Genomic DNA, 144179 nt, shown 5'->3' with positions numbered 1-144179 from the left:
GCATGTGTCTGTGTATCTGTGTCTGTCAGTCTGTCTGTCTGTATTCTTCTCTCATGAAAATGCTCCAATTTCAGTTTTCTTCGAATTCAGGAGATATTCTGGACTTAGGTCCCTCTCAGGGGAACAAGCTCTGCATGGAATAAGAAGGGATTTGAAGGGAAAGTGATCACCCATTCTGAGTGCTAAGAGTCTGGTTTACGATTGGAGCTTGTTCCACGGCCCTGTAAGAATCACTATGGCCCAGCTTTGCTCTCTTATGATAAATGAAAGTGCAGTAAGATAGTCTGCCCAACTGTCCACTGTTCTCTGCTTTGTGGAGGTCACCAACTTTCCCATAAATTAAAAGAGTTTGTCTGCTCTGCGCCGCTGTGAAATTTATAATGATACACTCACCAAAGCCAAAATACACAGGAGATAAAGCTTCTTCAGTCAGATCCCTTTAGAGCCCGGAGTCGCCTGTATTTGTTATTCTAACAGTAGCTGGAGGGACAGCGACATTAATTATTGAACTGAAGGTAGATGAATACATTCTTCATGTGTGTTCAAAAGCACCCGGGGAGCAAAGTCACAATCCAGAATCCCTTCTGAGCATAGGCACCTGCTTCCCAAGCTGCTTTCGCTGTCCTTAAAGAAGCACCCGGTGCTAATAAAGACTCTCTTTTCTAACTAGCAACTTGACTTGAAAGAGAATAGAAAAAACCCACATGCTGTCTGACTTTCTCTACTGAGGCAGTTATCCGTCATTAACTATCCGCACAAACTATCTCTGTGCCTACCACAGCCACATTCAGAGGAGCCCAGCTCCTTCTCCAAGACATTACAGAAAAATTCCCTTTTGTTCTCTCCCCAGCAAATCAGCACTTATGTGGCGTTTCTCCCTGTCTCGTGTGGAAAACTCTGAAGACGGTGGGATCAGAAGTGAAGAAGATATTGCTGCCACGAGTGGAGCTTCAGAGTACAACTTCAATCTCTCTTCCCGGGGAAGAGCGGGGCTTAAAGAATTTAGATGAGAGATGGCAAAATTCCACGAGCTGTATAATCATTCAAGCCCTGAGAAAACAGGCTCAAATTTTAAATGACGCGATTTAGAATTTTATGACATAATACTTAGGAAAATTGGAAAGCTTATCAACAAAGTAATCGAGTGTGCTTTATCTTAAGTGAGGAGATTTTGGGGTGGAATAAAGAGAGACTCAGCCTTTCAAGGGCTGTTTCACCGGCCTGCTTCGTGCTTTTTTTTTTCTTCACTGGTTTTATCTCACATAGATTCCATTCATGTTTCAAATTAAATTATCTTAATACTCTCTGCCTCCTTGACTCAAATGCATTTTATTTCTAAATCACCACAGACAGTGAATAATCCCTAATATTTGCATCAGGAGTTAAGAAGTAGCGAGCCACCTCTTGCTACATTATGAAGAAGGTCACCGTCACCCCCATCGTTTCCTCATTCTTCCTCCTGGTCCCTCTCCAACTTTTTCTACTATTACAAATCTCTGTTTTCTTTGTCCTCACCTTGATTTTATGACCAGTATATATTACTGATGGCAGCTTCAGATGATGTTGTCCAAATTCTGCCGAAGGGAGCATTATTATATCCTTGGCATACCAATAGGACTTAATTGGAGGGGGTAAAAGGGCTTCCGTGGTCAAATAGATTTCAAGATACCTGTGAAAAATATTATAATGTAGTTAATGCACATGATGCCTTAGTAGGAGAAAACTAGAGCCGATGAAATGTCTCCAATTGATGTACCTTACCCCACCACACTGTGCAATGGCCCACCAATGCTTACCCTACCACACTGTGCACTGGCCCAAGACTTTGAGTTCAATAGAAAGGCATTTGGGGATAATCCATGGAAGAGAGAAGAAAAGTATGCTAAATGCCAAGGGCCTTTGTCTTTGAGGCTTATCCAACTCCTCAAAATACTGACGCTGGCCCTGTGGCCATGCACCCAGGAGGCCCTAACTCAAACTCTTCTCTTCATTCTATTTAGGTGTAAGTTAAGTTGACCTAGAGAAAAATGGTGACTCAGGCCAGGCTGAAGCAGATGAAGTGACATGTATTTAAGGCTGCCTAGGTTACATAGTGAATTCCAGCACTACCTGGGCTACAGTTTTTGTCTATTTTTTAATACTAAAGAACAAAAATGGGCAATAGTTGGATCAAAAAATACAACTGTTCTGAACAGAATGTGGTCTAGAGCAAACACAGACGTGGTAGATTTTAATTTTAGATTAATTGTTTGACTTTGCTCTGAATACACCTCGGTGCTATCTTTCTGTATTAAAAATTAATTTTATTCAATATAATTTAATGAATTCAAGAATCATTTGTTTAATGGTTCCCATATGCCAAGAATTATGCAAGAAACTCAATAAATATTTGATGATATTATTAAGTATGATAATGCTATTTAATGATCTAAACTATTTTATGGGTTCAGTACAAACATTTTATTAAAAGCAAACCAAAACAGACTTTGCTAACCCAACACCTAAGACAAATGCACTGTGGAGGGATGAACTGAGATGAGACTTTTCTGTTTTAGTTTATTCTCATTAAAGAGCTAACTTCTTTCTTAGGTACTTATCTTCTCGTTTGCCTATATTGGAGTCTTTAAATATTTATTCACATATAATTTTTCTTCTCTAATGACCAAAATGTCCATCAAGAAATTGATTCTGACCCACATAGAAGACAACCCTATCCAAATATTGCATGCTTTAAAGACTGGCCGGGTTCTTTCAGACTAGAAAAGTTCCTCCTCCGTCCTGAAGGGCACATGTAAAATATGAACAAAATATTTCTGAGTATTTTACCATAGGCCTGTTCAGAGGTGGACAGTGCCCATCATCCTTAATAAATTACCACTTGTGTACATTAATGATATATGGAAGTTGAGACAGTCGCCACCTTAATTCCCGAAGGGTGCCAGTAACCTCCCTGTGCGTATGCGTGGTGCTCTGCTCAACAACAACAGCATTCCCTTTATCTTCAGACTGGAAAGCACAGCCTTGTGTGGTACACGTGAAATAAGAATGGAACTCATATAAAATACACCGGCAAATCAACAGTAATGAATTGAAACGCACAGGTAAGACGCACCCTTACACTTCGGGCTGTTATTATATAAATTGCTCTTAAAACCAAGTTTTAAAAAATGCTATGGAAGGATAGAATTTCCTTCAAGAATGTTATGAGAGGATTAAATTGTTTGGAAGATTTGGTCTGTTACTATACTTCTATTGGTAAATACACCGAGTAGTTTCCGGAACCTCTACTGCCAATTCTGTGGTGAAGGACTTGGTAAGTTAGCTGCTATTAAATTTCAACTGCATCGTGTTCATCCGATTGTATCTGCAAGATACTCTACTAAGTTATGCATATGCCAGCTGTGTGAGATGGTATGGGAACATCACAAGGGACACACTATTGTGACAAACACGTTTGATTCAATTTTTATAACCAGAAAGTGTCACCTCGGTCACTAATGCTTTGAAGCAAAAAAAAAAAAAAAAAAAAAAAAAAAAAAAAAAAAAAAGTGTATTTCATCCACAGAACCCTGTATTCCTTAAACATTATAATTAATCCTCAGAGCAGACGAGCCACCACAGGGTGGTCTGGGACTGGGTGCTCTTCTGCTGCCAGGGGAAAAGCTCTCAGACACAGGGGCCAGAATCAGAGGCTTACATCTCAGAAAAACCCAAAATTCTACTGGAAGCCATAAAACTCTTAAACACACTCGAGCCTTCTAGTCAAAGAAATCCCAGGGCACACTTGGATTTAGTTTCAAGGGGGGAAAAAACTGTGCCCCTGAGAGAGATGTAATATAAATTCTCACACATGGGATGCTGCTATCCTGTTAAATAAAACCAAGAAACATTGGTTACGGTCGTCACAGCACATGTCATAAAGAACAAATCAGCAAGGGGCACTATCTCAACCTATGCTCCTGTGTGGTTCTTAATTTGGAATCTTCTCTCCGTAACAGTCATTTAATTTTAAATGTATTATCCCCCATCACGTATCAGCCAATGAGGAGGAAGTCTCCCTTGCAGTTTGTCCAGCCTGTGGAAGGACCATATTGTTTTTATGACAACCACAAAGTGAGAAGCAATAAAAGGTAGGTCAACATATTTCCTGATTGCTCAAAGGCAACTGGCTTTGGGAAGAAATGCTTCTAAGGTTGGGCTGTAATAACAGTTGTATTTTCTCTTTACTCACTGTTGAAGGGAAAGATGCCCTGTACAGCTGTATGACACAAACGGGATACAGAGCTAGAAAGGGCAAAAGCTTGCTATGCCTTCAAAGAGCTCATAATTAGGACATTCTGGTTTCATAGTTTAATCTGAATCCTAATTGTTTTAAGTATTTATATGTTTGATGGTTTTATTTATCGATATAATGACTATTCCTATTTTGTGACGATGTAACCTTTTTAGATTTATTTCTATTTATTTAACATTATGTGTAGATGTATGTGTCTGTACGTGGGTATGGGCTGGGAATGCAGGTGTCTGTGGAGGTCAGAGACACAGGGTCTCCTGGAACTGGAGTCACAGGAGGTTGTGAGCTGCCTGGCACTTGTGTTGGAAACTGAATTTGGTCCTCTGGAAGGGTGATGAGAGCTCTTTACTGTCAAGCCATCTCTCCAACCCAAAGGATGTAATAGTAATTGTTAGCGACAGTGAGTCTGGAGTTATACTCATTGCACTGAGTGTATGTATATCATTTATTCTTGCATTGTTTCACTAAGAAAATGCACTGAATAGTTATTATGCATTGTCCAGTGTATCACCTGTGACAGACAGTTACCAAAACAGTTAGTTATCAGCAACTCCAAAGGGTGGCAATAACCATTCAACATACTCAAGCAATTATTTAATAGCACTTAATACATGATGTGCATTTGAAGCATTTATCTGGTTATTCCTTATCAACAAAAACTCAGGAGTTAGATATCAAGGCAATAACCTGAATGATCAGAGAAGTACTGATGAAGCAACCGGTGACTTCCTCTCTCTCACCTTCCTAGATCTAAAGGATTGAAAGTCTTTCTAAATCCCACCGTACTGCTTCCTGTGTCTCTCTATATGTCCTCTGTCCTCCAAGACCTCTAAGGCTAATTTTAATCAGCTCCACCCTCTGATACAAAACAAACTATTGGCAGTCTCAGGAGTGTCAGAGTGCAAGTGAAATATCCCACAATGTGCACTAGGTTGTTTTCCGGGCATATAGTGATACACAACACAAAGATCTTCGTTATGGGAAGGATGCTTGAATCTCTCCAAAATTCCTATGTAGAAATCAAAGCCAGTAAGATGATGGTGAGGTGAGGTCCTTGGGCAGTAGTTAGCTCAGGGAAAGGGCCCTTGTGAATGTGGTTGGCCTTAAAAATAGGTCCAGGACTGAAGTCGTGACTCATTGACAAAACGTCTAGCATGCAGGAATCCCTGAGTTTGATTCTTAGCACCATATGCTTATCATCTGAGCACTCCAGAGAATGGAAGCAGGAGGATAAGAAATTCAAGGTTTTAAATGACTTCATAGTTTGAGGCCAGCCTAGGCTACAGAAAATCCCACATCAAACAAATAAAAAGAGGTCCAAAGGAATAAGAGCAAGAGAAGAAGCTTCTGGTCAATGAGCTAAAAGTTCATCACCACACTCTACCTTGATCTTGAAACTTCCAGTCTCCATGATCATGATCAATACATTTCTATTCTTTTTTTAAGATTTATTTACTATGTACACAGTGTTTCACCTTCATATATGTCTGCACACCAGAAGAGGGCATCTCATTATAGATGGCCGTGAGCTACCCTTTGGTTGCTGGGAATTAAATCTGAGACCTCTGGGAGAGCAGCCAGTACTCTTAACCTCTGAGTCATCTCTCCAGTCCAAAACATGTCTATTCTTTACAAGTCACACAGTCTAAGGCATTTTATTAAAGCAACCTGATGGCTTAGTCCTCCATGTAATAGTACTGATGGTCTACTGAAGAGACAATGAACATGTAAATCAGTAATTAAGACGAGATAGATGTGGAGTGGACAGAGAAGTTCCTTCTGTGGGATGACTTCCAAGCTAAAACTTATAAAATTATAAAATAAGGCTTTGTCTGCCAGAGAAGTTATATCCCTGACACAGAATAAAACACACTTGAAAACCATACTGCAATACCCAAGAGAGTGTAGTCAAAGAATCGATAGTAAGATGCAGTGATGGAGAATATTATACAGAAGTCTGGGGGTGACTGATGAATCTGTTTACCCAGTCAATTTGATTGAGAAGCCTAGGACATTAATAAAGCATACTTCTGGAATGTCTGGGAAGGTGCCATATGAGTCAGCAGACTGAAGATAAGGATCTCCTAGCAAAAGCAAATGGCACCATTGGATAGGCTTCTGGGTTCAGACAAAATAAGAAACTAAGCAAAGAAAGGAGGAAGTCCACCCACATGCACAAGCTCAGCTCTTCTTCAGCAGGCACAAGCACCAACACCAGGATTCAGCTTCCTATGCCTTTGTATGCAGGCACAGAGGGACCTCTCTGAAGGCATCCATGCTTTTTTATTCTCTTGCTCTGGCTTCCTGCTTTCCTTTCTCTGCCTTACCACTACATACTGTACAAATCTACAGCCTTTAAATGACCATATGGGAGGATTTTTATAATGATCTTGTAAGACTAATAATTTCATTCATATATATGTATGTGTGTGTACAATCTTATAGTTATAAAATATATAAATGTGTGTGTATATCTTTACCATGTGTTTTCTAGGTGAGTAACACATAAGGTGGGGCATCCTTTACTACTGCAAGAATCTTGGGTATTTTCAGTAAGAAAAAATAGAAGTCATTCTAAGATCAAAAACACTAATGACAGCTCATGCTGGAGAGGATGTGGAGTAAGGGGAACACTCCTTCACTGCTGGTGGAAGTGCAAACTTGCACAGTCGTTTTGGAGATCCATATGTTGGTTTCTTGGAAAATTGGGGATCAATCTACTTCAAGACCCAGCTATACAAATTTTGGGGATATGCCCAAAGGATACACAATCATACCGCAAAGATGCTCAACTATTTTCATAGCAGCATTATTCGTAATAGTTATAACCTAGATGCAGAGCTCCACAGACAAACATTGTGCTGAGCTCCTAGATTCTTGTGGAAGGAAGGGGGAAGAGATTGTAGTAGCCAGGAGCTCATGATGAGGGAACCCACAAAGACAGCTGACCTGAGCTCACGGGAGTTCCTGGATGCTGGACCAACAGTCAGGGACTCTACATGGGTCCCACCTAGGCCCTCTGCATGTAACAATAGTGTAGCTTGGTCTTTTAGTAAGGCTTCTAACAGTGAGAGCAGCATCTATCCCTGGCGTTTAGCTGGCTTTTGGTAATCTGTTCCCCATGTTGGATTACCTCATGGGTATTCCATTGGTAAAAGGAGGTGCTCGGTCCTGCCCCAATTCGATGCACCATGCTTTGTGCAAGCCCATGGGAGGTTTGCCCTTTTGTGGATAGAGATGAAGGAGGAGTGGATGGGAAGAAGGTCGATGGAAAAGATGAGGGGACCAGAAAAGAGGAGGGTTGGCATGTAAAATAGATGAAAAACAATGCTATTTAAATAAAATTTAGAAGAAAAAATAAATTTAAAAAATTAGAAGTCATTGAAATTTTGTTTCAACAGAGAACTAATACAATTTAACTTGTATTTAAAGATTTTTCTCTAAATATATGTAACAATGATTAATGGAAAATAGGCCATGAATTTGAAAGAAAGCAAGGACAGGTATATGGGAGGGCTTGTAGGGAGAACAGAGAAGGGGGATATGAGACAATTATATTATAACCTTGAAAAATAATATATAAATAAATATAGAAAGGAAGAAACAAGAATATGAGAATCCTTCTGCGGCTGAAACCCAGGCACGAATGCCAGAGTTGGAAGTGAGCACTCACCCACTGATCCTGTGGGAATGGAGGGGAAACTGAGGCCTCTGTAAACGATGCTTGTCCTTTCACACAAGGATCGCCATTGCCTAGTCAATATAACCTTTGTTGGCTTATTGAGAGAATCCCATAATTGGCCTACTTTCTTTTATTACAACTTCTTATACAACCAATATCCCTCTCTTCCGGCAGCAAAACACTTGATGAAAGTTAAATTCCCATCTGCCACCTATGACAGTTAGTCCGGTTAAACTTGATCAGATTTGAATCCTCTAGGAAAACCATCTGGGTGTGTCTGCCAGGGTCATTCCAGGGAGGCTTAGCAGAGAGAAGAGGCACCCAAAATGTCAGCAGCACTACCTCGTGGACAAGGTCCTGAACTGAATAAAAAGGAAAAACAGGAGAATGAAGAATCTGTGAGTGCAGAGGGATCAGCCACCTCAGTTCTGCAGCTCCGCCTTCCCTGCCACAACCCCCAACTGTGAGCCAGAAGAAGCTTGTCCTTCCTTAAATTGATTCCTGTCAAGGATTTGATCACAAGTGGCAGAAAATAGCTAATATGCCATCCTTTAAGCCCCTCAATGTCTCCCCACAGCTGAGAAAATACATACAAAGTCCTGAGCATCATGCATGAGGTACACAACTGTGACTTTGTCCTCTTCTCTAACACACACCTTATAGACATCAGACCTCAGCCAAGTTTGCAGAGCATTTCATAATGCCCAGAATATTCTGGCTTCTACATCCCCTCCCACAAGCTCAAACACGTCATCCAAATCTTAGATATTGCCTTTTGATGTCCTTTCTGATCCTTCTATACAAATCTTCTCTCTCTATTATGATCTTATTATAACAATTTACATATTTCATAATTTAATTTTAGTTCGCACCTATACAACTCTCACCTTTCGCTTCAGGACTAGTCAGCAGTAACCTTTACTATCAGCTTAGAACTACCCAGAAGGACAGGACTGAAGAGGGACGACAATGGCTCCTATGCTTCAGGTTTATCTAAACCATGTGTGTCAGATCACCACATGGAACTGTAGAAGTAGCTTTGAAAGTAAGAGCTGGCGAAATCCTTCCCTTACAAGTTTGAAGATCTGAATTAGATCCTGATAATCCACATTAAAAAAGAAATCCAGGTTGATGGCATAAACTTGTAATTCCAGTACTGCAGAGACAGAAAAGAGGCTCCCCAAGGACCACTGACCAACAAGCTTATCGAATTTGGTTAGTTATAGACCCATGAATGACCTTGTCTCAGAGAAAATGGAAGGTACCCAAGAAACAACACATAAGGTTGACTTCTGGTCTACATACACACACACACTCATGTGGGCACCAAATTTCTAAGAAGCTTAATCAATAGGTGTCAACATTGTAAACTTTTGCCATATCAGGCAACTGTTAGCTTATTGGCATTCTTCTCTGCGTAGTAGATGAATGGCTTGACTATCTCAAGGAGGTCATGTTATTCTCAAATTCAGGTCAATAAAATTAGTGTTGTTTTCCCTCCGAGAAACATTTCCTGCTTGCAACCTAAGACCTCTAAGTCATTGAATCCAAACACGCCATGACAAAGCAGAGTCTTATATGTGGGTTGCAAGGACACAGACAGAAGAGTCACTCCCGGTTTGATGAGTGTGCGCATGCCTGACTTTCTTGCACCTTGAATAGGGTTCCTCGCCATTCTAAGATGCGAAAATCCTGTAACCTTTGACCACAGGTGAGCCTCTTCAGGTCTGGTGAGGCTTCTGAAACGTTTGAGTTCTTTCTTTCTTTTCCTTCCTTCTTTCCTTCCTTCCTTCTTTCTTTCTTTCTTTCTTCCTTTCTTTCTTTCTGCGTCTGTTTCTCAGGTTTAACTGCATGAAGTCATGAGTGTCACAGTCCAGCATCGCGTTCTGCAGCGTGAGGGGTATAGGTGTTCAGGGATTCGATTATTAATAAAAGCTGGTGATTCTTAACATTTTCAACCAAAATTTAACATTAGCTTTCCATATCCTAAAAAAACATCATTTTGAGATTTTGATAGGAATTAAAATGATTCTGAAGATTGCTTGGGGAAGCCTAGCAATTTTAGCAATAGTAAGCCTACAACCCTATCAAGAGACACCTTCCCACTTGATATGACCTTTATTTTTTAATCTCAGCAATGTTTTGTAGTTTTCAATGTGAAAATCTTACCCAGTCCAAGATAAATATGTTCTGAAGCATTTTATTCTTTTCAATTATTTTGTAAATTGAATGGTTTCCCTTAGGATGATTCATTGCCTGTTACTAATGTGCAGAAACACAACGGATTTTTGTATGTTCGCCTTGTTTCCTGGAACTTTGCTAACAATGGTTATTTATTCTAGTAGCCCTTCTATAGTTGATGGAGTGTATGTTATATTTTTATTTATTTTCTTTCTAATTTAATTGTCTTTTACTTCTTTCTCTTGTTCAACTATATGACTAAATCACTAGCAAGATATCAAATAGTGGTAGCAACAGTAGCCATTCTTTTCTTGGTTTTGGTGTAAATATTTTTCACAGATTGTTAAAAATGATCCCTACTTGTATTTTAATGCTGTTTCTCATTATATTTCTTGTTATTATTTTTAGTTTTGATACTGACATATAAAACCACAACTGGCTTTTTTATTTGTCCTATACTCTGATATTGTATCCATTTAAATTGGTATTTTAATGTCTTCTAATTTTTTATTTTGTAAGCATAAGATTTTGATTACTTTTTAAAAATTAATATGCTGGCTATATCCCATAGTGAAATCATAGAAAAACAAGTGATTTGCCATGTTTCTGTTTTCCAAATGAGAAAATATTCTCCATTAAGCATTGTGTTAGTAATGGATTTTTATGGGTTGTTTTTACCAACTTGAAGAAGTCTTTTTATAGTTTCTAAGTTGCTAAAGTCACTATTGTGATGGTGAAATTATATCAAAGTCTTTTCTACTATCTTTTGAGATAATCATGTGTCTTTTCTCCCTTGCTCTGTTAATCTGATCAGTTGTATCAATGGCTTAAAATATTGAACTGGTGTTGCTTTGCTTAGACAAACTCTGCTTGGCCGTGGTTTACTGTCATTTGCTACATTGCTCCAATCTGTTTGCCTTTATTTTGCTGAGAATTTTTCCACCTGTTTGTGGGGTATCTTTACTGTTAATTTCATTTTTATCATCTATATTTCAAGTTTTCATAAGAACAGGAGATTGGTAATATCACAGAGAAATGGAGGAGATACTTCTATTTTCTGAAAGAGTTAACATAGTGCTATTTTGATTTGGGTTTTGTTGTTTTTGTTATTTTTTTTTAAACCCAGTCTTTGGTGGACTTTTCCTAAAGTCATTTAAGCTGTGAGTTTTCTTTCCGGACAACTGAGACTTGTTTTATTTACTATAATATTATCTGTATTAATTAGTGTTCCATTTGTGCTTGGAGAGAGGGTGCTGTCTGTTAAAGGTGGGGTAGCGGTCAATAAACTCCATTTAAGTAAAACCAACTAAAGCCTTCTATGCCCTTATTGATTTTACTGTTCTAGTCACTATAAAGGTACATGCTGAAGCTATCTAATATGATTTGAAATTTTCCCAATTTTTTTTCAGTTCTGTCATTTTTTTTGCTTCATATCTTTTGAAGCTTTGAAATTTGAAAAAAAAAAAAACAAAAAGCATTGTACAAATTCTTTGTGGATATTTTATTATTATGAAACACTATCCCCCTGTATCTCCACAGATATCTGCACTCTGTCTGTCTTCCCTGGTACTACACAGAGACTTCTACTTTGTGATACTAACTTGTGCATCGTGTGATTCACTCTTCAGACAGAGATATTTTGTTTTTTCTCTCCTTTCTGACAAATGTTTTTACTTGACTGCTTACACCAATTGGTGGAAGAGTGTCATTATCATAACTGGTTTTCAGTGTACCACCTTGCTATGTCCTTCACACTTACCTGATATGACATGAGCTTTTCTTTGCTAGTCTTTGGCTCTGAGGCTGGTGGGTAGCTTTTCAGTTTTTAGTATCATCTAAAACTGTTGTGAGCTCTCTTTTGCTCTGCTCTCTTGCTTGCCTTCCTTCCTCCTCTCCTTCACTCCGTCCCTTTCTCTTCCGTTCTTGCTCACTGCAGGGGATTGTACGGTATGCATCTTTATCCTGTCGTAGCTGACCATGGAATGATATCGTGCCGTGTCACACATGAAGTCAATCCTCATCCGCCAGGTTCTTACTTTTAAAACACTTTGTACTAAGTAAAATCTCACAGTTTAACTTTTTATTGATTCTTTGTGGATTTTACCTCATGAATCTCGATCCTATCCATTTCCCCATCCCTTGGAATCTACCTTCAGCCCTTCCACCAACCCCCAAAAATAAAAATTTTAAACAAAAACAATAGACAAACAAATTCTCAGCATGGAAGCTGTAGTGTGGCACAGAGAACTGCACAGTAAACCCTTAGTCCATACATACATCTTTTCTTTAAGTATTAATTGCAGTGAGTCATTGGCCTCGTTAGAGCCTTTTGGCTTCTGCCACCCCCCTAGATCCAGGGCCCTCACTGGGATTCCTCTTGGATATTCCGTTGTTGCCTTGTGTAATGGAGACCCCGCAGCTTTGAGTCTGCAGGCCTAGCCCCTTTGCACGTCCCAGCAGTTCATAGATGAGGTGGGTGATGGGGAGGGTTAGCTCACAGTCCTGGTTCTGGGCCTGGGTGGTATCTGGGTTGGCCAGTCTTCAAGCTCTCCCTCATCCCCACCACCAAGGCAAGCTCTCCAGCACTGCCCCCAGCTAGCTCACCCAGTGTAGCAGACAGCCAGGACCCCGACCAGTTCTCCTGCTCTCGCACCCTCTGGACCAGGCCACCCACATATACACACCATCAAGGCCTGCTCTCCAAAGTGCTGCGGTTGGTAAGGGGCAGGCCCAGCTCTCCCACTCTCGGGCCCACAACGCCAGATTCTCTATCTGCCGCAGGTGGCAAGGGGGGGGCATCTTTCCCTCACCCATGCCACCAAATGGAAGATGGGGGGGGGGGTCCACCAGTTCTCCTATTCTCACACCCTCAGGGCTGACTTATCTGTGTCTAGTTTATTTGTTGCTTTATGCATTTCTTTAACCCAAAATAATTTAAAAGCAACAACATTGTGTTTGTTTTATAAAGAATACCCTTTCCTCTCTTTTTGTATTGTTGACCTACTTGTTATAGCAAAAATTCTCGTCTAAAAATAATTCTCATTTGTCTCTAGAGTTAATAGAAATAATCTGTGGGGCTGGAGAAAAGACTCCGCAGTTAAAAAAGCTCTGGCTACTCCTTCAGAGGACCCGGGTTCAACTCCCAGCACCCACACGTGTTGTGTGATGTTTTACTCTTTGGGCTTTTTGAGGGACCCAGCTCCCAACTAAATTACACACAGAGGCTTATTCTTAGTTATGAACTCCTGGCCTTAGCTTGGATTGTTTCTTGCCAGCATTTCTTAAATTATCCCAACTACCTTTTGCCTCTGGGTTTTTATCTTTATACTTCTTTTCCCCCCTTATCTTTCTATTACCTTTTTAAACGTTTTCCCCCATGGCTTGCTGTGTAGCTGGGTGGCCGGCCCCTGATGTCCTCCTCTCCTTGTTCTCTTGCTCCTCTTTTTCCTCAGCTCTCCTTCTACTTATTCTCTGTGCCTGCCAGCTCTGCCTATCCTTGCTCCTGCCTTGCTGTTGGCCATTTACCTCTTTATTAGACCATTAGGTGTTTTAGACAGGCAAAGAACCACAGCTTTAGAGAGTTAAACAAATGCAGCATAAACAGAAGTAACACACCTTAAAATAATATTCCCCAACACACATGGCAGTTCACAACTGTCTGTGACTCTAGTTCCAGAGAATCTGACGCCTTCTCTGTCCTGTGTGGGTACCAGGCCTGCATGTAGCACACCAAAATGCGTGCAGAAAAATACTTGCACACATAAATTAAACATAAATATGTTTGTGATAGGAACTTCTGCACTGCCTGCCCCGCGCCGTCCGGCCCCCTTCATTGAGTTCATCAGTCGTTGCGGAAGCCACCAGCATGTCTGAAAAACTGCCCTACAAAGTCGCGGACATTGGACTGGCTGCCTGGGGACGAAAGGCCCTGGACATAGCCGAGAACGAGATGCCCGGTTTGATGCGCATGCGGGAGATGTACTCTGCGTCCAAGCCACTGAAGGGTGCCCGCATCGCTGGCTGCCTGCACATGACTGTGGAGACTGCAGTCCTCATCAAGACTCTCGTGGCCCTGGGTGCTGAGGTGCGGTGGTCCAGCTGCAACATCTTTTCCACTCAGGACCACGCAGCAGCTGCCATTGCCAAGGCCGGCATTCCAGTGTTTGCCTGGAAGGGTGAGACAGATGAAGAGTACCTGTGGTGCATTGAGCAGACGCTGCACTTCAAAGATGGCCCCCTCAACATGATTCTGGACGATGGAGGCGACCTCACCAACCTCATCCACACCAAATACCCACAGCTTCTGTCAGGCATCAGAGGCATCTCTGAGGAGACCACGACTGGGGTCCACAACCTCTACAAGATGATGGCCAATGGGATACTGAAGGGGCCTGCCATCAATGTCAATAATTCTGTCACCAAGAGCAAGTTTGACAACCTCTATGGCTGCCGGGAGTCCCTCATAGATGGCATCAAACGGGCCACAGATGTGATGATTGCGGGCAAGGTGGCAGTGGTAGCAGGCTATGGTGACGTGGGCAAGGGCTGTGCCCAGGCCCTGAGGGGTTTTGGGGCCCGAGTCATCATCACCGAGATTGACCCCATCAATGCACTGCAAGCTGCCATGGAGGGCTATGAGGTGACCACCATGGACGAGGCCTGTAAGGAGGGCAACATCTTTGTCACCACCACAGGCTGTGTTGACATCATCCTTGGCCGGCACTTTGAGCAGATGAAGGATGATGCCATTGTGTCTAACATTGGACACTTTGATGTGGAGATCGATGTGAAGTGGCTCAATGAGAATGCTGTGGAGAAGGTGAACATCAAGCCCCAGGTGGACCACTATTGGCTGAAGAATGGGCGCCGAATCATCCTGCTGGCTGAAGGCCGACTGATCAACCTGGGGTGTGCCATGGGCCATCCCAGCTTCGTGATGAGCAGCTCCTTCACAAACCAGGTGATGGCACAGATTGAGCTGTGGACCCACCCAGATAAATACCCCATTGGGGTTCACTTCTTGCCTAAGAAGCTGGATGAGGCAGTGGCCGAAGCCCACTTGGGCAAGCTGAATGTGAAGCTGACCAAGCTGACTGAGAAGCAGGCCCAGTATCTGGGCATGCCCACTGATGGCCCCTTCAAGCCTGATCACTACTGTTACTGAGAGCCAGGACTGCCCTTCACCTTCCAGCTGCCATCCTTGTTCCAGGCCCTATCTCTTTCCCAAGAACACATGTCACCAACTTCGCAGTTGCTTCATCAATGTTTGTCCACTGGGGCTGGGTACTCTGTCTTTGGCCTCTGTTGTGTCCTTCATATGGTTCCAGGTGTGGAAAGGGGAACTGAGAGTCTCCAGTCAGGAGCCATCTGCAGGGGACATGAGCCTTGGAAGCCCTGAGGGTGGATGTGGCTAGTGGTGGTCACGAGCCCACGCACTTTACCATCCAGGGTCTCACTTGGTCTTTAGAGCTGTGTGGTTGGTTTCTCAGCCCAGGACCGGAGAAGGAGCTCTACCAGAGAATGGGAACCACTGGAGCTGGAAGGTTCCTCAGAGCTTGACTTATTTACCATTGGGCCGTCTCTTTAAATCTCAGAATACTGAGGTTGGTACTTTTGGTCCCCATTTCACAGGGGTTAGAATTAAGAGATAATTAACCAAGAAGGGACAGGTGACAGCTAGAGGTTAAAAGGGGCTGGAAAAAGCAAATACGCTAAGGTCTGTCACTGTTTGGTTACTGATGGTGCCTATCACAAGTCGGGGTCACAAAGAGATTAATTTGGATTATAGTGTTTAGAATGTTAATAAATGAAGGTGGATTAAATAAAATTTCTGGTTCCAAAAAAAAAAAAAAAGAACTTCTGCACTGAGAAACTTGATTCTCCTTTCCATAGTTTAGAAATGTTGCTCCCTATGTTTCTGGCCTGTCCTTCTTCTCACGAGAAGTGACAGGTCACTCCTAGGTTTGTTTCCTCACCTCACCTGATAGCATAACGTAGACATTTATAAGATTTTCCTTTAACCTGGCTTTTCAAAAATGTGATTATAATGTTCCTTAAAAGTAATATTCTTTAATGTTTTGCTTTATGCTTGCTAAATTTCTTGTTTATGTAGTTTTATCAGTATCATCTAACACAAAATAATTTGGATTATAATTTCTTTAAATATTTTCTGCCCACTTCCTGAAATCCAATTCAATATTTTATACTCTTATATTGTCTCACAAATAACTAAGTTTCTACTTTTTTCTGTCTGAATTCATATCTGTCTTAGTTGCTTTTCTATTGCTGTGACAAAACACCATCATCAAAGTCACTTATATAAGGAAGAATTTATGGGAGCTTACAGTTTCAGGGGGACAGAGTCCAGGACCATTGTGGCAGGAAGCATGGCAGCAGGCAGGCAGGCATTGCAATGGAGCAGTACTTGAGAGCTCACATCCTGAGATGATAACCACGAGGCAGAGAGCGTTTTAAACTCAAAGCCCATCCCCTACAGTGACACACATTCTCCAACAAGGCCACACCTTTTAATCCTTCTCAAACAGTTCCACCATCTGGGGACCAAATATTCAAATATATGAGCCAATGAGAGTCATTCTCATTCAAACCACTACAATATTTATTTATCTATTTATATTTTTTGGGTTGTGATTATTTTTACCTGTGCATTCTCTGGCTCTGTGTGTGTGTGTGTGTGTGTGTGTGTGTGTGTGTGTGTGTGTGTGTGTGTGTTTCAAGACAGGGCTTCTCAGTAACTATGGATCCTGTCCTGGAATTCACTCTGTAGACTAGGCTGGCCTTGAACTCAGAGAGATCTGCCTGCCTCTGCCTCCTGAGTGCTGTGATTAAAGGCATGCGCCACCATTGCCCAACACTGTTTCTGATTTCTTTTTAATTCTACACCGTCTTGTCCCTTCAGGCCACAGTTTATCCCTAGAATTGTTGTTATTTCATAGCTTCGATTTCTCTTATAATAATGTCTGTTTCCCCTTTAGTCCCTGGAAAGAACTCTAGTGGTTGTTTGAACATTCTTGTCAGAAACTTAATTCTCTCTGCTACTTCGAGATAAGTTTCTACTGTTTTCCTGTCCCCGATGCGCTGGTCCTTCATGGGACTGGCAATTTTTACTGAATGCCAAACATGATTACTAGGTAGTCCAGAATCTGGATGCTTTGATTCTCTTTAAAGACTGTTGGGTCCTGTTTTCTCGAGATGTTTTCATATCAATCTGATCATTTTAATCCCTGTTTTTAAGATGAATCCTTTGACTGTTAGAAAAAGTCTCTCCACTGTCATTTTTCAAAACACAATCTATTATACCCTGTGTGAGCTCTACAGATTCTGCCACTCAGAACTTTCTACTGGTTTCTCACTGCCTGACTTAACGGAGTCTCACGCTATGAAGAACAACTCAGTATTCAAGCAAAGACCTGTGAAAATCCCTGCATAGAATTCTGGATCTCTGTCTCCATCTAATTCCCTTTTCTAGGTTAGTGCTTCAAATTTCTACCTGCGTCGATCTACTGAACTTTGATAACTGCATCCTCAGCCTCATGAACCTTCTGTCTTGTACTGGGAGTTTTCTGCCGCAACCTGATCCATAATCTCTCTCCAAGCAGAAAGTGAAAAGAAAGGTCTTCTTGTCTTCTTCCTTCACTGACTTGATGCTTGGGCATGTGGAACCACTACTGGCATCAAACCCTCTTTCAGGCCATATTTGGCCAGAAAAGCAGAGTCAAGATGTTTCAAATTGGCATGAAATAAATACACACCAGTAGATTACTTTGGAACCATTCGAAATACTAAAAAATGAATAGCTGGGATATTCACTGACAGATCTCATCTGTGAGATGGCTACAAAGTTGTAGGAACTGCAGAAATAACAAAAATTAAAATGTAAGTGACTCTACCACAAAGACAAGTTCTTCAAAGGACAAAAAAAGAAAGTCCGAGGTTCCTGCTGTGATAAAACACCATGAAACACCATGAGAATAAAAAAGAAAAGAAAAAAGTTTTATTTCACCTTGTAGATCCTCATCCAGGGAAGAAGGAACTAACTGCTGCCAAGGTCAGGGAGAAACATTGGTTACTGGCTTACTGTGGCTTACTGTTCATGGTTTCCTCAGCCTTTCTTACACCGCCCAGAACTGCCTGCCCAGAAGTGGCACTGCACACAGAGCTTGGTGCTCCCATGTTAATCAACAATCAAGAAACGTCCTACAGATTTGCTACAGGCCAATCCTACAGAAGCATTTAGTTGATTAAGATTCCTTCTGACAATAAAAAAAAAAAATGATTCTGTCTTCCTGGGCCGAGCTTTGGGAGTCCTGCTGAAAAAAGGGAGATGGTATAGTATGAGCCGGGGGGGGGGGGGGGGGGAAGGTCATGACAGGGAAACCCATAGAGACAGCTGACCTGAGCTCATGGGAGTTCATGGAGTCTACACCAACAGTTAGGGAGCCTGCATGGGACCAACCTATGCCCCTCTGCATGTGTGTAACAGTTGTATAGCTGGGTCTCTTTGTAAGGCTGCTTGCAATAAGATAAAGACCTGTCTCTGTGATTTATCTGTCTTTGGGGATCCGGTTCCCCATGCTGGATTACTTTGTCCAGCCTTGATGCAGGGAGAAGAGCTCCATCCTGCCTCAAGTTGATGAGCCATGCTTTGTTCAAGTCCATGGGAGGCCTGCACCTTTCTGAATAGAGGAGCGAGTGGAGGGGAAAGAGATAGGAGGGGGAATGACAGGAGGAGGGGAGGGAGAAGAAACTGTGGTTGAGATATAAAATAAATTTTAAAAAGTTAATAAAATAAGAATAATAAATTTTAAAAAGAAAAGAAAGAAGGCTTGGGGAAGAGTGGAGGAGGCTAAATTTAGTTTCAAGTATCTGAATGAATTCACATCCCCACTGGGACCCTGAGTAGAATTTTGCTTATATACATAACTTGATGGAAAAGAGATATTCTGTCTGGTGGACAACCAGAATTTGACTTTGTATCTTATTAAATTATCACCTTTTGCTTTCTTCCATAAGCTTCCTGAAGTGATGACAATGGCTAACTCATAGATTGCTTCTTAGATGCTGATGACACTTCTTCCCATGTATGTTTCGTGGACTGCTGATTCTTCTTAGGATGCTGGTATTGGCACAAGGCCATACAAGCACATGACAGTGACCACCACTCACAGATCATGAAGGCAGTGGTTCTCTGGAACTACATCTGCCTCCTTTGACAACATTCGCTAAGGTTCAGCTCACTGCTCTCCTGCAGGAAGTTTCCCTACTTCCAGAAGTCTCTGTAGTTTTCTATCCACTAAGATGACAGTAACTGAAGGCTCTCTTGCCAACAACTTTGTATCTGCGACACTCAAAGCCATCTATTTTATAGAATATGCATAGTTTTGAATTATGATCCAAGTCTTCCAGTGAAGTCTGGGATACCGACCTATAATCAAACTTGGTAAAATTCCTGTTGATAAAATAAAAGTGGGAATTATCTGTAAGAAAGAAAGAAAGAAAGAAAGAAAGAAAGAAAGAAAGAAAGAAAGAAAGAAAGAAAGAAAGAAAGAAAGAGAAAACAAAAAGATTCTCCCCAGATGACCCTAGCTTATATCAAGTTGACATAAAAATTAGCCAGTACATATATATAGGCTTTTTTTGTATATTTTATTTAAATTACATGTATTGTGGGAAGAAGCATATACACACGAGTGCAGATGCCAACAGAGGCCCAATGGCCAGTCTGGAGCTTCAGGAGGTTGTGAGCTGTCTGATGTGGGTGCTGAGAACTGGATTTGAGGCCTCTGCAAGAGCAGTATGCACCATTAAGCCTGAATCATCCCTCTAGGCTCTAGAATTTTCTATTTCACATAGACCTGTAAGATGGGAGCCCTTTCACAGTTATTCTTTTAACACTATAGGATCAAAACTGGTAATTTAAATGACAATAAACTAAACTGTATGTGTCAAGATTACAGCCATGGTTTATTTAAGGTGTTGTAACCATTCTAAATATTTGCTAAACTCACTCTAAGTATAATTTTTATCAAACATAAATATATAACTCCCCTATAAAATATATTCTGTGCACTATTGAAACATAGTCATTTAAAATAAGAATTAGTAGTTGGTATTTTATTCCTCTTAATTCATAAAAATGTTCTACACACACAAGCCTACTTTTTGAAGCAACAGAGTATAGTGTTGTGGGATTCCCCTCTGTATGCTGTGAATATGTTTTATTACCATGGGTTAATAAAAAAAAGCTGCTTTGGCCTATAGCAGGACAGAACAAAGCCAGGCAGGAAATAAGAACAGAGAGAAAGAGAGAGAGAGTAGGCAGAGTCAAAGAGACATCATGTAGCCACCAAAGGAGGAAAATGTGGCCGGAACCTTACTGATAGGCCACAGTCTCATGGTGATACACAGGAATTAATAAATTTGGGTTAATTTAAGATGTAAGAGTTACTTAATAAGAATCTTGAGCTAATAGGCCAAGCAGTGTTGTAATTAATATAGTTTCTGTGTGATTATTTGGATCTGGGTGCCCAGGAAAGATAAGATCAGTCTCCATCTGCAATGGAGTTGCAGCTAAAATCCTCAGCTACTTACTTTTGCATTAACACCGTTAGCTGTTATCAGATCCTCATGGGAAACCAGAGGATTGCTTCTAATTATGGGCAGTAAGAATTACAATGTATGCAAATGACATATGTATATGACAAATTCAGACAAATATTGGTGCGTTTTTATGGCATTACTGGTTTAATTTATATAATCGTCGGAACATAAAATCTGCTGTGATACCAATGAATGACTCTTACCTAAAGTCATTAATCACATACCCACCATTCCCCTGGGCACCACTTAGGAATACAAAGCTTAATGTCAGGGACTCTGTAATCTTAGCAAAATAATAAATATTGAAAATAAAACCAGGCAAGGGTTTATGAGCATCAGTTTCTGGGCACATTTTATCTTCTGGCATGTCAAGGTTTATGTTTTCTCCCCAGCCCTTTCCTTCCTTTCCTTTCTTCTGCAGGCGTTGGTTTGGGCACGGCTTATCTGAATGCTATCTATCTTCTCCGAGTGTCTGTCTTCACAGGGCAGGTCACAGGCGATGGGATGATTTCGATAAGTTCCACCATATCAAGGATAATGCTAAAGTGCATAAAAGGGAAAAAAGATGAAAATAAGGAAGGAGTCATATTTCAGTCACTTTAAGTCTTTCTGTTTCCTTGACTTCCCAGCTAACTGGCCTGAGAACTATAAATAGCAATCTTCTCCAGTTTCTAGTTCTTTCCTACGTTCCCCAGCCCAACCTGTTCTCTGAGATTACTCAGTCCAACAGACTGAAGCTTCTGAAACACAGGCCAGCAGTCCCTACTCATTTCAAAATCGTGTGCAAGTGGAATGGTCACTATCAGTTGGCTCTGAATCATTTTATTTCCTTTCCATTCAATGCAGAATCGAGATCGGAGCACTGGGTGCTTGCTTTACAAGCATGGAGATCTAAGCTCAACCTCCAGAACTCATATTCTTAAAAAGTTAGGGGTGGAGACTCACACGTGTAACTCCAGATCTGTGGACTGATGGACAGCCAGTCTAGCCAAGCAGGTGAGCACAGAGACCCTTCTTCAAAAACAAGGGGGACTGAGGGAGACTCACAAAGTTAATCTCTGACCTCAACATCACACACTTGGGAACACACATACAACATTCACATACCCCAAAAGAGAGAGACAGAGACAGAGAGACAAATACAGGGAGACACACAGAGAGAGACAGAAAGGCAGAGACAGAGAGAGAGATGGAGAGAGAGAGAGAGAGAGAGAGAGAGAGAGAGAGAGAGAGAGAGAGAGAGAGAGAGAGAGAGAGAGAGAGAGAGAGAGAGAGAGAGAGGAGAGAGGAGAGATTGTATCTGACCTTGTGTGATGATGCCACAGATTCCAGGGCAGCAGGAGTATCCTCGTGGTTAATAAAGTATACACAGAATACTGGAATGACTTCCTACCACACTCAGTGTCCCTTGTGTTCCCTTCTACCTCCAGCCTGGACAGTATCCTGAAGATGCAGCTATCAACCTCCAGACAGAATTTCTTTTGTTCTATACACAAAGAATGACAAAGTAGACTCAAGTACTGTATAGTGTTTATGTTATTTGCAGCCAATAGAAGCAGTATCTCTATTTATAGATCTTACAAGGACGACTTCCCTTGGAGTCTTTGCCATGGAAGTGAGCTGGTCCATTTCCGTGGTGATGATGGTTTGCATAATTGTCAAATTAAAATGGGTTCGTTACATAATATTCCTGATAAAGTACCACTCAAGGTTTATGGTAAGAACAAAGCCTTTGTGATGATTGAGTACAGGAAGAAGAACACCTCTAAAAGAGATAAAATCATTACCATTAAGCCGTGCCTCATCAGAAGAAGGATGCCGCCAGTTAAGTCATAGTTCATGGTTCGAATTACAGCAGCAGGGTTAGGGAAGGGTGGCAGATTAATACTGGACTAGCCGACTGGCTTTTCAATGCACCTCAATACGCCTACAAATGCGGCTTTGCTTTTTTATGGAAACCGAGTGCAAGCTCAGTAGCATCAGGACTCAAACACCAGAGCACCCAAGCAATTTTGACACACACCAGAACACATTCTGTGGTTCAGAAGAAAACATTAGTCTGGCTTCCTCAGAATGTGCCAACATTCCCATACCTTATTTACTTCTTCTCGTGAGGATAGAAAAAAAATTATACTGAGTGAGAAAAGGGAGTACTAAAATGGGAATCGTGACACTCATCTGATACTCACAAATCAATATTTGTTCAAAATCTTCCCACGATCGCACTGCATATGAATCAGGCAATGCCAGAATTGCTACAGTCTGGCAAAGAGTTAGGGTATGGTATCGCAGCCCAAGCTTCTGGACGAGTCTCACTCCCCCACCTCTTCACCAAGGGGCATCCCTGACTTGCAGGCCAGGATGAGCTGACATCCATGAGTTCTACGACCTCGAACGGTTGTGCCATGGACACTGCTTACGCTCCCATCTGCCTTCTCCCTGACAGGCTGTTTCAATTAGGAAGACATTATAAAAGAGCTGTTGTTGTACAGGGAGAGACTGCCTACACAGGGTATCCATCCGCACCAAAATAAACATCGTATTGTTAATTGCAGCTGACATGCAGTTGGCAAAAACATTTCAAGTTATTTGTATTACTAACAGCCGTCTGAGACCTTATTTTATCTCCTAAATCTGCTGCAGCTTTCTGAATGAATTTTCGCTGTCACATTTAAGGAAACAATTAGAAGTACAAACGAGGAATTCCCTACAGTCCCACTAGTCTGGTGGATCTGAAGGCTGCTAAACAAGCCTGGGAAGCATGCGAAAGAATCAGATACTTTCTCCCGCCTCCTCTTCTGCACAAAGACAAAACGAATCCAGGAGAGGAGCGATGCATCCAGCTCCTCTGAAATACCCACTTCCAGAAACATCGTGTAACATTAAAAATTAATCTTTCACCTTTTGATGTTCTGGAACTTTCTGTGTTTATTTAATGAGGCTGTTCTTTTAAGTTCGACGGTGACTGGGGTTTTTGAGGGGTGAAAACACTATAATACATATTTTGTATTCTAGCCAACATGACCCATTCCTCTTACAACATTATTATAGACACTTAAATTATATGTATGAAAAGCATATATATATATATATATATATATATATATATATATATATACTATTAATTGTTCTTGGATGGCAGGGCCTGTTTATAAATACACTCTGGGTAAATGAAAAAAATGAGAGTGAAATAAACAGCGCTAGTCCAAAGCATAACAGAGAATCGAATCAGGGAGGGTAGACAGGCATATAAATAACAATAATATAAGCAGAAATTGGTGTGTCATAAGAGAAGTAAAAATGGAACCAAGAGGTGTCTAGGAAGGAGACTTCTGGGGCACAGCCACACCTGGTAGAGGGCACGGAGTGGGATGAGGAAAGCAGACAAAGAGAGAGAAAGAACTGGGACCCAGGAGAATATCATCTGTCACAGAAGCTGAGGTCATGAAATGATAATGTTTATCTAAGTTACAATCAAATGGATGCGCTGTGAGAATGCCTCTGGCTGGTAAGTGGGAAGTCTATGTTTGTGCTGGCTCATTTTATGTCAACTTGACACAAGCGAGGGCCACTGGAGAGGAGGGAACCTCAGTTGAGAAAACAACTCTGTAAGATCTGGCTGTAAATAGGCCTATAGGGTAAGTAGTACCCCCTGCATGGTCTCTGTGTCAGTTCCTGACTCCAGGTTTCTTCCCTGTCTGAATTCCTGTCCTGCCTTCCTTCAATGATGGGAACAGTGATATGGAAGCCTAAGCTAAGCAAACCCTTTCCTCCTTATCTTTCTTTTGGTTATGGTTTTTCATCTCAGAAATTGTAATCCTAACTAAGATAGCACTCCTTGGGTGCAATGAAAATTGAAGTATATCCAAAATGGAATGGGCACAACTGAGGCTAGTTTCCGAGATCTCAGGACACTGAAGCTCTATTTGGGATCGAATGATGACAGAATGTATAGTATCACTACTGTATCTAACAGAGGCTGGAGCTGTGGTCTGGAAGAAGCTTTTGTGTTAATATGGACAGTGGGTGACCGTGGACTGTGCCCTGTGCCCGGTGCAATGTGCAGACCATTCTGAAATCTGCACTGAGATCCTCCTCTGAGCCAATCCTGTGGAAACCTTAACATGTGTTTTCCAAAGAAAGGAACTGTGCAAATCAATCAAGCAATCAGATCTAAGTTAGTTCTTTCTGCCTTTAGCTCACATGCTCTTATGAGTCTTCAGAGTTTTTGGCTTCGAAGACATGGAATCAGAGTCCATCGACACGTGAACAGATAAAGAAAAAGTAGTATACATACACAACAGACTTTTGTCCCGCTGTTAAAAACAATAAAATGTATGTAATTAGAGATTACCATGCTAGGTAGGTGATATAAGTCAGGCCCCAAAAGAGAAAACATGACTTGTTTTCTCTAACACCCAGGACTATTGGAGATGCAGAGGGGACTAGCTGGGGAAGGGGTGTCAGAAGCAGAAGAGGACAATATGAAATGAACATGGTCAAAGCACTTGACAACCTAAACAAAAAGTACTATTCAGAAACCCATTGCTTTGTACAAGGAACACACACTAATTTAAAGAAGAGTTCCTGGGGCTGGAGGGATAGCTCAGCAGTTAAGAACATTTGTTGCTCTTTCAGAGGACCTGTGTTTGGTTCCCAGAACATCCATGGCAACGTACCATCTATAACTCCTCTTTCAGTTCTCTCTTCAGACTTACAAGGGCACCAGGCACATATGCAACAAGTGTACATACACGCAGGCAAGGTGTTTATGTATCTATAACAAAATAAATCAATCTTTAACATAAAAGACCTCCTGACATCTGCATATCTGCACCTACAAGTAACAATTTTCTCAAGTGTTCCCATCATTTTCCAGTAAATAGCAAAGATAGCGAACAAGATTTTTCACAAAAAGAGAACATGAATAAATAAGCAAATCATGCAGAATCAGAATTTTCTAAGTAAAAATATATGTACAGATGCATATGTGCTTGCATGTTTATTAAACTCAAGGTCCATTCAACTTCCTTAAACACTTGACAAGACCAGTTTTCTGTGATATTCTTGCTAACAGGCTCTCAGATGCATTAAGTGTTCACGAAGTACACAGAAGCTGTATTTTATCGTGCAGCCCTAATTGAGCTGTCTAGGTTAAAGAAGCCGAATGTTACAGAAATGTTTATTATACAGGCTCATTCAATCTGAAATTGGAGAGGAAGATTTCTGCAGCTTCGGGTGTAATTTATCTCCGCGAAAGGCAACAAAAAAGGCCTTTTATCACCCTCCCATTCCAGTGAATTATGTTTATGAGGCCCTCCCACTGCTCTGTGTCTGGTTTCATGCCAATATAAAGAGGAGTTGGGTCCCTATCCTTCCTACTTGACTCTCATTATCTTCTCCGCTTCATATTTCCCATCAAGACATCCGCCTCAGGGCTCAGGATGCAGCCACACAGATAGAGTGCTTACCTGGAGTGCAGGGTACCCTGGATCTGATCCCGAGTAGTACACAATGAACAATCCAAGCTTGGAGATGCATGCCTGTAATTCAGCACTCAGGAGGGAGAAGCGAGATGAGAAGTCTTCCTTAGCTGAGCGACAAAGCTGAGGCCATCCTGTACTACGTGAGACCTTGTCATAAAAACTAGAAAGGGAAGGGTCATTGTCTTCTCCACTCTTGCCTTACAGTTACAGTCATTTACACACACTCTTGCTTGGAGCTACTACTAATGTATGCAAGAAAAGAGGGCGCTCTGTAAGACATGCAGGGGGCCATTTATTTCAAATAGTTTTGCTTCTGTTAAATTGCTAATGGACACTTGGGTGATTTTTTTCTTGTTTTTATTGTTATTTTTATTATTGCTGCTGTTATTTCCTTCCCCTCATCTCCCTTTTGCTGAATTGAAAGCTTCCTCCTTGGATTCTTTGGATTCTAGAGTCAGTGTGAATGTGGTACCTATAAAATTAAGTATATCCATAGGAAGCATGAGAAAATTAATTGAGGAGCTGTTTTTTTATTTTGTTCTTTATGAAAAGATCAAAACCTGTTCAGAGGGATCAAGCAGCTTATTAGCCTCCTGTTAACAAGTGATATGTAGTTTATAGGGCTATTTTCAAAGTCTTTGTTTCTCTTACAATTTACTAAGCAGAAGGACTGCATGATTTCATTTTAAATACTCTGGCTTCATATAGCTAACATCTATGAAATCACTTCCAACAAGTATTTAATATAATTCATAATGTTAAAAATATAGTAAAAAGCAAAACAAAGCTTCCCAGAAAGAAAAGCAGAGCTGGCCTATGCATGTGTGAGCACTGAGCTCTTAATTCAGTCTACACAGCAGGACTTGTTTAGCTATTTTCCCACAACTCTTCTGAAAATGACACCCAGAAAAAAAATTCCTGCCTTCAGAGAACTTACAGTCCAGCCAGACAAAACCAACTCCATTAAAAACAAAGAATAGACTATAAAAAGGAAACACACACCCACTTGAATAAGATTAGCTTTAAAAATTAGTGTAAATCCTAAGAAGGTAGAATGCAAAACTCCAGACAGAGTTTGGCCTGCGCCCCAGCATCACCCCTCTTCACCCTGTCCCTCACCAACCTTTCTCAGTTGTTTCTCTCTGTCAACACTGCAGGACAGAGCACTGATTTGGGTTGAGATCCCAGGAGTTTAGCAAGCTTAAAAGATAGACGTGATTCCACGCCATTTAACAGAAAGGATTTCTAAGGCACAACAGAAGAAAGGAGCTCTAGAAGCTATCAACAGCATCACCAAAGCCATGACTCAAAGCTGTGGGCTATGATCTCTGAAGCTCTTTCTACAACACCTTGCTTCAGAAGAAAATTCTAGATGAAGACAATGCAGTCAAGCCCACACATGGCTACTGACACAGCAAACTATATCACCTTTAACAAAAGTGAATCATTACCAAATAGTTTATTTCCTTTACATATTTTAAATTACAAAAGTAAAAATCAATACAAAATACAAGCATAAATTTAAAATACTTCTTTTCCCAAAACAGTCAAATGGAGCACTGGAGTTCCTAGATGCTGCATAGACCTGACCAGTAGCTGTGGAGAGGACTGTTGGTTGAGAAGTTCTGGTTGCTCACTGTGTACACCTGCAGTTGATGTGGAATTCCCCTCTGTATGCTATGAATACCACTGGTTAATAAAGAAGCTGCTTTGGGCCTATTGCAGTGCAGAATTAAGCAAGGTGGGAATTCCAAGCATATAGAGGAGGAAAGAAGGCAGAGTTAGAAAAAAGCCATGTAGCTGCAGCAGGAGACAGATGCCAAATGCTGGATAGAACCTTACTGATCCACAAACAAATGCTGGATAGAACCTTACTGATCCACAACCACGTGGTGATATATAGATTAACATAAATTGGTTAATTTAAGATATAAGAGCTAGAAAATAAGAAGCATGAGCTAATAGACAAAGCAGTGTTATAACTGTATAGTTTCTGTGTGATTATTTCAGGTCTGGTTGGCTGGGAATGAACAAGCAGCCTCCACTTACAGATTGTCACACCAATGTGGGTCTGACTACATCTACTTAAACCTAGAGAAAGGTTGGAAAGGGATTCTAGTCACGAAAGAGCAGAGTTAAGCATGGCTTCTTGGTAGTGGCCTCTTTTTTTTTTTCTCAGATGGGCTGTGTTTGCTGGCAGCAAGCAGGGGCATCATGGCTCCTTAAAGGACTCTTTAAAGGATCTCTTAAAGAGAGGTCTTTCTGATTCAGAATTATCAGCAAACAAAAATGTGCAGCTTCAAAATGGTGGCTTCCTGGTTTATGTTAGTTGCAAGAACAGCTCTGGCTCTTTCAGGATGCCAAGCACTTAAATGGGGTTTATGAGCAGCTTGTTAGAAACTGCTTGATAGTATGACATAGACCTGCTGCAACCCTGGAGCTGGAGCAGCATGCATGGCTATCAGAGGCAGTGAACATGTCTTGCTCTGTTGGACTGGGCAGAGCCACTTAGCATTTTAAAAAAAAAGTGCTCCTGGTCAAAAAAATTACAGAGGCATGCAATAAAGACAAATCCAGACATAAAAGACCTCTAAACAAGTCACAGTGTTGAATAAACGTACATAGGCAGATGAGTCTCATTGTTATGAGAGAGAGGAAAAAGAATACAGACAGTTATAAAAGGAAGTAAATGGCTTTAAAAAATAAAACAAAGTCTTTGTGGAGACAGCATATAGACAGTCATAGATTAAAGGAGTACAGAAAAATAAGCCACATAAGGAGGGAAAATACACAGAAAGTCTAGATTATGTATGTTATTGTGTTTTCTTTAAATTTTTTGACTGTGAATAAGTTAAGTACAGAGAAACATTTCATTGTAAAGACTGCTAAGTTAAACCAACATAAATATTTTAAAGGTATCTTGACTTCAAATTTTAGGTCTAAGGATATGTTGCTGTAGAAAAGAAGTTTTGCTTTTGTTTCCACAGAAGATGAGGATCTGAAGATTTCTTCCAGGCTAATGTGGTTCAATAGAAAAAGACCCTTAAAAGGTCTCCATAAACCTCTAAAATTACTTCATTCAACAAAACAGAAAGCAGTTTGAAGAGAACTATGCTCAAATTCCCAAATATTGTTTATAAAGGTTTATTTACATTTAAATGGAGGTATGCTATAGAGATGGATACTTTGCATTGGTATGGATGTTGGTCTATTGATATAAATTTAAGGTCAATTTTGTTATATGTATATTTCTGCTCTTGATTAATGTATTGTGTTTGTGCAACTCATTTAAAATATAATGTATTATTAAGAAATATAGGTTAATAGATAATCATCTGTAATAGTCAAGTTTGTAGTCATGTTAGTTAGGTTTTCTAGATATATATATATAGAGAGAGAGATTTCAGTTAGGTATTCTTCAAACCTTTCAAAGAATAACAGAATATGGCATTTAAAATGTTTTAAGAACTTAGGACTTCTCATAACAATGAGACTCATCTGCTCCTGGCAGCACCAGTCTACTTCAAGAGGGTGATGGGCATCAAAGAGGCTCCTTATGGAGTTGGTTATCCATTTGGGCAAGAAACTGCTCTTGCCTGGACTGCTTGATGGTATGCTGTATGATCTGGACATGCAGGATCCACAGAACAATGACTACTGAAGTTGACTAAAGATGAGACAGTCCTTCAGGGTTCCTGCTTCATGAAAGAGTCTGCCAGACATTATGCAGGACACAGAAGAAAATGACTGACAAACTGCTAATATAGGTGGAACTGTCTTTGAAATTTCCTGCTTCATGGAAAAGTCTGCTGGATATTATAAGCCTGTAGGCTGAATATGGATGCCCCAATGTTACAGAAGAACTTTATGTGACTGTCCAGGCAGCAAGATGCCTCTGTCAATTCTAGAGTTTTGGAAGTTGCCTACAATGCACTTCCTATTTACTTAGGCAATAAGTAAAAGACCTCCTGGGCTCTTTGATGGAGTTGAAGAATAGTTTGAGTTTTCCTTAGTTACGACAAAGATAAAGTAGATATAAATATTGTAACTGTAATTCTTGGTTGATAACTGTTTTGTTGTGTGTAATCCTGCTATGTTGAAGTTAAAAACTTCCTTTTTATTTAAACAGAAAATTGGAGGTGATGTGGGATTCCCTCTTCTTTGCTGTGAATACCACTGGCTAATAAATAAGCTGCTTTAGGCATATTGCAGCACAGAATATCACAAGGCAGGAATTCCAAGTAGATAGAGGAGGGAAAAAGGCAGAGTCAGAGAAAAGCAACATAGCTGTCAGAGGAGACAGATGCTGGATGCTGGACAGAACCTTATTGGTAGGCCACAACCATGTGGCACTAAACAGATTAACAGAAATTGATTAATTTAATATATAAGTGCTAGTCAATAAGAAGCATGAGCTAATAGACCAAGCATTGTTGTAATAATACAGTTTCTGTGTGATTATTTCATGTCTGGGCTGCCAGGAATGAACAAGCAGTTTCAGACTACATGTTGCTTTATCACTTGCTTTGCTTCTCACCCCAAAGAGCTTCTAAGACCCATGCTCATCACTCTTATCAGAGTATTGGGCCTTTTCAGTCTCTCCATCTGGCCTCTATGGAAGACTGGTTTTCCTGAGGGTGTAATGGCACTGCTAGCAGCAATTCCAGCTCAACATGATATTTCCATTCAATAGAAAGAAAGCTGCTCCTTCTTCCCAGAAGCCCCAACTGGTACAGTTAGTATGGGCCTGTTCATCTTTGAGACAATCCTTTACAAAGTCATGGATGCTCAGCACCTGTCTCTGACCACTCATCCAAGGAAGTTGGTGGTTTGGTGAACAGGTGTCCACTATGAAATCTGCCAAAGCCCAATCCCACTAACACCATTAACAAAACTTGCCCTCACCTCTTTCCCGCTGTAGACCAGATGATAGTTTTACCACTCAGTCAACAGACTGGCTTCTTCTCCACTTATTTTATACTCTATTGTAGACATAAAGGTGTGACCTGGCACCCTTGGGCAGCCTTTGCTCCAATCCTGTTTACCTGTGGCTAGACTCTGTATTTCATCTGCCTACCTCATAACTACTCCCAAATTCCAATTCTGAAAGGACTAATAGTGAGTGATTTCAAATTGAATTATATATTCACAGAATGAAAGGGAAAGTTTCACCTCATACACCTCATGCCACATAGCAAGCCCTTCTAGATCATTCCAGCCACCTGCTGCCGCTGGCTCTACAAGCTCTTTGCCAGACAGCTGGTTAGCATTTTGCATGCCAGGCTACTCATTTTAAGGGTCTCATTTCCTGTCTGGTCTTTTAAGGCATTAGACAGCCTCAGCAGGCATCTTCCTGGAGGCTGGCCTTTATGTCAACTTCCATCCTTGTTTGTGATCCATAAGGGGAGCTGCCTAGACTATTTCCTCAGTTAAAATTTAGAGCATATAAACTTCTTCCTTGTTTGTGCTGGGCCCTTCTGCCTTAGTCCTAAGTAATAATAAACATAACAAGAATGATTATAATGCTTGTCCCCAAAGCCTTTATTGCATAGCTAACTGCTTCTTTAAATGTCCCTGTTCCTCACAAAATTTTCTCTTTGCATTCATCATCTTCTCCCATAGCAAAGCACAGGGAAAATACTTGTCTTCTGATACATCTGTGCACATCTTCTCTTCCATGTTCTAGGAACATACTGAATTTGTCTGTGAACAAGCCGAACCCATAACCACCCCCTCAAAAAATATTCAAATCTGGGTTAAAGACTCTACAAGGCTGAATGACAGATTAGAAGTTCTGTCATTGAACAGAGCTGAAATGTTGGAGGTCCTGAGCCAAATTATCTTGCATTTTCTTGGCCCTGTTCCTAGCCATTCATTGTCTTTGCCCTGTTCCTAGCCATCATTGCCTACCTCTACCTCTCTATCTGACCTGACATCCCTCCTCATGATCATTAGGTAAACCCTACCCAAAGGCTAAAAAGTCATCATCTGAGGTCTATAGCAGGGATTTCCCCTACCCTGGGGTAACCCACCTACTTGAAGGTTCTGCCTATTATTAGAAAAGAACCTTGATTTTTGATATTTTGGCGCTGTAATTATGAAAATCCTGCCATGTTGGGATATGGTATTTGAAGCAAGCTAAACCCACATCCTTTAGTCACATTCACTAACAGAATAAAATATCTCTGGTTCCCTTTAAGGTGAGAGTTTCTTTTGCATCCAGATATGCAATGTCCCATATTTTTTTCAATTAATGGGGACAGAAGAGAAAGGAATTATAGGTGTGGTAGAACTGCTAACAAGACCTTTGTGTTCCCAGCGTGTCTCGCATCTGTTCTGAGTCTCAGCCCTTGGAGCTGTTCATTGAATATCTACTCTAGGTCTGGGGTCAAATGCACCAAAGTGTGGCTCATTTTAACTGGATTAACTGCCAGAAGCACCTCCTGTAACCTCAACCTAATAAACCCTTGGCCAGTTTTGCTAAGCTTTGAGAAAGCAGGCCTAATGTAAAAGCTTAGGAAGCATCTCTAGGTAGCTACTGATAAAACACTGCTTACAAAGATGATAAATACCATTTATTGAGTGCTTACTGTACCTGACTGTTTTAAGCATTTTGCATATATTACCTAGTTGAGTTACAGTGCTTCTAAATTTACTTTCATATGAGACAGGTATGGGTTTTCTTGTTGCCGTCTGAAGTAACTGAAGTAAATCTAAAGCAAATACTTGTTCAAGACACTAACTAGAACAAGATGAAATCCAGCTCTAAATAGCTCTGGTCCTACTGTTCTGCTTGCAGACTCATTCTTCAAACCCTTGTCACCACTAAATTCACTTCAAGCTATGCGTTTCAGTTCTGCCCAGCAGGTAGCTAGATGTAAGCTGCTGCCTTTCCCTGGGGAGGAGCAACTAAAAAAGGCTCTAAACTCCCACCTGCAAGATCAAGATGTGGGACTCAGCTGGATCTACCTGAGCTGACACCCTAGGCTCCTGGATGGCTCTCCTCTGGGATCTATCATGAAGCTAGCACTCCACAACTATAACTCTGGCTCTGTCACATGCACAACATGACTAGGCCTTCTGTGTCACCTCAGTGACAGGCTGTTCTTTGAACTAAACAGAAAACTCCTAGAGTTGGACAGTTCACTCCAGAGGATGCCAGAACTCCAAAGCAAGTCCAAGAGACATAAGGAATACACACATCCCTCAGTTGTCAAAGATTGACACCTGGTCATGAGCTAAAATCATAGACCTTAAAAGAAACTGAGGTGAGGAGACTGGGATATGGATACAAAAAAAAATAAAATAAATAATATAGAGGGTTCAAGTGGTGAGAATTTGAAATAGAGAGGGCCAACAATTCACTGAAGTTGAACTGTGATAAGCCAACAAGTAGGCAAACAGACAAGCAGACAAAGCGGCAGGCAGCAGACAGGAGATAGACAGGCAGACAGATAAGAAACAGGCAGATTAGCAAACCTGCAGAAAGGCAGGCAGACAGGAGGGCAGTCGGGCAGACAGGAGAGCAGGCAGTTAGTCACACCGGCATCCAGAAGGACTGAGCATCAAAGGGCAGGCAGAAGCAGTGAGGTAGGAATTAAGCAGACACAAGGAAGACAGAAGTTCACAGCTCCTGGAGAGTCAGACAAATACAAGGTCAGGAATCAAGCAGGCAGGCCAATAACAGGAAGGCGTGACTATCAGAAAGCAAAGGAAAGCAGATGGCGAAAACCCTGGACAGGCAGTGAAAGGCCAGGGGTTTTGCAAAGATGCAGAGAGAGGGCAACATGGGCAAGAAAACAGATTGGTCCTCATGGAAAAATGGATGGCATATTTGTGCCTCTTTATGCACAAAACCAGCAGAAGCTGATACCGATTCCAACAACGTAACCCACTTGACATTGAATCCTAAAGTTTCTTGGGCAGTGCTATTAAGCATTCTACCGGCCTTTTCCTGGAAGTCTTTCAACACAAATTAGGAACAAAGAATTAAATGTAAATCATGAAAATATAGAGGGACTAACAGATACCCACAGTCATGCTTAGTTCAACTTGGAAAGAAGTTTTTCTAAAGATGACACAAATCTATAAGAAAAAATAATAGTGCAAATCCAAAATTTTACACAGAAAATTTAAACATAATATAGCAAAAATAAAGCTGAAAAGCAAACTTTCAAAGGGTCTGAGAAGATGACTTCATTAGCAGAGTGGTTAACACACACAAATGTGCAGCCACATAAAACACCAATCCCAGGGATGGGCTCATGGGATGGGAAGATGCCCTGAGCCATGTGGCCAGCCAGTGTAGCATAATCGGAGATCTCCCAAATCACGAAGGAAAACAAGGTGGACATCGTCTGAGGAATGACACCTAAGGCTGGCTACATGAACACGCACCTGCATGCACACAAGCAAAATCTCAAATGCACCACAGGTCACAAAGGAATGTACAGAATGTTTTGATAAATAAACTACAAGAGCTGCACACTGTATGCACTACAGTGAAGAGACAAAGGGCTAAGGAAGAAATGCTTGTAGGAATTCTGCCAGTCTCAGACAAGCCGAGTGGGGTCTCACCAATAACCAGGAGGACTTAGACTAAACAGGGAGATAAAGTCTTTCCTTTCCAAACTGACAACCTTGGAAAACTGCCTCATCAGTATTTGCTGAAAATGGGAAGAAGTGAAGACTCATCATCGTTGGATTAAAGTATAAAGTAGTATAAAATTTTACAGGGATCTAGTCATATGAATTACAGCTTGAAATGGGCATACACTTCCCCTGGGATGTAGCATAGCAAAAACATTGAACAAGTTTTTAAAATTAAACACTATAGACTTACTAATAAAGCTGAAAAACAAATAATAAATAATAAATAGTCCATCCATGAGGATTAGGTTATATAAATCACACTTCTCCTGGCCAATAAAAACTTTAATGGAAGGAAAGACATTTCTTACACTTTTGTTACTTGCTTGTAGTAATTTCAAATTACCAAGAACAGCAAGGTAAATTGTGATGATGGTGATTATAATGAACAGCGAGCAGGAGATAAGTGAACGGCGGATCTCTGACGGATGTCGCAGGTGTCTGCCTTCTCATCACATTCCTTGAGAATGCAGATGGCTGACTTTCCCCTCACAGCTCTGCTCTTTCCAGATCTTCCCAGGCCGTGGGACAGTTTCTTCCCTGTGTTTACTTTCTTACCAAAGACTCCCTTTGCAGCTCCGCTCTGTCCCTTCATTAAAAATTCAGAACCCACACCACGCTTCCACTTTGACTGACTGGCTGATTTTTTTTCTTCCTGTTCCATGTTTGGCAGGCATTTAATAGTAATTAAAGATTTCTCTAATATGTACATCGGGCTCTGATAATCAAGAAGGAGTCACTTTGATTGATAGTCACTGTCATGGAAACAGGACAACAGGTCCCCTCTTCACAAGTTTCCAGGAGGAGAAATTTAGTATATGAAATATTTTAAATAAAGGTCCGGACATATTTAACCTCAAAGGAGAGTTATTTAAAAGGCCAATGGGAGGTTTTGTTGTCTGGTAACTATATCAAAGTGAAGCCAGAAGCCAGATGCCAAGTCCCTGACGTCTACAAAACCTTTGAGGTTCCCTTTCTCCTACTCATTAGCTGGACGTCTTCAGCGGTTCGAGGGATCAACTAGAAATCTATAGCAATAGAGCTGGCGCCGAGGCCATCCTGGTAGGGGAGAAATTAAGACAGGAAGTGAATCCTGTGGGCTTGGAAATAATGAGGAGAAATGGTGAAACCAACCACGGTGGGTAGAGAGCATGCACAGCTGAAGAGTCTCCATGGGTCACCATTGGAAAACACATTATTTCCGTATATATTCTCTTGATTTAGTGCCTGGTGCCTGAGGTCTGTGGTACCACTAAAGCTAATAAATCATCGCCCTGGATGACAGGCTGAGCACCTGTGTTTTATCAGGCAGCGGGAAACCTGGTAAATTACCCAGAGAAGCAACTTGTGACCACGCCGCCGAGCTGTGAGAACCGGTCGAAGCCTCAGTCCATTAAGTCCCTTTCGTTTTATTTGCAGGTGCATTAAAAGGCATAGGGGGGCACAGCAAAGGAGGAGCCCGGCCTTTTGATTAGTATTTAATGAGAATGACACGGGGCTGACGGAGCAGATTCTTAATGGTCTTCAGATGGAATATGTCCACAATGGGAACCCACACGCTTCTGCCTGCCCACTGGCTATGCCACAATTTAGCTTCAGGAAGGCAACAGGACGGCTTCAAGGGAGAAGACTTGTGACAGGCACAGACGAGGCCTTGTTTTGTACTTCTGAGCAGTGAGTTTTATGTTATAGAGAAAGTCCATTTATGTATTCACTTGTCATGTCACATTTTTCTAAATGCTCATGAGTGCGTGTGTGTGCACATGTGTGCGTGTGTGTGTGTGTGTGTGTGTGTGTGTGTGTGTGTGTGTTTATGCAGAAGTCAGAAGTCAACCTCTGGTGTCATCTCCAGGAGCTGCCCACCTTAGTTTTTGAGACTAGGTCTCTCCACTGGATCTGGGAATCACTAAATAGCACAGACTAGCTAGCCAACAAGCCTGAGGGATTCCCCTGCCTCGGCCTCATCAGCTGTGCAATATTATAACTGTGCTACTGCATCTATACTTTTACTGTGGTGCTGGAGATCATATTCAGGTCCTCGTGTTTGTGTGGCAAACACTTTACTGACTGAGACATTGAGCCAGCCCTCTCAAAACTTTTGATCTTATAATTTACTCTCCAACACACTAGCTCCGTCAAAATGTGCAAAAATCAGGTATATTATTTTCTTCCAAAAATGTACAGAATAAAATATCTATTCTTAGCCACCATATTTTCATTCAAACCCCTCCCGTGATTTTATGCCTCCATATTCTTGAGATTCCTCTAGAGTCAGAATTGAAGGAAACAAGATTGGGAGATGAGTTAGTACAACTCACTTCGTGGGTTGCCTATCATAAGACACATATCAACTAAACACCAAGAGTGCTTTCCTCCGAGTACTTCCTGGTTTTCAGTTTCCTGTCCATCATAGAAGGCACCTAATGTCAAAATGACATTTAGCTTTGTGGAACCACATTCTTGATTACCTCAGGCATTACTTCCTTGCTTGCTGTGATCCAGGGCCTGGCAGGAAGTTACTTGGGGGGAAAGGGCTTATTTGGGCTCATGGTTTGAAGAGATACAGTCCATCGTAGAAGGGAAGGCAACAGATGTGTGAGCCACATGGTGCGTACAATCAAGAGGCAGAAAGGGGATAGAAAGGAGGATCAAAACTCAACCCTTGCCCCTACTGACCCACCTCCTGCAGCAAGGCTACCCCTGGTAAAGGTTCCTTAAGTTTCCTAAACAGTGCCACCAACTCAGGACCAAGTGTTAAAACCCATGAACTGTGGAGACCATCTCACATACAAACTACATCATCTAGAAAACATTTATCTGCATGGAATACATGCAGTGCTATTCTGAGGTCATGCTTCTTAACATAAGAAGATGTTAAATACACCTGCAGGTTTCCAAATGGAAAACCACCATCCCAGATTGCAAAATGACAACCTTTGGAAGTGAGGGGAAAGGGAGGTGTGACTATGTCTTCACTTGGAATAGCTAGATGTCCATAATTCAGCAAAAAGCAACAGATATCTCTTGCCTTTCATTGCTATGGAAATTGTGAGTAGGACAGGGAGAGAGATAAGCAGAGTTTCCCTGCCTGCTGAGTATGAGGAGGGTTTCTCAGGCATGACATAAAAAGAGCCCCACTTTGTGCTTCTGTGTAAGTGGCTGTTCAGCCAGTTCTCAGTCACTCTGGGAGAAGGCCTGCCATAGTCTGGGTAATTGTCACTCTGTGCCTCCTCCATACTCTATCATCGTCTCCTCACATGCTGTCTGCTATTTCTGGCTGTGCCATCACTGGGGTGACAGAAAGAAGCATCACCCATCAGCAGCCTCCTCTCTGTGGGCTGTGCCCATGGCAGTGCAAACACAGTTGCCAGAGGAAGCACTCCATCAGCCTCCACCTCTCGAAGCTGTCATTCCAAGATGATGGATCTACAAAGGGATTTCGGAGCTTTATAAGCAAATAATGGGGCCTCCAAAGCACGCATTAACTGAGCAAACAATGCACCTTAATTCAGCCTGTGCTAGTGCATACACAGAAGCCTAGTGCTTGTTTGTCTAGGATAATGAAAGAGCATCTGAAGACATCCCCCACCCAACACACACACACACACGGGCATCTCAGCACACAGGCAAAACACATAGCTTCATTCCAACTTTTAATTTCCTTTTCTAGGAAGGAAAGTGATGGGAGAGTCATCACTTCGATTGACTTAGTTATCTCGCTGAATCTGGCAAGCGGAGGTGTAACCCAGAATAGACACTCTTATCTCTTTCATTGAGTATTCCTAATGACCCTCAGTATTTTCTACCAAATTTCTTCCTTATTGAATGTGGTTAATAAAACATAGAGAAAGATAGTCAGGCCTGGGGATATATGAAAAGCAATGAAGCACGCGTCTTGTAAAACTGTGAAATTGTGAAATCTGAGAGCTGGAAATCAGAGTAATCGTGTATTTCAATCCCTGACTATCCAAAGAACACATCCTCACTTCATGGCATAATGAATCCAGAAGAACAGCAACAGAATTCCCCCCTCTAGATTTTCACATCCCAAAGAACCTTTTCTTTCAGTAGAGTATTCCCAAAGACAATTTATATGGTACATCCAAATCAGGCATGTTCTAGAAGTCTTTTTTAAAGGAATAACAAGGGAGTTGGGTGATCGACATATATTTTCCTGAGGGAATTTGAGTTCAATTATTTGTTAAAATCTGTAATTGGAACTGAAAGGCAAAGGCAACAAGATTAGAAAGGAAAATTCCAGATGTCCTTATTTGTAAGTTTACTAATTATGAAGATAAAAAAATCATAGTCTACAGAATACCTACTAGAACTCATAAACAAATTGCATAAAGTCGGCATATAAAGAGTTATCTATACATACTAGCAAAACATGGAGGCAGTAAGTTTAAAATCCATACTGTGTAGTATAGTACCAAAAGTCAAGAGAGTGTAGTATTGAATAATTATGGGCAAATACATAATGGGAATAGTATAGTCTTCAAATTAGACACATATGTGTATAGTTGGCATTTTAAACACAGGCTCAGGGTGAATCAATGAAGAAAGACTTGCCAACCAACAGTTTTGGAGTAACTTAAAACACATGAAAGAAGATTGGCTTCTCCTTCAACCACTGCATAAAACTGATTCAAAATGAATTATAGATGCATGCATGTGCTTACAGCTAAAACTCTTAAGATTTTAAAACCTAAAAATGAATGCTTTCATTAGCTGAAGCAAGAAACTATTCCCTAAGAAACAAAATAGTGCTACTTATAAAATAGTAATTACATCAAAATAAAATTTGTTAGAAAAAAAGCACAAAAAAATTTAAAAGTTCCTAATTTTTGCCTGGCAATCTTGTCTACCTGGGGGTGGGGTGGGGTAGGGGTAAGGGGAGAAGGGTAGAGAGAAGGGAGAAGGGGAGGATGGGGAGAGCTTGGGGAAATGGGATGGCTGGGATGGAGGAAGGGTGAATATGGGAGCAGGGAAGTAGATATCTTAATTAAGGGAGCCATTTTAGGGTCGGCAAGAGACTTAACTCTAGAAGGGTTCCCAGGTGTCCAAGGAGATGTCCCCAGCTTGTTCCTTGGGCAGCGGAGGAGAGGGTGCCTGAACTGGCCCTATCCTATAGCCACACTGATGAATATCTTGCGTATCACCATAGAACCTTCATCTGGCGATGGATGGAGATAGAGAAGAGACCCACACTGAGCTCTTAAGGTCTAAATGAGGAGCAAAAGGAGGGAGAACATGAGCAAGGAAGTCAGGACCACAAGGGGTGTACCCACCCACTGAGACCGATCCAATTAGATCGGTGGGGCTGATCTAATGGGAGCTCATCAAGGCCAGCTGGGCTGGGACTGATGGAGCATGTGATCAAACGGGACTCTTTGAATGTGGCTGACAATGAGGGTTGCCAAGGACAATGGCACTGGGTTTTGATTCTACTGCATGTACTGGCTTTGTGGGAGCCCAGCCTGTTTGGATGCTCACCTTCCTAGACCTGGATGGAGCGGGGAGGACCTTGGACTGCCCACAGGGCAGGGAACCCTGACTGTTCTTTGGACTGGAGAAAGAAGGGGAGGGGGAGGAGGAGGAGGGAAATGGGAGGAGGTGGACATTTTTAATAAAAAGAAGAAACAATTAAAAAGCCAGACACATCCTGGGAGACAATTTCGCAATGGTCGAATGTCACAAGTGGTTCTTCATATCTCACTGTCAATGAGCTCTATGATTAAAAGTTGACTCAATTTAGAAAGGAAAGAGCTTGAATGCTTATTTCACAAGGAAAACATGGTTCATGAGCAAAGGCAAGGATCTTCAACTCTGCGAGCCACTGGAACCACAGAGTAAACTCAGCATGAGATATGACCGTGAATACCCTGGGTAATGGAGGAAATCGTCTCTAGTTGTTGAAATGCTGGACAATTTTGTCCAAACTCACTGACCTGTAAAGAGCTGTGGATTTTACTATACACAAATCTTATTCTTCTGCTTAGCACCTTCCCATACTCAGCTCTTTCCCTACCAGGTTCTTCCACCCCTACCTCTTGACCCTCCAACAGGCACAGCTCTCTGCCCCCCCCAGCTCCTCCCCTTCACAGTCCCCCCCCCTGCCATGCTCCTCCCCTACTCAAACCCTACATAGTTCCTCCCTATCTGAAATTATGTCTTTTAGATCCTTAGCTTTTGTTCCCACGTTTTTCAAAATCATAGAAATAGTGTCTTGAAAAAGTTCAGTAAAGACAAGGACCGTAACAGTATAATGCATTTTGCTTTGTTCGTGGTAATGAATCTATTTTACTTCAATTATCATTTAACCTAGAGAGGAATCTGACACAACCAGGTAGGTACATTTTTAATATAAAACATATGAGTGTTTTCTCTGTAAAATGCCAGCATATACACACACACACACACACACACTGGAGGTGGCATGGCAATTAAGGGTGTAATTGCTGTAATTACTGATGGAATTACTCATATTCCTCTATGCTACTTCTTCTAATTATCTTGGTGTAATGGAAATGTGTGTTTTTGCATAGAACAGGATGTGGCCGTCATTTGGCTGCCTGCCTGGGATGATGCACAGTGTCTGTCCCTTGGATGAACAGAGAGCATAGAGGTCACCACTTGTTTGCAGGAAGAAGAGGTTTCTGGAACACAACGAGCAATTTAAATGCATGTCATGAGCATCCTGTAGAAGCTCACAGATGGGTTTCATTGGAGGAATTATAACAGTGGGGGAGACATTATCTTAGAAGGAGCCCAATATGTGTATGGTCTTCAGATCTTAATGAGTATGACGTGGAGAAATATACAGAGGCTTCACACTGTTGGGCCATTCTTATGTTAGTCTCTCACAGACGCCAGGTTCAAACAGCACTGTGTTTCCTGTTTCCTTACACCTTTTTATCCCCAGAATGAGGTATTTAAGAAACTGCTATTTTAAGAATAATGAGAATTGCAGAAATCTGAGGTCTCCCTCCATCTCTCCCTTTTTCTTATTCTCTTCATCTCCTGGATATTTCAAATAATTTTAAAACTTAATTGGCTAAATATGCTATCTGTCTATCTACCTATCTATCTATATATATATATATATATACCTATTTCTTGGATGACTGGACAGAAATTAAATAGGTAAACTAATTAAAGGTTATAAAATCACTTAGGCTGTATTCCAGGTATTTGTCTGGGTTTAAAAAGTACTTTCTAAACCCAGATGCTACTGAGTGTCACAAACCAAAAAAAAAAAAAAAAAAAAAAAAAGAAGATAGGTTTTGTATTATCAGTACATAGAATTATAGGGAATGAAGTGACAAAGTTGGGAGAATTCTCTTGATTTAACCCAAGGGTTCCTCAGAGCTATTGTCAGGATATCCATATCCCAGTCCCAGAACATTCTCACAAGCACCTACAACTCTACTTGCAGGGAATCTGAGATCTGATTCTAGACTCTGCCGGCATCTACACCAGAGAGAGAGAGAGAGAGAGAGAGAGAGAGAGAGAGAGAGAGAGAGATCTGTGTCTAGATGAATCTGACAAGTCAAACAATAAACCGTTTTTTATTTTATGTTATGTATTTTAAATGCCTTAGACATTTAAATGGCAGACCATCCTGTTGGTTTGTTCATCGATCAGGCTGCTTGTCATATTAGATGACAAAGTTAACTTCCAGTGTACACTGATCATCCTTGCAATTTTACAAAGAAGTGTAAACAAATCTTGTCACAAGACTAAGGTGCAAGGCATATCAAATCTTTTTATTTCTATGAACCCACTTACTCACTCAGAACACATTTATAGAGTATATATCCATGTGCCAGACTCCGTGTCAAAGACAAAGGGGTGATTAAAATAAGTTTTGCAAAATGGGCATGGTTGTAAACACCAATAACCCCAGCACTTGAGAGGCAGAAGTAGAAAGATTAGATGCTTAAGGTTCAACTTAGCTACACTGTGTGTGTAAAAGAGTTAAAGGAAAACCTAGGGCCCCTGAGACCCTACCTCAACAACAGCAGCAATCAATCATGAATAAAGCCAAATAAAAAAAAAAACAGCTGGCTTTTATGACGAGCTAGGAATCAATAATAAATCTGGACATTATACATGGTAAATGATAGGATATTAGACAATATTGTGTTCCAGGGGAATACATGAAGTGAAAGGGGTCTGACTAACTGGACGTGTGGAGCTATTATCTTTAGGGATAGGTTGGTCAGGAAATCCCTTCACTGAACCTTTAAATTGAGATGAGAAGAAAGTAGTTAGCCACGCAGAAAGCTGAAGGCAGAACACACCACGTGGAAGAGAAGGTGAATTCAAATGCCCTGGAGGTAGAAGCAAGAAAACTGATATCACGAAAGCTGAGTGACAAGTCTGGAAGTGTGGGTGACAAGACCAGAGGAGCTAGTTGTCAGATGTGTAGGTTGCAACTGAGATAGTGGCCTTTTCTCTTTGTAAAACAGGAAGGCGCTGAGCTAGTGTGGAGAGAGGGTCTGGGATGAACAGTCAGGTTGGCTGCTACATTGAGAGCATAGAGAACGAAGAGGGAACCATTCCAAAAAGCTACCGCAGTAATTCAGACCTGATGACAATTTGCATGAGACATTATCCACGGGGCAGCGAGGACTGCCCAGATTCTGAAGGGGTGGGAGGTTAATCTGAGTTTGAGGGCTTAACAAGTAGGAGTGGCCAGGCTTGCTATGGGAAGGACTACAGGGGGGAAGTGGTCTGAGGGGAAGGTCAGGAGTCTAATTTTGCCCATGTTTAGCTTGCCATGCCTGTTATCCAGTGAGGACATCCAGAAGACATTCAGTGTACTTGGCGTCTTCAGTTGCAGGCTGCCCCCTTGCCTGGCTGGCAGAGAGTCCAGTCTCAATCACCACCAAGGTGGCTTACCTCTTCACTGGGCCTCATTTTGATTTCAGAAAGGTGGAAATGGACCGGGCCCTCAGTCCATGCTGACTCCGAACATTGCAGTTGCTGATTTTCCTTCATGTTTCAATCAAGCACTGGTCCTCCCACCTTGAGAGCCCTGAACTGTCCATAGAGAGATACCTGCGGCCTTCAGACTACGGTACAGGTTTCCGGTCATTGGAGGAATACGCTCAGAACACCATATTCAAGATTGTTTACTGTTTTACTTCTCTTAATTATTTAACTCATTTATGTCGCATTTCTTAAAATGTGAGACAAATACAAACTCTTCCACAAAGGAATATTGTTGAATATTAAATTTGTTAGCATTCATAAAGAACCCAAAAGAATGCCTGATGCCTGGCAACTTTACAGAAAAGCATAGCTATCACTGAGATAAGAGCCTGCAGCAACTCCCATCCAAGAGATGCTAAGGGGGGGGGGGGTGGGTGGGGACACAAACTTCCAAACTGCTCCTAATTCCAAGCATGTTCAATATTTCTTTCCCTGTCACCCCGAGACTTGATCACTTTCCCTTCCCACGACAAAACTCTCTCACCTATACCCCTCTCAAAGACACTGAAGCCAACACCCTCCACGCGTGTAGAGGATTCAGCTCTCCTGTCTTCTCTCTTAAAACATTTCCAAGGGGGAAAGAACATGGAAAAAGAAAAGCAATGGGGATCTTTATCTTTCAAGTACCATATCCTTTTAAAGTCTGAATATGTCCATGCTTAAGTGTATCTATCTCACTATTCTATTTGAGTTATTTGTTTGTTTCTTGTGGTTTTGGGGTTCTGTGTGTGTGTGTGTGTGTGTGTGTGTGTGTGTGTGCGCGCGCGCGTGAGAGTTTGGTTTTAGTTTGGTTTGGTTTGCATTGGGTTGGTTTTGGTTTTTCAAAGCAGGGTTTCTCTGTGTAGTTTGGGATCCTGCCCTGGAACTCGCTTCGTAGACCAGACTGACCTAGAACTCAGAGATGCGTTTGCCTCTGCCTCCTGAGTGCTGGAATTAAAGACGTGTGCCACCACCACCTGGCCCTGTTTGAGTGTGCAAGTCTGTCATTACATCACAATAGATGTAATTACATTACTCCACAAGGATGTTTCCCTAGTATCTACAGAAGCCCTCGCCCAGCCACAAAGCATCTTAGAGTTAAATAATAGCATCTAAAAAAAGAACCAGATTTGGAAGCTGAATGGAAGCCTTTCTCCCAGTGATCCTTTCCCTTAGCCCAAGTTCCCTCCCACAAGTGAACAGATAGAAATGACTGGCGTTTAGCTTCACAATTATCAGAATGTAATCCAACAGTTCAGAATTTCCATATTATATAATACACAATAATGTTCCTGGGGATACTTGCAGTTTAAAAAAAAAAAAAGCTCTCATGCAACAAAAATGCATTATTCTAGCTGGACAATCTAACCAGAAATAGTAATTTTATCAATTCATTTTATTGAACTAGTGTCTGAAAAAGTAAGGAAAGCAGTTACTTTCCTCAGCTCAATTTGGGATTGAAACATTTACCCATCATCCATAGGGGTTGGAAACTTTCACCCATCATCCACAGGGCTCTTCCCTCTCATCTTTTTTTTTTCAAGTAGGCAAGACGTTCTATCCTTTTTTTTTTTTTTTTTTTTTTTTTTTGGTTTTTNTCGAGACAGGGTTTCTCTGTAGCTTTGGAGCCTGTCCTGGAACTCCCTTTGTAGACCAGGCTGGCCTCGAACTCACAGAGCTCCGCCTGCCTCTGCCTCCCAAGTGCTGGGATTAAAGGCGTGCGCCACCACCGCCTGGCTTCTTTCCTCTCATCTTAAAAGCACATTTTACTTCAAAAACACTCTCAAGAGATAGTTACACATTTTATCTGAAAAAAAAAAAATAACAGTGGATCTTTAAATTAAAAAGTCTTTCGTTTAGCTCCTTCCAAAGCAGAATTTCTTATAGGACCCACGCAACTAGTGACATATTTTGGTCTTATATGAGCTTTCACTGATCCCAGGCAACAGCACTTGACCAACAAGTTCAGCATTGAAACCAACAGTTGCAATTCAGTACAACGAAATTCTCTCTTTTTCAGTTTAATAACATTTCTGCCCAAATTCCAAAGCAATGGGGTCCCTGTTATTCTGGGAACAATGCTCATTACTCATGTCTTCTGGGGTATTATTGGATGTATACTTTGGAATAAAGAGGGCTTTTACAATGTCTAACATGATGTCCTTTGCAATCTGTTATTAGGCTGTGTATTGCCTTGCCAGTTAATCATCCCATTATAGATTCGAAAAATCTGACAACCCAGAGGGATTGAAATGCAGTGTGCTACGAGATTAGAAATAGCTATCCGAAAATGAAGGAAGGATAACAAATGCTATGGATGGATCCATAAAATGAAGGCCTCGCAAGATTTTCGTTCTGAAGATCTCGCAGTACTTCCACCAGAAAAGAAATTAGAACGGCACACAAACACCAACAGGAGAAGCTTCGGGGGGTGGGGGTGGAAAACAAAAGCCGCAGGGCGAACAGGACTCTTTGGAAGCTACCCAATGTAATTAAAAACCAAATTAATACATACATCAGCTCCCTTTCTACCTGCCCTGTCACTGGGAGCAGAAGAGGCTGATGCATTTCAGTAGAGCGGTTCCCAGAAAGGCACAGCCCCATTAATCTTGTGTATGCGGTGTGGCCAGTGAGCCGGCTTCTGCGTACTCTGCTGCCATCTCCAGGAAGGTCTGACAGATGACGAGAGCAGCCCAGCCTGCAGGCTTATTACAGCTTTGGAATCTTCAAAGGTATGATAAGAACAGAAAATCCAGCTTCGGAGATTAAAAAAAAAGAAGAAGAAGAATCCTGAACTCTTTGCAGCCATTTATTACTGATTTGAAAATAAGAAGTTCATTAACAAAATGCCAAAATCAGAAGAAACCCCATGGAAATAAACCTTCTAATTTCCACAGAGTTAAACATAATCGAAAAATAGTTTGGTACAATGTCTGATGTCTGCAACAATCCAAAGCATTTGTGGTGGGTTGATCTTCATTGGTGAGCTTAGAAAACTATAAATCCAAACCCTCTTTGTGAACAGGTTTTCTATAGGGAGATGGGAACGCACTAAAATTCCATTTGGTAGTGACTATACATGTGCAGAATGAAAAGGCTAAAGGGAGGCAGAAATCTGTGTTTTCTGTAAAACTGGAGGAGTTCTGAGACCTTTAAGTTTTCTAAGCTTCTTTCTGTAAGGTGGCTGCTGCTGAAACAGGCCCCCTGGATCTCATATTTAGAAGGAAAAATGCTCTTTACAGCCAGCTTGGGATACTTCTTAACCATGAGCAAGTGCCTGGAAGTTCAATGGCATGAATTTTAAGATGCAGTTCCCTTTGTTAAAGTACAGGAAAAAAAAAAAAAAAAAAAAACAAAGATTTGGGGAAGAAAGAATGATGGCTTTGATTATATGTTTGATTTGAAAAATACACATTTTGGTGGCTGCACAACTCATTTTTGTGCAGATAATATTCAATATATGAATGTTGTATTCCTATATTTAATATAAATCCTCAATGATAAGTACTCCAAAAAATGCATTCACAATACACAATACAAGAGAATAAGCCCTCAAATATTGCGATAGCTGGTTTTAAATGCCAACCTGATGATTTTTTAGATCAAGTTGCCCTGTGGCATGATTGTGGGTTATTGACTTGATTATTAACTGGTATAGTGAGACCAATCCATTGTGCATAGCACCGTTCCTTGGGCCCAGGGTCCTGAATTGTATAGAACAAGAGGAAACTAGATGGGAATAAGGTAAACATCATTTATGCACTTGTTTCCCTCAGCTCTTGACTGTAAAAAGTCAATGCTAAGTTCCTGTTTTGGCTTCCCCTCAATAATAGACTGGAACCTAAAATTGTAAGTCAAAGAAACCCTCCCTCCTTCAAAGTTTTTTTTTTTTTTTTGCTGTTCTTATCAAAACAACAGAAATGCAACTAAAACATATATTTCCAAGGGATTCTTAACATAAAATATATATATATAGCCTATGTTCAAAATCTCAACTCTTATCAACCTTTCCAGTGGACTGTAGTGGCGTCAAACCAGAACAATCTCTGGGCTCTATGACCACAGCTGTAGTCTTTGAGACCTCAAATAAGAGTGGTATAAATTGATGATTATAACTTCCCTAATCTTGCCATTACAAAAACAGGTTGCCATAAAGCTAAGATTGAACTCAAATTTACTTCATACAGTGGTCTACTCTAGCCAGTAGGAAAATTACCCATTCTTAAATTTCACGCTACTTTTCTTTCCGTTTTCCATTTTCGTAACAGCAGGCCAAAGGCATGGATAAGCCAGTTCTCACTGCCAATTAGTCAAAAATATGAGGCCCGTAGCTGTCATCCAGAAAACACTCCTTCCAGAACTCTGCCAGCTGCATGGACTTCCTGAAGTAAAGCCCTGTTGAATGAGGGAGGAAAGGGGCCACTCCCAGCCTTACTGATAATAAACCTACATCTCAATACACACATGGCATAAGAAAGGGCAGGTCCTCAAGCTATGTTCCACTTTGTTACAGGCAGGAAATTAATATGTTAATGTCAGAACCCAAGAAAAGCCTGTCTTCCACTGCACCGGCACCACAGCAGAGTCCATGTCCGAAGCTGAGAAGTGCTTTTCCCTTAAGCATTCTCTGATGGGCCCCCCTTGTTATCTGCCCAGTAAAGGAAAATGGAGATTTCTAAGATTCACAACATAAATACTTATAGAATCTTCCAGTATTCTCCTCAAAAAAAAAAAGTGTTCATGTGTACTTGACATCCAATCAGGAAAATAGTTTTCATTAATTAAACATCTTCCTGAATATTTCCTTCCTTTGAGTGTTATCACATATGTCTGTTTGTGATATCAATTTCATAGACCCATTAGAGCAGTAAATGAAGAACTTATAAAGGTGCTATATCAATTTTCACTTGGTCGAATATGACTTCTCCCTGGACTTCTCAGACTGTCAAGGTCACCTGATGTCTAATCATCTACAAACACAACACATACACAGATTTAGACCAATAATGCTGTAGATACTTAGCGTAAAAGTCTCATTTCTTACGGGGACTAGCTGCAGCCACGGAAACCTGGCCCTAACCAGTGTTTCCATGAGATAGGCTTGTGGAGGGGGACTGCAGGAGTCAGGAGACACCAGACAAGTGGGAAAGCAAGACGCTGTATAAGGCAAGATGGGAACAGAGGTTGCAATGGACTCCAGGAGTGATACAGTGACTAGTGTCTCTAAGCAGATCAAGGAGAGGATGACACCCCCAAGGGCCAGCACCTTTCCATCCCCCTCCTCCACAGCCCCTGCTGCGGACTGAATCTGTTATCTTAAGCATCTAAGGCAGTGGCTGAGGTTTGCTAAGAGATATCTGAAGAGAAAGAGATAGAGTGAGCAGCCCCCACTGCGTAATCTTCAACCGTCCCACTAATGGCCTCCAGTCCTTTAGAATATATTTTGTTTTTAAACTGTCCAGGATTCCATCCCAACTCTCCCGTTGACTTATTGGAACCTCAGGCATCTCTGATCGTAACCTTCAGTCTCTGTCTTGATTCATAAAATAACTGAGTGACCTTTTCTATGCCTGTGGCACTTGGTGCTTATTTCCCGGTGATTTTTATCATGTTTGAATTATGGTTTTCTCTAAAATTTCTTACCTTTAGCTTTTTGAAAATAGACTTTTCTATACACTTTGTTTTTACCTACAGCCAGAACCCTTCCTACCTGAGCTTCATCTTTGAAAGCAATTACAATCACGATGAAAGACTAGGGGTTAGGGCAGGAGAGCCCCTTCCTGGCCTGGGCAAGGCCCTGAGTTCAATCATCACACCACAAAGAAAAGGAGAGTCAGGGGAGGAAGGAATGAAGGAGGTAGGGATGGAGGGAAGGAAAGGGGGAGGGAGGTTGGGAGGAAGGGAGGGAGAGGGAGGGAGGAAGAGCAAAAGAATGAACACTTACTTTGACCCTCACAGCCCACCAAATATATTCAGATTAATTAAGTAGGCATTAATACTGGGTTACTCAAGCGTTGAAGCTATTTTTATGCCAAACTATTAGCAGAAAATCTTGGCTGTCTAGCATACCAAATAGAGCACAGACACAGTTATGAGTATGCTGTAAGCCAAACCTACTATGTAAGATAAAACAGCCTTTTTAAAAATGGTCTGTGGTAGACCTTAATGGAAGTTTGGAGGCTAGCATGTGGCCTTAAACATAAATGTGAACGTGGAAATATTGTCTATAACACGGCAAGTACACCCATACTATGGAAGAATTTTTTTATGTCAATTTTCCAAAAATTAAATCATTTCTCTTGTTCTCATGATAACTGGATTTATAATGTTGTTGAACTAAGGCCAAGTTACAGTGCAGAAACTTTGTTCTCCTGCTGATCAGGGAGGTGAAGCAAATGCTACAAAGGACTGCAGAGTTCTGTGATGCTCTTGGACAGTCTAGTTAAGGACAAAACTGTGACCTGATGCATTGTTTCCCCTGACAACCTATTGAGGCTGAGCCTGCAACTCTTTGAAGTGATTCAGGCTCTTGAACTCTGACCTCAGTCGCATCAATGCCTAGAGATGAGCACCACCCTGCTGCCACCTTCACAGTGAACCAATTGGTCTACGATGGTCCAGTCTGCTCTTATGAAACAGGCAATACTATGAAGTTCATATGGAAGAACCAATGTGAGATCAATATCATTATTTGGGAGAAGTAAGATAATAACATCATACCCACCTGATAATTAAATTATTAAATCTCATCAATCAAATTAATATAATATTGGTGTAGGAATAGCCAGTAGATAAATGAAAGAGAATGAAGAATCCAAACACAGATCTAAAATACATGATAACTTAAACTACAAATATTGTCAGGTGTATTTCTAAAACCTGTAGGCATATTTTTAGAATATACTTAAAGGTGGGAAAAACCTTAAGCAATAGAAGAGCATAGGAGCCATGAAGAAAATAACTATAATTGTTTTCTATAACAAAAGAAAACAACTCTTCTTAGTTCCAAATCCCATAAAGTCAACCAACAAATATGTTATGTAAGAAGTATGTATAAAACTCATTCTTTCCAGGACAGGCTTCAAGGCTACACAGAGAAACCCTTGTCTCAAAAAAACAAACAAAAACAAAACAAAAAAGCAACAACTCAACAACCACTCATTCTTACTACACAAAATCTTTCCATTGACCAATAAAGAATCAGTCTTATGATCAAAATGGTCAGAAATAAATAAAAGGGCAATTTAGTCAAGAAAATGCAAAAATTCAAAACATAAGAAGAATACTAAGTGAAGTAACCATTTTAACGCATACGTTTTGCAAATGCCTAAGACAAGTAAACCAAAATAAGTCCTAACTCTTTATGGTCAGCACCACCCAACACTAGCAAAGCTGTGGAGTTCAAGGCAGACTCACGCTGCATGTGAGGAACTAAGAGATCTCGGCTATGGATCTATGCTAACCTCTCCTCGTGCCATATTTAGGGGACATTTCAGAAAAGGGGGCAGGAAGAACGTATGAGCAGGCAGATGGGGAAGAGGGTTGTGAAACGCTGACTTCTTAGCAGGCCTTGGCTATTGCACACACTGATTCACAGCAGCTCTGGTTACCTGGACAAAATCAAGAAAGCTGAATTCCCAGCATGGATGAGCAACAAGCCCACCACTGGTGTAGGAGTTATTGCCCTTGATGTGACTGAGGAGGGGAGACTCAGTCTCCTTTGGGGACATGGTATTTGTTGATTTGCCTGTGCACTTCTGAGTGGCTCCACAACCATGTACACAAGGGCAGAAAAATGGACTCAGTGGGGGGGGGGGGTTATTAATAGTATATAACTAGAGAGAGAGAGAGAGAGAGAGAGAGAGAGAGAGAGAGAGAGAGAGAGGAGGGCCTGATGTTGGAAGAAAGACAGAGTCAGTGAGCACTAGAGGAAGTTACAGGGAGGAGCTGGTGGATGGATATCACCAAATTGTATCGTATAAATATGAAACTTCCAAAGAACAAATAAAAATTTTTTTTAAAAGAAACAGTCCTACCATTTGACTCTTTATTTTTAAATATATTTTAATTTTTAATGAATGGAAAGATGTAACCCAGAGAAAGAGGTAAAGTATGGTTCCTATACTTTGCGTAGCTATTGCATTAATCAGAAGCTGTTGGGAGCAGTTGGGACCCCAGATCCTGAATTTCTTGTTCTCCCCTGATCTGAGTGCCTACAGCTGCTCTGAGCACAAGACCTCCAGGAGTTCCTGATGGCAGGAGAGTGGTTTCCGGTGGGTTTGGCTGGGGCGTGGCTATCTCTATATAAACTGCCTGCCCCTGAACACAATAAAGGGGGCATTCTTGGGGAATTCAAGGATGACCCATGTCGCTGTCTCTCTGTCTGTGTATTTTAATCTGCAGCCCCCCTTGCCCGAAGCTCGCGAATTGGGTGCCAGGGCACAGAGCGCAGACACGGGGGCACGGTGCACAGCAAGAAGCTCTGGAGTTCTAGTCTTTGAATTCTTGTCTAGATTTCCTAAGAGATGCTATAAATAAGCTGAAGATTCTGTAATCATTGTTGGTTGCTTTTGTTTGGTCAAAAGTGAGAAACCAGCACTCTAACACCCCTATATCCAAAGAGTCTGGAATGTAATATAGAGTTGGAAGTGTCACCCCAGCCCCTGGCCTGGGAGATGCCTTGATCCGGACTCCAACTCCCAGCCTTCCAAGCGCTGACCCCTCCTCAGAAAGGGTCAGGACCACTCCCACAGGCTATTTAGGCTCACACCAGAAAAATGAACACATGGTTTCAGGTTTTATGTGTGCTCTCCCTCTGTGTCTTCCCTGGCTATGCTCCTTCCTGTCTACCCAAGAGCACTGCATTCATTACACGTGGGCATTTTTATTTGGCCTAATCTGGTCTAACTGGAGTTCTTTTGCGTCGGTGGAGAGACTCTTCTTAAGATTTTTCTTAACAGCCTTGAGAGACTCAATATGTGCAAGAGGCTTTCTAAGGATGCTTTATCTCGCCATTATTGGAACTGTGGGAGTTACTTTTTTCTGTTTATATTAATTCTTCTATTCCTTTTTATAACACATAGAGAAACTCTGAGCCTAATATAGTATTCAATAGCTCTAGATAACGTATCCTGGCAGATATTTTTAAAGATGTACTTATTTTTATTTTGTGTATATGTGTGTGCGCCTGCATGAATTTACATGCAGCATGTGCACCCAGGAGAAAAAAGGAAGGGGGAGGCGTTAGACGTCCTGGAGCTGGAGTTCCTAGTGGCTATGAGTCACCGTGTGGGTGCTGAGAACCGGTGCTGAGAACCGAACCTAGACCATCTGCATGAAAGACAAATTTCTTAGCCAGCGAACCTTTTTTCCAGCCTCAACTGATTTTATTCTGGAACTCCTAAATCTGAATTATGACTTGTGGGGTGTATTTTCTATATAAATGTGAAACTCTACTATGTAGGATTTCAAAGACCATGAATCAGAATCAGAAAATTTTATAAAGATATGCTATAGTCCAAATGCCTCCCCATATAGGTGTGTTTTGAAATTTGAATCTTCAGTGAAACAGAGCAAGCAGGTCTAGCCCAGTGCAGGCGGATTGCTCCTTGAGAGCAGGGTGAATCATTAATACTACTGTTGTTAAATAAGCTCACTATCGTGAGTATACAAAAAGGGAAATATTGGACACATACTCACACCTTTGCCTCTTATACTTTTGCTTTTCACTATGGTGTGACTCCCCAAGAAAGCCCATGGCAGCTTCTGGCCCCTTAATCTCACAGTTCCTAGCCTCTAGAACTATCAAAAATAAATTTATTCTTTATAAATTACTGCTTCGATATTTTATTATAGTGAATGTTCAAAAACAGAACTATAACCAACCTAATAAGTATTATTATAATTCCCGATATTTAAGAGATCTTGGTGGGGGGGGAGAATTCCAATGTCTAGAATTTTCAGGCATATTTAATCCATTCCATCCATAGACCGTGATCAGGATCCAACATGAATAAACTCTAACAGCCCTAGCCATGTTTATCACCACCTCCCAGACTCCATACCCTCCTTTCTTCCTTAGTACTACCTACTTTGACATTGACACGGAATTTCCCCGTGACCTTGCTTCACTTCCCCACATTTTCCAATCTGCTCAATCGATATGATTTATCTCACATTCCTTAGCCAACCCTCTTGTACGGGCAAAGTATGTCAGTGTGGGTGGGAAGTTGAAGCAATCTGTAATATTTATTAAGTTGCTTCGGAAATCAAAATAGTAAAATTGTATTTATTTCTTCATAATGACTTTCAGTTTAATGTCTCTGTGTTTTACCTACCCAAGACTGCTACAGCTTGCCTCTCACCCGCTTACAATGTGTTACTGAGAGGATTTCCAAAGGTACTGTTTTACACGTTACTGTTTTATCCCATGAATTCACTAAGCTGCCTTTTAGTTATCTTCCATTTTATTGCCAAGTTTGATGACACAATATCTTTTGAATTATATCACAAATGGCTTCTTCAAAGAGAACTATTAAATTTGAAAAAAATTCACAATTTTCCTCCCCTAGAGAATAACTTCTGATAAAAAAATGGATGTTTGTATTCCATTTTGCATTCTTATTATAATCTTGGCGCCGAGTCATTATAATAAAGAAAACGAAAACGTCTGTTCTTTTTCTAACAAATTTCCTAAAATTTCATTTCACACACACAAAGCAACTTGAACAAGGCAGCAGAGCACTGTGATTCCCTTTGCTAATAACAGCGTAGGAAACAGATATATGAACTCCCTTTGGCAGGTGTGCTCTTCGTCCTCATGATCCACGGGCTTTGTCTTCAAAGCAAAGCGCCATGCAAGATAATTTATAGCTGGAGCTGCTTGCTTAGACACGCTGTGTGTTGTTCTCTGTGCCCCCAATGGCTTAACGCATTGAGACGGCCCCTGCCTCTCTCACTTCAGTATTCTCTGCTAAAGTAACATTAAAATTTCATACTTGAATCTTATCCTCATGCATCACTTACCTCCAGTTATGTATTCTTACAGGTGTTTACACGGAACAACTATTAGGATAATCCTATTTATTTATTCAAATACACATTTGAGCCATACTCCAAACACTCTCACCAAGGCAAACAGAATCAGTCCACTTATTCAGCAAACATTTACCTACCACGTGCAGAAGATCCCGATAAAACAAAGCCTGTCCTTGTTGAACTTATGAGCGAGAGTGTAGGAAAAAGCCAGTAACCCAATAAGCAACTGTGCAAGACACTCAACGGAGACCAGGGCGGCAAAGACACCGGAGGATAAAGGGTGGCGGCCACCAGACTGGGGGGGAAACAGGAGGTTACTATTTATGTAGTTGTGCTGTCTGCTAGATATAGATCGGCCCTTAAAGGCGGGCAGATTTATATCCGCCCAGATAACTGACCTAAGGACTGCTTTCTAACTCCAGCTGAGATCTCTCTTCCCGTCTCTAGGATGATGTGGCAAGTGGGTGACTCCTTTGTCTCACAGGCTGGTGACCTCAGCACAGCAGATGGGACAGTCGTCGTCTAACTTCCTGGTGCCTGCTTTAGCTATCAGAGAGCCACTGGTGTATAGAGGACCGCTCCTCTTAGAAATTCAGCTTTGAATACGGTGTTCTGAGAAGTCGGGTCAAGTCAGGACTCTGGAGTTCAGCGAGACTGTGCATGGAATCACAGATTGACACTCCTCGCTGGGGGCATGAACAGTTCTTTCTTTTCCCTTTGAAGGAACACCAAGGACTTTTTTCCTTTTCTATGAAAACCCAAGGAAAAATTAGAGCAGAGGGCAAAAAGTAAATAAGAAAGCCAAGAGGAAGCTGCGGCACTTCTTTCTCAGGATCGCCGGAGCTGCCTCTAGAATTAAACTGCTAATGTATGTTACTGGATTCAGAGACATTTCCATCTCCTACACATTATTCTGTGATCAGGTAACTAATGATTAGCCAAAATCTATGGCTGCACATTCATTCCCATCTGCTTTAAAACAAAACCTGCTACTGGACAGCCAATAGTGGACTTGGCCCTAGGAAGGGCCACGCGGTTCTGCTCCTAGACTTACTCAGTTGCCTGTAGTTCTCTGTGTGGGGTTGAGGCCTCATGGGCACTTCTTCATCCATCTTGGTGTGTCCACTGGTGTCAACTTTGTTCAGCTTACATTTGGGCAGCCTTCTCTGAAAACACACAAACAAGGAACATTTTAAGTACTCAACTGGTTATATTTAGGAATATATGTGTTTATATAAATAAAATATGCATGAAACAACACTTAAGAAAAAGAGGTCACGAATTTGAAAGTAAATGAGGAGGAGTATTTGTCTTCATTCCTGTCTTTGAATGTTATGGTTTTTTGATAGAATCGTCTGTTTCTAAACCTAAGTTGGGGACTCTGAAGTCAGTCTGCTCTGACATTCAGTGCAGCAGCTCAGAAAATGTGAGGATTATGGGACGTGAGTTCCTCTTATGGTTGGACTGCAGAAGGTCCAGTGAGCATGAAGGAGTCATTTCAAATGTAGTCTGTGTGACAATCATCACTTTGGGTAGTTATTGTTTCCAAGCCTGGAAAAGATTCTGAGGCTTGCCCTGGAACCCGGCAAGTCTTCCGGCTCCCATAGTCCATCAGCCTTCTCTGCTTTCCGCCCAGGAGAAATAATTTGGGAGAAATATTTACTCTGAGCTTTTCTAGAACAGAACTACAAAGTGATCAGCTAGAACAGGGAGAATTTAAAAGTCTGAGGATTAAAGAGTTTGTTAATTTCAGGGAGAATGAATATTGTGAATAACTAAAAACTTTTCTTAATAAAAGCTGGCTTTGGAGTCACAGAAGCGTTAGAATGAAAATTACTATTCTCTCCTTTCTGGTTCCTTCTTGTATGATAAATTATAGTTAGGTTTGCTGCACTGGACCATTTCCATATTTTAAAGATGTTTTCTGATAGCCATTGTTATATAAAAACCAGCTTATTAAATGGCCTCTTAACTATTCCTTCTCCCTCGTCCTCTCCCTTCATGTCTCTTCCCCTCCCTCCCTTACTATCTCCCTTCATCCCTTTGTCTTTCACCCTTCCTTTTTCCTCTATCTTATTCTCTTCACCGTGTATGTGGATGTGTAGCATCCACCACGAGTCAGTGACATACAGCGATAGTGATGCTCACTCGTGCCAAGGAGCCATTCTGCTATTGTATAGTTTGTCTCTGCAGAAAAAAGGTTTGTTTTTTAAGAGAAACAGAGGCTGGTTCCCATGGTAGACTGTTCACTATGGGAAGCTGCTTTCCCATATTTAGCTCCATGCTCCACTAAAATACGACGTCACGGGAAAGGTTCCATGGAGCTTGGTCCACATTACAGTGCCTCTGAACTGCTGGGAGGACTTCCTTTGGCTCTTGGTTGATGCCCTGAGAACAGTGAGCAAATGTAGAGTAGAGAGTACGTCAAATGTTTGCTGTTTCTGGCAAACTTGCCGATTTGGATGTAATTATCAGTCCTTGCCACCGGAATTCAATCTCTGGAGCATAGATGATAGAATTGACCCCCTCAAGTTGTCCTTTGCTTTTCATATGCACACCATGGCATGAGCTTTATTCCCCAGCATACATGTGTACATGTGTGCGTATGCATGCACACACAAATAAATAAATAAATAAATAAATGTAAAAAGATGATAGATTTTTTTAAAGTATTAGTTATTAGTGCATTGAGAAAGACAGACATTGTAGCTGTGTGGTAGCAGTCATGGTTTCTTCATTTCTTTGCACACCCAGCTCCTTCAAAACAGCGCCTAGAAGCTGATGAGCAATGAAGAGGGTAACATAGCATCAGGTTGCTCTTTTCTTCTTCAAGAGGGGAGAAGGGAAATGCAGACTTGTTAAGCATCTCAGAAAACAATCTGGCTACCCAGAAGCTCTGTGCCATGGGCTACTCTGGCTCCCAGACACTTAATCCCATCTATTTCCTTGAACACTACCTGTAAGCCTTTTTCTGAAGGAAGGATATACCCCCAGACTGGAAACGTCAGGGCTCCAATTGTCGACAGATTCAGACGTTAACAGGTTGAGATCAAAATTCCAGACGAGTGTTTGCCTATTCTTCCTCTCTTAAAACCTATATGAACAGAACCCAGGAAGACTCTTGAGATTATAAAATATGTGGTCTTAAAATTTTCATGCATTTCCAAAAGCTTTTTTAAAAAACCTAAGATGTTTCTAAACCACTGGAGGATCTAGTTCCATTTATATGCTCATTTTTAACAAAACCACTTGAAGCTTGTCCTCTCTAGAAATTTACTTCTGAATCACAGGCCAAGCTCATGCCATCAGGGGCTCACTGCTGTATGAAGCCAACAAGTGTATTTCAAAGCTCAAAATACGCATTAGAGAAATAGTATTAATAATTACTAATATTTGGCCCTATCAGGGTCAAGGATAGCACTATAGATAGCACATTTGAATATATATCTGCTCCTACAACTGATGTCAATATACTCACCAGCGATTATTCACTTCAAAATGGCTCTGCCATCAATATCCGTCTGCTTAGTTACTAGAATTGTCAATACACTCTTTACCTCACACGTTCTTAAGTGACGGGTTTTACACTTCCAGTTTGTTTGTTAATTTTATCGATTTAAGTTCCTTCTTAGATCCAATTCCTATGTCTTCAAAAGAATATTAGCCCAGACTTTGTGACGAAGAGGCAGTAAGTAGCTTAACATGGTCATCATCAGGTCAATCTATATTGTCCAAAGAAAATAGAGGGATAGAAAAATATCAAGCTGTGTTTTCCACTAGACTCAATTTATATCTGACCCGTTTCCACTGAAAATTTCAAACTTAGCTAATATTTTCTTTCCATGTACAAAGAATGGACCTATCACTTAACAGATGCTTATGAAGACCTACTCTGTACTTTCTCCTGCATATTAGAGACAAGAAAATAAATAAGAATTTAGGCATTCAACAAGACATATAGCAAAGTACCATCCGGTAGGACGTGGTGGGTGCTCATGCCCAAGTACATATTTCTATATTCTTAGATATCTAATAACACTTCAAACAACATAATGAAAACTGAACCATCAAACATGCATTTTCTGTTTCTAATTCCCCCAGTTCTTCAATCCTCCATATGTACTGTTAACTACACAGAAAAGCTAACTAGTCTCACGCTGCTGCCTTTCCCTACTCTAAGCCATTACTATCTCCCTCCTCAGTTATCACAATTTATCTACCTCTGCCAGTTTAATCTGTTTCAGTCTATTCCCCCCCACACACAGATAGATTTCATCAAATGCAAAGTAAAACATTAAGTAATCTATTTTTTGCTTTCTTAGAATAAGATTCCTAATTTCCCTACCTGTGCTAAAAAGAACTTGAGTGACTGGCTCTTGACCTTATCCCCATTTCATTCTCCTCTACCTAAATGGGGCCTCCTCCAGTCCATCAGTATACCTACCACTCTAGATCTTTGGCAAGAGGTGTTTCTTCTATGTGGAGTACGCATCTTAGTTTTTGGTCTAAATATAGTAAACCTCATCTGGGAAGTATTTCCAAATATCCCAAAGTAAGTCAGAATCTCCTCTTACAAGTCTTTCTAGTCCCTGCTATATCCCTCATTATAACACTGACAGACTCTTCTGAAATTCCCCCTAAATGTAATCATTTACCAGGAAACTATGCTCTCTATTAACACAAAGAGTAACCATTTATTTTTCCCATAATACTGCCAGCGTACACTACACACGACACAAATTACATATTCTGTAGGTATCTCTTGAGTGTTTACATCAATAGAATAATGTAAGAGTTTTAAGGGAAGGTATAAACTTAGTTAGGTTGATACAAAAGTCTATAGCAATGGAAAGTTTTGACCAAGATGGGACAGTCAAACAATGGACGAGGAATGAAAAGAACACACTGAAAGACACATACATGGTAAAGTTACTAACTGATTATTCAAGCAAAGTGCATAGGTATAGTTAAGAATGATTCCCAGTTGCAAATCAAGTTATGTCAATAAAAGAGGACCTCACCAAAAAAAAAAATAGCCCATCAAGTTGTGTATAGGTAAAACTACAACAAGCCTGTAGAAGAATAATGATATTAGTTTGCATGCATTTACTTTGAGTGTACAATGGGAGAACCAACTGCTGAATGAGAGCTTCCATCTGGAAGTGAACCTCTAACTAAAAGTAGTCACAAAGTTAGAAGCAGTGGTTGGAGTGGCAGGAATGGATAAGCTTGTGAGTAAGCACATGGAAGGAAAGGAAAGCGCAGTGCAGGTGACGGCTACCCATAAAGCACTGGCTTTAAAGATCAGGCTGAAGAACAAAACCCTTAGTATTTCTACTCAAAATGGCAAATTGAATATATATATATATATACATTCTGCCCCTTTATAAATCATGCTATGATAAAAATCACAAGTATTTTTATTTGAAGGATGTTGTTGTAGGCTGCTTGTTTGTTTCCTGGCCACCCAGACTCCCAAAATAATCACACAGAAATCATATGATTTCCAATTCTGTTTAGCCAATAGCTTAAGCATATTTCTGGCTAACTCATATCTTAAATTAGCCCATCTCCCTTAATCTGTGTATTGTCATGAGGCTATGGCTTACAGGGTGAAGTTCTGGCATCTGTGCCTGGCGCGGGCTACATGGCTTCTCACCAACTCCGCCTTCTTTCTCCCAGCATTCAGCATAGTTTTCCCCACCTAGTTCTATTCTGCCCTGTGCAGGCCCAAGACAGTCCTTTATTAACCAATAACATTCACAGAATACAGAGGGGAATCTCACATCAGAAGGAGACTCAGAATAGACAATACAATAGCAAGATAAGAGAAGAAAGTAGCACATATTTGGGAAGGTAGAAAGTGTCTGAACAAACATAACTTGCTGAGGGAGAGGACAACCCCACTTCAATATCTTATCCAATACTGAAGATAACAAAGAACCACACCAACGTACGTGCCATAGTTCCAAGTGGCTCAGGAAGAGCTGAAGACGGCCTGCACTTGGGCTTGGATAAAGCTCCACAAACTTTCATTTAAATTTGACTGCCCATCTATTTTTTGCTATTTTTATTTATTTTTCTTTTTATATTTTTATCATATTTCCCCTCCCCAGATCTCTCCCCCTCTTTCTAACAAAAAAAGGATAATCAAAACAACAGCAAAAAATTCCAATAAGAGAAAAAATACACACACACACACACACCACAAATGGAGTTGTGTCGTTGGCCAACTACTCCTGCCTGGACATGGAGCCTGCCCCGAAGTGTATTTAATACACCCAATGACACTCCATTAGAGAAAAATAATTTTCTATTTGCCAGCAAGTATTAATTGCAAATAACTTCTTAGTTATGAGTGGGACACTGTGTCCTCTTCCCCCTCTCAGCGATGGAACCGTCTTGAACCTGTATAGTTTGCACATGCTGCCACAGTCTCTGTCACTGCATATGTGTATCAGTCTTGTTGTATCTGAAAGACACTGTCCTTGGAGTCATCTGGCTCTTAGACTACTTCACTCGCACTTCCATGGGAGTCACTGAGCCTTAAGGAAAGCGGTTTTCACATTTAGGACTGCATGCTCTGACGGCTTCCACTCTGCACATTACGCAGCTGTGCGTCTCTACGTAGTCTACGTCTACTGCAGGAAGACGCTCCTCTGATGAGGACTGAGTGAGACACTGATCTACCCCGTCTACTGCAGGAAGACGCTCCTCTGATGAGGACTGGGTGAGACACTCATCTACGAGTACAGTCATACGTCACTAGGAGTCATTTAAGTGCTATGTTCCTTTAGTAGAATAATGTATTTAGTAGAATAATGTATTCGGCTTTCCCTGAGACTCACGATCAATCTAGTCTCAGGTTCTTGGCCACTTTCAGGCATGGGTTCTAGCTCATGGAGTGGGCCTTAACCTAATCAGTAAGTGGTTTGTTACTGCCATACGTTTTGCCACTGCTGCACCAGTCTGTCTTGTGAGAAGATCCGTATTGTAGGTTTTAGGGTTATAGCTTGGTGAAATTGATGATTGCCTTTCTCTTTTGGTAGCATGAAGGGTACCTTCCAGCACCAAGAATGCTAGTCACTACAGGGGAAGTTCTAGCTGGGCACCAGCTTGACTTCTCCACATTCAATGAGATAAGTAAGTGATGTCTTCAGCAATGTGGCCTTACTATCAAGTTATAGAGAGTAATAAATGTATAGGGAAGCAGTGCAGACGGGAGCAAGCTGAGATGTCCCCAAAAACTAGTTTATTGGTTAAGAGCATCGGGTGCTCTTCCAACGGATCCAGGTTTGTAGCGAGCTGCATGGAATCACACCTGATGGAGATGTATAATCAACTCCTGAGATGGCTAAGGCCTGACCTATGCTATGATCACTCAGTGATTATCAGCTGCCTGCATATGCGTAAACCTATGGGCAGTGCCCACCTGGCAGTTCGGTGTTGGCAGCCCATGCCTACTTAAGGGATGGGAGAGGTTTGCCCAGAGAGAGAGGAGGGAGAGAGGGGAAGAGAGATACAATTGTTAAAAAAGGTCCTGGAATAAACTGCAGTGAGAAGAGCTCCGGTGGTCGCGTCATTCCTTGCTGGTCGAGGGGGTAGCCGTGACACAGGTTCAATTCTCAGCACCCACATGTTGACTCCCAACCATCTGCCACTCAAGATCCAGGGAATCTGACACCCTCTTTTGCCCTCCTTGGGCACCAGACATACACATGAAACACAGACATACATGCAGGAAAAACACCCATACACAAAAAAATAAAAATGATTAAATCTTTTGAAAATGATTTATGGGGTGATATTAATATACACAATTTGTTGGAATGATATTAATAATGATCATGTGATAAATTTAAACCCAAAGAGGGGTTTAAATTTATTTTTAAGAAGGTTCAGCGAAGAACAAAAATAAACCAAATAAATGACATGTTTCTTTGTTATAAAAGGAAAAACAATACAGAAAAAGTAACATGTAGCTTTCTACCTTGGCTTTTTAACCTACCCAGTGACCACTGTGAAATCTCTGGATATTCATTTGTTCAATTTCAAAATATAACTCCATTGAGAAGATGTCAGTAATACATATGTATATGTAATGAATACATAAACTATAAATGCATATATGTAAATGTGTGTGTACATGAATAAATACATGGCAGAGAGGTGCAGAAAGGAGCACTATAGCTTTATCCTGTAGTGGGACATTAAGAGATGGCAACTGAAACAGAACAACCAAATTCAGCACTGTGAACGTTTTATTAGGAGCATCAATTTAATAGTTAAATATCAGGTGAGAGTTCACTCCTTGAGCAGAAGAAAATGGGAAGAGTGTCTGTAGACTGATGTTTCCGCAGTGGTCTTAAAAGAGTATTTCAGTTCTTTAAATAAAGTGCATGTACAATTGTCACTTAAATAAAGTCTTCAAAAATTTTCCAAAAAAAAAAAAAAAAGATGGGAATGAGGCAAAAAGTACCAAGAGATGATTGGAGTCAAGAGGTAAACCAGAGCTAATGGTGGGATTGAGTGACAGATTGCTGCTGATAATGGCCTGGGGGAATACCTCAAGATGTTCAAATTAAGTTTTCAATGCTATGCCCTCGTATTTGAAAGCTACCATTTTTTAGAGCAAGACAACCTTTCTTTTCTAAACTCCCTCTTTTAATGTAAAGTGTTTTAAATAATTTGTGAAATGCTCTGTCAGTGTTTTGTGCTCGCTGGAAAAGGAGATCTCTTTCTGGCCTGCTGTTATACTCAGTCCCAACACATTCGGCAGAGGATGTATTACTTATTAAAGAAGACGGCATTCCCTGAGAGTTCTCAGGAATTACAAACAATTACAGAAAAGAGAAGCGTTTCCATTACCAAAGGGACAGTCATGATGGAATCTGCTATTGAATATGCCAGCGAGATCACCGAGTTTAGGGAGCAAGCAGTGTTTTAACCTTCATTCTGGCTGATAGGAGATGATGCAGTATTCCATTATCCACGATGACAAATGATTTATTGGGATACTTTCTTTCTTCCAAACTGTTTTAAACCATTGTTTTTTTTTCCCCAATGGCACTGATTTTTCATCTTAGTGTATGGGACCATAAGCATTTGAGAAAAAAAAATCAGCTATGAGATACTGTCACTTGGTTCATCCTGCATCCCAGACTCACAAATCGCAGTTTCGGTGCTGCATGCCAGAACAGCTTTTACTTAGGCATATTTTAAAATGGTCTGAGTCGAAAAGTAACCAGAGGCTAAGGAAACTCATTTCTGCGATAATACTTCCTCCAAAGTCTGCTTTCTAAGATATTGTTTTAGGAGAGACGACTGTGAGGGAGTGTGATATTTTTTGCCAAAAGAGAAAAATCATCTTAAAATAGGATTCCCCAGAAGCGAGAGACGGAAGGAACTGATTAAAGGCTAGGAACGGTGATGATTGCACGTGGGGCCGTTTCGCAGGCCTGAAGTCCAGTGTGCATTGCCCTGCCCTCCAGAGAGGTCAGACAGATCAGAAAACCATCAGACAGATTTTCTAAGGTCCAAAATAAGAAAAATAAAATCTCCTGTCAGGCATGTTGCTAGACACCATTAATATCAAAACTCGGGAAGTAGAGGCAAGTGAATCTCAGTGACTGAAAGCCAGGCTGAATTCCAGACCAGCCGAGGGTACATAGAATGACTTTGTGTCAGAGACAGACAGACAGACAGAGATTCCTGAGATTCCAGTGGTAGGGTTCACACTTTTCATCACTGTTACAGTGGCAAAGAGTCATTAAGTTTTCAGGTATGGGCTGCTGAGCAGAAGCAGAATGCCAAGTCCAATGGTGCTGTGAGCACCAGGATCTTTTTGACAAATTGGGCAGGTGTCATAGTTAATGACGCATCATCTATGCTCTGTGGCTGTATGAAAGCAGAGCTGTGAAACAGTAAAGACCCACACTGGTGCGTTCTCCACTGTCAGTCATCTTTTGCAATTTGTCACTTGTTGGAATTTAAAGTTGTATGCGCATGAAATGGAGAAAACTGAAATGAAAATGTATTTTTAAAGATAACAAGTACTGCGGCTTCAGTTGCCTTTTATGTCAAATTTTATAATCTAGCAAAAGGGAAGCCTAACGTATTGCCATCAAAACTCTAGATTAGGGAACAAAAGCATTAGCTTCTGAGCTATCTATGCAAGTGGACAGGAGTAAATTATTTGGTCACTGTGAACTGGGCTTTATCAATGTCAAAAAGCATTCTAAGAAACTAGGGAACTCTAAATCTAAACTCTAACCAAAAACTTTTACTTTTTTATTTGCAATGGTCACAATCGCCATGTCATATTAATCTTAGATTTTCTCTGCCGCCATTTTCAAGTTGTCATGTTTAAAGGGGATGGGAGTAAAGTTAACCAAGAGTAAGGATTATAAAGAATCCTTTGGAAATATATGTATTAGCTAATTTAAAATACATAACTTTATAAGCAATTTGAACACTGGGACTCTGGCTGAGTGAACAATGCTTCCTCCAGAAGCACTTTTGGAAATATATATATTAGCTAATTTAAAATACATAACTTTATAAACAATTTGAACACTGGGACTCTGGTTGAGTGAACAATGCTTCCTCCAGAAGCACAGAAAACAATCTCAGGGCCACGCATGGGTTTTCTCTATAAATCCCTAAATAACAGAGCTTTTTTCTTTGTTGCCCAATTTAACTAGACAGTAAGATCTTAATACTGAAGATACAACACATTCCGGTTAAAGGACATAGAGAAATCAAGTTGAAACTGACTGAAACCATCCTTCTGAACTCTCATAGTGTTTGAAGTTGCTACATTGTCATCCGTTCAAGCTTGAATGCTACAATACTGACTTGCCAGGAAAGATACACACAGATATGAAGCTGCCCAAGCACAAATAAAAGACAGTCAAAATAAACAACTTTTGTGTTTGGCATTAATGTGTTGTGGAGATCCTACACCTTTGGGTCTGCAGCTCAGGTCCCTTCACATGCTCCGACAGATCCTAGGGGCAGGTCAAATCAGAACCCTGGGTCTTAGCCTGGGCAGCTATAGGGTTGTTCTGCCAGATGAGAAATGAGGACAGCCGAACTGTGCTCATGATTTCAGGGGTGGCTCACCCGCACCTCTGCTAATGGGCTTGATCTGTTGTGCTGCCTTGGCAGAGCGCAGGGCCTGCTCTCTCAAGTGCTGCAGCTGATAACTATAATGGATAGCTCTTCCACTCTTATGACCAGAGGGTCCGCTCTCCTACCTCCCCAGGCATTGGTGAACAAGTGGAGGGCTTCTTTTCTCAGTCCACGCTGCCACAAGTAGATGAGAAATGGAGCAGCTCTCCCATGTTCACATCTTGGAGCCCGGCACACCCATACCTTCACTAACAGAGTTGGCTCTGTTGTGCCACCCTGTCGAGGTGCAGGGCCTGCTCTCCGGAGGCTCACCCATGCCACGGCAGCACAATGGGGCAACCCTGTTAGTGCAGGTGTGGGTGAACCAGCCCCGAAACTGTGAGCATGGGAGAGTTGCCCCCATTTCTCATCTCTCTTGGGGTGGTATGGGTGGGGGAAAGAAGCCCTCTTTCTACCCATCAATGCCTGAAGCAGATGGGAGAGTTGGACTTGGGGGTCCTAAGAATGGGAGCGCTGTTCCTGACTCCCACCAGCTGGAACACTCAGGAACATTTTCTTTGTCTTTTCTTTGAGAGCTTATATTTGAAATAATGACACCATCTGTGTTTATTTAAAACTCCCATCGTGAATTGCACATTTTATTTTGAAATTCAGTGTATATTTATTGACTTGTTAAATTCTAAAAGCGCTTCATGAGGCATAAGATTACAAACAATGTTTTTATATTCAAGACTAACGCAACAGTTTAAAACCTCAATGAAGCAATAACAGTACGGGATATAGTAAGAATGTCGAAAGTTGTTTATAAAGAGATTAGAGTCATATCTGTGGTGAAAGGAAACTATTTCATAAAGAGAACAGTCATTTAAAGAAGGCTTATGGTACTATATGGCTTTGCATGTTAGACTTGAGGAACCACAAATATGGCTTTGTGGACAGGATGTAGTAGAAGATCAGACATAGAAAAACAAATTGTGCATTGAAAATATTTTTTACTACATTTCATTTATTTATCATTTATTATTTATTTTTGTATGTGTGTGAGCCCATATATGTTAGCACATGTATAGATGCCAGAGAACAACCTGTAGGAATTGGTTCTCTCCTTCCATGTCTGTAGTGGGAGGCCCAGCGCTCATCCAAAAAAAGATATGTATCTAAACTTAGTTATTTAGTGTGTAGAATTCCTTTCCAAGCCCTCTCAGGTTTTATGTGGATTTAGCTAGCACACGTTGGCGGGCCAATTTGTAGTGGGAAGCCGTTTGTTTGTTTCCCGACTGCCCAGACTCCTGAAATAACCACACAGAAATTGTATGAATTAAATCACTGCTTGGCCTATTAGCTCTAACTTCTTATTGGATAGTTCTTACATATTAAATTAACCCATTTCTACTATTTTATATTTTACCATGAGGCTTGTGGCCTACTGGCAAAGTTCCAGCATGTCTGTCTCTGGTGGCAGCTCCATGGCTTCTCCTCACTCTGCCTTCTTTCTCCCAACATTCAATTTTCTTTTCCCCACCTTGCTGTAGGAAGTCTTACAGCTTGTGGTTACCAGGCCCACTAGGGCGTGGCCTCATACTATATATGCTGATGTAGAGCATGCATCTGCTCTCTTTCCGGATGCTGGATTCAGTTTCTGTTCTCCGTTCAAGCAGAGGATTCTGATTTGTGAGCCTACCCCTAAATAAATAACCATCTATTTCTCAATTCTGAACTAATGTGGGATTTCTTTTAAGCGTTTTTCTTCACCACCTAGCTATACTCTACCCAGCATCAAATGTGTAGTGGAGACCAGGGACCTCGAACCAGATCAATGACACATTGCAACAAATACTTGAAAGTATACATGTAAGGACAGAGATGTATACGGCATGACTTGTTGGGTTGCAGTGCAGCTTCCAAGATTTTTAATTCCTTTCCTTCTTTGTTTTAATTTTTTTCTCATTTTATTTTCTTCATTTTTTTTCTCCTGAATTTTGCTTTATCTGAGGCGGGGGACAGGGGCAGAGGTCACATGTGAAGGAATGGGGAATGAATGTGATCAAGATACATGACATGAAAAGCACATACAAACATAAATAAATTTTATTAATAAAAATAAGGTCATAAAGTTGGTTGGGTACGGTGTATGGGTATATCTGGGAGGAAATGAGGGGAATGAAAATCATCAAAATACAACATATAAAACTCTCAAAGGCATAATAAAAACAAAAATTTAGCAACACAGAATTTTTTCAGGATTCCTGCAAAAAAATGCAAAATTAGATTAATTGTCTTCCAAAATGTCATCTATCTCTTATATGCTATTACTCTTAATAACTGCACATACATGCTTTTTGCTTTTCGGTCAGGGTTCATCTTGTTCATAGTGGTAATGAGACATCACCATTACCAGGAAGGTAACCTTATCAAGCACTGGTAAGATGTAGTACAATAGGATGGCCCACTTCATATGTTATTGCAAACTGTGAAGTAAAAACGGGGAGGGGACCAGAGCCCTAGAAACAGGAACTGTTCCCTTTACAGTGTCTGTCCAGTGCCCCTGGTTGATACAGCTCAGCATTGTGAATACTAGGAAAAGAATGCCTACAGGATCCAATTCTATCAGTAGAGAGCCTACAATGAAGAGTGGATTTGAATCCAAACACAATGTGAATGTGTGTGTGTGTGTGTGTGTGTGTGTGTGTGTGTGTGTGTGTTGTGTGTAAGAGGTGGGGAGGGAGGGATGGACAGAAGGAGGAAGAGAAAGAAGACAGAGTCACTAAGACATTCCTGATAACTTCAGTTTAGGATCAGCTTTCCTAAAAATACTGATCATAATATAAAAGAAAGGAATAAAATTGGTTTTTGAATGTTATGTGATTTTTTTAAAGACCAAAATATCAGTTTGTTAACTATAATTTCCATCCCTTAAATTTTAGTGTAGTGGCTATATATTCCATAATTTTGAGGTTACAGAATTTACTTAATCTTTTCACATCTGTCTAGCTCTCCGATTTAATAAATACCAGGAGCTTCTTATAAGGGTGGGGAAAGACAGCTTTGTGAATTAAAACTAAACAGCGTTTAGTGTTTAGCATATTACAATACAATGAATAACAGATTTGGACCTCTAGGAATTATGTCACTATGCAAACATCATATGCTAACATTAATCATGTTCCTCGATGAACAGAATAAAGATCTAGTTTCCACTTTTATTTAGCTGGGCTTCACAGTTCGCCTATTAAAAAAATTCTCTTGCTACATTTAACAAATATAAATATTTCTTATCCAGTCATGCAGTATAGCATATATGCAGTATTCTGAAGTCACAGGCTTTTTATTTAGAGTGTCACTGAACCCTGTCTCTCACACGTGTGGGACGCAGCTTTGGACAGCTTCCTCAAGGCCTCTCTTAATTTCAACATGCATAATACAAGGATTGAATTCTTGTCTCACGGGAGTGTGTGTGTGTGTGTGTGTGTGTGTGTGTGGTGAGCTTATATAAGCAAAGCACTTACAGCTTTACTGTGAGCATAAGAAGTGCTCAATAAATATTCATTATCATTTCTCCTACCTGCTGCATATAATTGAGAATAAATGTCAAAAACTTGATTGATTGTGGTGGCTGATTATGTTAAGAAGAAACAACTAATTTCTTCTAAAAGTCTCTAATCACTACATCAGAGGATAGAGACATAAATCTAAAGTGAATTCTCTCTCCAGAACCATTTACCTGTTTTTTTTTTTTTATCAAAGCGGGAACAAACTTATTTTGTATACCTATTCTAACACTTTTTCAGAGAATCGCAAATTGATTTATCTCTGTCACTCGAGGTTTTAATCTATCAATATGAAACAAGTTATTTGATTTAATTTGTGTATTTCTTCACCTCAATTATGCTCAGAAAAATCTGTTTAAGTCTTGGAATAAAGTTGTTAGCCTTCTGATTTTAAGGCTTGTTAATTTTCTGTCTCAAATCACATGTAGGTACGCTAAGAAAGGAATGCCCAAAATGGAACTTTAAAGGATGATCTGGCCTTGAGACATGTAATAGAGCGGATATGGACTAGAACTTTTTTTTTTGCAGCTTTAATACATTCATGTACCAGAAAGTTTAATTCATAATCATTTAATAAAGTGAACATGTGTAGTTTTAAATGGCATTAAGAAAGAATCAGGCCATTAAAAGTTAAAACCCTACTTGCATTAAATATGTTTTTTTAAAAAAAATAATCCCAAGAATATTGTACTGAGGTCTAGGCTCTGGAGCAGGCGCTGTGCGAGTTAATGGAAGTAATGAAGCTTTCGTGTGAAATGATGCGGTGTCACAACTCATTTGCATCCCACTTAAAGTGTAATTAAGTTTCCCTGACAGCGTGGCTTATGTCTGGGAGAACAGACCTGGATGCTAGATTAATCCAGAGGCCCTTAGTTAATAACGTTCAGCAAAGAAAACTTGATACACTTTCATTTAAAGTTCCCAAATTCCTGCTACGGAAGTGTGTGACAAGCAGCCTACAGAGAACCTTAGGAAACTGGTGGCCACCGTCCAATCGCTAAGATATCTGAAAATTTAGCTTTGATGAATCAGGACGTAAGAAAGTGCTATTTTCTCTCCAGCCAAGAAAATGGATGATCTGCGGGGGGAATGGGGGGGGGGGCTGGTTTCACATTTAAATTTTTTCTGTACCATCTTTCTAAATTATAGCATGCTTTCACATTTAAATTTGAATTGTTGGCAATTTTAAAATTTATAACCTAGCTAACTTTCCATAGTAAGTGCTCAGAAGTTGTGTAATTCATGTTTTATCCATTCTTTCAGGACTTATGTACTTCATATACGTTTTTACCTGCAGTTGAAATATCAATAAATTTTCATGTGCTCCTCTTATCATTGTTTATTTGTTCTGCTAAGAGTATTTACTTTTTGCTATTTAAAAAGGTCTCCAATATCCTTAGCCAGTGGGGAAATACAAATTAACAGTACTTTAAGATTTCCTTCATTTAGTCAAGATGGCTAGCATCTAGAAAACACGGGCTAGAAAATGCTGGGAGGGTGTGGAGGAAGAAGAACCTTTATGCACTGCAGGAGGTGGAGTGGGAGGGGGGAGTATGACCTGGTGCAGCCACCATGCAAGTCATACGCAGATTTCTCAGAAACCTCATGGCACAGCTACACTGCTTTTGGGAGTTACTTGCACAGCCACGATTACTAGAGCTAGCTGTTCTACGCACAGTAGCTTGGAAAAGGAACCAGCCCAGATGTTCATCCATAGACAAGTGCAAGAAGATATGTACAAAACAAGCAAAAAAAAAAAAAGAAGATATGTACATAGACAAAATTTTTATTCAGCCATAAAGGAAAATGAAATAATGGCACGGGCAGGGAAAAGGGTAAAACTCGAGTTTTGTTAGAAAAAAGTAAACCAGGCTCAGAACAAGAAAGATTGCTTGTTTCTTCTCATATGCAGATCCTAGATTTTAATTTTTATATATGTGTACTTGTATGTATGAGGACTTACAAACCATAAAACCTACATAGACCCAGGAGAGAGTAAAAAGATACCTCCGCGGGAGGAAAAGAGTGTGAGCAAGAGAAAGAGACAGTAAAAGTTGGTCAGAGAGGGGGGAAAGTCATGTGATGTGAAAGGAAGGGGATCTATTGGAAGAAGACCTTGGAAGGGAGGCAAATAGGGAAGAAAAGGGGCAGGACCAACAAATATGTATGAAAATTCTGTAATGAAACCCACACGCTAACTTTTACAAAGTTTAGTTTTTATTTATTTATTTGGTTGGTTGGTTCTGGTTTTTCAAGACAGGGTTCCTTTGTAGCATTGGCGCCTGTCTTGGAACTAGCTCTTGTAGACCAGGCTGGTCTCAAACTCACAGATGTCAGCCTTCCTCTGCCTCAGTAGTGCTGGGATTAAAGGCATGCACCATCACTGCCCGCTAAATTTAAAATTTTTAAATGACCAAAATTATTTACTTTTTACAGTCCACAAACTAACTGTGGTGCTATCAAAGCAAGTTTTAACTAAAGAAATACTCAATTTGTAAACGATATAAACTATTTTCACCACAATAGAGAAGAGGGAGTGAGGTTCTGGTATTCGGGCAAATCCTCCTCCGGCAGGACACAGGAAGTTCGGCGCCACAGTGGTGCACGGCTATGCATTCCTTATACTGCTCTCTCAGCACAGCCCAAGGTGAGAAGAAACCCCCGGTAAACTGACCGCCTCCAAAGGGACCCCAGTGGCCCAGCGTTTAAGATGGTTCCTCAGAGGGCTCAAAGTTTGCCGGTGTGGAACAAAGAAGAGAGCCTTCAGAAAACAAGCCTGAACCTTACGAATGCCTAACACAGTTAGGCTTAATAGATTGACCTTCGACTCTTAAACCAAAATTGTTCAACATATTTCCAGTTCAGCTAACATTTATTCCAACAGATGAGCTACGTACAGTAGCTGCCAAGAAAGTCGTCTCATTTGGAAATTAGATAATATTCTGGCGTGTAGCACCGACGAGAACTGTGATGTTCAACTCCATGTGTTTGCATAGCCCCGCGACATCACCTAAGGCAAAATTTACACAGGCTCTTCTTTCTAGACGAGGTCTCAGCCTGTGCAAGAGATCCCTGGGGTTTTATGCTCCGTTCTAGTTTTCTAAAGGACTGTTTCTGATATGGAAAACTTGCTAAGAAGGCATGCTAATGGGGAAACGGGCACCTTAGCAAGCATTTTCTCTGCTCAAAGAACCGTAATGTACTAAAACACCGAGAAAGGTATATTCGATGAGTGACTGGTTGTACTGCCTTGTGTCTTAATTACAGAGGTAGCAGACAAGCCTTTTTCTTTAGCCATCCAATTGGGGCCAAAATGCAGTGAGAAAGGGCATTCTATTCTGCCAGCCTTTGTTCCTCAGCTGAAGCCCAAGTTCTCAGAAGAGAAGGATCTTGGAGCTGTGATCTGACCGCTTCAGTGATCTCCCATATCCGCCACTTTGGAGCAAAGGGCTTAAGCTACTCAAGGTGACGGCTTGCAGCCACACTGAGAATAAAATTCAATGTAAAGTGTTCAGTACACACTGTGTCTCTATGTCTTCATAAATACAAAAAAATTGGAGAAAATACTTTGTACATATGCTTTAATTTCTTTAAGAATACATATATATGTTGTATAGTTTTAAAGTACAGCACTGTTATATTTCATTAATATGCAATTTTCTTATATAAAGTATATAGGACTCACTACAGCAATCCACTCAATGAGAAACCATTTTTTAACTGCTAATTAATGATTATAATTCCACATATAGAATTTATATGATATCTCATGTGCTTTTAACTCAAAACACACCCAAAATACATATAAGCAGTTCATTGTATTTGCACTTGGTACTGTGTCAAGATGGTCGAAATGGAAGGTGCACCAAGTAATTACCAAACCCTCTTCGGTCCCATTGGTAATTTCCACTTTTGTGAGTTTCACCACAAAACATAATATCAATCCACACCAAATACTATATACCAAGTGTAATAGATTAATAAAAATGCTGCAGGATCCCCCGTGGCGGCAGGCAGCAGAAACACTGCAGGTCCCAAAGTGGTGGCAACAGGACATGTGCTGGCAGGCAGTGAACCCTGAGAGCAGCCGGTCCCAAGCAGGGATGGCTGCAGGTCCTGAGCGGTGGCTGGTCCTGGGCAGGGAGGCCTGCAGTGTCAGGCAAGAGACAGAGACATGGATAGGCACACCATGCCGAGGGAGGTTGGATATTTATTAAGTGAGTTATGGAAGGGAAGGGGGAGTAGGAGAAGAGGAGAGAGAGGGGGGAGGGAGGGAAGAAAGACAGAGGGAAAGGGAAGAGAGAGGCAGAAGGGGGAGGGGGAGAAGTGGGGAGAGGCAGAAGGGGGAGGGGGAGAAGTGGGGAGAGGCAGAAGGGGGAGGGGGAGAAGTGGGGAGAGGCAGAAGCTGCCTCTTCGAGAGGAAGATGGAAAAGAGAGGGAACTCAGGCTAGACGCTGAAGATCAGCCTGCCTCAGCAGACAGGGGAGGGAGTGGGCGTGGCTTGTCTCTTAAAGGGACGGAACAGATCATTACACCAAGTACTTCCATCTGTACTGAACTGGTGAAGCTGCGCTGTCCCTGCTGCTGACACTGCGGGCTGAAGCATCCCCAACACTGTGCATAAGAACAAGCAGTGAGCATGCACCATTGCACTGAGTCCCTAGTGAACACAAATCAGCTGGTGTCTTCACTGACCTCTAAGACAAATCTGTTGAAGACTTACTATGAATAATTCTATTACATCAAAAATCTTTCTTTAAGGAGTTGAATAGAAATTTGGGGTTGTTGTTGTTGTTGTTACAGTTTGTCTGTTTGTCTGCTTTTAGAAAAGCATTTTTAATTTACCTGAGGTATTTCTGAAGTTTCTGTAAGCTGAATTTTCATCACAGCCAAAGAAGTTCATTATTCAAAGAGTAGCTCTTCAATGCTCCCTCTGAAGCATCATCTCTATCATCAGTTGCTTGGATAAAATCACAACAGTTTTCCAACAATCAGCATAAGACCCAAGGTAGGTTTCAAGTGACCATGTTGGGTGACTCACTAGTGTCTGTTAGCTACAACTCCAGGAGATATGGTCCCCTCTTCTGGGCAAAGGGGACAAATGTACTCACATGCACATACCCACAGGCAGACCATACATACATACATACATACATACATACATATATACAAACATAATATAAAAATATACATACATATAAAACTTTTTAATTAGAACAAATCCAGTTTTTTAGAAAAAAATGATTAAATATTAACTAAATTAATAAAACATGCTGAAAAGAAGAACATTTAATTAGAGGAACAGTTTCAAAAGAGCAAAGGCCTTTATGGGTTTTTGTTTGTTTGTTTGTTTGTTTGTTTGTTTTGGACTTTTCGAGACAGGGTTTCTCCATAGCTTTTGGTTCCTGTCCTGGAACTAGCTCTTGTAGACCAGGCTGGCCTCGAACTCACAAAGATCCGCCTACCTCTGCCTCCCGAGTGCTGGGATTAAAGGCGTGCGCCACCACCACCCGGCAAGGCCTTTATGTTTGAGTTTCTATTCTCTGTCACTATACCGTCAGGTACATTGGAAGTACTTAATAAATGCTTGAAAATGAACAAATGAATGAATAACGCATTTCATTAACTTTGTTTCAAAAAATTGATTTTATTGATGAGCACATTTATTTATTTATTAAAGATTTCTGTCTCTTCCCCACCGCCGCCTCCCCTTTCCCTCCCCCTCCCCCAATCAAGTCCCCCTCCCTCGTCAGCCCAAAGAGCAATCAGGGTTCCCTGCCCTGTGGGAAGTCCAAGGACCACCCACCTCCATCCAGGTCTAGTAAGGTGAGCATCCACGAAACCAATAGGTACAGTAGGATCAAAAACCCATTGCCATTGTTCTTGAGGTCTCAGTAGTCCTCATTGTCCGCTATGTTCAGTGAGACCGGATTTAACCCAGGCTTTTTCAGACCCAGGCCAGCTGGCCTTGGTGAGTTCCCGATAGAACATTCCCATTGTCTCAGTGTATGGGTGCACCCCTCGCGGTCCTGAGTTCCTTGCTTGTGGATGAGCACATTTTTTATCTAGCAACATGTGACTTAACAGTAACAATTGCTTGCACATAGCTTTTTCACATGTTGACACTTTGATCCAAGTTTGAATGTTCTACAGATACCACAGTTGGTAACATCAAACCACTTTAAGGCTTCAGAAAATCTCTTCGTTCTGACTCTAGAGTGGACACGGCTGTTAAATTTCACTTTATCGCTGTTACTTCCACCACTGGCCATGGTATTTTTATGTAATTAGCACCACTTCACAATATTCATGGTCCGCAGTTTTCTTTATTTCCACCTTTCACCAAGTAGAAATTCAAATTATAAAAGTTAATAGAGCCATAAAAATATAGTACCAAATTTCTGTTAATGACAGGACGAGTGCCACTGATTTAGGACAGCTGCTCTCTAAGTGGGGTATTCAGTGCCCAATAACTGTTACAGCAAGAGGCCAAGGTAGGTGCCTGTTATTGGCTTGTTGTTGGCGACTCCTGCCCTGTAGGACTCTGATTCCCAGCAGCAGTTTCCCTGAAGACCCAAGTCCGCACAGCTGCTTCTGTATGCAGAGACTGCTGCACCGGTTTCTTCCTGGAATAGATTTCTCACAAACAAGGATAATCCTTTATTTGAGGTTTAGTCACTTGAATTCCTCTCCGTATTCTTCACTGTCAGGCTTTGCCATTTTATTTATTCTTGCTAGAATGCACTTACTATTGTAGTTATGACACTTTTCACTCTAAGCCCCCTTTTTCAAGGCCTTAGAGGAGGAGAAGAAAGGTCTTTAGCTAGAAATTTCTCATCCTTGTTGACAGCTTGGAAATGATTTATTTTAGAGGAGAGCAGAGGTGAGAGGAGTAGAAAGGAAGATCATTTATTCCAGCATTTCTGAGAACTTAGTTATCAGTCAATCGCAGGCTTATTGATAAATGAAATGTGCTGCCTTTCAACTTCCAGTTCTAATTGCAAAAATAAGCGTTAATCTATAGTTAAGAAATACATTAAATGTTTTGAAGTCTTATGGACTAAAAACACTGAAAAATATTCTCGTGGCTAAAATAAATTTAATTTTTTTTCTCCTATATTACCACAGTAAAATTGATTACTATAATACAATGAAAACATGCTTTGATTTAAATGTTTACAAATGCTTAATATTTAAATATAAATGTAATATATAAATATGTACCTAAATACAAATCAATATATATTTACTGTCTGAGAATTTTTTCAGATGTTTTTTAATACTAGTTTCATTCACACTTGTAAGAATTAATTAAAACCTGTCATTCTTCAAGTCCTCTACTTCACCGTCTCCATTTTAATCCATTGCTTTCCAGATCTTTCTCTCCACAAGAGTACCAGCCTAATTCTAGACCCACAACCTGTGAGTCCTCTTAGTGCGTGAGCCACACATCCTGGGGAAGTCAGTTCTCTGTCCCTGCTCTTTCCCCCACCTGCTGCCACCTTCAAACACATGTGCATAGGGTAAGACCTGTGACCACGAACCCTCTTCATCTGCAAACATTCCTTTCCTGCACTAGCTAAGGACATATGGTTTCAGAGTCATCTTTCCTTGGTCCAATTAAACAGCCCACGCACAAGTTTTACCTGACCTTGCTGAGGTTATGCATCTCCTGCACTGGCCATTCTAAGTAAGGCCAGATTATCACATCAGATACAACCAAAGAAAGGAGTTCACATGCCCAGGTTAAATTGCAAAAATAAAAGAAACACGAATGGTCAAAACAGCATGTCACTCATCAAAACAACTAGTCCTATAGAAGTACTCGCTAAAATCCTAGGAAACAGAATTTAAAAAATAATCATAAGTTTTATCCTTAAGGAATTTAAAGAAGACATAAATAAACATTTATTGAACACCAAGAAAATAAAAATAAGCACTTGAGTGATATTCAAGAAAATACAAGTATACAAAATAATGAAAATAATTCAGGATGTGAAAACTGAATTGAAAAGAGATTGGAATGTTAGAGAGTACTCAATCTGAAATAAAGATGGAATTGACAAACCCAACAGCCCAAGTAGAAAACAAAGAGGAATTACAAGTGGAATTACAAGTCTTATAGTGGAATGAGACAAGCAGAAGATAGAATATCAGAATTCAAACATAAAGAAGAGAATCTGGACAAAACAAAAAAAAAGGAAAAGAAAAAGCTTAAAGCACAGGAAAGGAACATACAGGGAATGTAGAACATCACCAAAAGACCAAATGTTTGAATTATGGGCATAAAAGATGTAAAAGAATCTAAGATCAATGGCATAGACCAAATCTTTAGCAAAATCATAGAAGAAAACTTCCCTAAACTAGGGAAGGACATAGCCATACAGATACAAGAAGCACATAAAACCCCAACTAAACAAGACCAAAAGACAAACATCCTATGTGGGTTTTTCATAATCAAAACACTAAATATGAAGAACAAATAAAAATATTGAAAGCTACAAGAGAACAAACACATATAAAGGAAAAGCCATCAGAATAATACCTGATTTCTCAATGGAAACTCTAAAAGAACATGACTCCCAATCTAGATTACTGTACCCAGAAAAATTATCTGCCATAGTTGAAGGAAAAAGATAATTTTCCATGGCCTAAGCTTGTTCTATGGAGCCAGTACTCTTAACACCAAACCAGGTAAATACAAAACAACAAAAATAAACTACAAATTGATATTCCTGATAAACATAAATGCAAAGATCTCCAATAAAATACTAGCAAGCTGAATACAAGAATATATCAAGAAAATCATCCACCATAATCAAATTGGCTTCATCCTGGAAATACAGGATATATACATTAGTATAATAAATCATATAAACTTAAAGACAAAAATCAAATAATCATCTCAATAGATGCAAAAGAAATTTTGACAAAATCCAACATGATTTCAAGATAAAAGTCCTAAAGAGAGTAGTACTGGAGGGAACATATCTCACCATAATAAAGGCTACATAAGACAAACCCACAGCCAACATTATCCTAAATAGAGAAAAACCTAAAGCAATCCCATTAAAATATGAAAAATAACCAAAGAGCTGTCCACCATTGCCATTCCTTTTCAATATTGTATTGGAAACACCAGCCAGAGTAAGAAGGTAAAAGAAGAAATTTAATGGGAGAGAAATTGGAAAAGAAGTCAAATTATTACTATTTGAGGATGTTATAGTTATACATAAGAGACCCTAAAAGTCCCACCAGAAAACTAGAAGCAACCCACAATTTCAGCCAAGTGACAGGATTAAAAATCAACTTTTAAAAATCAGTAGCCTTTTTATATACCAAGCAAAAACACCCTACCAATAATAGACACCCTGAGAAAGAGACATGGGCACACTCCAATTTACAATATCATAAAAGACAAAATATCTTGGAATACACCTAAGGAGATGAAAGACATCTACATTGAAAATTCAGATCTCTGAGAGGAGATTGAGAAAGACAGTAGATCTAAGGAGGACACACGGTTTCCTTGTGATAGGGAAATACAATAGCTTTATGGGTGAACTTGTAGCAAGGGGGAACAGGAACAGGTCTGGCCACCTCTTGTCACCAAACAAAGCTTCTAATACCAGGACTGGGTTACATCCAATCGTATTGTTGGCCAAAAGGGTCCCATGGAAATCGCCAAACAGCCTAGGTAGTTGCCAAGATAAGTTGCTCTCTGCAAATGGACAGCAAGGGTCCACTGCTGAGGACAACACCCACACAACCCATTGAACATAGAGAAAGTTGATGCCTACATAGAAACTATACCCCTATCTTCTAATATTCTGGTGTTTTGGGGACATGAAGGTACTCTGAAAGCTACCGAAAGAGAAATGTGAATTCTAACACAACCACAAAACCTTTCATCTACAATGGTGTCCTGTCTGCAAAATATACTAAGGTAACTGTGGCACAAAGCTTCTGGGAGTAACCAACCAATGTCTGATTTGACTTAAGTCCTACTCCACTAGATGGAACCCATTCCCAATACTGCTAGGGTAACCAAGAGCCAGAGACCAGAGAAACCAAAGACTTAGAGTAAAAACAAATACTGTGGGTCTAAAAAAAGGTAACAATAAATGATTCCTAATGATATTCTGCCATATTCATAGATCAGTGCCTCATTCAGCTATTATCAGAGAAAGCTTCCTCCTGTAGCAGAGGGAGACAAACAAGGAGACACACAAAAAAAGTATTATGCAGAGAGAGACCTTGGAACTCACAATTCTAAATGGCTTGTCTCTATCAAATCCCTCTCCTCAGAGTTCAGGGAACCTTTGGAAGATAATGTAGAAAGAATGTAAGAGCCAGCATGTATAGAGGACACCAGGAGAACAAGGCCCTCTATGAACCAAGCAAGGCTCATATGAACTCACAGAGACTAACACAGCAAGCACAGAGCCTCGCCCTGTATGGATCTGTGCCAGGTCCTCTGCATGTGTATTATAGCTTTCGGTTTAGTGGGTTTTTTTTTTTTTATGGGACTCCTGAACATATGAATGAGTGGATCTCTGTTTATAATACCTTCTCTTCGGTTCTTTTCCTTTTGTTGGTTTTGCTTGTTCAACTTCGATGGGTTGCTTTTTGTTTTATCCTATTATATTTTACTTTGTTTTTTAAATCGAATATTTTCAAAGGTTAATTAGAGGTAAGCTACATATAGGTATATTTTGTCAGGAAATTTCAAAAGGAGTTCAACATACTCAAATTGGCTTAAGCTCTTATGTAAAGATGGTCCTGGGCCAGCCTCTCATCAGCTGGAATTGGAACTTTCTTCATTATTGTTCCAGGAAGCATAGGAAAGTGCAAAAGAAGAAACTATATCATCATCACAGCAACACCACTTATCTCAGAGCAGCAAGATGGCGCAGTAAGCAAGCTGCCTGCCACCAATCCTGAGTGTGATCCCCATTAATCACACTATGGACGGAGAGTTGTCCTCTGCCTTTCATACACCCACCATGGCACACATGTGCACACACACAAATACATAGAAACTGTAAATATTAAGAACAAAATCACATTACTGGATATAAGAGGAAAATGTCAGTACAGCCTGACTCACAACATTGAAATCTACTATACTCAACTGAAAAAAACAACTGAGAACATAAAATTATTGCTTGCCACGGTTGTAAAATATATATAGTGTTATGCTTAGTCAAAATTTATGCTTACTGTATGTGGAACACAGTAGGACCATCAGACAAGTATATTATTTGAAACCCAAGTCTCAGTCGTATTTTAAGAAATAACTACTATGTAGAACATGCAGTTGGCTGCTCCCAGGTCCTAAGTGAAAACACACGCATGAGCTATTCAGAATCTACAAATAAATAAAGATGAAAAGGTCAACATTGGCCTTTCCCCCGCGCTGTTACTAAGTCTTTGAAATAAGCTCAGGAAATATATGCAGGTGGCTTTTTGATTAATTTGATGGGGGTGCATCTATGGAACCAATTTACAAGTGATTTTCAGGCAACCTGGCATTACTGAAATAAACGGTGCTATTACTATGATTTATGCTAGTATTCCAAACACAAATGATAAAGTGAAATTTACAGTCCTTAATTACCACCGTGAAGTATTGGGAGGGAGAGAAAGGAGCAAAGATTGGCAATTTGCAAACTTGTCAGTGAGGCAAGATGCAAAAATCTATTCTTTCTTTTTTTAAAAAAAAAAAAGGTATTGTGTTAATTGCCCTGACTATATTGTTATCAATTCATTGAAGGGCAAAAGGGAGTACAAAACCTGAAACAAATGATCGTAACTTCACCTTGAAGTGGAGCTTAAGGAAACACCTAAAAAAAAATGTAGCCTGCATTTACCAAAAAGCAAGGAGGTAACAAATACAACACTGCTCATTATTTTGTGCCACAAACGAGACTGAGTTTGCTCTTCCAACCCTTCCTTTCTAGGCCATTTCCTAAATGCATTACAACAGAGTGTGGGAAAGCAAATTGGTTTTCTCTTGTCCCGTTCGTATGTGATTAGCGCCTACAGTCTGTTGAGCTCTTCATTGACATTTACAGAGATACTGTTAGCCTTGTGATGCTAACAGAGCTGTACAGTAGATAACTCACCCTGAGAACAGAATCTCAAATGCTGTTGTTTTCAAAAGGCTGAGGATAATGTGAATGCTTCTGCTGCCTGGGTCCATGAACCCTTCCTTTCTCCATCTTCCCACAATCCCTGCTTGTGTGGTCCACTTTCCATCACTCCACTGAAATACCTAAGATAACCAAGGAGCCGAGAAGAGAAGCTTATTTTGATTCATTGTTTCAGGTGTTTCAGTCTTTGGACAGCTGTCTAGTGTTCTGTGTCTTGTCCAACAGCAAGGGAGAACACCACAGCAGAGAGTGAGCTGGAGAACGAAACTGCCTGGTTGCAGGCAGACACAGAGTAGGAGCTAAGATTCTAAAATTGAAAATCATACTCCACAAATGTTAAGCTTCCTTCCTGTAGGGCAGTATTTCTCAACCTGCGGGTTGAGACCCCTTTGGGAGTCAAGCAACCCTTTCAAAGGGATTGTATATCCTGCCTATCATATACAGTTATGAAGCAGCAATGAAAATAATTTTATGGTTGGGGATTACTACCACAAGAGGAACTGTATTAAAGGGTCATAGCATCAGGAAGTTGAGAACCACTGCTCCGGGGGCCTCATCTGAAAGGTCCACACTATCCTGATAGTTTGGCAAAGAGGGAATCAGTCATTAGGACATGGCATTTTAGGTCTATCCAAACTACTGCTTCATAGTAGAACTCCAAAAAGTGGTGTAGCTTGGCAATTGATTGGATACAACAGACAAGAGAGATGGAAGACTCAAAGACGACAGAAGTTTCTTGTTTGTCTGATTTAGAAAATAACACTGTAGTTTTAGGAAGTTAACACCAAGCTTTCAAGCAACTTTCAAGAAGTTACCACCAAAATCTGAAAATTGATTCACTTCTGAAAATTAAATTTTAATGGCTGATAGGAGACCCAGACAACCGCATCTAGTACATATCACTAACTATGTGAAAGTTGAATTTCTAGATAGCTTGGGTCCAGAGAGGTAGATTTGGGGAAACTATGAATAGAAATAAAGGTTAAAGACGTGGGTTAGAATAAAACAGGCATAGTTAAGGTGAAAAGAACAATGTTCAAAGCACAAAATCCTTTTTAATGTTATGTTTAATTTACCAAAAGAAATGAATGGAATCAAGTACCAAATTAAATCCTTTAAAATGTTGAGAAAGAAATTGCCATCACATATGTGTATAATCTATCTTAGTAATCTATGATTTTCCACTTAGAATTGTTTCTCTCATAACTGGGTGTGGGGAGCCAGCTTGATTTGAGCACAGTCATCGGGAGCTAATGTGGAGCTTTATGAATGGATGCTGGTGCCATCAGCATCAGAGATGTGTCTGGTATCTTTGGTATTATTACAGATAGAGAGTAAGCAGAAACGTCCCCGCTAGGATCCAGTCCCACCCAGCAGCCTTCTGACCCGGCTCATGGGGATGCCCTAGCTTTGCCGTCACCCATGACCATGACCATACCTCTCCCAGTGCAATAGTAGATCTGTCTGGCTTCATTTGTCTTGCAGAATCTTGTGACGAGTTCTCATACACACTGAAATTGTGTTTTCCACACACTGGGATATAAGGTGAAAAAAATGCAGAGATAAGCCCTTTATGGAGTTTATATCTTTGTATGTAAAACTTCCATAATCCTGATCGATTCTTATTTTAGCTTTACTTTGTACTCAGAAAATCTTAAGAGCATGTGAGCATTCTACAGCCAAGTAGGTTCTTCATGTCTACTTCCCACCAACTCAGGCTTCATTACTACTCCATAAAGCATATTTTGCGTGATTTTTCTCCATTTAAATAATTTCCTTCTAAGATTATCTATGGTGATTTAGTTTCACATCTCTGATGATCTCATTTCTAATTTGGAAGTTTCACCCTTTTCCAACCCTCTGTGTGACCTGTATTGTGACAGTATCCCCTAAATGCTTATGCGTTTTCCTCTGTATATTTTCATTGTCATTCTTAAAACACACCACAGGTATTTGAAATGTTGTTTCTTGTCCCTTATAAGTGTTTTCATCAATATTTAATATTAGCTGCCATTGGAAGGCTTCCTTGATGTATTAAAGATTATACTAAGTGCCTGACATTCGTTGCATCATTTTATCCTCTCTGAAAACCTCTGAATTGAGTAGTTCTGTTTTCCCTAATTCAGTTAAGGACACTGAATATGGGGAGCGTGGGTCTTATTCCAAAACCATACAGAAATTAACCATTAGAGCTTGTAGTTAGTGGTGAGTTCAACGTTCATCATAATTATTGTGGAAAATCTATTATGATTGTTATAGATGTACTTTAAAAGTTTACCTATTGTTAACCAATATATTTCCATTATTTAAACACTATGCAAAACAAATCCTCATTAGTGAGAGCAGGCATCAATTTGTCAATGCCAGTTCTAATTGAAAAAGATAAAATTCAGACTTATTTTTCTCCTTCTTCCATCATCACCTCACACTTTTATCAATCACGATCCCATTTCCCAAAAGACCCAGGCACTGTTTTAATATCTCTCTACCATCCCCTCTGTTGTTTTTCTACCATAATTACTCTAAACTCACCTTTATTGACAGACAATGATAAATGTGCATAAGATCAGCACACTTTGAAAATAATCATTAATTTTCATTATTCACATATTCTGGAGTTGACTTTTGTACATATATTGTTCATCAATTTTAATGTATTTTGACTCCAAAATATTAATATGCAAACACTAGCTACATTAAAGTTAGACTATATCATTATCTTTGTAAGTATATATTAATTTATGCACTGGTTATATTAAAGTCAGCATATGCATATATAAGCATATATACATATAATATCAGAGAACTTAGTGTCAGTTAATATTTCTTCTTATTTTAATATATAAATAGAAATACATACACGCGCATACATTTTAACAATACTAAACAAGCAGTGTATATTATACATTGCTCTCAGGTAATGCAATGCTTATATTCTCTACTACATTCCTTTCATCACTTTTCATAACTGAAACATTGATTTCATTTATATTTTCTCAAACACTATAACAAATGGGCTTGTGATTATGTTTGAAATAAAACTGAAAACATCACCACAGCCTGTATATTGTATCTTCTCTGGAAGTCACTGTCCAATATGTTAGCCACTAGCTTTAGCTGGCTATTTGAAATGAATTAATTAAAATAAGTAAAGTTCAAATTCAGTTTATCAGTTATACTAGTCCCATTTCAACTATCTAAAGTCCATTTATGACTAATGACTAGCATTTTATAGAGAGCACACACAGAACATTTTCCATTGTCATGGAAATTCTACCGGGCAATACTGATTTAGGAATTCAATCTCCTAAAGACAACCCCTAAGTCAATCTTTAGGATTTCCCCTTAAGATTATTTTCTTCTTCTAACCCTTGCTCTTTCATTATGCTCAATATTTAGGTTTTATTAATTTTCTACAGTCTACCGCTTTGCCATAATAGTACTGGGAATACTTTGCGCTACAAGATTGATAATGTCAGTGCTCACAGATTTAAAGTCTGCTGTGAGTTCCCTTAAAGCAATAGATGTTGAGCACCTTCTCTGTCATTCCCTAGCCTCCTAAATATAAAATATATTTTATAAAGTATAAAATATAAAGAAAGGCATTTCTTCAAACTCTCTAGGGGAGAGTGCAACCACTATGAATCACAGTGATAAAAGCCATGTGGTACTTGTTGAGAATTTTGTTTCTAGAGTTGGAAAGGAACTTAGTGGTGTATTACTTTTTAAGAACAAGTTATGATTTTAGCTCAAAAAAATTTGTATTTCTACCACTGTCCACAACTTTATACTCTGAGCTTGTTTCTTTCCTTGAATTTCTTTTTTTTTAATATTCTGAAGCCACTGAGACCCATGTATGAATGGTAAATTAGGGGATTTATAGCCATGGAACATAGATGATAACTGGCCAAGATGAATGAAGGCTCTATATTGTATGAATATTTTCTCCGAACTGAAACATTTTCACCCAGAGGCTCAGCAGGTTCACATATTAGTCATCATCTTACTGAAATCAATGAGACTCAGGAAACTCACAATACCCATGAGTCCTCACCCTCTCCTTACAGTTCTATAGGCATTATGCAGTGCCCTGTGTTGAGGAGACCTTCAGTGGTATAGCTAGCTGCCTTCCAGTTGTGCAGGGAACTCCAGTGATACATCTTTGGTTAGTCATCATTTAGGCTGATGTGGATCTTTAAGTGAGGCAACTGAATGAGTCCCTAATACCCAATACTTCTGAAAGCAATCCAGCTATATGCTAATGCAATCAATGCTAATGAACTCATTGTTTGTTCAACTCTGGTTGCATAAAATTGATTCTTTGATCTGTCTTGCCCTTCCAATTTGAGTTGACTAGAAACTGATTCCCTGGTAAAAGTCATATAATATAACACCGTAATCTGGGCTTTGTAGGCATAGAATCTGGACTGAGATATCTATATACTTAAAGAGACTAAAGCCAAGGTTTAATTAATATACATCTTTTAGAAATTCTATTTATTCTATTGTACTTCACTTTCCTAGTAATTGAAAATGAATACCAATTCACAAATTTCATCCTTCCAGTATGAAAACTAAATTGTCTTCCAGAACAACCTTTCAAAAACAAAGCAAATTTGTCCAGCAACATATATGCAGTGGTTTGTTGTGAGTAGTTAATGTTATGAAACTATTAGGTATTATAGTGATGAAATGCTCATTCTGTCTCTGTGAGAGAAGAAAGCCAAAGGCCTGGCCATCTTTTTATCCACAGAAGCAATACTGGCCCTGCCCGCATTTCCACAGATTCTCCTGTCCATCTCTTTACTGGAAAATGCAGAATGTGGGCAGAAGCTCATCAGGCATCAGAACAATTCATATTCAAGGAATAGATTACTATGAAGTGGGAATATCTAGAATAGGTTATATTTTTTAATTTTTTTATTTAAAATTTTTAAATTTTACATACTAACTTCCATTCGCCCTCCCTCCCCTTCTCCCGCTCTCCCATCTTCCCCCCTCCCACTTCACCCTACCCCTGTGCACTCCTGAGAGGAAGTAAGAGCTCACTTGGGGAGTCAAAAAAGTCTGGTATACCAAGTTGAGGCAGAAAACGCTATAGGTTTTATAAAATAAAAATTTCTCAGATGGCCGCATCCTTTAAAAAAAACTAAAACAAAATGTTTAAGAATTTAGAGATTAAGATTGATATTCAGAATACAAAAATTAAAATTATGTCTCATGACTTCAAGATTAATTTAATTAGAATTGAAAACACTTTTCATTCATCATTTATAACAGCAGTTTTAGACTTCTTGATGGATTCTTGTTGTACTCATGGAGTAATTTTACTATCCTAATTTATAACAGGCTGTCTGTTGGCTTTTGCCAGGCTCATATTTATACCTAGGGTCCTGCCACTTTGCAAGCAAGTTAGTTAATGGCTGTCTCCAGTTTATTAGTAAGCTTAATTAAATCAGATAAAGTAAAGAACTATAGCTCACCCATCTTTGTGGCGTTCTACTACCTAACACAAAGCTATCATTGCAATGTGAATAGAAATCCTTTTATTCAGTAACCATCTATCGAGCTTTTTCTTTTATGTCGTAAAGCTCTGGGCATGGGAAGAACACAGGGCTGTAGTTAAGCATGTGGGCTTCAGCCGGGCGGTAGTGGCGCATGCCTTTAATCCCAGCACTTGGGAGGCAGAGGCAGGCGGATCTTTGTGAGTTCGAGACCAGCCTGGTCTACAAGAGCTAGTTCCAGGACAGGCTCCAAAACCACAGAGAAACCCTGTCTCGAAAAACAAAAAAAAAAAAAAAAAAAAAAAAAAAAAAAAAAAAAAAAAAAAAAAAAAAAAAAAAAAAAAAAAAAAAAAAGAATGTGGGCTTCGCCATGAGAAAGAATCTGATCTGTCTGTAATATACTATGCCCAGTTTCCTCAGCTATAAAATAAGTAGAATAATAGCGTTTCTTCTCAGTTGAAGATGCAGTAAGATAATGCATGCAACTTGCTAAAGATACCTTGCTGCATGAGCAACAGTTATAAGCCAGTTGCACAGAACAGGCTATACATTTTCTAAACTGCATTAGTTAATGACACATTGAGTCTGGGATCCCAGATCCCAGTACTTGGAGGCTGAAAAGTTCAAGACCCTGCTTCAAAAGAGAAAGGAAAAAGATTGTTTACAATACAACCATAACCCCTGCACATTAAATAGAAGCCCAATAAGGAAAGAACTTCTGCCATTTTATTCCATTATTGTATACCTGTGGTCTAAAATAATGCCTGAAGAGGCTCTTAAAATCTTTATGATAATAAAGATTTTAAAGAAATTAATGAATTAGAATGTTTTAAATAAAAACTATTTTCTTTTATTGTTTTAATTTTCACTGCTTGTATCTTCACTATACATAGTACTATATTACATAAGGTCATTTTATGAAAATACATAATTTCCTTGAGTATATTCCTGCATTCCCAAGTCCCCCTGCTTCTCTCCTCTTCCGTTAGTCTCCTTTGTTCCTGTAGGCAGCTTTGTTTCTACTTTTATGAGATACATGCTTATATGGGTTTATGTATCTATATAAAATTAGTAAGACATATGAGAGTAAAACATCTGTCTTTCTGAGCCTGGCTCAATCTGCTTAAGATGGTTACATCCAGTTGCTCTTAGGTGTGTGTGTGTGTGTGTGTGTGTGTGTGTGTGTGTGTGTGTTATTTATTTAATGGAATTGAGTTAGAATCACAAATATGAAAAACTTTGCCTATCACAGCTACCATAACTGACACTTATTTCCCAAGATGAGTCTGAATCAGGAAGTGTGTCACCCTAAAGCATTGTCATCTCAGTCATCTGTATGGTTTCAGAAGTACCTAGAAAGTTAGTTAAAAGCAACCAACAAATTCTGCTGTATGCTGAAAGAAATCTCATAGGCAGAGTTCAACCTCTTGGTATTATTCCATCTTACAATTCAAAAGAAAATGAAAAATTCAACAATTGCACATTAAAAACAAGCATTATATTAAGACATTTAATTCAGAAAAACTAAAGAAAATAAATATTAGTAGAAGGTCACAACCAAAGAAGGGAAGCCTAATACTGAAGTAAGTGATTTTATATACAATATTATTATAAAATGTTTTTAAATACCATGTAATTAAACTAAAACCTTTGTTATTGAAAGGCAAGGCAACTTATTCATTATTGATGAAATAGTCTGTCTCCATTGCTTCACAGTGAGTTTCCAGAAACACTAATGCCACCGAATACCCATAGGTGGTAAGCATTAAATGCAGGTGTCAATTTGGCATAAGATGCAGACAAAGGGCTCTACTTTCAGAGAAGTTGAATTGAGTGCTGTCTATAGTCCTTACTATCATCTTTGCAGATAATATTTAAAAGTGTGTCTGGAGCTCTGGGGGGAGCTGGGGAATTCATCCATTAGTAAACCTTAAGTCCCAGCCACCAGCCTTCTCTGTGTGTTATATGTGTGTATGCTATGCGTATGTTTCTATGTGTGTATTGCATCATGTGTACCATTTGTGCTGGTTCTCACCTTCAACCTTGCTTGAGTCGAAGATTGTTGGTGTTCACCTCTTCACATACGCCAGTCTACTTGTCCCCTGAGTTTCCAGTCATCCCCTAGCTCCACCTCCTATCTTACCATAGGAGTACAGGGATTACAGACCCACACGACAGCTTTACCTTGGTTCGAAAGATGCAAACATATGCCTTCACACTTACTTGGCAAGTGTTTTACTAAAGTGGCATCTCTTTGGTTCCTTTTATTTTTTATGAATGTAGCATACAGGTGTGCATGTGTGCAGCTGGACGTGTGGGCACATGTATGGTCATGCACATGGAGACCAGAGGTCACTGTTCAGTTCCTTTAACGGTCACTCTCTCTCCACCCAATCTTGAGTGCGGTGTGTGTGGTGTATACATAAACCCAACCAAGGCCAGAAATTGTTATCAAACATTTTCCTTTATCGATCTCCACCTTATTTTTGAGACAAGGTCTCTTACTGAACCAGGGACCCACCATTTGGATGGACTGATTGACCAGTGAGCTCTGGAGATCCTCCTATTCCATTGCTGGTATAAAATACTAAACCTGATGTTTGTGGGTGCTCATGTTTGCACATCAAGTTCATTATCCTCTGAAATATCTCTTTAACCCTTCCACATTATCTTTTGTGATGGGTTTTGGTGTGGGAGAATTGTCTGTATTCTGTCAATCATGTTCTAAATAAACACTGATTGGCCAATAGCCAGGCAGGAAGTATAGGCAGGAAAACCACACAGGAAGTAGAGGCAGATCAGAGAGAACAGGAGTATTCTGGGAAGAAGGAAGCTCTTTCCGCAGTCCTGCCCAGATCATCAAAGAAGCAGAATGTGACTTGCCTTGCTGAAAAAGGTACTGAGTCGTATGGCTAACATAAATAAGAATAATGGGCTATATAAGTTATAAGAGTAAATAAGAAGTTTGAGCTAATGGGCCAATCAGTTTATAACCTAATGTAGACTCTCTGTGTGATTTTCTCTGGGACTAAAGGGCTGGGGGACCGGGCGGGACAGAGACCCCAACGAGCCTGGCCCTCATGTTACAGGGTTTTCTCACTGAACTCAAGGTCACGGACTAGCCGAGCTGGTCAGAAAGCTCTGGTGATCCACCTGTGTCCCCAGCAGTAAGTTATAAAATACACACTACTGCTTCTTTTTTTTCTCTCTTGGTTCTGAGGATTCAAAAGCAAGTCATTATCCTGAGTGAGGTAAGCCAGACCCAAAAAGAGGAACATGGGATGTACTCACTCATATTTGGTTTCTAGCCATAAATAAAGGACATTGAGCCTATAATTCGGGTTCTTAGAGAAGCTAAATAAGAAGGAGAACCCAAAGAAAAACTTATAGGCATCCTCCTGATTATTAACCTTCATCAGGCGATGAAAGGAGACAGAGACAGAGACCCACATTGGAGCACCGGACTGAAATCTCAAGGTCCAAATCAGGAGCACCAGGAGAGAGAGCACGAGCAAGGAACTCAGGACTGCGAGGGGTGCACCCATACACTGAGACAATGGGGATGTTCTATCGGGAACTCACCAAGGCCAGCTGGCCTTGTCCTGAAAAAGCCTGGGTTAAAACCGGTCTTGCTGAACATAGCAGACAATGAGGACTACTGAGACCCCAAGAACAATGGCAATGGGTTTTTGATCCTACTGACCTATTGGTTTTGTGGGAGCCTAGGCAGTTTGGATGCTCACCTTACTAGACCTGGATGGAGGTGGATGGTCCTTGGACTTCCCACAGGGCAGGGAACCCTGATTGCTCTTTGGGCTGACGAGGGAGGGGGACTTGGCTGGGAGAGGGGGAGGGAAAGGGGAGGCAGCAGTGGGGAAGAGACAGAAATCTTTAATTAATTAATAAAGAAATAAATTAATTAATTAAAAAAATAAAATAAAAAAATAAAAAAAAACCTTCACGAGTCATCTCCCCATCCTCAATAGCCTTTCATTGTTTGCTTTCCATGGAAGTCACTGACTTCTGTGTATGCCTTCAAAAGTACATGAGAAGGTTGTTCTTATTGTAAGGCATCAGGTGCTTAGGAAGTAATAATCAATTAATAAAGGAAAACTTCATTGTATATCCAAAATCTTTTCTATAGTAGATATTGGAACTGTCTTCCTTACCTTCCAGTGGTTTGTAGTCTAACGGAAAACACAGCAATGCAGGAAAAAGTGTGAAAACGCCTTCACAGAAGTCCTTAATAGATTTATCAGCATGCAGCACAGATAGTTAGAATGGGGAGAGCGGTGAGTGCCAGCAAAGACTTCACAGGACATCTAGGAACGGAACCAGAAATGAGTGCATTACAATAGGAAGAAATAGCATGAGCAAAATCCCAGAGCCATGTGAAAGCCAAGAGAACTGGGATGTGAATGGAGCCGAAGAGGCAATGGGGAATGAAGAGTGCTGGGAGGAGGAATGCTCACAGAAGGGATGCTGATCAGGAGGCTGAAATTACGGTCGATATACGCTGGGACCATGAGCAACACTGGGAGAAATTGAGCAAGGAATTTGCTGGTGAGGTTAATGTTGTTGAAAAACTATTTTGAGGCATATAAGAAAGAACAGAACCCCAAGAAACTTGAAGTTGTCTTTAAAATGTATTTTTCTATCCTAATTTTCCCTAAGTTCATTGGTAAGCTTTTATTTCCAAAGCTACAGTCTTCAGTTCAAGTAGTTCGTATCCAACGTTGTAGAAGAAAGGAATCTTAAAAAAATAAAAGGCAATTCAATGTAACTTTTTATTCCCTTTCTGTAACATAATACTCCTTGAATCTCCTAGTGTTAGATACACTCATGTTGTCTTGATAATTCTTTCGCATTATGTAAAGAAAGTTAACCAAAGTGATTCTGATGGAAGGGGAAGCAAACTTTAGATTCAAAAATAAATTACTGCACACATTGAATTATATATGCTTAAGCACTCATTTAGACAATGATTCCATCATAAAAAACAGAAATTTGCATCCAAAAAAGTTTGAAATGCCATCCATTCAGTAGCAACACTGCTCTTTTGCTCCTAAACATTCTCAAATTGTGTCTATCACTGAGCTAGCTTTCCTCAGAAGAGTCTTGGATATTTTGTGTATAATTTGAAAGTATTATGTCTATATTGTTTTCCTTTCTTTATAAACAGATTATGTTCTTTTTAATATCCTAACTTGATTAAAGGCATTCCTAAGGTAGTTTACATGCTTTAGAAAACCGTGACACCTTTAAAAATTCAAGCTGTCAAAATAACATTAATCTAAAGTGTAGAAAATTCCAGTTGTTTTTCATATTGCTTAGAAACACCAAATGTCAACAAAAATGTATAAAATAAAATAAATACATGTGAACAAGACACGTATTTTTCTAAATTCTAGTATTCAAAGTACAAACATTCTTGAGAGCATCCTAACTTATTAAAATCCTTATTATATGTAAAGCTTATGTACAAAAGCAAGACAAGACTATCACAGTCTTAGACATGCAGGTAGGTGTTAAAGTGCTGATGTCATGATGATGTCAGCCACTTCCTAAAATGGCTTAACGGTTTATGAAACACTCAACTGCTTAAACCTCAGTAATATCCCCATGAGATGCAGCGCTACACAGCGCAGACTCTGACCTGAGGAAGTGATTTCTGCATTTAGTTGTTTGCATTTTTTGTTTTTATTATTATTATTATTACAAATTTTCACCTCCTTCCCTCCTCCCATTTCCCTCCCCCTCCCCCTACTCCCCTTTTCCCCTTCTCCAGTCCAAAGAGGAGTCAGGGTTCCCTGGCCTGTGGGAAGTCCAATGTCCTCCCCCCTCCATCCAGGTCTAGGGAGGTGGGGATCCCAACAGACTAGGTTCCCACAAGGCCAGTACATGGAGTAGAATCAAAACCCAGTGTTCCTTGAGCAGCTGAGGAGAGGGCGCCTGAACTGGCCCTATACTATAGCCACTCTGATGAATATCTTGCGTATCACCATACAACCTTCATCTGGCGATGGATGGAGATAGAGACAGAGACCCACACTGGAGCACTGGACTGAGTTCCCAAGGTCCAAATGAGGAGCAGAAGGAGAGACAACAAGAGCAAGGAAGTCAGGGCCACTAGGGGTGCACCCATCCACTGTAACGGTGGGGCTGATCTAATGGGAACTCACCAAGGCCAGCTGGACTGGGACTGATGGAGCATGTGATCAAACTGGTCTCTCTGAACGTGGCTGACATGGAGGGCTGACTGAGAAGCCTAGTTGTTTGCTTTTTAAAGGGGGTCTACTGAGAAGAACTTAGTTCCCTTCCTAGAAACAGAGTTCTTTCACAAGTCACAGATGTTCTAACATCTACAGGAGAACCACAGCACTCTTTTAAAGGGTATACACTTTGCTAAAGGTACAACCTTTTAAAAATATAAAGCCAGTATGTCTATAAGAAAATCACCTATGATTTTTCAAGTGAAAATAATGGGAAACCAAGGCACATTAGAGTTGCGGAGGGACCCTACTGAAATTGGGGAATCTTATTTCTAGGTTTTACTACCCACATCTGTAAGAGTTACAAAGAACTGCACAGTTACATTGGGTCAATAGAATCAAAGTAAACCTACGGTCTTGACAATGGGACTGAAACTCCTTGTTGTTTCGTTTCTTCAAGTACAGTGTTTTACATTTTTTTTTTCAGCCTTTTTTCAAGCTTACCTTGGCTATATATACAGAAGCCTAAAAAGATTCATAACTCATGTAAATTTTCACATTCAACCTTTATCCTTCTAATGAACACATTTAAAGTTACATTTCACATATAATATTAGTATGAATCATGATTTTAAAAGTGTTTTAATTGTAGGTAGAAAAAGCTTAAAGCCTAGCTGGTGTTATTTCCCTTGTAGAGAATCAAAACACATTTCACAAATATGGAAAGAGGAAGATATGCCAGGGAAGGAAGAGTTAGAGGGATTAATATGACCAGCATATATTGCATATATGTGAGATTTTCAAAGACTAAAATAAGAATATAAAAAAAATCATAGAAAGTGTGAAAGGGAAGCACAACAGAATTACTTTCTCTCCCTAATGAGATCCACGCATGGTTAATACCATTTATAGATACATTAGAAATCACTAGAATTATTACTTTGAGTTTGAGTTCCATACTAATGAAAACAAAGCCACTTTTTAAATGTTTAATTTTATGCATGTGTGAGTGAGCGAGTGAATGAGTGAGTGAGTGGGTGGGCGGGTAGATGTGGGAGTGGGGTGTGCAAGTGCCTTCCAAGATAAACACGTGAAGGACAGAGGACAGTTTGTGTGAGTCTGTGCTCTCCTACCACCATGGATTATAGATGCCAAAAATCAGATACTCAGACTTGTGCAGCAATGGTTTACTTGGTAAGCTATCTCACAGGCCTTGAACACGAAGTTGCTTCAAATGAATACAAGGTAATAAAATTATATTAAAAAGAAATTATGTATGTGATTATTTGGGTGTAGCTTAGTAATCCTTCGTAGTATCACATATACACGTAATTTAAATAGAATTAAATGCATAGTATTTTTTACATAATAAGATGCAAAATCATTTTAGCTTCATCATACTTACAGGTATGTACACAGCAGGAAAAGAAGCTTAATATTACATAGTTTCAAAATCTCTTATATGTCTGTGTGTAGCAATTAAAACAGTAACAACTTATATGCAATACAGGAAGGATAATATAAATCTGGACAAGGAAAAGAAAAAGTTACAAGATCTTCACTGAGTTATACAAAATTATAATACTCTAAAGCTTGTCCCACAGAAGAACAAGGTGATCTCTGAAGTTACAAGGCAGTGAATTCAGAATTATAAAAAGGAAATATTACTTCACGATCTTTAGTTAACCTGTAGCTACAGTTCCACTGGTTGCCATAAAATCAAATTCCGTGGTTGAATTTAAAAGCTGGATAATTTTATAGCCACTCATAACACCAGGGTTCAGGTCCATCACCTTCAGTGGCTGGAACAGAATGATCGTACGAATAGACTATAAGTTAAGGCGGTAGGTGGTATGAGGCGTGGCCTTAATAGTTAAATATTGGTTCCTTGCAGTTAAATGACAGCTGCCACTTAGGTCTCGCATAAGACATACATGAAAGCAATAATTAAGGATAGAGGCCCCCAGAAGCTGCCTTTGCAAGTCTCAATTTAATAATTCCCTATGAAATCTGCCTGTCAATTTCAGACCCACGTGCACAGAAGGCCTGCACCTTGACAGAATACTGGTATTTGTCAGGTGGGTGCTAGAATTTGCTAGTTCATCCTAAGTGAGCTTCCATTTCCAAGTGGAAGTTTTGCTGTCCCCAGTATCCTCTATTCTCTTCTGCAAGGTGTTTAGCTTATAACATTTCCTGTATGCATCACCAATGTAAAAAATAATGCCTTCTCTATGAAAATATTTAAATTGCTTTTAAAATATTGCCCTTTCATCTTTCAATATTTTTAAATTGTCATTACTTATATATCTGTGCCTTCACCTTCTGCCTCTCTAAACTGGAATGCTATTCCTGGATCCTCTTGTTTAGAGGGTCCATTTTAATTCAGGTTTCTCCAGCAAGTTATCTGTGCTGTGCTGGTCTCAGATAAAAAATAACAGCATCACCACCCAGCATGTACATCCAAACACTGTATTTCTAGTATTTACCTATTTCAGAATTTTAAAATATACGTTAACATATGTGTACTTCCTTTTGCTCAAATCTCTTTTAGAATGAAGCAAATCATAAAGAGGAGCTATCCCCAAGTCATCCATGGTGCGGTTTACAGTTTATCTTTTGAATCTGCAATGCGCAAATTGCTTGGTACATACCTATGACACAAATGAATAATTGAATGAATGTGGTTTAATGTTCATATGGGGGCATACTTCCTTGAGCAATTACTAAGAATTACTTTCTGGTACACATGTTACTAACATTTTAAATATGGTTTTATATGTCTTCCAGCTAGCAGTTGTTTTTTCTTACTACTGAAATTTATAATTCTTAAAACTCATAAAAGAAAGCACACCTCTGAAAATGTTGTTCTTAGGTCCAGTATTCATATAAAAAAATAATACTGCAATAAAAAATAAGTAAAAGACTTCTGATAATACCCTTGTTTTAAACACAATTTTCTGGTTGTTTCTGGGCAGGGTTGACTGAAGCACCAAAAATATCATTTTGTTAACCTGCTTCTTCCATCTAGTGGCAAAAAGCAGTAAGAAACAATGTATTTCAAAAAACGAAATGAGCAGATTTTGTTCTAGATGTCGTTTTAGGAAATCCTGACAGTGGGCATTCAGCATCCAATGTTTACTTTTAAGCACACAACAATTTGAGCAGATTGACAGTGTTCAGAAAGTGGCACCTGTCAAAGTTGCTTAAAATCATGCAAATTCTTGCACGTTTTCACAAAGACTTTAGGGCAAGATGTAAAGTCTTATAACATTCCACGTTAAATTAGGATGGATTTGTTTATGAATATCTAGTCAACATTCAGGAACAAGTTGTTGGCTAACTTTAGAGTTCCACGATTTTCTTTGCTGAGTCCTTTGCTAGGATTCCATGCTATTGTAACTCTTAGGAGGACCAGCATGAATCCCAAAACTGAACAGTCTCATTGGCCTTGCCTCAGAAGAAGCTTTTGTAATAATAGGCAGGAAAATGCTTGATGACCTAAGGCAAGGAGTCCGTGGAAGAGGGAGGCAGAGGTCAAAGGAGGAAGAATCGGCTACTGTGCCATGAGAGCTACGACAAAGACGTTAAGGAAACATTATTTACAATGTGAATAGCATAATTTTTGCACTCCCTTTGCCATCAGCTCATCCCTAACACGTAAAATTTGACTGTCCTTCCAACATATCCCATTTGCCCCAATGCAAGAGTGATTAAAGAGGCAGAAGTTATCTTAGGCTATGCAGAAAGGGAAGAACATTCTCCAAGATGGAAAACTTAATCCTTTCTCTCATTTCAGTAAAACAGTCAAAAATGTGTAGTGATATTATAAATTAAGTGCTTTTGACATTTTAAATGTTAAAATTATACAACAAAATATAAGTATTCGTGGATATAATGATTATTTCTAACACCATATTTTTATAAAAGAATTTATTTCCTTGATTTTGTAATTTTCAAGAAGAGAAAGATGAGTAATTTGCCTAACAGCTTAACCCCAAAGCAAATGTACGATTAGTAGAATTGTGTTGCTTCCTCCAGCCTCAAGAGGAAGAAAGCTAAAGCTTTTCTGCTCTGTACATGGTCGTGGGAAGCAAAGGAAAGTGGGTGGGAATGGAATGGAAAGGATGAGGTGAAGAAAATGCAATCATTGGCAAATATCCTAGGACAGAGCGCATCGGCGGTTACATTGTCCCAGTCCTCCTGTGGCGAGTTTCTCCAGAGAGGGCTGAGGAAAGACAGACAATGTGCTAGAAGGTTGTTGAAGCCATTGGCATTGATTAGATGCTCCAGTTCAAGGGTTATTAGGCCAGAGACTTCATTTAGAGAGTTGTAAATTTTTCTGTCAACTATTCACTAGCAAAAGGCCTAAGGAAACCAAATATCCTTATGCTTCACACACACACACACACACACACACACACACACACACACACACACACACACTAGTGATGAGTTTCATAATATTTTCTTTCAAATATATCATGTACTTTGATCATATGCACTGCCATACTATTCTCTACCTCTCCTCATACCCTCCAACTTCTATCCTCTCTTTCCCAAGCTTCTGTTTTTCTTTTCATGTCATATATCTACATATGTATAAATAATACAAGTATATGCTTCCACAAAAGCTAGGATCCACAAATTATAGGAAACATGAGATAATCATTTTCATGAACATGGCTGCCCTAATTAGGGTTACTATTGGTGTGATTAAACACCATGACCCAAGCAACTTCAGGAGGAAAAGGTTTATTTGGCTTAAACTTCCATCTCACTGTTTATCATTAAAGGAAGTCAGGACAGTAACTCAAGTAGGGCTGGAAGCTGGAGGCAGGAACTAACGCAGAGGCAATGGAGGGGAGCTGCTTACTGGCTTGATCCTCATAGCTTGCTCAACCTGCTTTTTTATGGAACCCAGGGTCACAAGTCCCGGGTGTGTTTTTTCAGCTGAAGTCTTTGCAATATTTGAATGAGGTGAGGTTAAAGCATTGTTGTTCCCCTCTTAGAAGGGGTGTAGCACAGTAAGCTTAGGTTCAAGATATTTGGCTATTTCCAGCAGTACTCCAAAATCAGAACACTAACTGAAAAAGCAACCACAACTGATGGAGGCACCCATTATGAAGGTCCAGTTGGTAATCAATTAACAATTTCCTCTACTCTAGTAATTTTGGAGTAATAAAGAAACAGGAATATATGGTGTGCAATAAGGTATTAGTTTCTATGGGTAGTGATGGACTAAAAATAAAAGAACAAAACCGGTGGTTAGTATTAAGAACAGTAGATTAAAAAGTCGAAGAGGGAAAAGTAAACTGAAGAAGGGAGCGATAAAGATGAAGAAAGAATGAAGTCACTTGTAGCTAAAGGTAGGCTGGGGGTGGGAGTTAAAGAAATGCAGCCAGACCATCTAAAACACCCCCGCACTCTAAAGTCTGAGGTCGGTAGACCCCCACTGCCTCTCCAGCTCAAGGCCATACATGTTCTTTGGTAAAAGTCTTTAAAAGAAGAAGAGGAGAAGACAACATAGCTGCTCTCCAGCAACCTAGCTTCAATCATCAGGGATCACAGCAGCCAGTGGTTACGTGCCATCTGCCACCTTCTTGCTGCTCTTTTTCTTGTCTTATGGAATAAAATTATTTTAGAAGTTTCCAGAGGTACTCCAGGTAAAGTTACCCCAATTTAGCAACCTTTCAAAAATAATCCGCAATAAATCAGTATTTCTGTAAAACTTTAACAATTAGAAGTATTCACTCTAATCACCAACATATTCCATTTCTATGTCTTAAATAAGACATTTATTGCGCTGATTTTATTATAAACAGGGGATAAAAAGTAAAAATCTCAACAGAATCTTCACAAAAAAAAAGAATTATAATCGCTCTTTTTTCATAACCTATTGTTTTTATTTGTTGAAAATAACTTTTAACAAAGAAAACTCGGAAGGTCATCAGGCAGGAATTCTGGACTGCCGGTGCAATGCTGGCGCAAGAGCAAGTGCCCTGAGCCTCTGCAGCTCCCTGGCAAAGATCAGATTTAGAGAAGGCAGAGGACGCTCAGCCAAAAGTACCTGGCTCTGTTCTCAGGCGGCAGTACATGTGCTCTTGGAGCTCTCCTACCACCCTAAAAGGCTTCACACACTCCCACCTGCAGGCTCTGGAAGAATGCCAAGAAACTGGCCTTAAAGAGGCCCTGCTTCTCTACTGGATGCAACTACAAGACAAACAGGATGGGTCACGGGGTTGGGGCACAAGCACTGTCACAATGGCGGAGGATGCTTTGAATACTGGATTGCGTCCTGAGCAGCTCCGATGTCATAATTCTCAGTCTGTAGAAGCCTAGTGAGCCAGCCACCTTCATCAGAGAAGCCCATGGACAGTATCTGCGAGAGCGACTTGATCAGTCGAGCATCAGCCTCTGGTGGGAGATGTGGGTACAGAGCAGCTTCCTTCAGCTCTGCGGGTCCTTCCTGTGAGGGGTCTAGAGAGCTTGGCCCTTCTGGTTCTGGCATCTGTAGAGACTGGCGTTCACCGGTGGATGGGTCCACTTCTTTGGAAGTCAGTTATGTCCAGTCGTCATCTCCTCCTGAGCAGTTATCAGAACTCCAGCTGTTCCCACTGTCCCACTGACTCCAGAACAATCTTTCTCATTTGCTCTGTGAGGTACTGTGAGGGGCCTTCTCCTGACTTCTGAGGAGCAGCTACTTGCCTTCTGTGCTCATGCTGGAACTGTCTAGGGCAGGTGGCTTCTCTTCCCTTCATGTTCCACATCAGTTAATGAATAACTGCTTCCCCACAGGACTCAAAAAATGACAAAAATGAGTCAGATACGTTTTAGCAAAAGTGTATCCATCAGAGCCTTTGCAGTACACTATAATATAGGCCAGGATAAGATAACCTTCATTTTTAATAATCTTTGTTTTTATATCTCTGATCGAGGAATGGTACTAAGTTTCTCTAATTACCCTCAGCTTATGATTAATAATATTTACCTTGGATTAATAAAATTATCCTTGGATGCATTTGTTTATTGATAACATGAGAGACGTGTGGTAAATATGTACTCAGAACATGATAAGACCAATATCACAAAGCCTAAGTCAGAAGGTAATTTATAATATATAAATAATTATTATTGTTTGTGATTCACTATTCTCTAAAAATAATGAGAACTTTACTAATAAAGAAAAAATAGTTATCAATATATTTGCATAAGTAAAAACATTTTTAGTACAACAAGCCTCCGGTCTTTAGTAATTAATAGTTATATATTATACATTAAAATTGATGAACTATATTAAATATCTTACATTTACTCAAAATTATTTGCAAGACTTCCCGGTTGTATGGTGTTATTCAGGCATAATTTTGTCTCTTAGGGAGCTTATCATTTAATTGGTAGATGACTGACTAGATAAGATGAAGTTCAAAATTTGAAATAGAGCAAGAAAGACATGCATAGAGAAAATTTTACTAAACTTTACATGTTTAGCAGAATGAAGTCATGTTCATTCTTTCACTCTATCATGTTTGAGCCAACTGCTTTAGTGAGATTTTAATTTACATTTTTCTACTTTGTGAGAGGAAACTGTGAAAATGTATTTTCCCGTCTCACTAATCATAACATAACTAGACTACGTGCATAGTTCTGAATGTCTTGACTTGTGGGTTATAGAAGAAAAGGGGAAAGTTCCCAAGTGTAGCACCTGCACTGTGGGGCAGTTCACGAGTTGGGCAAGGGGCTGGGGATTAAAGAGCACAAGAGAAGTGGGTCATTACTGAAGAGAGAATGCAGAATGCCATTTATTCAAGCTTAGAGAAAGCCTTATATACCTAACTGCTGCAGAGTGGAAATCCTCCAGGCAGGTGGGAAATTACCAGGCTCAAGATCTTCAAAAAGGTGAAAGTAATGCCAACTATTTCCAAAGCTCTTCTGAGGGTAAAGCGAGAATTTTTTGTAAGTCATCCTGGGATGATCCCTGGTCATAAAAACTATCCAATAAATATCTGCTCCCTCCCAACCCCTAAAAAAAAAAAGATGGGGCAAACAACTCCCCTATAGCTAACCACCAGGGTGGGCAGAGGGAACAAACAGATGTTTTGCCAGAAACCGCAAGCTTTCCTCAATATGAAGGTAGAGGAGGAGAGGTAGACCTTTGGGCCCTATACCCAAGTTCCCAAAATTCAATCCTTCTGTCTCTTTCTCTCTCTCTTTCTATGTGTGTGTGTGTGTGTGTGTGTGTGTGTGTGTGTGTGTGTGTGTGTAAATAAGATTAAGGACTCAGAAGTATGTAAGTGATCACTTTGCTGACAGGTTATATTGATAGTTTTATGACCAAAAGTCACCAACAGAGGTTACAGAAATTATAGGATTTATACTGAAGTGATCCATGCCCTATTCTTGTGAAAACCCTTGGCAGGAGAAAGAGCCATTGATAAATGATAAAGAAATATAGCTTAATATAAAGAGAAGAAATGACCTCTGAGTCCAAGCTTAGATTTACCAAAGAGAAATTAGTGTCCACAAAAAGATGCATACAAATGTGATTGGTAGCTTTATGTTCTGAGCTATAGGAAAATTTATCATTTACTAAACTAAGAAAACTTGGAGCAGATAAGGGATAGGAGCTAAGTGTATGGTTTTGGACATGTAAATATGTATTGCTCATTTGATAACTTAGTGGCATTATCAAAAGTTTGATGTTCTGGCAAAGAAGAAGAAGATTAAGATACATAGTTGGGAATCATTAATATATGCAATGTATTTTCAATCACCATATTGTCTGAGGTAACCAAATCAGTTCATGCACAGAAAGTAAAAGTTTGAATACTGAGTCTTGAGGAATCTGATTCTTATGGTATAATTAAGTAAGGAACTAGCCAAGAATTAGGACTGAAACCAGAAACACACAAGGGAATATCCACACCACTACAGTACCACCAGTCCAATGCAAATGGCACTGAGTGACTGTGGTCTAAAGCTCCGAAACAAGCCTTACCTTCTAAGTTGACTGTCTCATATATTTTGTCACAGTAACAGAGAGCTGACAAATACAAGACAACAGTGATCCATTTTTCTTCTTTCGTGTGTGGATATCCTAGGAAACAGTCAAAACATCCTTGTAAGTCAGATTGTGACAAATATCTTGGCAAACAAATTAATATTTGCTGCAGGAAAACCCTTACCTATAGGTTTCTTTCAACAGGATGTATTTAGTATGTTTAAGGTTATTTATGATTTAAAAGGTTAATAGTTACTTTTGAGACATTTGTCTTTAAAACTTAGTATATATGCACTGTGATTCTTTGAACAAAAAATGAGCCTGAGGGTGGGAAATTCTTTGGTGGGGAAAATCATAAACATGATGATCTGTGTTTAGTCTGCAGAACCCGCATAAAAAAAACAGACATAGTAATGCCCATCTGTAATCTCAGCATTCCTATGTGGAGATGGGAGCTGGAGAGAGAAAAGTGGCCAGAAGCTCACAGTCCATCTACTCCACATTTGCCATGGCATACATGCATACTAACCCAATCACAAACACACTCAAATAAAATAAAATAAAAGTATACATGTGTACTGAGTAAAATACCCCCCTCAGTAATAAATTACTGTCTTTATGAAGGATAATGACTCTTTACTCCATTTTAATTGTTTATAATAAATTAGAAAGTTTAGAATTTCATGAGTCATTGGGTAATAGGGCAACAATAGATCATTGTTCTAATTAAATGGCAGAGGAAGGTTTGATTCCTATTAACCCTCTTTTTAATCACTCTTTGAGCTACCACATAATCTAGGTAGTTACTTAAAATGCACAACATACTGCCAAGGACCAAATGAGGAGGCCTTCTCTGATTGCCTCCACTGTACATACTTTGTTGGAGACCATGGAAAGTAGAAGAGGCAAGGAATGATGCTTCTCTGCACTGGGCAGCGCATTCTATCGATTTCCAGGCATGCATCCACGGTATAAAATCAGTGTCCACTCACTGTTAGCACAGCAATGTGTAAACTTCCTGGCATGTTGCCGTGGTCTAGAGAGTGAGTATCTTGCCCTGAATAACCATCAAGAGCAATTTAGTGCACGATATTGACACTGCTGAGCTAATTACATCCTTAGAAGAGGTGTTATGGTCAAGACGAGTTAAGGATTCAAATAACCAGCTAGGCTCCATATTCATCTCAATCTGAGAAATTCCTGAAATAACATAAGCTATTCTTTAGACTGAGAAATGAGTCATCCTCTCTCTGAGGCCTTCAAGCCTGTGTGAAGCTAAGAGTACTATCTGAGTTTTGACAAAATCGTATTACTTCTAAAAGAACAGTGTTGTGCTTTATCACAAGGTCATTTTTTAAATGTTATTTTAAGTCCTTGAGATATAAAAGCATTGAAAGACTTACAAGAATGTTGGTACAGGAAGCACCAAGATGACTTCTTACTATGTGGGACCACGTGCACTTACTATATGGGATCACCTGTTCTTACTATGTGGGGTCACCTGTCCTTACTATACGGGATCACCTGTTCTTACTATGTGAGGTCACCTGTCCTTACTATACAGGATCACCTGTCCTTACTATGTGGGGTCACCTGTTCTTATTATGTTGGATAACCTGCAAAACACATTTTAAGATTTCATTTATTACTCTAGATCAAAGGGTATGTCCAATATAAAAAATAAAAAGCTCATCAACTCTCAAAAGACATAACCCCATTTGTTTCATAATCCTAGCTTTAAATTTTGTATGGGTTTTTTTTTTCAGAACACTAGAAAATGAAAGGCTTTTAATACTGCTAAACAAAAAAGAGGAAGCAACATTTTGCCCTGTAAAAACAGCATTATATGGAATCAAAAATACTTTTGTTTAAAGAAGTGTTGCGATTGTTATTGTGAGGTTTTTAAACACTTCTGAATTTTCCTAAGGTACTTAGCGCTGCCACAATGGTATGCAGTCATGAAGATAAAGTTCTTTTGATAAATGTCAGGTTCACGTTACCACAGCGATTTTTTTCATATTGACAATATATTCAATAAATGAAGAGAATTAAGCCACCTTTATCTAACACTGCTGATTGTTCAATGGATAAAAGCAAACTCAATGCAACCTTGACATATGTAAGTCCAGTTATCTCTGGTTTATTTTGCTCAAGTGAAGTTTTTGAGCATCATCTAGAATGCTACATATATCGTTTAGTTTTTAGCTAATTTTACTTTCATTTTCTTAAGACAAAATTAATGTATGTCCTGAGGAATGTTGACAAATACTCCAACTCATACAGTTATCATCTCATCAAATTATAAAACACTGTGGCTAATGTCTGGAGAAATGGCTCTGTGGTTAAGAACACCTGATGCTCTTCCAGAGGTCAGGAGTTTGGTTCCCAGAACCCATGGGTGACTCCCAATCACCTATAAATCCAACTCCAGATTTTGTGCCCTCTTGCGACCCCGGGGGCACCTGTACACACATCACACACACAATTAAAATAAAATAATAAATCTAAAAGTATAAAACATTTCAAAGACCCCAGTTAACCCTTTAATGGCAAATGGAACCCCCTACCCTTACTCAAAAGAACTACTATTTTGATGTCTCTGTCAATTTGTCTCACATGTACACGTGTGGTAGGCACATGGATGCACATGAATGTGTCATGTATATACAACTACATGAGCAAATATGTAGTATATTATGTGGGAAGTGTACACAGGTACAAAGGCCAGAGGAGGAGACTGGGGGGGGGTGATCTCTCACTCCCTTTTTTATTTCCTTAAGAACAGCTTTCTTACATACTAGATATTTACATTACAATTCATAACATAGCAGCTTTACAGTTATGAAGTAGCAACAAAAATAATTTTATGGCCTGGGAGTCACCACAGCGTGAAGAACTGTATTAAGGGGTCGCAGCATGAGGAAGGTCGAGAATCACTCTCACTGGCTGAGCTAAAAGCCAAGAAACTGCTGTTTCCACATTTGATGTCCTCATACTTCATACTGTTTTGCCTCCGTCTCTGAGAGGACCCCTGTGAAAGGGCTGCTGGACCTCAAGGGGGTCACGACCCACCGGTTGAGAACTACTGATCTAAGCATTGTGTTTGCTCAGGCTGCTACAGGCAGCCAGAGATCGCTGCAATGCTCAATGAGGTAGGAACCAACCCAGCAAGGCTTGAGAGGTCAGGGCCACTGTAGTTTCCATATGTAACTTAAGTGGGAACACATACAAGCTGGGTTTACCCCACTACTAAGGCACAGCCGAAGTCCGAGGACTGAGCCGGATGTGTGGTCTAACCGGTGCATTGTCCAGCATGCCTGAGACCCTGAGTTCAGTTCTCAGAACTACATAAACTGAGCACGGCAAGCACTCGGGAGGTCGAGTCAGGGGAATGAGAAGTTCAAGGTCATCTAAGGTTACCCAGGCTGGCCTGGAAGGTAGGAGGTACTGTCTCAACCCTCCCCTCACCAAAACTAACCAAAAGAAACCCAAACAAGACAAAAACACCAGGCTGATTGATCTAGCTAATATAAAAGACTGTTCAATAAAGTTTGCTACATCAAAAGAAAAAAAAAAAAAAGAACAGCTTTCTTGCTGAACTTGAGTGAGGCTGATGGTTGACAGGCCCCCAGCATTCCTCCTGTGTGCTCACTACTCCTAAAGCTAGAGTTACAGGAATGGCCACAACTGGCGTTTTATATATTGTGGTGATGTGAAAGAAAATGGGCTCCAAAGGGAGTGACACTACTAGGAGGTGTGTCCTTGTTGGAGTAAGTGTGGTTTTATTGGAAGAAGTGTGTCAGTGTGGAGGTTGGATATATGCTCAAGATACCACCCAGTGTCTCGGACCATTTCCTGTTGCCTACATGATGTAGGACTATCAGCTACTTTTTCAGCATCTTGTCTGCCTACCCACCACCATGTCACACTATGGTGGTAATGGACTGAATCTCTGAACTGTAAGAGATCCACCCCAATTAAATTTTCCTTATAAGAGCTGCCATAGTCATGGTGTCTCTTCACAGCAATAGAAACCCTAACTAAGACACATGTGTTCTGGAGATTAAACTTAGGTTCTCATTCTTTCCAGAAAGAGCTTTTACCCTCTGAGCCACCCCCCCCCCCTGACCACAGTAACTGATTCTAATATGAAAATAATTTCTGGGCATGATAGCTCATACCTGTGATCCTTGCTCTTGGGACGCTGAAATATAAGGATTGCTATATGCTGAGAGCACCCTTTACTATTGTGCTGGCAAATCTTATGTCAACTTGACATAAGCTAGAGTAAAAGGGCAATTGAGAAAATGCTTTCATAGATTCAGCTGTAAGGCATTTTCTTAATTAATGATTGATGGGGGAGGGGACAGCCTATTGAGGATAGTGTCTATCATTCCCAGAATGGTAGTCCTGGGTTGTATTATAAAGCAGACTGATCAAGCCATGAAGAACAAGCTAGTAAACAGCTCCCCCCCCCCCCGTGGCCTCTGCATCAGTTCCTGCCTCCAGGTTCTAGCCTTGCTGAACCTGACTTCTTTCAGTGATCAACTATGATGTAGAAGCATAAGCAAAATAAAACTTTTCCTCCCCCCTTGCTTTTGGTCATGATAGTTTATCATAACAAAGAAAGCGTAACTAGAACAACTATGTGGTAAGTTCTTGGTCAGGCTGGGCCCCAAAATTACTTATGATTTTCTTTGCTCAATGTACATTTTTGAGCCAGGCAATGGTAGTGCTTGCCTTTAATCCCAGCACTTGGGAGGCAGAAGCAGGTGGATCTCTGTGAGTTAAAGGCCAGCCTGGTCTACAAGAGCTAGTTCCAGGACAGGCACCAAAGGTACACAGAGAAACCCTGTCTCAAAAAACCTTTTTTTTTTTTTTTAAAGAAAAAAAAAAGTACATTTTTGAGCTTTATCTAGGATGCTACATATATCACTAATCTTTTATTTTTAGTTTTCCCTTTCTAAAGGAGATATTATATTAACATCTGGATTTTAAATACACCGCCCCCCCCCGCCCCGCTCCAAAGATCTATGTGTTTAATGAAGGATTGTCACTAAATCTTTAGGAGGTGGGAACCAGTGGAAAGGAGTAAAGACACTGGGAACATCCCCTTAAAAGAACACTGAGAACCTGACCCCCTCTGTTTCATGTGCTAAGAAGTTTCAAGTTTCCTTCACACTCCGTCCATGATCTTCCCACTGATAAATAGTTAATTTTTTATTTTCTTAATTTTATTTTTTTGAGACAGGATTTCTCTTGTAGCTTGGAGTCTGTTCTCTCTGTAGACAAGGCTGGTCTCAAACTCAAGAGACATGCATGCTTCTCCCTCACACGCACTGGGATTAAAGGTGTGTGCCACTGCCACCCAACTGATCTTCTGGCTCAAAAGCAACAACATCAAGTGATCTTGGACTGAGTTCTCTGAAACTGAGCCAAAAGCAGCCTTTCCTCTTCTTAGGGTACCTTTCATTTTGCCGTAGTAATGGAAAGCTGGCACATCCATTATCCCAATCGTATCACAGCTTCTGTATTGTCTTGTGAATGGAAAGTTGTTTACAACTCTCTGATGTTATGAATTAAGATTATACATTCATTTCTCTTGGATCTATAGCAAATAATGACATGACTCAACAAATTGCAAGGCATATATTTGTTGACGGTCTTAGCAAACTTAATATTCTTTCTTTATATATATCAAGAATATCTAGATTGTCCCTGAAATACAACATATTGATAGGAAGGAATAGCTAAACCAGATCAGGTCCTAGTTAAGCCTCTGCCCATCCTAAACAAGAGGCCAGAAACATTTCAACTCAGCGGATCCTATGTCCCTGGAATATAATGCCCAGAGCAGGAAGTACTCCAAAAGAAAGGCACATGGAAAAAGTGACAGCTTCAGCTCCAGGCAGCACTCCTGATCCTTTAGGGACCACCCTGAAACAAATCCTAGATTCTTGCTGCCCCTGTTGCCTAAATAATGAATCTGCTTCAGGTAACATGCTGTGTGCTAGGCGTTTTGTCTCGGCAAACTCAGGCTGATAACCAGTAACGCACAATGAATCTGCTTTGTGTTTATCCGTCAACCATGTTTTTTAAAATTTTATCCACTGTTTTTACTTTTGTTTCATGGTATCTTGTGATTTCAGTTCAGAATTCTTTGATGAGGACTGTGGCCTTCATAGGATCATGTATTGAAATGATTAGTAAGTGGCATTATTTGAAAGGATTAGGTGTGTCCTTGTTAAGGAAAGTGTGCCACTGGGGGTGGCATTTAAAGGTTCAAAATCCAAGCCAGGCCCACTGACACTCTCTTCCTGTTGCCTGTGAATCCAGATGTAAAACTTCCAGCCTTGATGTGAGAACGTGTGCCTGGTCTTATCGTAGCTTGTTAAGCCATTATCTGATTGATAGCCCTTAGAGGCCTACTCTTTACTGAGGGGAAGGGGAGGGGGTGGATCAGTAGGAAAGGGGAGGTCAGGAGACTAGGAGGAGGTAAAACTTCAGTCAGGATGTAAATAATAATAATAACAATAACAATAATAATAATAATAAATAACAAAAAACCAACCTCTCAGCTCCTTCTCCAGCACCATGTCTGCCTGCATGCTATCACGATTCCCACCATGATGATAATGGACTAAACCTCTGAACAGTAAACGAGCTTCAATTAAATGCTTTCTGTTATAAGTGTTGCCATGGTCACGGTGTCTCTTCACAGTAATAGAACACAGACTAAGGCAATGACTAAAGTTAAGAGCCTTTCGATATATGCCCTTCTGTGTATTTTAATGCAGGATATGTATGCTCAAGTCTTTGCTCTTTTACTGCCTTGTCATTTTTCTAGTTTTCTGGAAGTCCTCCATATGCTCTGGATAAAAATCATTTTGTTGGATATGCATACATATATGTGTATGCTTATTATCTATTATATATATATACATATATATATTGTTTTCCTTGCCAATCTATAGCTTTCTTTTCCCTTCCTTAAGAGAGGATATTGGTGAGCATGAATTTTTTCTTTAGATTTTATTTATTTATTATGTGCATGTGTATAAGTGTATGCATTCACATCTGTGAGTGAGGATATACATGTAAAGGTCAGAGGGCAATGTTTGGGAATCGGTTCTCTTTTTCCACCTTGAGGCAGGATCTCTCCTTGCTACTGATACACAGCATACTCCATGCTAGCTGACCCACAAGGCTCTGGCCAGTCCTCCTGTCTAAGCCTACCACCTCATAGACAGAAATGTTGGGATTACAGATGTGCAACACTGCATCCAGTTCTTATTTTTAAGGTTTTGTGTGTGTGTGTGTGTGTGCGTGTACACAAGTGCCTACAGAGGCATACTGTTGTCAGATCCCCTTGAGCTGGAGTTATATGTGGTTGTGAACTGCCCAATATGGAACCTGAGAACTAAACATGGTTGTTCTGCAAGAGCAGCGGGAACTGTCAATCACTGAGCCATCTCTCAAGTCTGTCCATACTTAAACACTAATGTGTATTTTGAGGATTGAATTCAAGTCAGCAGCTCATGCAGCAAACACTTTTACCTACTGAAAAACTTCCCTGCTTCATCAGTGTTTAATTTTGGTGATATCCAATTTGTCTTGTTCAGTGGTTTTTGTGAACGTTTTTGGAAAATGCCCATCCTGGTCTATAAAGATCTTATGAGTTTTTGTCTCAACAGTCACAGTTACATTAATGCTGGAATATGATGTTTAAGCAGGAGTCAAAATCTGTTTTCCCAATACATGGCATTTATTTTACTGATGTATTTGTATAAAGTTAATGTCATTCTGTGTTCAGGACCAAAGTTTAACAGAGATTATTGAAATATGCTAATATAAATCTTCCAACTCAGCCTTTTTTTTTCCAGAATTATCTAAGTCATTTTTAATCCCCTCTATTGCCATACAATTTTAAATTCATCTGTCAGTTCCTCTCTCTTCTACCAACAGACAACACAAAAATCTTTAAGGATTTCTAACTGGGATTGAACAGAATCTACAAATCAATTAAAATACAGCTTCATAATATTAATTTTAATTACATTTAGTCTTGATTTTTCATGTTTTGATTTTATAAGTAATTTTGAACTATGAATTGTTTATAATAGACATAAATGTAATATATACTCATATATTGGCTGTGTGCTGATACAATTGGGCTAAAATCACTTTCATTTATAGAAATCTGTTGTAAATACCTCCATTTTCTATAAACTATAACAAATTTTCTCTATTAACAAATGTTTTGCCTGTACATATATATGTGTGTACCATGTGTGTACCTGGTACACTTAGAGGCCAGAAAAAAAGCATCAGATCCCCTGGAATTGAAGTTACAGATAGATGGTGTGAGCCACCATGTGAATGCTGGTCTCTGCAAGAACAATGAGTGTTCTTAACTGATGGAGGAAGGTCATTGGCTAATAAAGAAACTGGCTTGGCCCATTTTATTGGTTAGAACATAGGTGGGAGGAGTAAACAGAATAGGATGCTGGGTGGAAGAGGAAGTGAGGTCAGACTCTGCTCTGCTCCCGGAGAGACCCAACAGCTCTGCTCTCTGGAGTAGGGACGCCATGCTCAGCTCTCCCGGGTAGACTCGACAGTTCTGCTCTCTGGAGCAGAGACGCCAGGCTCCGCTCTCCCAGGCAGCTCCGACCCAGGATGGACGTAGGCTAGAATCTTCCTGGTAAGCGCACCTTGGAGTGCTTACATTATTAGAAATGGGCTAGTCCAGGTGCGAGAATTAGCCTAGAAGAGGCTAGAAACGGGCCAAGCAGTCTTTAACTTAATATAGTTTGTGTGTTGTTATTTCGGGCATAAGCTAGCCAGGCGGCCGGGGTGCTGGGGACGCAGCCCCACTGCTCCTATTTCAACACTTAACCAGTGAGCCATCCCTCTAGCCACTAATTTTATTATTTCTTATATGTTCTTATAGTGCTAGAAATTACACCCAGAGCTTATGACATGATGGATAAGTGTTCAACCACTGAACCACATCTCCAGGTCTTAAATTATAATCATTTTAAATGTAAATAATACATTTGAAAATATTTTAATTCATTTCCTTATAATACCTGTCTTATTCCTAAATCATCCCTTCATTGAACTGGCTAGCACGTTTCACACAAGGTTAAAAGAGAGATATTAGGTGAAACTGTATAAATTTAGGAAGAGAACCCAACTTACATTTTCTATCTAAATGGAAGTTAGGAGTTTCGTTGGACTAAGTATGAGAGCTATTTGTTCTTTTTAGTTTTGTGAACAAATTAGGCAGGTTTTCTCCATGTAACAACAAGTCTGATGGTAGACAATCTAGCTGTGATATAGAACCCTACTGTGCTTCCTCTGTCTTCTGACGAAACTCTCCATGGGTTGTCTTCACAGTATCACACATACTTTGTAAATTCATTGGCAAGCAGTTGAAGGGCAAAGGATTAAAAAGTACTGATTTAGCTTTTATAAAAACTTTCTTCTTTCAACGTTTTTCTTTTCCCCATTCTGGGATCAAAAGAGGGTCTTGCACATACTCGCTATACACTCTACTGCTGAGGTAAACCCCCCAGACTGAAATAAATTTCTTCACGCCCACCTAAGACTGCGTAACAGCTTCATGCCACTTAATACCATGGGCATTTTCTCAGAGACATGTCATCCATATTTGATTTTTAAATAGTTTATAGTGTATACTTACATAAACTCAGATAGTATCAGTTGATGTGACCTATTGATCTACCAAGAAATGCCCTAAAAATGAGCTGCTTAAAGCTGTTGCTACTGTAACAAAGCATATTATTCTACCATAAAAATCTTAATAATATGCCCCAAAATGATAAAAGTACAGTATGCTAAATGAATAAACAAGTCACACAGTCATTTTTCATCGTTGTCAAGCATTTTGTGCTGTACACAACTGTGTTCTTACACTTTAATAGAACTGGCAGCTCAGTAGGTTTCTTTATATAAACATCAACACAAACATATAGCACACTGTGCCGTTAATATTATAATGGCTATGTTATCACTAGAAAGTATCACATTTCAGCTCAATTAGAACTTAAGGAAGCAGTACCAGCAGTCTGCTACTAATCAGAATGTTATACAGCACATGACATGTATCACACATACTGTACATCTCATTGACACAAACCCTTCCATGGCCATATTATCTGCAAAAGAACCTGGGGAAATAGAGGTGGATTGTTTTGAGGAAATGACATTTCTAAGAAAAGCCTCTAAAAATTAAACTTCTGTTACTAAAGAAGAGGAGAGGGGCTGGAGAGATGGAAAAGGGTTAAGAACTCGCGCTGCTCTTGTAAAAGACCTGAGTTCAATTCCCAACACCCATGTCATCAGGCAGCTCAAAACTGCTTGTAACTCCAGTTGTGGGGACCCCTAGGCTTCTTCTGTCCTCCTCTGTCCTCCTGGTCTTCTGCATGAATGTAAACAATAACAAACACACATGCACACAAATAAATCTTTTCTTTTTAAATGTGAGGAGAGATGGCAAGAAAGTGTCTTTACCTTCTGTGAGTCTGGCCTCTGAGCTAATGGTGCTGAGAAGGACTAAGTATGATACAGAAGTTCACAGATCTATTACAAAGCAAGCTCTGAAACACAGAACAAAATTTGAGAGTTCTAGACCAAGAAATTTTAATTTGCATATACTATACAGAATTGCAGATTTTTACTTTGGCAGATTCATACATGTATACAACTGTAAACATTTTTATTCCCCACGTCTTTTCCCCCATCCCTCCCTTCTCCTCAAATCCTGTTCCACTTTTTCTAATAACCTCTTGTCCTATATTCAAATGTTTTCTTTGACTTTCATAAAGAAGAAAAAACAGGAGTTACTTATCTTTCAGTCTGACTTATTTCCATTTTCCTGAAAATGACATAATTTTGTTCTTCTTATGGCTGAATGGTATGTCATTTCTGTCTCTCTGTCTGGAGTGTGTTTTCTTTATCCAATCATCAGTTAGACAGATACCTAGATGGATGCCACAGCTTGGACGCAGCTACACGGGTGCCTTTGCATTGTGCTATTCTGACTCCCTCGGGGATGTACTCAGAACTAGCAGAGCTGGATCATATGGGAGTTCTATTTTCAGTGTTGATGAGGAATCGCCATACTGATTTTCACAGTAGACAGTGCTTATATAAATACCCATGACTAGTGAATATGAGGAAGCACCATACTGATTTTCACAGTAGACAGTGCTTATATGAATACCCATGACTAGTGAATAAAGGCTCCTTCTCCTCCTTCCCTTCACCAGCACCTGTCATCTTATTAAAGATCCATTTTCCTAAGATGAAATCTCAATACAGTTTTAACTTGCATTTTCCTAATACCTAAAGACACTGAGTTATTATAATTATTAGATAGGTCTACAAACTCTTTTGAGAACTGTGTAGATGGCCTGCTCACTTATTGAGCTTTACTGCTTAGCCTTGGCATTTTTTTTTTCTGAGCTCTTTGTATACGCTGGATGTTAAGCTTCTGAGGGAAGAGTAGCTAGCAAAGATGTTCTCCCCTGCTGTAGGCTGTCTCTTCACTTCACTAACTGTCTCCTTTCCTGTACAGTTTGTTTTAATTTGATGAAATATAATTTGTCAATTCTTTTATTCCAGAGACAATGGAGCATATTCCTGAAGTTACTGCCTATATTTACATCTTTCTTTATCTTGTCTTCTATCAGTTTTAATGTTCCAGATGTTACATTAAGGTCTTGGGGCTGATTTATGTACAGGGTGAGATATGGGGATCTAGCTTGAGTCTAATATATGCAAATATCCTATTTTCCCAGCAACACTTGTTGAGGAAACTATGGCTGTGTAGGATAATTTTAAGATCCTCTGTTCTAGTCCATTGGTCTACTGCTTGCTTTTGTGCTGGTTCCATAAAGCTGCAATAACAACAGCTCTATAGTATAACTTGAAATCAGATATTGGGAGACTTCCAATAATGTTGTTCATACTTGGGACATCTTTACCTACTATAGGTCTTTGTGTTTTCATACACATTTTAATATATTGTTCTAATTGTCTAAAGAATAGAATTCAAATTTAGAAGGTGATCAAATAAACTTCTAGGTATTTCATTTTCATATGGCCATTTCCCCAATACTAAATCTGTGGATACAAGAACATGGAATGTCTTTTAATCTTCTAATGTCTTCTTCAACTTTTTTCTCCAGTGTTCTGCAACTTTCATTGTAGAAGCCTTTTGCCACCTCAGCAAGATATGATGACTACTCTTCACTATGAGCTTGACTGGACTTAGAATCACGGAGGAGCCGTACTCCTTCAAAGAAGTATGAGAATGGAAAATACACCCAGAAGGTCCAAGGGTGGAATGAAAATAAGAAAGTAAGCGGAGCACCAACATTCCTCTCTGATCTGACAGTAGACACAAGGTGACAGGCCACCTCATGGCCTTGTTGTCATGCTTTCCTCATCATGATGGACTGCATCCTCACACTGTGAGTCAATATGAAACCTCCCTTCACTGAGTTGCTTTTCTCAATTATCTCATAACTACAGTGAGAAAAGTCATAAACAAGGCTTGTTCCTAGATATTCTTTTTGCCGTGAATGGAATTGCTTTCCTGATTTCTTTCTCAGCAGGTTGGTTATTGATGTATGCAAAAGCTATTATTTTTGCATGTATGCTGATTGTGTTGTGTATCACTTGGCTGAATTGTTTATAAGACCTAGAATTCTGTTATAGAAAAACCCAAGCAGCTACAGCCATCTGGACTGCAACAAATGTGTTCGGGGTCTTATTCTGGAGAACATCAAGCTCATTCTGCAGCTGCTGGTGGAACACTCTGCAGTTGTGTCTATGTGATCGGTGGTGTGGTTTCACTCTGTAGCTCCTTTTGTTGACATTTTTGTCTGCATGATCCATTTATGTGAGGGGGTACTGATTTAGTAGTTTGGGATCTACCTTCAACTATGAAGGTGTGGCACTTCAAAAATCAAATGAAGTTTTCTAACATCGTACTTAGAAGCATTAAGAAAATGTCCTTATCTGTAAGTAAAAGTATCAACTCTATTTCCAGAATTCAAGACTGTTTCATTCCTTCCTACACAGTAAAGGTATCTAATTAAAGAATTCTTCTATCTCGGTGTCTTAGCAGATATAGACTGTCTCATCAACGGAAAGAGATTACTGTTTTCTACTAATTTCATGGATAAACAGGATTTTAAATAAAATTATTTTATGTTACACAGTTTCTATTTCTATGTTAACATATGCAATTTAACACAGAGATGCTACATTTCAGTGACCTCTGGTAAAATGTTTGTTGTTGAAATGTGTTTACGTATTTTATTAGAATACCTTAAAAGCACAGAGGAGAAATGATGGATGTGCTCAGTTACTACTACACTTCTACACATCAGGTCTCTCTTTTAGCCACATGTCTGATTCTGGCTGCTTCCATTCCTCTCCAAGCAGCGTGTTAAGACTGAAAGGCTTGAAATATTCTAGACGATGGCTAAAAGTAAAGAAAGGAAGAAATTGAAGTAAATTATGTATTTGTGAAATCGTGGTCCTATGGAGCTATTTGTTTTGTCACATCGATGACAGTACAACACTCCATTTTAGGGAATAACAAATGTTAGATGTATTCTCTGTGTGCAGTTTTCTCACTGTAGCTATCGAGCACTCGGTTCTAAAAACACTCACCCATATTTCAAAGTAGTCTTCTTCAGTCCTACACATGGCTCCCTCAAGGCTCAAGGGAAAAGTAAACATCAGCTCTCAAGGGGCTCAGTAAAGTGTCTGCTAAGTAAACATGAATTCAATCCTCAAAACACACAGAGAAATGCCAGGTGTAGTGGTGCTCGCTTGTAATCCCCATGCAGGGAAGGCAGAGATAGAATGATACCTGTGGCTCACTGGCTAGCCAGCTTGTTCTTGGTGGTAAGCTCCAGGCCAATGAGAGACCCTGTCTCAAATGATGTGGGCAGTATCCCGTAAGAACAACACATGAAGGTATCTTTGGGACTCTATCTGCATGGACACAAACGCATGCGCGTGCACGTACACACAAACACACACACAGTCTAACTCATTTTAGCTGTAAACAAATCATAAGTTCTTGAATATGTTCTTAAACTTTGATAAATTCTGGTGAATAAAGGACAAAGACAGATGCATGTTCTTTCTCTGCCAAAGTAAAGGAGACTAACAAAGAAGAGGAACAATCTTTTCTTTCCAGAAAAACCATTATTATCCTGAAGTGTTCTCTTTTGGTTTAGTGCGCAAATAAAGGTTTTCACCTATGCTTCTGTAAAGCTCAGAGCTATAGGAAACCACTCTGCCATCCTTCCTCCCTAGCCAGTGTGCACGCATACTTCCCTGGGAAGGTACCAGCAACTGAAAGGTAAGAGTGGCACATGGCCTTGGTTTGATGACTCTCAATCAATGGCACCTCGATTTCTATTCCTGTCTGCGCACCAGGCCAGGGTGAACCGGTTTAGAGTAACATCAATAAATCCCAGAGTAAGATGCTAAGGATCAACAGTGACGGAAGAAGCAGAGAAAAAGAGAAAGAGCTAGCCCGAAAGAGTCAGGACTGGGGAGAAAGGCAAAAAAAGTAGATGTTTGAATGTGTCAAGCAGAATGCAAGCATCTGCTAGAAGAAATGAAGGGAAAAGAAGTCAAGTAAAAGCAAGAGAAGTTAAACATAGCGAAGAAAGATGGTGTCATATCCTAAGGGTTAGAAGGCAGGAATGTCTAGCGAGCCTGGTGCTGCCCACTAGGATGTCTCTGTTAGGCTCTGCTAAGCATCCAGACTCCCAGGGCTGACCACACTGAGTACATTAAGAGACAGACAGCAGGAATCAAAGACTGCCCTACGAAAGTACTGAGTTGTCCTCCGTAAGGGACTAGTCCTTGCAGCAGTGCATGAAGCATTCAGAAGGCTCAATAAGATCTATGTCCTTCCTAGATGACAGATTCAGATGCCAGGAGACAAGACTGAAATAGGACAAGTGTTGAAGGTACCTTGGCTTAAATACCTGCTGTCTCACAGGAGACACCACCTCTGACAACCACTAGAGGGCATCAACTTGAGTCCCCACAGATAACATGACTTAAAGAGGAATCCCTAAGCCACACTGTCTCCATCATGTATTTACAGGTCATTCAAAATTACTTAATGCAGATGTCATTTACTAATTAAGAAATAAGTTTATCACAAGTATAGTTACTTAGAAATGTAGTTGATACTCATATTCAAATGAGGCAATCAAAAAAGCAGAGATATGACTGAGTACAAGATCTTTAGTAACAAAGAAGAGTTCGTAACACCTCTAGCCATATCACAAAACACAGATCCCTATGGCCACCATATTTAGGAAAAGGATCATAAATTAATTTGAAGCCATATCAGTATCTGATGTGGGATTCCCCTCTGTATGCTGTGACTATGTTTTATTACCATTGGTTAATAAGCTGTTTCGGCCAATGGCTTAGCAGAGTAAAGCCAGGTAGGAAATCAGAACAGAGACAGAGAGCAAGAGTTGACAGAGTCAAGGAGACACCATGTAGCTGCCAAAGGAGGACACACCAGAACCTTAGGAACCTTACCAGTAGGCCACAGCCCTGTGGCAGTACACAGATTGATAGAAATGGGTCAATTTAATGCAAGAGCTAGATAGGAATATGCTAGAATCAATGGCCAAGCATTGTTGGAATTAATATAGTTTTTGTGTGAATATTCAGGTCTGAGAAGCCAGGAAACAAATGAGCAGCATCCATCTACAAAAGTGCCCAACGTGGGGCCAACATACATGGTCTGCCACCCATTTCAGGTCCAGGTCCTTGTACACCTGCTCAGGGTTAGGAGGAAAGTAGCTGAGAGCACACCAGCAGCTCAGCAGTCTCTGGGCAACCTGCCAGATCAGGTCTGCTGGGTGTGCACCGGCAGGGGAGCATGGTGGATTCCTGCCTCTATACACAGATATCTCTAGGCCATGCAATGAGCTGCATGGCAGATTTAGCTTTTACTCAGACAAAAATGGTTTATATGCTGCATGGTGCTTCCCAGGGTTGAGGCGGTGAGCACGACTCCCGCTCAGAAGTCCCAGAGGTGGCAGTAAATGTACCTCCACCATACTGGAAGGACAAGAGGGGAGGGATGAATGAAGTCAGCATCCAGGGCTGCCACAACCACACTGCTTACTGTTTTAAAATGTTCCTTATCAGAAAAGGATTTCAGATACACAACAGGACCAATTCAGACATAAAAGACTGATGTGGGAGCCCCCTCTGTGTGCTGTGATTTACCATTAATGAATAAAGAAACTGCTTTGGACCTATAGCAAGGCAGAACTTACGTAGGCAGAGAAAGCTAGGCTGAATGCTGGGAAAAAGAAGGGAGGAAAAAGACACTATGGAGCTGCCACCAGACTCAGACATACTGAAACTTTGCCAGTAAGCTACTGCCATGTGGCAATACACAGATTACTAGAAATGGGATAAATTAAGATGTAAGAGTTAGCCAATAAGAAGCTAGAGCTAATGGGCCAAGCAGTGATTTAACTAATACAATTTCTTTGTGATTATATCGAGGGTCTGGGTGACTGGGAAACAAACAAGAAGCCAAGCAGCCAAGCGGCCTGCTGCTACAAAAGACCTCCAAATGAGACACAGTGTGTGTTAAATGTAAGTAGGCTTGGGAGAGAGAGGAAAAAGAGAATAGACAGTTATAAAAAGAAATAAGTCTTTAAAGAGACAGTAAAAGTAATATAAAAAGGTACAGGCAATCATAGATTAAAGAAGTAAAAAAAAATAAGCCACATAAAGATGGAAAATACACAGAGAATCTGGATTATGTGTATTATTGTGATTTCTTTGAATTTTTTGACTGCAAAGAATCATTTGATTCTGAGGGGTGCTAAGTTAAGCCAACATATTTTAAAAGTATAAATTTGACTTCAAAATTTGATCTAAGGATATGTTACTTCGGAAAAGAGGTTCTGCTTTTGCTTCCACAGAAGATGAGAACCTGTGGTTCCTTCAAGGCTAATGTGGTTTGATGGAGCGAGACTCCCCCAAAAGGTCTCCGTGAACCCTAAAAATATTTCACTCAACAAACAGTAGGAAGCGGTTTGTAGAAAACTACACCCAAATTCACAAAATGATTGTTTATAAATGTTTGTTTTCATTTAAAGGGAGATATGATATAGAGATGAATACTCTGCATTGGTATGGACTTTGGTCTATTGATACAAATTTAAGGTCAATTTTGTTATACTGTGGATATGTATTTCTGCTCTTGTTTAAAGTATTGTGTTTGTGTAGCTCATTTTAAAATGTAACATATAATTAAGAAATTCAGATTAATATTCATTTATAATAGTTAAACTTGTAGTCATGTTAGTTAAAGATCTAAGTAAGATATGTAGAGATCTATTTTAGTTAGACAGATAATTTTCAAATCTTTCAAAGACCTACAGAATATGGCGTTTAAAATATTTTAAGAACTTAGACTTTTCTCAACAGTGAGACATGTCTGCTTCTGGCAGCTCCAATTACTTCAGAGAAGTTGATGGACATTGAAGAAACGCCACTCTGAGCTTGTTTTCTTCTTCGCAAACCTGGCCTCAACTGCCCCTGCCTCGACCACTGATAAAATGCACAGTGTCCAGACTGGACAAGCAAGATACAAGCAGAAAGATTGCCAAACCTTGCCAAGACAGGGTAAGACAGTTTTTAAAATTTTCTTGCCTCTAAAAATGATCTGTCAGTTACTCTAGGTCTTAGCCAAAGTTGGTTGCTCCAACATTGCAAATAATACTGTGGGTGATTTCCCAGGTAGCTGGTTGTCTCTGTCATTTCTTGCCCCTTTTGGAAGCTGCTTGATAGCACTTCCTGTTTACTCAGGTAATATTATTTTCTTTCTCAGGCCTTTGATTGGGTTGAAGTCATAGTTAGTTTCTTCTCGTGACTTAGCCAAGCCATTTTTAATATAAGACTTAGACTCCTTAGGATAACTATAGAAACATTTAGCATATATTTCTTGCTGTGCATACTGATTGTAATTCTAATTTTTATATACGTTTTTGCCTCTTCTTTTCCCTGGACAATACTTGATATTTGTTCTTATTGTATATTGTTTTGTATTAGGTTAGAACTCTCTTATTTAGACAAAAGGGGGAGGTGCTATAGAAAGTCCTTCATCAAATAGCCTTTAAGATACCGGCTCACTTTGGGCACAGCTTCACATACTATAAATGCAGACCGCAAAGCATGTGCGGGCCTCTTGGCTGCTAAATTTGGTCCCAGTTCCCAGAGCATGCAGAGAACTACAAATCGCTACTCTTTCTGTGAGTTTACCCCTAGATAAATAAACCTTTGTTATACTCCATTCTGGGTTAGTGTGAAACTCTTTTGTATGCCAACAAGCATCAGTTGATGTGCACTCACTAATTAATATTCTTCTTATATAATCATGAAAGACTAAATGCTTTGCTGAAAGTAATGAGATAATCTATCATGGTCAAAAGTAGAGGTCAATGAGGGAACACAGGGCCTTTCGTATGTACCCACACGTACCATCATCAACTACCAAGTGTCAAGAACTAACTCCCACCAGGTGGCGGTAGCCTTTAGTTCCAGCACTCGGGAGGAAGAAGCAGGCAGGTCTCAGAGTTTGCGGTCACAACAGCTTCTGTAGTTGGAATGTAACTCTACTTATTTTTTACTTACAAATCAGGCTGTTGTCCTTGCTGCAGTTCATGCTGTGGCACAGGGTAAAGGGCTTCATAACTTCTTCTATCATTTGATCCATGAATTGCAAATGAGTTGAATCTTGTCACATTTGGTGGAAAATAACTCCAAGGAAGAAGAGCTATGCCTTCCCAGTTTGTCTCCCCTCTGAACACTTTGAATGATAACTCAAGCTCTTTCTATGAGAGACATAAAAGGCAAGTTCAGACTAACAGGTACACATGCTGTGCATTATAGGATTTGGTCCCATATGTTTGTTTACTCACTTTCCAAATATTTCTTCTTCCAGAGAGTAAAAGAACTAAATGTTGTCCATGTCTGTCAAAATTAAGATTCCTCATGAGTGTTAAAGAAAAACAATATTAAGACTATACCTTTAGGGATCATTTCTATGGTTTGTTACAAGAAAAACAATATTATCTTCTTTACGTTTTTCTCTATCTGTAATGTATGTGCTTGTAGCTAAATTTCCAAATAAACAAAATACAATACAATATTGGATAACTATAGGGAGAGGGGGTATCTCACACTATTTAGAAATGGCAACTTTGGAATTACTGTTTCCTAAACACCTGCTGATAAATCATAACATTTTGCTGGCTAACTACTTTTCATATTCTTTACCCACTGCACAATTTCACTGCCCCTTGATTTCCATATTCTTTAGATAAGAAATTATATAAAATACTTCATTTGGTTAGATAACACAATGTATGAAGAAAGAAATAATCATAATACTTGCGGCTTAAAATAAAAAACAGCTGCAACAACTGAAGCAGCCACGGAAAGCTGGAGCTGATTTCCAGTCTTTATCTAGTAGATTAACTAAAGGTTATTTCTGTAAGAAACGTTCTTGAGGCCCAATAGGAAGACAGAAAACGTACAATATAGATTGGCCAAAACTAGTCAACAAGGCGCAGATTTTAACCTATAGCTGTTTTTTCACACTGCTATCCTTGAACAGTCTGCACCTGTTTCTCAGCTTCCTACCATTTGTTCAGGCACCAATGCCACATCTCCAAAAAGAAGCACAACAGAGTCTCAAAAGGAAATCCTAATGGGAATGAATAAGTGGGATTATCGAAGTCTTTAAGGAGCAATGGATTGCATGTATTTACGAGAAGTATATTTTCTGCCTCTGGAAGTCTATCAAACATTTCCACCCAGATGGTCCTTTGTGAGCTTTTGGAGGGAGGATTTTCTGCAATAAAGTACTCTAACAGAAGACAAGTAACGCTTTCCATTTTAAAATCCTCTGATTAATTTTATGTTTTTATGGGGCTTTAGGAAGATCCTAGAATTCGTAAAACTTCTTGCAAATTAAAACAGTGTTCTTCTTGCTGCTTCTCTAGCTCTTAATTAAGCAGGATAGGAATTGACTGCCTGAGGCAGAACCGCGATTCTTGATAATTCTGAGGTACACAAACCAAGCTACCCTGAGGATGCTGATTTTAAAAACTTTTATACACAATGGTTACCATGTAGTTTCTTAATGAAAAACTATTTTTTCCATGTATCCAATGTTAGACTGCCACTTCTTGAAAATAATCTGATACAGTCTAATGAAAGAAAACTGCAGGAGCCAGAACAATGGCTCAGCAGGTAGAGGAGATTGCTGCCAAGCCCGATGTCCTTAGTTCAATTACAAGAACTTGGAAAGAGAGAACTTACTCCTGCACGTTGTCCCCTGACCTTCAAATGTTACACATGGTGCACTTATGCATACAAACACATATCTAACATAAATGAATAAGTGCTTTTCAAAAATGTAAGACAAATTTTAAAAACAAATTCTAAGCTTGAACTTGAGAATTTTGGTAAATCTAAGTTCTTTGTTGTCTTTCAGTCAAATTGAAATGTTTGTCTTAGCTTTCTTTCTCATCTGTGGGGCAAAAGTCAGCTCATAATAGCTAAAACTTTTCTAGGTTTCTTAATATTTTACAAGAACTAATCGTAGCTTTAAATAAAATATTTTGCCATGCTAGTTGGAAGATAACGTGAAAACATATCTAATTATTCTGGTGGCGCACGCCTTTAATCCCAGCACTTGGGAGGCAGAGGCAGGCGGATCTCTGTGAGTTCGAGGCCAGCTTGGTCTACAGAGCTGGTTCCAGGACAGGCTCCAAAGCCACAGAGAAACCCTGTCTCGAAAAACCAAAAATAATAATAATAATAATAATGGCAGCCAGGCAGTGGTGGCGCACACCTTTAATCCTAGTACTCAGGAGGCAGAGACAGGAGGCTCTCTCTGAGTTTGAGGCCAGCCTGGTCTACAAAGCCAGTTCCAGGACAGGCTCAAAAAGCTACACAGAGAAACGCTCTCTTGAAAAACCAAGTAATACTAATAACAACAACAGCAACTATAACTATAGCAAACTTCATGTGGTAGCGTGCATCTTCATTCACAGCACTTGCAGGCAGAGGCAGGTGAATTCTGTGTACTCCATGCTAGCCAGGGCTGCAAGGTTAGAGCCTGTCTCAGAAAACAATACAAAACAAAAAACGAATTACAAATAACTGCATTTTTTTTCATGTTAGAGTTAGCAAAAGCAAAACAAAATAAAAAAGAAACAACTAACAAATGGGAATCTAAATTTTGTAAAGATTAATTGGTGCTCAATTGTCAGTTTACAAAGGAATAAATATTACTGGACACTGATACTGAGAAATATTTAACTGACATCTAAAATAAATAAGCAATATAGAAACATCTCATGTATTAAAAGCATGCTATAATTTAGATAACAAGTAAATGTAAGTTTCCTTAGTTTACATCTACTGAGGAATAGAAGTCTGTCACCATGTAAATCAAGTTCCCAAGTAAATATTCCCAAGTAAGCACAAACGAAAAAATTCCAAAAAAGCTGGGTGTGTAGCAGCCAACACCTTTAATCCCCAAGGGTTCCAGACTGGCCAAAGCTATAGAGTGAAAATGTGTCTAAAGACAAATAATTAATTAATTAAATATAAAAAAATAAAAATAAAAAATTCCAAAGGTACTATTTTTACCGTGACTCTTGGAAAATTCAGGTACAATTTAAATTAGCTTCTTGGCATTAAATGCAAAAACAATATACTATGTGCTCAAAAGAATGACTGATGACTAAATGAATAAATACATGAATATATTATTATATAATACATAAAATTAAAGTTTAATCTTCAAGAATCTAAAAGAAATGTTTCTGTAAGCTAGTTATATCTTTATGTTTCCCATTTTTATTAAAAATAAAATTTTTCATACAATATATTCTGAACACAGTTTCCTCTATCTCCTGGTAGATTCTCCCCCACCCATCTAACACCACAACTTCTTTCTCTCTTTCTTCAGGAAACAAACAGGCAGATAAAAAAGTCAGACCAGAATAAACACGTGTGCACATGAGCACAAGCTCACACAACACGCTCAGAGACACGAATATGAACAAAAACAAAACCCATAAAAACACAAAATTAGAAACCATAACATACAAGCAAAAGACAAGTAAGATTTAAAAAAAAAAAAAAATGCCCTCAAAAAGCAATAGGAGACCAAAAAAAAAAAAGCCTACAAAATACCATTGAATTTGTTTGTGTCAGTCACTGCTGAGCCTGGCGACTGCCCTTAAGTATGGTTTGTGTGCCCGCTGAGATTCCACTGAAGAAAACTAATTTTTCCATTGCATGTGGTTGTGAATTAGAGATAATGTCTTCGTTAGGGATCAGAAATCTCCCTTTACTTCTAAATAGCTAATATATCACGGTGCAAACATATAAAGTAATGATTTATTCATAGTAATTTTTTCTACTTTGTAAAAAAATGATCAAGTTTATTACAAAATCATTTATATCAATAAACCAAAAAAATCACATCAACATAATACACTCAAACATGTAGGATATATATGTGTATGTGTGTGTGTGTAAAAGATATATTCTAAACATAAATTCTGAAGGTATGCATTGTACAAGACAGCAAAAAACAAGATTTAAAACTGACTCCAGTTAATATTACCTCTACTTAGCTGAACCCAGTGAGCTTTACTACAACCATACTATTTATAACTAGAAAACAAGCATGTTCAAATTATCCAGTAAGAGTTAAGATAAATAGTTTATACTTACGGACAAAGTTCAACTTCTAAATACTGCTCAGTTGTATCATTCAAGAAAAATGCTTCCACAACTTATGAAAATAGACAGAACATGGGAAATTTTATTTTGATTACATAGTAAAAATTTATTCCTTTCTAATATAAAGTGAATTACTAAGTTTTTTAAATCATCATACTACTGCCAGTAGGAAATACAAAGCCTAGTGATAGTGAGACCACAGGGAAGTGAACATGTCTGCACAGATGGAATCTGGCCCAGTTATCTTCCTCTTGGAATTTATCCCAAGGAAACAAATCAGACAATTAGAAAAAGAAGTTAAGTACACTTCTACCCATTAGGGTATGACTCAAAAAACTAGAAATGATACATCTCTTCTTACACAAAAAATATTTCCTCGTACATAAATAGGCCACCTATTATTCAGCAAAACTGATTGGGTGCGTTACAGAATGCATACACTTCATGTAATAGAATGCAATGGTGCCATGAAAATCAAAGACAGTGAAATATGTATTGGCATGACAAGACTTCCATGATATTTGCAGGCTGGTTATAGAGCAGTAACTCTATGTATGAGCCAATGAACTGAATGCACATGAAATTTAAACATGTGTATGTATGTGCATGTGTGTACCAGTGACTACCTGTCTACAACATCACAACAAATATGAAGAGTGGTGGGGATAGTGTTGTAGCTGCAGGCAAAGTGCTTACTACCCAGCCCAAGGACCTGGGTTGGAGCCCCAGAATCCACACAGTGGGTGGAGACAACCAACTCCCACAAGTCCCCTGACCTCCGCAAACATGGAAATGGTTTTTTAAACTAGTTTTTTGAAACTAACTAAAAAATACTGGTTTATTTGTAAGTGGTGATTTTTATGATTAATTTCAGGGGTTTTTGAGCATTAGCTGTTTTAAAAATTAGTTGATTGTGGATGAAGTGCCTCTTTCTTGTAAATAGTTACAACTGCATAAAATATATGAAGGGAAACCCAAGTCCTTTTCTTTCTACGTTAGTCTAAAACTTGCCAGATCTTTCCTATGCCTCTATAAATGATCTTACCTCTTAAGATATTTAAAAATAAATATGAAATCATACTTAAGTACAATTTGCTTTTTTGCGTTAAAAAATTGAAATTTTCATTTAGAGAAGTGACAGATCACTCTGGCTTCAAAGAGAAACATGGACTTAGGAAAAGAGTTTACTTAAAAGAAAAGTTCTCTGCTAACCAAGTAAATAAATGCCAATACACTGAGTGAGAAATCTTGGGGCAAATTCTCAATTTCTCTGTCACGCAGTGTTTTATATCTATGGGGATGGCATCAAGAACAGTATTTCAGAAAGAACCCTGCGGTTTGATGAGGACATAGTACAAGAAGGTCGGATAACAAACCTGAAAGCATTTAATTTCCTGGGATGTCTTCTGGCCTTAATTTGATAAGTGAGATTACTCGACAGCAGAAAGTAAATATTAAATCTCATGCTGACAGTGTTTCTCCAGTAAGTAACACACCCTAAAATTCCCATTAAGGAGGCTTGTAAGGTAAAGATGGTGATTTAAATAGTCTTAAAAGACAGAACATGATCTCTTTTTAGAGCAGGCGACGTAAGAAAGGAAGGAAATGTGGCAGCAACACAAGCATCTGGATTTGGGATTGCCATTTTCCTCTGCTCTGCTTATATGCTGGAGCCCCGCTGTAATGGGAGCAAAGTCAGAATGACAGATGGTCAAGATCAGGAACTGAACGTCAGTTGTTCAAAAGCACATTACTTCCTAACAGCGAGATAAAATAATAGCTCTCTGAGAGGTTATTAGAAAAAGATTTATGTTTCTAATAAAATACAATACTTCTGCCTACCTTCATAATTCCACAGTTCACTGAAAGGCTTTCCTGGTTCTCCAAGAGGGGCTGGAGGATCATTGAAAAATGGAGCACTAACCTCCATCTTCACGCCCTTGTCCCCTGGGCTCAGCTTGATACACACTGGCTCATGCCTCACTGGAAAACCATCCCAAGTGTTTTCAATTTTAAAATCCATCTGAAGAAGGAAATTAAAACAAACTTGTTAACAACATATAGCACTGCCCTTTACTTGAAAATTGCAATGCCAAACAAGAGACAGTTAGGCAACAGAATGACAAGAACAGGATCCTAGGAGTCATAAGGCCATCTGGGTTGTGACAAATCATGGAGCCAAGAAGACTTATGACTTTTAATCTTGATGTTGCTCTGTTTATTTGTGGTATGCAAAAGTCATTGTAAAATGTTATGACTAAGTTCACTGCAAAAACTGTAAATGTACTTAACTATGCGAGTTTAGGTATTTTCCATATTTAGCCAAGATTAATCCTTTGTGTAAAAATAAATATATTCATCTCATTAGTATACAACTTTGTTTTTTAAGATGGCAACATTATATGTGTGTATATCAATTATCTGTAAATGTCATTCCATTTTCTTAGCATTTATTAATTGTACAATTGATGGGTTTTATTATGACATTTCATACATGTATATATTATATGCTGATCATCTTCAATTCCCTACTCTATATCTTGTTCTCCCCTCAATTTTCCCATTCTTCTACTTTCAAGCCCTTATTCTACCTTCATGTATTATCTCTCTTGTTTTCTTTTTCTTTAATCATTGATACATTAATGCATTCATATTAATATATAAATCCTACCTGCTGAGTCTATTTAGTGTTGTTTATATATTCATACATGTTTTTAGGGCTCACTACTTGGTACTGAATAACCAAGTAGGGAGATTATCCCTGGGGAAGATGACTTTTCCTCTCTTGGCAGTCATGGATTGCCTGTAGCTCTTCAAAGGAATCAAACTGAAGACTCAAACATCAATCTACATACCAGTGAACACCTGATTTTTGATAAAGAAGCCAGAAATACAGATTGGAAAAGAGACAGCATCTTCAACAAAAGAGAAATGTAAACATGAACCCAGCCACACATCCTTTGATCTACAATGAAATTCTGCTTGTCAGATATGCTAGGGCAATGGTAGTACAAAGCTTGCGGCAGTGACCAATATGTGATTTGACTGAAGGCCCACTTCACGTGACGGAACACATACCTGACCCTGTTTGGGTGGCCAAGAACAAGGTACCAAATAGGCCATGGACCAAGGGGCAAACTAAATACTACAAGAAATACAATGACTCCTCACAACATTCTACTATACCCATAGATCAGTGCCTCACTCAGCCATCACCAGAGAAACTTCCACTTGTAGGAGATGGGAACACAGTTTCAAGGTTGGACAATATGCAGAGAGTGAGAGATCTTGGAACACCCAGTCTAAAAGGGATGTCTCCAACAAACCTTTTCCCTCAGAGTTAGGGAACTTTAAGGAAGTGGAAGCAAAATATTGTAAGAGCCAGTGAGGGTGGAAGGCACCAAGGAAACAAAGCCTCCAAGATACAACAGGGACGGATGCTCACATAAATTCAGAGACAGTGGCAACATGCACATATTCAAGCTGGATAAGGTACCAGCTCTGAGATGAGGTAGTGGACATGATCTCATATCCCTAACCAAAAACCAACTGACAACTGCTCAGAAAGGAAAAATTAGTTTTCTCCATTGGTGTTTCACTGAACACGCAAACCACTCTCAAGGACAGGCTCCATGACCAGTAGTAGATGACCAACTCAAAACGAACCTAACAGTATTTGGGAAGGTGTGTGTTTGTGTGTGTGTGTGTGTGTGTGTGTGTGTGTGTAGGTGCTTCTCAAACTTCTTATTTGTTGTTGTTTATCCTTGTTTTTCTATTCTGTTTTCTCTTTATTGTTATTGGTTTTGGGTTTTGGTTTGTTTGCCTGCTTGTTTTCTAAAGAGAGAGAGAGAAAAGAGGGATGGAGTTGGATGGGTAGGGAAGTGGGGAGGATCTGGGAGGAGATGAGGGAGGGGAAACTGTGATCAGAATATATTATACAGAAAAAAAATCTATTTTCTAACTACACTGTATAATCTTGCTGACTTCTTAACAATCTGACGATAACATACGCTCACAGACAACTAAACCTCCTCTCAACTCCCTTAGCCATTTCCTAAGACCTTACTGTCTTTCTGTTTCTTTGCACATAGAACAATGAAATAGACATCTTAATTATCCATGGTTCTCCTCACCTGGTGTAACTCTCCCTGCCATTCTCTATTATACTGCACTGGTCCAGTTTGATCCACACAACTAATACATATGTATTTATTACCTCGAGTCTAAGCAAGAATGCTTGAAGTAGGAGCTATTTATATGTCAAGTGAATACTGCTCTGATGTCTTCTACAACTTAAATTCTGAGTGTACACTTTTAAGCAGAAGAAACACACTGTGCCAGTTACATCAATGTCTTGTTAAAAAGCTAAGTATTAATAAGGCATCTAAATCACACCCTTAAGGAAAAGAGATAGAAAGATTGCAAGAGCCAGAAGTCACGGACATAGTAGCAAACCAGTGTGTTCTGGACATGATGGGACTGCTGTAATTATGAACTCATAGTAGCTATGGCTGTGTGCATAAGACCTGTACAAGATCAACTCTAGTGATATTTTGTTTGTAATATAACAAATAAAGCTTGCCTGAAGATCAGAATGTAGAGTTAAGCCACTAGTTAGCAGTGGTGGCTCACACCTTTCATCCCAGCACTCAGGAGGCAGAGACAGACAGATCTCTGTGAGTTCAAGGCCACCCTGGGCTACACAAGATTGAATCTATCTAAAAGAAATAGAACTCACACAAAGGTGATCCAGTGCTCTGGATCACAAGCCTTTAACCCCAGCACTATGGAGGTGGAGACACGAGTGATATGGCTGGACAGAGAGAGGAATATAAGACGGGAGGAGACAAGAGTTCAGATGTGGTCTGAGGATTCAGTCTGAGCAATCAGTCTGAGGATTCATAGAGACAGGATCGCCCCTTTGGTCTGAGCATTAGTAGAGGTAAAACCTCTACCGGCTGGCAGCTCTGCTTCTCTGATCCTTCACCTTTCACCCCCTAATATCTGACTCCAGGTTTTTATTATTAAGAACAATTAGAAATCATGCTACAACCAACACATACAATATTTCAGCATGAAGGAGACAGGGACTCAAATGCCCCAACCCCTAGCTGAGGAGCAATTGACAGCTGATGGCTTCTGGGAGAAGAGCTAGTTTTCTTTAAGGATGTGGTTCCTGGCACATTGACCCAGATCCAGTCATGACCCCATACGCATGAGTATATTAGAACCACAAACCAGATACAGTGATTATTTGGGGGAAAAAAGAAGGACATCAAGTTAGAAGGGGCCCAAGAGGCAGGAGTGGCTCTAGGAAGAGTTAGGGGGAGGAGTATGACCAAATTCATTATATGTGTATATAACATTCTTAAAGAATAAAGAAATATTATGAAATATGCATGTATCAGTACAAACATATTAATTATAGGCATGTGTTATATATAATGTATATGTGTAAATATGTGAACGGCCTTTAATGTATACATGTATATATGGAAACAGCTGTAAGTGCGGATCCTATGTAACATTCAGAAAGGAGACAAAGAATAATACTAAAGGGAAGAGATAGGACAGATGCCGGCAAGATGACACATGAGTCATCCAAGAATATAAACGCTCCTTATTTTTCTAGCCTAAACTGTCATAGGGGTGTGTGTGTGGTAGAGAAATGCATAAAAATGTAATAGACAGTGAAGGAGTAAAACCTTGAATGAAGGTCCATGGCTTTGGAATGGCTGCTCTAACAGTCTGAAGTTTACTGCACTGCAGTGTAAAGACAGGGAGTGTGGGTCTGCGTGTTTGAGCTGCTGCCTCCTTTTGAGTTCATGACAGTAAGAAATTATAAATGAATAATTTAAGAATATGTTAGAGTCCACTTTAAGGATACATCTCTTAATGCTTAACTAGCACTATGATGAAACATTTACAGAGTCAGAATTAATCTTACTAGACATTCACCATCCACTCCACAGTCTCACTAGGTGATCACCATCCACTCCAGTCTCACTACGTGATCACCATCCACTAGTCTCACTAGGTGATCACCATCCACTCCAGTCTCACTAGGTGATCACCATCCACTCCAGTCTCACTATCAGCTACTTTGGCTTTCTTAAAACAATGTTGTTAACCTGTAGTTTTCACTTTTAGTTCATCTTCTTCAATTGACACGTTAAAATTCAATTGTTTTAACTTCTATACATGAACATGAAGAGTGGTACACTCATTTAGAAGACAAAAAAAAAAAACACCTTAAAACCTTAAAAGAAAGGCTTTAAAGAATGTTTTTCTATAAAACAATCTCCAAGAAAAATTCCAAGATCCTTTATTTACAAAAATAAAACCCCTTTCCTACAGCACATACTTCTTTTAGGTTTGCATGCTGCACCGCAGCACACACTTCTAAAAGAAATGGAGAAGTAAGTGAAGTCAGAGGAAGCCATGCCAGCTGGAGGGGGGGGAGGGAACTGACTTCAGTACCAGCGTCTGACAGACTTTAAAGAGAAGATGAGAGGACTTACCAAGAGCACAGGCCTGGAGGCTCTTCCTTCTAGCTCAGCTGTGGTCTCTGGCCTCGGTCGTAGAGGAGGACCCCCCTCTTAGGCTCCACCCAGCACACGTTCTAGGGGAAGAGACTTGGAGTTCTGAAACTGACAAACCCGCGTTTTCAGGGAAAATGTTTCGAGGTCATACAATCGCACATTCGAAGGCTTTTAATCATACCATTGATGTCTGGGAGTTTACTTCTATTATTTTGAGAGGGATGGATAGTTCAGCATTACAAACATGAAAACATTTGAAATTAAACTGTAAATCACTGAGACTGTGTTAAAATATGTAACATAGCAACCCATTTATTTCAACTAGAAACTAACTATAAATATCAAAACATTAGATATAATTTATATTACATGGTGATTAAAGGTTGTAATATTGAAATCATACTGGGCTCAAATCCTTGGTAGGATGAACTATATTGAAACTTGCTTAAACTCCAACTTCCTATCTTCAGGTTTGCTTTGAGTACACTAACTGTTTAGTGTCAACTTATTAAAATTAGTAGGGAAACAGACCATTAATTTTTCAATGCATGAAAGGTCAACTGATTTGTGTTTGACTATGATCGTATAAAATCAAACACTTTAAATGCAAACGTAAGTTCTAGTTCACCATTCAATTCAGACAAAAACCATTCATCATTTCTATATAGAAGTCACACTTGGCTTTTTCCATGCCAATATATTTTATTAATGCTGAGTGTAAATATTAAATTTGTAGGTACTTACTCAATGCCAAGTTACAGTGCAATACAGGTTTCAAATGTAGGGAGAGGCAGTGGGAAGCCTCATCAGAAAGTATTCTACACTGAAGAGGTAGAGCCTGCACAATCAGTGTAAGCTATTATGTTACGTTTATGACCACTGAGAACAAGACCAGGTTCAATCTTCACTTCTTCAAAGTTAATTTAAACCGTTGTATGACTGCTACAGACATACACACATTTTAAAGCTAGTCTCTTCAGAGGAACGAGGCTAACACTGTCTATGGTATTTTATGATTACTTCTTAAGTCATCCCACTGAAAGCCCAACCCAACTTCACCCAGAACATACTTTTGTTTTTTTTTTTTGTGTGTGTGTGTGTGTCCCTGTGGGAGAGTGTGTTTGCACCTGTGTATGGACTGAGATTGAGGTGGGGATGTCATTCTCAAATGCTCTTCACCTTTTTTTTAAAAAAAAAAAAAAAAAGCTTTATTTCCACCAGGTATTTTCTCACAGAAAAATCTTATTAACATACCTGACCTTACTTTTTGAGTGTCTCACTACCCTGGAATATTTCGATTTGTCTAGGCTGCTGGCCAGAGAGCACCCCTTTTCCCTCAACCTTCTGTCTGCACCTCACTAGTACTGGTATTAAAGGCATACAGGGCCCTGCCTAGCTTTTTATATGAGTGCTGGGAATCCTAAGTCAGGCAAGCACGTCTTAATCAAGCCGAGCCATCTCAGGACCAGGACATATGTAATGAAACTTTATTTCAATGCATAAAAAAATATAATCAATTAAAAAGGCTCTATAAACCCAGTGATAAGCTACTAATAAACTTATTTTTGCCATCACTTTCTCCAGTGTGTGTGTGTGTGTGTGTTTTAAGCTCTAAGGCTCAAACACACAACGTCACTTCTTAAAACTGGGAATGGGAATTTATCCACCAATACAAATTTTGCTTTTTTTCCTCTTTTGCAAAATGTTATCCTTCCTTAGATTTGAAGTTCTTATAGGATTCGCGGGCTTCCCTGAATCCTGATTACGTGACAGGGTTAAATATCCGACGACAGCTCTCACTACTCCCAGACCTAGAAGGTTCAGCTCGAAGCCGACTTGAGGAGACACCTCAGCCCCAGGACCCACAGCCCTCCTTCCTGCACACGCCCCACGGACGCTTAGTGTCTGAGAAACCAAGACTCGGAGAGCAACAAAAATATCTATCTAGTGCCTGCTCCTATCACTGTTTTCGGTTTTCCTACAAAAAGAAAGGAAGAAAGAAAAATAAAATTAAATTGCGCCACACTACCTCAGGCACCCGCCACGGCACTGCGGAAGGCGCCAAGCGAGGGACTCAGCCCCTAGCGCGCTCAGGGATCCGCCCCGCGCCTGACAGATAGCCAATCGCCTGCCGGAGCCTCAGGCAGCGCGATGACGTAGGCGCCGACGCTCGCGTGATGACGGACGCGGCGTCACCGTCTCCAAGGAACGGTCCGGGGCACCGCTTTCAAAGTCGCAGGGCGGGCCGAGCGGACTCGGCGGCGGCTCGGGCTTCCCCGCGGTCCTGGCGTCGCCCCTCAGCCCCGCGGGGACGCGGCGGCCGAGCCCGGCGGTGCCCACGTCGCCCTCCGGCCGCCCCGCCGCCCCTTCCCCCGCCCGGGTCCGGCCGAGCGAGCGGACTCTGACGCGCGTCGCCTGCCTTCGGCGGAGCTGCGGGCCGGGCTGCGCCGCCGCGTGAGTGGGATGCTGATGCCTCCGCGCCAGGGCTCGGCTGCCCCGGCGACCCCTTAGCTTTTCCTTTGCCCTCACAGCGGGGGGGGGAGGGCTGTTTTTATATTTGTTTGTTTAAAAAAAAAAAATCTTACTCTCCTCCCCACCCCCGCGAGGAATCGATAAAGGTGATGAAAACTCCAAAGTAAAATCTCGAAATGGCCACAGAATTCGACTTACTGAGAGACCAAAGTAAGCGCCCTATTCCCTGATGGCAAATGCATCTGTAAGGTGCAATGTCGCTGTCGTTGACCTACTAATATGTTTTGGTTGTGGTTGGATCCCAGCGTGGAAATATGTAAAAACGGCAAAGAGGTCCGCTTCACAAAATGTTCGGTGCTGCACCTGAGATTATGTATGTACTAAGCGAAGCAGAACAGCTGGTAAATACGCGTCCATTCCTTAAGCGTGCATAGTAGTCGGCTAGATCCGAAATAGGTTTGTGCTGCTTCTCTTGTGCTCGAAGAAACACGGCGCTGATGGGCCAGGAAGAGTTTCCAAGTCTGCAGTAAAGGACCTGCAGGCATTGCTCTGGTGTTAGTTTAAAAGATGTGTGTTGAGCTGCTGTTTTATTACGTGCCAGGGGCTAAACAAACATAGCTGATGTCGGGGTGAAGATATTCTTGTTCTCCCAGCGCGTAATTGACAGAGGGAGATAACATAAATCCCATAAACACACGGACGCGGCAGCAGCTGCTGGCTCGTTTGCATCAGTTACCAAGGAGAGTTGATGGAATTATTGGGTAAATATTGGGATGTAAGGGAGAATAGCGTCTGACACCTGGCGCTGAACAAACATTGGCCATTACGCCGTTATTAGACCGTGGCCAGAGGGCATGCCGTTTGGACAGAGTTGACGTATCAGTATGTGTTTACTGAGCAGGACGGCTTAGGTATCCCAAGTATTTGCAGCATTGAAGGGACTGGAAGTCTGCTGTGTTTAAAGGCAGCAAGGTTGCCTTGAACATGATAGAGAGGTTTATAGAGAAGTACAGTTCAGTTAGCTACGGTCATCATAGGTAAGAAGTGGCCTAAGGAGGATGGATGTAAAGATTGAAGACTGAGAGATTTGAAAAAATGACAGGAGCAACCCGGGTTTTCCATCGTAGACCAGAGGTTAAGGACATAATCTCTATGTTTGTGTCTGTAAGTATGAGACCTAGCTCTCATACTTCCTAAGTTTGATCCTGGGCAAAATCCTTGGCCTCCTGTTTGTGCCTTTGGTTTGGTTTCCATTGTTTTTCACTCGTGAATAAGAACACCCTCACTGTGCAGAGTTGTGGGACTTAATTGGAAGGATACAGATGAAGCCCTTGGCATGGTAACTAGTATATGTTAAATGGTCTTCTCTCTCTCTCTCTCTCTCTCTCTCTCTCTCTCTCTCTCTCTCTCCCTCTCCCTCTCCCTCTCCCTCTCCCTCTCCCTCTCTCTCTTTCTCTTCTTCCCTCCCCTCTCCTCTACACACACACACACACACACACACCACGACACTACAATAATAGTGTCATTTCATAGGTTTGAAGTGGGAAAAACCTCATTCTATAAAGATCTATAAGTGTGGCCACAATCTGATGTGAGACAGGAATGGCTTGAGTGAGTTTTGCTTGGTGGTGGGATATCTGAATTTTAGAAAATGACTTTTAGGAAAAAAAAAAAGCACCATAATTCTTAGCAAAAATTGAGTTCCAAATACTAGCAACCCTAAGTAAGAGAATTTATTTTGAATTGAAAACTGAATAGTAGTTTATTAAAAGACAGGTGAGTGGAAGCAGAAATTCTCAAACAAACAGGAAAGCATTCTCGAAATTTGTGTATTCAGGAAAAGGAGCATGGAATTAACTGTAAGGTTGGTATGAAGCGATGACAACCTGTGTGCTAGGTAAAGGTGTGGCTTGTCCTTCTAGCCTCAGCACCTGCTGAGATGCAGATGATGCTGTCCAACCTCCCCTCTGTCTCTGTGCTCTTCTACATTGGCTTCTGTCATTCTGATTTACTTCTCACGGCTTCCATTTGTTTTTGTTTGTTTTGTTTTGAGAAGATCTGGCCTCAAACAAGATACAATAAATCTTTATTTTTTTCAAAAATCCTTTAGTTTGCATCTTCTTATGTACAAGAGGATTTCTTTAGTAGATTTGAATTTTACTAAAAGAAAGTGATACATTAATAAACTTTAGTATTACATGATACCACCAATGTCTCTAAAATTTATAAAAGCAACTGGTTAGCACATTTGCATATTTATGTGCATTCATAACATACACAAAAAAATAAGCCAAGTACATCATTGCAAAGTGAAAAATTCTTGTAATACAATTCAGGTCAAGAAATGGGAATGGCTAGGACCTCAAAAAACTTAATTCCTCCTCTTCCTCAAAAATAGTGAAAGATAACCACTCTCTTTAATTTTATTACTTAATTTTGTTTATCGTGTGTTTTAGTTTTAAAAAGTAAGATCATGAACCATGTATTCCTCTGTGCGTCATCATTCATGATATTGTTAAATTTATCTGTATCATCATATATACTAGAATTAGTTCATTTTAATTGCATACACACTTGGCCGTTTTTAATTCATCACTTTTCTGTTGTTTTGGTGGCTATCTGAGTAGTTCCAGCTAATGGGCCACTAGGAATACTGCTGTTACTTTTTTGTTGTTATTATGGTTCTTGTGTTCAGTTACATGCATTTTGGTTGGTTATACTGCAAGAATTGTGTTTATATTTAATTTTAAAGTTTATTGATTTTAAACTCCCATCAGCAATGTATGGAAATTCAGTTTGTTCCACATAATCATCAGTTCTCTGTGAGGTTGCAGAGCTGTGCTTTGGAGGCCAGGGGATGCTTTCCTCTGATGTTCGCTCCCTCCCCTCTCTTCTCCCCTCCCTCCCTTCCTCTCTGTCTCTCTCTGTCTTTCTTCCTATCTTTTTTCTTTCTTTTTTTAAGACACATTCTCTGACTGGACTAGGACTTGCCAAATAGCCTAGGCTGATTGGTTAGGAAGTCCAGGGATTTTCCGTCTCCACCTCCCCAACCCTGAAATTATAAGGGTGTTTCACCAAGTCCTGCTTTTCTTATGTGGACTGTGCGTATTGAACTCAAGTCTCTAGCCTGAAAGACAAGCACTTTACTGACTGAGCCATCTCCCCTGTTAGCCCCTATTTGCACAGTCTTGAATTTTAATTTGTGCTAGTTTTAATTTATATTTTCCCAGTGTCTACTGAGCTATTGTTGAACTCTTCAGAATATTTTTTGTATACTGAACTTTTTTTTTTCTGTTTCTCAGCTGATTAGAAGTTCTTTATTCTAGATACACTATAACCATTATAGATCTTAGAAATGTTTTCTGTTTATGTTGTGCTTTTATTTTCTTAATGTTCTTTTTAATAAGTGTGGTATAATATAGTCCAGTTTGTTGGTATTTTTATTTTACATGTTGTCTTATTTTCATATTTGTGGATGTGACACCATGACCAAGGCAGTGGATAGAAGAGATGGTTTATGGGCTTTACAGTCTCAGAGGGTTATAACTAGCACGGAGAGGAACCTGGCAGAGGAAGGCAATCATGGTGCTAGAGCAGTAGCTGAGAGTGCACATCTTGATCAACAAGCGCAAGACAGACAGACCACACACACACACACACACACACACAGCCCACTAATAGGAATAGCTGTGGTTTTTGAAACCTCAGAGCCCGTCCCAGTGACACACCTCAAACAAGGTTACAGATCCTGTCAGCCTGTGGGGACATTCTCATTCAAACCACCTCAAATATTTGTTTCTTTTCTTTTTTTGATTTAATTATATAACCTTAAGTCTTAAGGTTATAGAAGTGTTTCTTGGTTCTTTTCTACCAATTTATAATTTTATATTTATGTCTACAGTTCACTTGTAATTAATTGATTTTAGTGAATGAGTTTAAATTAATTTCCCTTAGTTGTGTGCTTGACCTAGATCCATAAACAAAAAGGTAGCCCATTTCTCCATCTACCCCCGCCCCAGTTCTGGAGTACCCCTTTAATCCTAACTTATTAACATGTATGTGTAAGTGTGTATTATTATAGTTATGAATTCTAAATACCTTTTAATTGGCAGGTTTTGTTTAGCCATGTGTATATTGCTGGTAGAGACCAAAAGAGTGTTGAATTCCCTGAGGCTGGTGTTACAGTTGTGAACTGCCATAAGTGTGCTGGGAATTGAATTTGGATTCTCTAGAAGAACAGCTAGTGCTGTAATTGCTGAATGATTTCTCTAGCCCCTCTTAAAATTTATTTATTTGTGCATGTACTTGGACACATGCATGGCGTGGGGTGAATGATTGCATGTGTGCATGGGCATGCATGCCTGTGTGCCTACAACAGTGCAGGCAGAAGCCAGAGTACAACAGAAGGGAGTGGTTCTAGAGATTGAACTCACGTTGTCTAGCTTGATGACAGGTGCTTTTATCTGCTGAGCCATGTTGCTTTCCCAGTCTTTTCCTGATGTGAATACAGATGTGGCACATTAGTGAAAGCTCAGCTTCATTCTGGGCCATCTTTTTCATGGTCTCATGGCATTCCCATTGAAACTGGATTCTGTATCCAACAGTTTCTCCTCAGTATAGAATGGGTAATCTTTCCAGGTGACGTTAAGACTGGTCCACAGGTGTGGTGGTGGCTTCTGCCTGTCGTCCTATCACCCAGAAGGCAAAGAAGATTCCCGTGAGTCAGGCCAACCTGGGCTACATGTGAATTCTAGATTAGCCTGAGTGGAACCCTGTCTTCAAAAATGAAGGAAGGAAATAGAGAAGATAGATATGATGTGTACCTTCCCAATCCTTTTTAGTGTTAGAAGTGGGAACAAAAAACAATGGAGAATAGTTTCCACTTCTGCCAGAAGAGACTGATAATTCAGACTTATAAAGGAAAAGATTAGTTCTTTGTAGCTGTTTTGTATTCATTTGGGAGTTATTATTTGGCTTATGAATATTAAAAAGACCTAATTTTACATTCCAAAATGATGTGCTGAAATCGATGATTCATCTTATGAGACACAATCTCAGAGACTAGAAATCTTTCATTGGCTACCTTAGATAGTAGCTGCTGTTTTCTTTGTTTTGCCAAATAGACTTACTGAAATTGGTTTTCTCCTTTGTTCCAGATGATAACCTAAGTCATATTCTTAGGCAGTATCAAATTGAACATATTTTCCAAGACCCAACTGTGCAGGTATGTGGAATGATTTAAGTGTAACAAACTAGGTTGAAATTTGGTTGTAAATATATCTACTTCCTTATGAATTACTGATTGCAGTCAATACAAATCCTCAATATAAATTCTACTTAGAAATGGTTAACATTTGAAATTGCCTGTAATCTTTAAAATTTTGCTTATAGCTTTGATTCTTGTACAAGAAATTTTGATTTTGCTAACTGTATATAGTAAGTTCTTTGTCCATAGAAATTGCTTCTTTTTCTATCTTTGGAGCTAATGTTATATATGTTAAAGTATCTGAGGTCCAAAATGGGAATTCATTCACGCTTTGAAACATATTAAAGTGATTTCTCAAGATGTGTATAACTGTTTCAGTTCTTACAAATTATGATATTGAAAACCCTATGAATGCTGGCTAAGTGTCCTGCATGTATAAGGCCCTGAGTTTGATTCCTATATCCCCAATTAAAAAAAACCAAAAAATTATGACATTAACTAACACAGATAGTAATATACATTGATTTTTAATGTTTTCTTCCTGAGGTGTTATTTACTTTTAGATTTACTTTAATTTTAGATTTTATCAGCAAGGTGAATTTATTCTGATAAATATCTTACAACATAGGTCTGAAAGCTCATTTAAGTGGTAACAGCAGCAAAGAGATTTTTGAAGCTCCAGCAGTTCCGTGGACATTACTGCAGCACATCTGCTGGAAGCTATAGCTGGTTTGATCCTGAATGTGTTTTTACCAGTAACACAGCAATGGCTGCAAGATAACCATCAGAGGTGTCTGTATTACGCATCACGATTGTAATTATTGAAAAACTCAAGGTAGCAAATCAGTGAGGGACACATCTCCCCTTATCATCCCAAAATATCCCTGCATTAATTCTTAGCAGGTGTAGGTTCTTTTCTACATGTACAGTTTTTTTTTTTTCTCGAGACAGGGTTTCTCTGTGATTTTGGAGCCTGTCCTGGAACTAGCTCTTGTAGACCAGGCTGGTCTTGAACTCACAGAGATCCACCTGCCTCTGCCTCCCGAGTGCTGGGATTAAAGGCGTGTGCCACGACCGCCCGGCTACATGTACAGTTTTTATAATCATATAACAGATCGTGATTCCTGTTCTTAATCTTCGTGGCAGAGTATTGTTTCTGCCTCCTCTGTCCTGTGTAGTCCTCCATAGCTGCCAGAGTTCCATTACACATCTTGCTTTTCACCATGCACTTTGCAGTAGTGAGAGAAGAGGTCATGTGATAACATAAAATGAGTGTTGGTCTCCTTTCTAGCAGCCGTGCCTTGACCATGTGTACTTCATCCCTTGGGGATTTGTTATCCTTGTAACAGCTGTGAAGCATGGATGAAAGTGGAACACAGTCTGCAGATTCAGCGCCAGAAGTGGAGGGAGGGTAGAGGGGCTGGAGCTGCAAGTAGAAGGTGTGTCTGGAAGTCCTAGTGACATACTGGCAGTCCTAACCACAGGGAAAACCTACAGCTCTTGAGAACCTTAAATCCATTGTGGGATTTGGTGTGGCAGTGACTCCTGCTGTGTGGTAGCCTAGCATTGGAGAAGAGGGCAGTTGCTTTGCTCTTAATATCAAAGAGCACTATAAACAGGCACTACCTTTAGACGAGGCTACTGTTTGAGATGGAGCATTCTAGAGATGCAAAAATAAGGAGCAGTAGTAGTAAGTCGTGAAGTTTGTGGACATAGGGCCTGGTAGAAGACAGGGAGAAGAAGTAGTGGCATGGGCAGGGGCCTGGGTAGTAGGCAGGTATTGATGTGCTAATAAATTTAAGGAGCACAAAGCTCAAGCTGTGGAGGACATAGCAGATGATAGCCCTCAGCACCCATGGCAAGGAGCCAGTCCTGTTGCCAGTGGTTTACAGACTGGTGGCTCTCAGATTGCTTGGCCTCTGGAGCCATCTCACTGCTGCCTCTGGCTCGCTACCAGCAGTACTGAGAGCCTTGAACTCAGGTTCAGCAGTTTATCCTGCTGCCTCAGCTTCTTCCTTCTGGACAGGGTGTGAGAGCCAGAGAATGCTGTGTTCTGTCTAGTCTCCCTCTCCAATGTAAAACTTAGTGGTCTTCTACTTTGTCAGCTCTCTAAGGTTACCCATTCTCCATTTGAACATTTGTCACTCTTTGGTGCACAAATTTGGAGACTCTGCAGTTCAGAGAAATCTATCTAGTAGGTAATGAGCAAAAAGATGGAATGAGAATTTTATAGCATCATCTCTGTATAGTACATAGATTTTTTTATTATGCATACAATATCCTGTCTGTGTGTATGTCTGCAGGCCAGAAGAGGGCACCAGACCTCATTCCAGATGGTTGTGAGCCACCATGTGGTTGCCAGGAATTGAACTCAGGACCTTTGGAAGAGCAGGCAATGCTCTTAACCACTGAGCCATCTCTCCAGCCCTAGTACATAGATTTTTATAATCATCCACAGACAATATCAAGTCCCTTTTTAAGAATCCAAGAATCCAATAGAGAAGTTACAGCACACTGTAAAACAAAGTAAAACTAAATGAAGTTGGAGATTAGAGGCATCCACTGTAGTGGAACTGTTTCACCTACCACATCAGCTCTCCCTCAAGACAGCCTAATTCCACCTGTGGGTGGGAGTGAGATTGTAGTGAGTGGTCTCAGAGCAACAGGAACATGCCAGTAGGGACCTCAGTAATTTTAGAGAAAGCATCTGTGTAACAAAAGTGAACAAAATATACAAAAAGACAAACTGGAAGTTTTAGAGGTTAAAAACTACAATACATAAGATTTTTAAAATGTAATAAGTCTTCAACATCAGACTTAAAATAGAAGTAATCTGTATACTTGGAAACACCTGAATTGTCTTTTCAGCGGAATAAAAAAGAATGAAGAAAACATTTATGGGACACAACCAAGAAAAATCATATGCAAATTTGTGAGAGTCTCAGGAGAAGGATAAAAAGAACTGCAAAAGCTACTTGAAGAATTAACAAAAACTTATAAGACACCCTGAGAGAAGTCTAGACATTCAGGGTTATATGTTTCCAAAATAGGTTCAACCCCAAAATGGCTTATCTAAGATATGCTGTAATTGAATGTTCAGAAATTTTGTATTAAGAAAGTTTAGAAAACAGCAACATTAGACAATGACTCATCCACCATATACCAATTAAACTTCATAATATTGTAAGTGAATTCCTTAACAGAGATGTTGTGTGGACCTAATTGGTTTAATAACAAAAACCTGGAGTTAGATACGAGGGTTAATGCTGAAAGGTCAGAGAAGCAGAGCAGCTAGCCACCAGTTCTTAGCTCTACTGAATCCTCAGACCAAAGGGGTGATCCTATCCCTGTGAAACCTCAGACTGAATCCTGAGCTCCTGTCTCCTCCTACCTTATATTTCTCTCCACCTCCCTAGTGCTAGGGTTAAAGGTGTAAGCCACTACAGATTTGCTCTGCTTCTCTTTTGGACTGATTCAATCTCGGGTGGCCTAGGGTGACCTTAAACACACAGAGATCCCTTTGCCTCTGTGTCCCGAGAATGCTGGGATTAAAGTGTATGTCACCACTGTCTGGCCTCTATGGCTAACTAATGTGGCTAGCTTTGTACTCTAATCTTCAGTCAAGCTTTATTTGTTAAAGCACAAATAAAATATCACAATATTTCCCCTTTTGTCTAAAATAAAAAAGTTTATAACTAATATAAGAAAAAGCATATACAATAATTACAATAAATATATACAATATATACAGGCAATAAGTACATCAACAATGTCTAGTCCATTTGCATTTGATAAATTCAGAGAAAATACTTATCTATCCTATCTTGGTGAGTCCAAAGTATTGTACCTGATTTACTTTTTATTCTAAAAAACTATCTTTTTATATCTCTCAACCTTATACACTTCACACCTCTTTAGTGAGTTTCTTTTCTGAGTCTGGTAAACAAGAAAAACTATAACTGTCTGGTCTTCAACTCCCTCAGAGACCTGAGAAGGAAATAGTATTACCTGAGTAAGCAGGAGTTCCTGTACAAGCAAGCGGCCCAAAAAATGTAAGAAATGACAGAAACATCTGGCTGTCTGGAGAGTCACCCAAGGTACCTCTGCAACATTGGGGCATCCATTTTGGACTTACAGGACTAGAATATTTGACAGGCTTTTATGAAGCAGGATTTTTGAAGGACTGTCCTGCATTGTCTGGGCAAGGTTTGGCAGTCACTCTCTTTTGTGTCCTGCTTATCCAGTTTTACAGCATACTGTCAGCAGTCGAGGCAAGAGCACGTTCTGAACTGGATAACAAATGGTGCAGCTCCTTTTGCCACAAAGAAAGTAAACTCCATGTGGAGTTTCTTTGATGTCCATCATCTTCTCCAAAGTAGATTGGTGCTGCCCGGAGTAGACATGTCTCACTGTCTTAAAAAAGAACCCATGTTATTAAGACATCTTAAATGCCCTATTCTTCAGATCTCTGAAGTGTTTGAAGATGACCCGTTTATCTAAACTATATCTGTTTGATCTTGAAAATATACCTAACATGACTATAAGTTGGATTGTAATAGGTAACTAATTTCTCATCTGCATTACCTTATTATCCTAAATAGTTGGT

At 39.9% G+C, this 144179-nt stretch overlaps 2 protein-coding genes across 11 annotated transcripts; one reads left to right on the top strand and one right to left on the bottom strand.

Annotated features, from left to right (window-relative positions):
* The first annotated feature begins 14003 nt into the window (after positions 1-14003).
* Positions 14004-15558, top strand: LOC126499262 (adenosylhomocysteinase-like). The gene has a single exon (XM_050138406.1). It carries the CDS (start codon positions 14023-14025, stop codon positions 15319-15321), a length of 1299 nt encoding a protein of 432 aa, XP_049994363.1. The 5' UTR covers positions 14004-14022; the 3' UTR covers positions 15322-15558.
* Positions 15559-75286: 59728 nt separating this feature from the next.
* On the bottom strand, positions 75287-134008 carry CUNH4orf33 (chromosome unknown C4orf33 homolog). 10 transcript variants are annotated; one of them, XR_007591037.1, is made up of 11 exons: positions 133925-134005; positions 131875-131975; positions 127196-127376; positions 125345-125405; positions 121507-121558; positions 121220-121419; positions 115841-115997; positions 113015-113100; positions 102476-102574; positions 101310-101409; positions 97926-100277 (listed from the first exon to the last, which is right to left on the bottom strand). XR_007591037.1 is itself a non-coding variant. In XM_050138409.1 (8 exons), the coding sequence occupies exons 3-7, from the start codon at positions 127374-127376 to the stop codon at positions 102505-102507; spliced, it is 564 nt and encodes a 187-aa protein (XP_049994366.1). In that variant the 5' UTR covers positions 131875-131975; positions 133925-134008; the 3' UTR covers positions 97928-100277; positions 102476-102504. The 10 variants fall into 10 exon arrangements, 3 of the variants coding, with proteins under 3 accessions (XP_049994366.1, XP_049994365.1, XP_049994364.1); XR_007591035.1 differs by adding an exon at positions 103355-103535 and having other exon boundaries at positions 97929-101409; XR_007591038.1 differs by lacking the exons at positions 97926-100277; positions 101310-101409; positions 113015-113100; positions 115841-115997 and adding exons at positions 75287-81886; positions 83203-83297; positions 91438-91590 and having other exon boundaries at positions 133925-134008.
* Between the last annotated feature and the right edge of the window lie 10171 nt (positions 134009-144179).

This window comes from Alexandromys fortis, unplaced genomic scaffold (genome assembly GCF_014885135.2).
Source record: "Alexandromys fortis isolate MF-2015 unplaced genomic scaffold, M_Fortis_MF-2015_v1.1 scaffold_15, whole genome shotgun sequence".
NCBI classification, from domain to species: domain Eukaryota; kingdom Metazoa; phylum Chordata; class Mammalia; order Rodentia; family Cricetidae; genus Alexandromys; species Alexandromys fortis.
This window is presented reverse-complemented; position numbering and strand designations above follow the sequence as displayed.

Bases quoted from the DNA above. Each gene is read 5' to 3' on its own strand.
- LOC126499262 (XM_050138406.1), top strand. From the start codon at position 14,023: ATGTCTGAAAAACTGCCCTACAAAGTCGCGGACATTGGACTGGCTGCC.
- CUNH4orf33 (XM_050138407.1), bottom strand. From the start codon at position 127,376: ATGGATTTTAAAATTGAAAACACTTGGGATGGTTTTCCAGTGAGGCAT. The intron at 125,406-127,195 runs GTAGGCAGAAGT...TATTTTCATAAG, and splicing joins TGAACTGTGGAATTATGAAG to TTGTGGAAGCATTTTTCTTG. The intron at 121,559-125,344 runs GTAAGTATAAAC...TAATTTTGACAG, and splicing joins TTAGAAGTTGAACTTTGTCC to ACATGGACAACATTTAGTTC.